Source organism: Camelus ferus, chromosome 9 (genome assembly GCF_009834535.1).
Source record: "Camelus ferus isolate YT-003-E chromosome 9, BCGSAC_Cfer_1.0, whole genome shotgun sequence".
Lineage (NCBI taxonomy): Eukaryota > Metazoa > Chordata > Mammalia > Artiodactyla > Camelidae > Camelus > Camelus ferus.
In genome coordinates this window covers 17123491-17258133 of record NC_045704.1, presented here as the reverse complement: position 1 = coordinate 17258133, position 134643 = coordinate 17123491, and the positions used below count along the sequence as shown (strand labels likewise).

The window sequence follows — 134643 nt, the reverse complement described above, 5'->3', positions numbered from 1 at the left end:
GTGCTGCTGAACACCAGGCAGGCCTGGCAGTCACCCAGGAGGCGGCCCAGGCCCAGGCAGCTAGCAGCTGGACACTGCAGAGAAGGGAAAGACGGGGTCACTATCTACTGGGGGCTTAAGGGTCCTGAGAAGAGCTGTGGATTCAAAAATCTTGGGGCAGAAAGGTCAGGATATTGGAGAAGGGAATTGAAAGCCAGGCTGGCATGAGAAAGATCAAGAGGGCAGGGATGGGGAATTCAGGGACAGGGTCGTAAGTTCAAAAGGATCGGGAATGGGGTCCAAGGTTCAAGAGTCAGCAGTCGGGAGTCAGGAATGCCAATCTTAGATGTGAAAACAAGTCTCTCAAGTGCAGGTAAGTCCTTTACTTGGTTTGGGCAGAAGGAGACACTGAGGACCAGGTTTCTGTGCCAGGAGACAGAGTACTAGGACAGTCACTCACAGCCCCCGAGGGAGTCCCAGGAGGCGGTGCAGCTTGGCAGGCCCCCTGACACCAACTGCATTCGGGGTCGCGGGAGCAGACGCTGTGGTCCGTGTACATGGAGCAATAGTCCAAGTGGTACTGCAGAGAGATGGGCAGGGAGGAGGGGGTGCCTCAGACCTGGGGCCTGCTTCCAGGTTCCTGCTCACTTTGATTATCCCAGGGAACGCCTACTGCTCAGCACCTTGAGGACCCCATCCACTTCTCCCCCAGCTCCAGGGACATCATTCCTCCTCCCTGGGACCTGGGGACTGACCTCCTTCCTTTCATGGCCCTAGGGACCTCCACTCCTTCTCCCAGGGAACCCCTGCAACTTCCTCCCTCAACCATGAGAACCACCCTATCTCCTCCCCAGCCACCCTCTCCCTATCACCCCAGTGCTCACATCTGGAGCAGGCGCCTGGAACACAAACGGAGGCACCTTATAGGCCATCAAGTCCCCACGGGGCCGGCCACTGTATCCCCCAGCCACCAACAGGACACTGCCACCAAGCACAGCCGCCACATGTGAGTACCGACCACTGGGAGGCGCTGCTCGGCCTAGAAGAATACAGACCCCCAAGGACATGAGACCACCCCTAACCTCAACGGCCACCTTCATGGCTCCCCACCCAAAGGACCACCCCCGGCTCTCCTACACCTCAGCCCAGCCTCCTGGGCTGCGTCAGCCCCACTTGCCCAAGAAAACTCTCCCGGACTGCCTGGCCCTGCTCTAGCCCTAGTTCTCTCACCTTTTGGAGCTCCCACACCATTACCCAAATCATCTTTCAGACAGAGCATGATCTTTGGGGTCAGAAAGACTTGGGTTCAAATCCTGGGTCTACCACTTCCTTGGGTTCAAATCATGGATCCACTACTGACTAGTTATGTAGCCTTGGACAAGAGACTTGATTTCTCTGAGTCTTGGTTTCCTCTATATAAGAACCATCACCTCACCCTTGGGGAGCTATGAAACAGGCTGCTTGGCTCTCACCTGTTCTTGTCTGACACCAGCCTCCCTTCCAATGACAGCCTCTGATTCTCCTCTGGAAAACTATCCCTCCCACTCAAAGTCCACCAGGCTCAAGTCGAGCTGTCCCGGCCTCTGGCAGCAGTGGGGCTTTAGCCCAGGCCTATCAGAGTGGGTAACTAGTTCATGGAGGGGACCCAATTCCTACAATTCTTGGGAAAAAGGTACTCTCTTCCCTCTGGGCATTTTAAAGGGGTAGAATATCATCCCAGAGCTGCTGGTGACCATCTACAAAAGGCAAACCTACTAGAGACCGAAGGAAATCCCGCTGAGAACTGGGGAGAGAAATGGCTGATGCCATCATGTGAGCACCTGGATCCAGGCAGCCTGCAGCCAGTCTTCGCTCAAGTGGGTCAAGAAATTAATTTTGCTTAAGCTGGTTGGGTGGGGTTTCTGTCACTGACAAGCAAGAGTCCTGACTGATGGGTTAAGTGGTCAGTGATTGGTGACCCCTTCACCCTCTAACTGATCTGTATGCTCTGTAAGTGCATGGGACTTGGCCCAGGGGATCAAAATCTACAAAGAAGGAACAAGCCTCCAGAAACCTCACTCTGGGCTACCCGGTGAAGGGGCCTAAAGGAGGGACAGGGACAAGCAGTGGAGCCCTGGATTGGAGGCCTTGAATGCCAGGCCAAGGCTTTTTTCCTGATGGTCAAAACAGAGTTCCTTGGGGACCTTTCCTCCTGCCCACCCCTTAAATGTTGCTGTCCCTTCTTTTATGCTTGTCCTTTGTCCTTACTCTTCTGTTTAGCAGGGTGGGGAGAACAGAGGGGCCTCTGGGAAGCCCACAGCCCCCTGAAAGGATATGCCCAGTTTGCGCATACAAGTGTCTGAGAAGCGGGCCTGTGGCTTTCCTCCCACTTGCAAAGCAGTCTCTGATCTAATTAGTTTGAAAGGTTTTTCCACACCCACTTCCCGGTAAGCCCTCCAGCCCTGTGCTATTAGAAGGACAAGGTACTGAGCCCTTCACTGGACTGTCTTTATTCTTCACCTCATTTTACTCAATTTAGTCTCACAACAGCCCAGTGGTTTCAGTGTTACTAGATTTTACAGAAGGGAAGCTGAGGCACAGAGAGATTAAATGTTGGTTTTTGTACAAATGGTTGTTCGGGAACAGCCATCATGGTTCTGCAACTTGCCCACCATCTGACCTTGAAGAAGTCACTTCTTCGTAAGCAGTTTTCTGGGGCAGCTGATAATTGGCAAAACCTGGACTGGAACCTAGATTTGATGCTGCTGTAACTGTCTCCCATCTCCATGGCAACAGTGTCCTGGTCCTGTCTCCAGTGAAGGCGTGCCTCCTTGAGGCCAGCTCCAACAAGATGTCTGGCTCATCCTGGCAAGGACTGGGGTGGCTCCTGCCCAAAGCCCAGATTCACTGTAGGGGGAAGTGTGACCCTCAGGAGCCCCTCACAGAAACAGGGGGGCCAACTCACCCTCAGGGGTTCCTGGTGGGGCAAGTTCAGCCCCCGACACCCACTGATGGCAGCCGAGGTGGTAGAAGAAGATGCCATCTTCGTAGCACTTTTCCTCCTGGTAATGGGTGTGCACGTTGCCCCCTGGGAAAGGAGCAAAGGGGCACAGCCGGCAAGTCTGGGGGAGGTGAGGACATGCATGCAGGGAGCCTCATCTCAAGGTTGGCCTGGGCCCCTGGCAGGCAGGCAGGTAGGTGGAATCAGGGGGCCTCCTCACCATAGACCACCATGTAGTTGCCCAGGACACTGGCCGTGTGGAAGGCTCGCTCCCGTGGGCCCTGAAGCCCATCCCGGCCCTTCAGCGTCGTCCACATGCATCGATCCACGTGGAAGAGTTCAGTAGAGTTCACCCGCACAGAGAACCTGTCAGGGAGAGGTACGGGGGAGCTCAGGGGAGAAGGGCCTCTCTCCTTTCTCTGAGCTCTTAAGAGTCATGTGATCTACCAGGGTTGAGACTGGCTTTACTGGATTTATATCCCCTCAGAACCATAAGCTCCCCACAGGCAGGACCCAGGTCTGACTCATTTCTGGGTTCCCAGCATAATCTAGCCAGGGCGAGACACTGAGCAGGGGCTGGTGAAATGGATGATGAGTGGGAGTGTGTGGGGAAACAAGTGACCAAGAGATTGAATGAAAGATTAGAGAATGAGTGAGTGGGTGAGTAAATGAGTGAAGGAAGGAAGGAGGGACTGAATGACTACAGGAGTCCATCAGTGGGCAAAGACCACCAAAGACTAAAGGCACAGGGTGTTGGACCAGGCCTGGCCCTGCAACGCAGGGATTGTGGGGCAGGTCACTCACCGGGCAGTGGAGGGCCGGTGTCCACCATGAACCAGCAGGGCACGAGACGGGGCGTGGAACACCATGGAATGGCCAGTGGCAGCAGGGGGCCGCCCACCTGCTGGAATCACCTGCTCCCAATAGCCTCCACTGGTGCTGTCAAGGCGGAAACGGAAGAGGCCGGAGGAGAAGAGGTCGTGCTGGGTGCGGCCACCAGACACATAGAGCCAGATGTCATCCACTAAGGCTGCCGCATGACCTGCCAGGCCCGGCGGCCCTGAGGAACTGGAGGCAGGTGGTGCCAGAAGCTCCCAGTGGCCACCGCCCAGTGGGCTAAAGGCCCAAACGTCGCTGGTGAGGGAGCCATCAGCCAACTCACCGCCCATCAGCACCAGGGAGCCGGCCCAGGCCACAGCCACATGGGAGTGACGGGCAGCCTGTGAAGAAGAGACCAGGAGACAGAGATGGAGAGGGGAACAGAGGGTGACACACAAAAAGGGAAAGGCAAAGAGAGATGCAGAGACAGAGAAAAATGGAGAGACAGAGATACAGAGAAGGATGGAGAGAAAGTTGAGACAGAGACAAAGACAGAGATACGCAAAGAGAGAAAAGAAGGGAGATGGGCCCAGAAAGACAAACACGCGCGAATAAAAAGACAGATGTAACAGAGAAACACAATAAGAGAGGGAGGAGTCAGGGAGAAATGACAGAAACAGAGGTACAACCCAGACAGAAGGAGACATAGAGGCCAAGAGAGAGCAGAAGACCAAGAGTCAGAGACAAAAATGGAAAGACGGAGCAAGAAAGACAGGAGACACAGAAAGGTAAGATGCAGAAAGGGAGACAGAGGAAGAAAAAAGAAAATCAGAGATAGAAAAGCAGAAGTGGAAGAGGTTGGTGTTCCTGTATCAAGCTGCAGGGCTGGGGGTGCATGGGGTGGTGGGGTCGCTCCAGGGTGCCCTGGCTGGGTCTGACAGTGGACAGGCACCTCTGGGCAGGGCGGAGGTGGGGTCCATACCGGGGCAGGACTCAGGTCCCAGCGTTCCCAGGTATTGGCAGAGAAGTTATACAGGACGAGGTCACCCAGGGCGCTGTTGAGGTCCTGGCCTGTGGAGGGATGGGCAGTCTCAGGCCCTGGACACAGGCTGCCAGGCCTCCAGACCCCAGACTCCTGTCCTATCTGCTCACCTCCAAAAACAGCCAGCAGCCCCAGTGGGGACAGGAAGGCACCAGCTGCTCCAATACGGGCAGAGAAGGCGGGGTCCCCAGCACTCACGTTGTGCCACCAGCCAGCCCCCTGGTTCTCCCACAGGTGCAGGTCACAGGCACGTCCCAGGAAGCCAGGCTCACAGCGGCATGGTCCCAAGGGCTGGGGTAAGGACACACAAAGGCAGGGACAGAGAGAGAAAGAGACAGATGGGGAGGAGAGACACAGCCAGAGTGAGGCAGACAGGGCAGGAAGGGAGAAAGAGAGAGATATGCAAGAAAGAAGAGGATGGAAAAATAAAGACAGAGAGACAAAGAGAGAGACAGGCAAGAGACAGGCCAACAGACAGAGGAAAAGAGGGATACAGAGACACAACCAGAGGGAGTTAGAGAGGTGGAGAAGAGAAGACAGACCAACAGAAAAGGGGAAAGGAAGAAGAAAAAGACCCAGAGAGAAAAATGAGGACAGAAAGAAAGACAGTTTGGAGAAGAAAGACAGTGGTGATGTCAATGTCAGCCTGGGCTGGAGGAGCTCAGATCTGGGGAGGTCAAGGCAGGGAGGGATCAAGGCACCATCCAGTCCCAAAGCTGGATATGCATGGCCTGCGCCCAAGGTCCAGTGGTCAAAAGTCAGAAGTCATGACTGGGGGCCCAAGGCCAAACAGAGGGCTGGGTGGGAGGATGGAGTCGGGCTTGGCAGGAGGAAGGAAGGCGGGTTCACAGATGAGAGGTAGGTTACAGATAAGGATGGTAGTGGGCTCAGGCAGAGGAGGGGCCCCAGGTGATGGTGGGGTGGGGCTGGAGTAACAGGTTGGGGAGTGGTACCAGGAAGGAGAGGGAAGTACTGTGAGAGAGAACAGGGTCCCTGGCAGGGTCAGCATCCTGGGAGAGGGTGGGATGGCGAGGTTGTTTCAGGCAGGGGTAGAGTCAGATCTAGGAGATGGGAGTGGTGGGTATAATCACAAAACAGGGCCCAAGGGGACAAAGCTGGGGACAGGCTCACCGAGGCGCAGGTGCCATGGCTGCCACAGTAGGCTGGGCACTCCTGCAGGCCGCAGTCAGGGCCCCCCCAGCCCGGCTCACAGACACACACCCCCGGGGACAGGCACTGCCCGTGGCCGCGGCAGCCCCCCGGGCACAGGGAGAAGCGGAATGAGGCGTTGAAGCCCAGCAGGTTGTAGTTGGCATCACTGAAGAGGTGCAGCAGCATCTGCAGGCACAAGGTGGGCAAGGCTCTGGGACTGGACTGAGAGGGGGGTCTGCTCCTGCCCCAACCCCACCCTGGGGATCCCCATCTCCTTTGTCTCTCTCCACCTTTCTTTGTCCCTTATCCTTCTGCCTGAGGCCAAGCCCCTCCCCCTTTTTGTTTCCCCCTATGTATCTGTCACCCTCCCCCACCGCCCTGTCCTGCACACTCCACTTGGACCCTCCAGCCACAGGCCCACAGCCTGGCTCCACCAACCTTGCCTGAGGAAGCCTCGATGGGCGGAGGGCGGGTGCTCCCACTCAGACTGGCAAGCAGGGGCCCTCGGGGGGAATCACCATCATACACAAACAGGTAGTCATATGTGCATTCAGTGTCCAGGAAAAGGAAGTCTAACAGGATCCGGTGCTGGGGGCTTGGGGCTGGGCAGTGAGGACAAAAGGGCCAGACTCAGATATGGACCCTCTCCCCACACCTCCATGCAGCCCACCCACAAACACCAAGCCCTCCTCCTCCTCAGGAGGCTGGGGGTCCAAAGATGAGTGAGACCTGGGCCTTGCCTTCAAGGGGCTCCCAGGCTCATTGCCTGGGGAGGTCAGCGCTGTAACAGCAAGGACAGGAGCTCAGAGAAGGAATTACAGTATCAGCCCTGGAAATGACTCCTGAGAGCTGGCTGAACACCCTCTACTATTCAGATGGGAAAACTGAAGTGCTGAGAGGAAGCCCATCCTAGTGGTCACACAGAACTGTTCCCTTTTATTCTTGAGCCTCAGACATGCCCAAGCCTGAGGGTCAGGATCCAGGCCTGAGCAGAGAGGCATACTCCCAGATGGAAACAGGCCCTGTTCCAGGTTCAAAAGAGCTGAGGGAAAGGTCTGTTTCTTCCCCCGGGGCAAAGGCTGAAACTTGGAGTGCCACAGCTCCTCTGCCCCAACACACAGTCTCATCTTCTGTTCACAGTAGTAGTGAAGGGCACAGCGAAGGGCACAGACTCTGGAGTCAGGCTGCCTAGGCTCAAATCTTGGCTCTGCCACTTCCTAGCTACTAGCTGTGTGATCTTGGGCAATCACCTAACCTCTCTGGATCTGTTTTGTCATCCGTAAAGTGGGGACATAATTACTGGATTCAAATTTCTTGGCCACTCCTCCCATCAAGAGATGAGGGCTGAATCCCTGCCCTTCGTATCTGGGAAGAGCCTCAGAGACTAGCTTGGCCAATACAAAGCAGCAAAAGTGATGTTCTGGGATTTCCAAGGCTACATCAGAGGAAGTCTTGCAGCTTTTACCTGGGCCTCATAGAATACTCCTTCTCAGAACACAGCTGTCATGCTATGAAAAGCCCAGGCCACACAGAGGGGCCATGAGTAGGTGTCCCAGCTGCCAGCCCCAGCTGAGCTTCGAGCTGACAGACAGCATCACCTGCCAGCCCTGTGAAGGAGCCTTCTTGGACACCTGGCCCAGGTGAGTGTTCAGATGACTGCAGTCCCTGATGACATCTGACTGTGACCACACGGGAGGCAATAATGCACATAAAGCACTTATGATGGGCCCACCACTTTCTAAGTGCCACTACTCCTAGCACTGCCACTATTTTTTTTTCAAGTTCTCCCTTTGCTTTTATTTCCACTTTTCTCTTTTTTATTCTATTTTCTTTTTATTGAAGCATAGTTGATTTACAATGTTGTGTTAGCTTCAGGCATACAGCAAAGTGATTCAGTTATACATATACATATAAATCTATTATTTTTCAGATTCTTTTCTGCTATAGGTTATTATAAGATAGTAAATACAGTTCCCTGTGCTATACAGTAGGCCCTTGTTGGTTACCTGTTTTATATATAGTAGTGTGTATATGTTAATCCCAGACTCCTAATTTATCCCCCCTCGACCCCCTGCACTGTCACTATTATTGCTCTTTGCCAGATCCTGGTTCCAGAAGGTTCTCTCATCCACATCTCACACTAGGGGCTCAGGGAAGTCTTCTGAGCTATGGAAACTGGGAGATTTGGGTTCCAGCTCTGTTCCTGACCTGCTGGAGGTCCCTGGGCCAGCCCCTTTCTCCATGCTCCTCAGTACACCCACCTGCATACTAGAGATGCTCATCCTCTACACACAAGCTGTGTGATCTTGGGCCAGTTCCATGGGCTCTCTGATCCTCAGTTTCCTTGATGTAAAATGGGGATAATTCTCCTCACCCACTAAGGCTGGTGTGAAAATCCCAGATGGCAACTCTAACACGCCAGCACAGACCTTGTCCTCCCTCACCAGGACCACTGACCCAGCCTCCTTCCTGGTCTCCCGGCCTCCCACCTTGCCCTGATGTGAGTCCCTGAGGGATCTTCCCAGCTCAACCTCTGGCCCTGACCCTCCCCTGCTCAAAAGCCCTCCGTGGTTCCCTACCATCCCCAGGAGAAAGTCCAGCTCCCTAACCTGGTGTTTGGAGTCTCACCATGTCTCACGTCACCCTACATCTTACAGCTCTATCAGGAACTGAGCCTTTGCATCAGCTTCTCCCTCTGTCCAGAGCACATTCTCCCTTCCTGCCAGCAAACTTCCCCATCTCTTCCAGGAAGCCTGGCTGGATTAGGCGCCCCTTTAGGTTCTCACTTTCCAATATAACCTTCATTCCTCTGGGCCAGGACCAGCTGTGTCCAGATATGTCTCCCCTGCAGCTTAGGAGGCCCACAGGGCAGGGCCTGGGCCTGCTCATCTTGGCCCAATTCCTGACATTGCCCAGCACAGGGCCTGGCACTGAGCAAGGGCTAGGAAATACTGGATGAAGGAAGGAAGAAATGCACAAAAGACAGAATACTGAAGTTGGCAGCTCTCCCTCAGGCTCTGGCCAAAGGCCCTGAGAACATCACACATAGACCCTGAGCTGTGGTCTGGAGAATGCAGAAGAATCATTCACCCAGGCCAGGCAACCAGACCTCCCAGAATCTTACCAGCCTCAACCAAACTATAAAGCTGTTCCTAGAATCATAACAAGCATAACTTTGTCAAGTGCCTGCCAGAGGCCAGTTCACCATCTCCCTTCCCCAAGTTCCTCCCTAAGTGTAAATTCTCCTGTTTCCACCCAACATGGGCCTATCTCCCAGGCCATCCTGCCCCAAATGCTTCTGCTTTTCCAAAAGCATAATGCTTCTTTATTCATGAGGATATTATGAGGACTGGGTACCATGAAGTGTGAACACAGTACAAAAGTAAGTAAGTCAGTTGCTTATTTTTTAATAGATGGGGGAACATGTTGGTTCTTAAGAGGTGATGGGCATTGGGAAGGATAGGAGATCATGGGGGGATCCAGTGGTCTCCCAGAGTCCTTCTTATGCCAACATCCAGCCAACTGGTCCCTAAGTCTCACTGGTGAAACTTCACAAATCTCTCAGTGCTCTCCATGCCTCTCCACTGGCTCAGTTTCTGCCCAAGTTCAGAACTCATTCTCTCCCACAAGACTAGGACACCAAGTCTCCAGTCTACCCCCACCCAGCCTGAGAGTGATGCCCCACTCCTGCTCAAAATTCTCCTTTGGCTCCCCATCAGTCCCAAGAGAGGTGGGAGTGTATAGCTCAAGTGTTAGAGCACATGCTTAGCATACACAAGGCCCTGGGTTCAATCCCCATTACCTCCTCCAAAAATAAATAAGTAAACCTAATTACCTCCCGCCTAAAATAAATAAATAAAGTACAACATATTTGGGGGAAAATTTTTTTTTAATCCCAAAAGAAAAGACAAGCTGTTCAGCATGACATTCAAGGCCTTTCTTCCCTTGCTTCTGGAGCCCCCCTCACCTCCCAGCCAACAGTTCAGCCAGATCAGACAAGCCTCTAACATGCCTCCTGAAACACACCAGCCTCTCTTTTGCCTGCATAGAAGCTGTTCCCTTTTGTCACCCAGTAAACTCCTATGCATGTTTCAGAACCCTGCTCCAGTGGCTCCTCCTCTGTGACTCCCAGCAGTCTTCCCACTCCCCAAGGCCTGTCTACCCAACCCCTGCATCTCCCTCTGTCTCAGCCCTGAGCACACAGGAGCTGAATGTCTGTGTCCAGCCATACCATCCCCAACCAGGCTGGAGCTCTTCAAGGTCAGAGAATGACTTATACCCACAATGCTTTTAAGTCCCATTCTCTTCTCACCCCCTAGACAAGAAGAGCCTCCAAGCTGGGGACATACACACTTATCCCCAAGAAACATGTTTTGTCCATACCCCACACAACCGCCATGGAGATCTTCTAGAACATAAGTCAGATTATGTCCTTCCCCCGTCAAAACCCTTCCATAGCTCCCCAGTGCCCCCAGATAAAGACCAAGCTCTGCAGCCTACAAAGGCCCTGCATGATCCAGGCCCTGTCATACCCGTGGCCTTTGCCCAGGACCTCCTCTGAGGGGCTCCCACCTCTCCCTGGAGGCCAGCTCCTACATCCACTGCCAAGGGAGGCCTTCGTGGACTTCTCCAGCCACTGCCTTTAGATTTATCTTCCACCTCCCTATTGCTCTTAGGAAACAGTTCAAAAATCACAAGCTCCTACACCATCTGGTTCCTCCCAAACTCCAGCCTCTGGCTCATTGTTTGTCTTCTTGGATTCTGTGTTCTAGCATAAAGATTTCTAGTTCCTCAAAAGCTTCATATCTTCCTGCTTCCAGGCCTTTGCACAGGCTCTTCTCCTGCCTGAAACGCCCTTTTGTTTTCTCCTACACATGACTCTGGTCTCAGCTATAGTCCACGCTAAGTCAGATGTCATCTCGGGGCTCCTCACTCCCTGGGGGTGGGTTTGTTTCCCCCACTGGACTGGGAGCCCATAGCATAGAGATTTAGCCTTTGCACAGGCTGTTCCCTCTTTTTGGAATGCCTTTCTCCTCCTCCTGGCTGATTCCTATTGGTCCTTTAGGTATCAGCTCAGACATCTCCTCCTCCAGGAAGCCTTCTCTGCTCTCACCCACCCCACAGGTCAGGCACTTCCTCTGGGTTCCTCCAGGACCATGGGGTTCCTCCATCACAGTCCTGACCACTCTGGGATGCCACTGTCTATTAACATGTTTGTCTCCCCCATTGGATTCCAAGCCCCAAGTCACGGGGATTGCTGGGGGCTGTGACAGTCTCTGCAATGTCCAAGTGGCAAAGACAGTGTCTGGTACATAAACAACTGAAAAAATGCTTTTATTGAAGTACTTTAAAAATAACAACATTAATAATCCTAAGACTATTTATTGAGCATTAACTATGGTAAATACCTGTTCTCATAATCCAACAGCCCCATGAGGTGAGTACTATTACTATTCCTACTTGCAGAGAAGGGAAGCCGAACCTCAGAGAAAGGAAGCCGCCTGCCCAAATTCACAAAGCTAGCAAGAAGTGGAACCCAAATTCAAAGCCAGGTGGTTGGGCTCAGAGCCTGAGTTTCTAACAATTACTCAGAATACCCCTCACTGATGCTCCTGGCTTGTAACTGTCCATCTGCGTCTGGGTGCAACTCCCCCACCAGACTTAAAAGCCTTCCAGGGCAGGGCCCAGGATGGCCGTGTTTTAGAGCAAAGGGCCTGGACTAGAAGAGGGCTCTAGGAATGTGGTGAGTGGATGAATGAGTGCACAAATGAACGAATTAGCGCATGAGTGGGTGTGTGACACGGGGCCCCACTCACCCTCAAGGCCCCACTCACCCTCGATGAGCCACTCGCAATTGCCATTGACGCTGTAGTTGCCCGCACCATCTGTCACGAAGCCTGGCGCCTCCCGCAGCACTTGCCGCTGTCCCTTGCAGTCCCCTGCCCAGGCCCCAGGGGACAGTGGCCCCAGCACGGCCAAAGACAGAGCCAGCGCCGCAGCTAGAGTCCGGCCCAGGACCATCGCTGCCTCCCCAACTGACCCTTACAGACAGTACGGGTCGTAAAGACCCGAACAGGACCCTCCACCCAGCTTGAAGCCCTGCAAAAGCGACCTCTATAGATGGGACATGGCCTTGTAGACAAGGGAGGTCCAAGAGTCACTGTCTCCGCGAAGGAAACTGCCGCTGTCGACAGGCTCTGGAAACCGAGGGGTTGACCCTACAGACCCATGGAAAATCCTGTAAATAGGGTCGTTATGGACGGGGCCAACCCCTAGGGGCCATGGGAGTCTCTTATAGACACAGGCCTCCATAGGCTGGCTGACCCCATAAATGATGTCCTGCAGTTACATTCGCGGGCGCTGCAGGCCGAAACGGACCTTACAGACCGCTGGGTCCCCAGGGGGAGAAGGGCTCCACAGTCCAGCGGGGGCCTACATAAAGGGTGCGGCAGGACCAGGCCTGGCCGAGATGGTCCGGGATACCCCTCCAGCCAGGCGCGGAGAGCGAGCGAGTGCCCGGGACGGAGCTAGTCTTCAGGGGCTCAGGCCTGTACCCCATAGACGAACTCCCGTGCTCACCCACCCGCGCCTCCCTTCGGAGCCGGATGAGCCCGATCAGAGAGACGACGGGACGATCAGGCCAGAGCGGCCAGGAGAAGACCCGCTGGGAGGGAGAGGGTGCGGGGGCCGAGCGGCCGCCGTGGGACGGAGAATGGAGAGGAGGCGAGAAGTCACGGAGACGCAGCTCAGAGCGGCCCTGGGAGGACTGCGGAGCATCCAACCCCACCCGTCCACAGAAGGAGACTTCCGGAAACTTCCCCGCCCGTTTGTTCCTAGACGCGTGCGCAGCAGTGACCTCCATGGCCGGAGAAGTGAGAATTACACATGCGCACTGCTAAAATCGTAACTCGAATTCCCAGGGCAGGTGGCTGAGCTAAGCATCTGCCATTGGAGGGCGCTTCACCTCTGACAGGGAAGAGAGGGTAAAAATAAAGAAGCCATACAGTAAGAGGACTCTGCTAGATGATGATTCATATCTACAATGCTCCCAGATTCTGGGTCAGCAAAAGGTCAGGTTATACAAGCCCTTCTCAAAATACCATTTCACAGATGGGCTCACTGAGGTCCCGAGTCTGGAACGGTTCTTGCTCAATCCCGTCTCTGAGCACTATCAAGATGTAAAAGAGGCCATCTTATAGATTAAAAACTCGACGAATCCTCTTTATTTTGGCAAGAAGGGGAAAAAGTCTTTCTGCCAGGGACCTGAGGGAGGGCCTCCGGGATGGAGATAGGGTGGACAGTGTACGGGTACGAGATCACAGAGATCCAAGGGAAGTTTTCAGAATCGAGACTAGCTTCACAATATCCGTCCTGGGAGCAGTGGCTTGGAGTCGCGGAGTCCTGGAGAGTCATGGGCAGGATCCCGGCGATCGTCCCTGGTGTTCCGGGGTCCGGCGGGGTCAGAAGTCTCGGAGGGGGCCAGGGGGCCGGAGGTCACGGAACAGCGGGAGCCCAGAATCCGGTGCCGCTCGGGGCAGGGGCTGAGGGAGGGGACGGGGAGAGCGGCTCCCGCGGGACCGTTTGGCACAAGAGTAGGGGTAAGGGAAGGGAGGGGGACATTACGCACCCCTACCTGGGCGCGCGGGGTGGGGAGATTTGGGAAGGCCTGGGATGGCAGAGCCCTGAGGCCGTAATAGAGCGGGGATCCAGAGCCCGGCCGGGGCCCGGCGCGCGGCCCATGGGGCAGGGGCGGGCAGGGGTGCTCAGACCGGGGGTGCGGTGCCCCCGGCCGTGTGCATGCTGAAGTATTCGGTGAAGCCGGTGTGCGGCGCCGCTGTCTGGGGCACGAGCGGCTGGTAGGGCGGCGTCGGGCCATCCCAGCTCGGGTCGGCCGCCTTGGGGAACCGAGAGGGAGGGGGCGGGGAGGCCGCGCCCGGCTCGGCCATGGTCACCACGCGGCCCCTCGGGGCCACCGCCGCCGCCACCGCTGTCTCCTCCACCTGCTTCCCGGCCTGGGAGGGGGGTCAGGGTCAGAGGCCGTCCGGGACCGACGGGGGGCAGATGCGGCCCCGAAGGCCCGTCCCCCTTCCCCTGGATGATCCCCCCTCCCGAGGTGTGGGCGCAGGTGTCAGTCAGGGGCGCCTGGGCAGTGGGGCCAGGTACTCAAGGGGCGGCGTCGGGGTGCGCCGGGCAAACTCCGGCGGCTGCCGGGGAGGGGGAGGAGAACCGCGGAAGGCCGGCGGCGGGGGCACCGCGCGGGGCGTCTGCGGGGGCGTGCGCAACAGCGCCAGGACCCAGTCAGGCAAGGTGGGCGCGGGTGCTGGGGGACAGTCGCGGCGCGGCGTTGGGACGCGCGGGGTGCGAAAGGCAGGGGGTGGGCTCAGGTGCCTGGGCGTGGAGGGCGGTGGAGGGGCCGGGAGCGGGGTCAGGTACTCCAGGGGCGGCGCCAGCAGCTCCTCGGGCGCCGGGGGCGCGGGGCTTACGGAGGAGGCGGGCGGGGGGATGGAGAAGAGCTCCGTGAAGTTGGGCACCGAGTCGCTGATGAACGTCACGTTCCCATAGACGTGCTGCGGGAAGGCCTTGTCTGCGGATTGGCCCCCTCCCGGGCCAGGGACTCCGGCAGAAGCGATCTGAGACGTGCGCACATGGTACGGGAAGTTCTTGTTGGCCGCTGAAGGGCGTGTCATGATCTGGGGCGAAGGGCAGGCGCGGGTTGCAGGACTGTCCAGGGATCAGACTGCCTCCATAAACATGGGGACCTAAGGATTCCCCTTTACTTGACATCCCCGATGCTTCCCTGAAACCCTTCAACTGAATTAGGCCCCTCCTCTGGGCTCGCACAGTGCCCAGGGCTCTAACCTTTTCCATCCATCACAAATCTTATTACTCTGCCGATGCTTCCTCCATCAGAGCCCTGATCATCGAGTTATCACTGACTGGTTAAGCTGTCCAGAATGATAGCTACTAGCTATATGTGGCTATTTAAATTTAGATTAATCAAAATTAAACTAAAACTTTTCTTTCTCAGTCACACTAGCTGCATTTAAGTGCTCCATAGCCACATGTGGTAGTAGCTATTGTATGGGACAGCACAGATTGCAGAATATTTTCATAAACACAGAAAGTTCAATTGGACAGCAAGTGACCGACTCTAGAATGTTAGCTCCATGAGGGCAGGCACTTGACTGTTCTGTTTCCTGCTGAATCCCCAATACCTTCTAGAATAGTACCTGGCACACATAAGCTCTCAATAAATGTTGCTTGAATGTAGAGATGTCTTCCAATTAGCCTGACAGGTCATGAAGGCAGGGACTGGGTGTGACCTTAGCACTACACATGGAAGCCCAGCACAGCCCCTCTAAGATTGTTGCTGAATACGTGAACAAGCAGCCAGAACCAAAGAGCAATGGAATGCCAGAGCTGGAGCTGTGCTGAGCGTTTTTTAGGAAGGAAACTGGCTGAAGGTGAAATTTAGCAGAAAGGGCACTGTGTTTGGTGGTGTGAGCCGGCACCCTATCTCCCAGCCCCACAGCTCATTAAGTATGGGATCTGGGGCACATTGATTATACTCCCTGAGCCTCACTGCAGAAAAGGGGTTGCAGTGCATACTTGGAAAGATGAAGAGAGGGTGGAAATGAAAACTCCTGGTGCAGAGCCTAGCACGTGGTGAGTTCTCAGCATTTCTTCTCTCTCTGTCTCTTTCTGACTTCCTGCAGAGTCTCAAGAGGAACTGTCCCAGGAAGGTGAGTCTGTACCTAAGTCAGGTTCTAGGGTAGAAGATGGGGGACCTGGCCCCCTCCCTCAGTGGCTGAGTATATTCCCTACAAAGAACACATGGTGGACGCCTCAAGTCAGGAGCCTATTTCCTTATCTGGCTCCCTCTCATGCCAGATCTTATGGTCTGCTGGAGAAGGACTGGGTTCAAAGTTCCCGTCCGCCTCCCCAAACCACCAAAGGCCATAGAGCTCTGGCAGGTCACCTCCCTTCTCTGGGCATTAGTTTATGCTCTCTGTATAGTGTGTTCAGAAACTTATCCATCTTGTCCTGGAGTTGCTCTGCCAATTAAACAAGAGGGCAGAAATAAATGCATGTGGGTGTTCCCCAGCATGAAACAGAGGCTGGTTTGGGACAGGTACCCACTGGATGGTTGATGGATGGATAGATGAATGAATAAATGAATATAAGAACTGTCACACAAAAGGCTGATAGGATGTAAACCAGGGCAAAGAAGAGGTTTGGTGCCAGTAACCCCTGCTGCCATTCAGATCTAGGTTACCTGGAGCCCCAGCCTGACCCATCCCAGCTGCTTCTTCCTGTGATGGAGTGGCAGAGATGGGGCAGAGATGGGAGGATGTGGAGGGGAGAGGAGTAGAGACCAGGGAGCCTAGGGAAGGCAGTGGGGATACAGAAGGGAAAAGTAAGAGTCTGGGGACACTGGGTCAGGAGTGGGAATGGGGAGAAAGGCAAAGAGGCTGGGGTTGGGGCAAGAGGCCAGGACACAAAAGTGAGAGAGAGGAATAGAAGAGGGTGGACTCTGGGGGATATAGTGGAATAGCCTGCAGGAACCCAGCAGGCTCTCAATAAGAGTCTGTTGAACGACTACAGGGATGAAGTGAAGGCAATGGCTCAAGAGCTCAGAACAGAAGGTTCAGGCAACTTGGGTGGGGAGCCTCATGTATCCTCCACCCATTGGTTTTTCACCCCAACCTGGATGCCCAGCCTCACCAGGAACACTCCATGGGCATACAAATGGATCCCCAGCTGGATGCCATTGACAATCTTCTCCCGGGCCCACTTGGGGATCCCGAAGTTGGCGATCAGGGCCATGACCGGAACTGCAAAGAACCTGAAGGGGAGGTATTGGGTCGGTAGAGATACTGTCCCTGCCTTCCACCCCACCCCACCACGGCCCCAACTCCCCTGCTAGGCACACACACAAGCCCCAAGCGAGTCCCAAACTGGAGGAAAGCCAGTGTGAGCTTCAGAAGCCAGAGGTTTAAAGGAGACAGGAATCCCACTGGCCTGGGAAAATCAGGGTGAGGCCAGGAGAAGGTTGAATTTAACTCAGTCCTACCCCACCCCAAATCCTGGCACCTAATAGGAAATCAACAGATGTTTGATGAATGAATTAACATATGATAATAACAATTAAGGACTTAACAGCATGCTAGACCTGTTACTAAGCACTTCACATATATACACACATCTAACTCTCACAGTGACTCTACGAAGCAGGTACAACTTCCATCCCCATTACACAGTTGAGGAAACTGAGGCAGAGAAAATTTAATTGTCTTGTGTAAGGTCACACAGTTTACAAGCTTTAGAACTGGGATCCAAACCCAGGCAATCTAGCTTAGAATCTGCCTGCTTTACTGCTTTATTATGTTGAATGAAAAAAATTTTACAACTAGCTTTTATTGGACATTTACTATGTGCCAGACTTAAAGCCCTCATCTGTTGCCCTATGCATGCTCAAGATAACCCTTTGCAATAGATACTCTTGACAACCTTTCTTCATGGGTAAGCAACCTGAGGCACTCGTTTTTTCATTTTGGGAAAGTAATTTTTTTCAGGTCACAAAGTGAGTAAGTGGCAGCAGTAAGTGACTCTGGTGACAGCTGCCTGCCTTGGAAGCCCATCTGCCTCACTGAGGAGGGTCTGAGTTGGAGACAGCCATTTCTGGGAAGCCGGGGAAGGCAGGGACAGGTTGGGGCCCAGCACATCTCACCAGAGGGTGTAGGCAGCAAAGAAAGGCACGTAAAAGGGCTGCTTCTCCGGGAAGTGGCGCAAGGAGACAAGTACGGCGTAGCTGAACCACACGTAGGCCGCCACCTGCAGCCCGATGAGCCCGTAGCCCGCTGGTGATTCATACATGTACAGTACCTGACCCGGGTCAAAAAACTGGACCCAAGGGAGAGGGTTTGTCATAACTCTGGCCTCAGGCCCTCCACACAGGGACCCCAGACCCCACCCCCAGATACCCAGGGGGCAGAGGTACTTGGTCATGACAAAGCAGCAAGAGAATGAGAGATGGAGATGAAAACATACAGAGGTAAAGAGAGAGAAGGCAAAAGAGAGAAACAGAATATATCTGCTACCGTGGGTCCAACATGGGGCTAAACACCACCACATGTAAGCTTTTCCATTTGCATCAACTTGATGAAGTAGGTCTTATTATCACCCCCCCTTCACAGATGGGGAAACTGAGGCTCAGGGGGAAGCCTTTTGGCCAAAGAGAGCATGATATAAAGCCTTAGAGGTGTTCCCTGGGGTAGGTAAGACCCTCGCAATTTTACAGAAGAGGAAACGGGCCCAGAGAGGGGTGCCATCAGCCAAGGTCAGCCAGCTGGAAAGTGGGAGAGCCCAAGGAGAACCCAGGTCTGGGTGACTCCTGAACTTAGTCGTGACATTCAGCATAAACGTGACAGACAGTGAGAGACAGAGGGAGGAGGAAGAAAGCTACCCAGAGATGGTGAAGAGGGGAGGAATGCACTTAGAGAGACAGATGGGAAGGCAGAACATCACAGAGCAGGAGAGAGAGCGCCAGGCTGAGCCAGATGTGGGGAAGGCTAGCATACTGGTGGAGGAGACCACCCTCTGAGGGGTGGGGAGGCTGGGGCAGAGCCTGAGCAGTGACAGGTGGGACTCACCTCAGCCTCGTAGATTAGCAGCACCACATGGGTAAGGGTGTACAGGGTCATGTAGACAGACAACTTCACTGAGCCTGAGTGGCTGATGCGGCCCCTGGCAGCAGGCCATGAGGGGAGATAGCAGGGGTGGGGGCTGTCAGAGAGGAGGGGGCGGCCACCCCCTCAACCCATCTCTCTGCCCTGCTCACTAGCCCAGCCCCCCTCCCCACCCGCTGTGCTCCCTCCCACCCTAGCCTGGGCACCGTGTCACCGTGAATCCCTTTCCCAGAAGGATGAGCATCAGCAGGAAGATGAGGAAGCTGGAGGAGAAGAGCAGCTTGGCTGGTGGAAGGGAGGAGAAGGCAGCTCAGACCCAGGGCTCGGCTTGGAGAGGAGCCCGAGCACCCTCCTGGGCCCACTTCATTCTCACCCAAGATCTTCAGACTCTCGTTGCCAATGCCATCAGTGGCATACTGGCCCCAGTATATGCAGAAAAACAGGAGGCTCAGGACTGAGGGGAGGATGAGTAGAGAGAGAAAAGGACAGAAACCGGCTTTAGGGCATCACTGTTCCCTAACACTGTGAGCCCTTTCTTCATCCCCATCAGGATTCTAGACCATTTACTCCCACTGACCTCCTAGGAGATTGGAGTCCAGTCCCCCAGACCTCTCCTCCCTTAGACCCAGGAATCCAGACCCCTGGCCCCTCCCCTCCAGGACTCAGAAGTCCGGGTTCCCAGCCCCTCCTCTCTTAGGCCCAGGTATTTTGAGCCGTAAGTCTCTCCTTTCACAGAACTCAAAAGTGGGGATATGCTAAACCTCACCCTCCACTCCTGCTGCAGCCATGAACATTTTATAAGTTGTGTGGAGCAGCTGACGACCTTTCAGCAAATCTAGAAGGAGGGTAGGGGAAAGCTGTTCACAGACAGGAAGGGAGAGTTGCTCATTTCCTCCAACCTTGTTCCCTCCCCCCCCCTTCAACCTCCCCACTCCCACCATGTGCTAGACTCACATCCAAAGTAACAGGAGAGGAAGAAGATGAGGATGAAAATGAGGAAGAAAGTCACATCTGTCTCCAGGATCCCTGCCAGTTTGATGGAAGGAGGTCACTGTTCAGTCAGACTGGGTGTCCCTCAACAGGCTCCCAGCGCTGGGCTCCCACAAAGATCCTGGGTCCCAATATGCTCACCAAACTCATCAGCAGAGAAATGCCGTGTCCAGAAGGACTTGCCATTTGTGAGGATCATCTCATACTCCAGCTGTAGCCCATCTCCCTGTGGGGAGTGTGGAGGCCTAAGGGGGGCCCTGGACAGGGAGGGGGTCAGCAGGAAGGCAAGGAGGAGAAGGCCAAGGTGGCCAGCCCAGTCCCTTACCCCACACTTGCTGAGCGCGATGTACCACCACCTTTCACGCACTGAGCGGAAGCTGCGGCCACTAGAGCAGCTCAGGTAGTGGGTTCCCTCCTCTGACACCACCTGGGGAGGAGTGAGAAGGCTGAAGTCTGCCTGTGCCTCCCTCTGGCCCTTGACCTGCCCACTCCCCCAGGCTGGGCTCATACCTGACAGCCTGACCAGGCATACTGGGTGGTGAGGTTGATGACCTGGTTGTTCTCCGGCCTGATCACTGACTCTTTGGCTAGGCAGTCCTGAGGGAGGAGGCAGGGACATGGTCACTCCTTAGCCTGCCTCAACCTTATCCCCCCTCCCCTACACCCTCCTCACAGCCTTCACCTTGTCCCCAGCCTTGTACACAGCTGGCCACTGGGATGGGTCGTCGAAGTAGAGGAGGATGTTCTGACAGCACTTGGCCTGCAGACCCAGAGATTTTGGGGTTTGAAGGAGTGTGGGGACCTGGGGTAGCCCTTACCTTGGGAGGCCAAGGGAGTATCCAGCTTCATTCAGCATGGCAAATGGTTAGGGAAGGCTCACCTCAGGGTATCGGAATCGGAAGTCCAGTCGGCCGTAATCAGAGAGGAAGCAAAATCTCGTCAGGAACACCCAGTCCTGGAAAAGAGGCCCACTCAGACCGTCATTCTGAGTCCTTTGAGAACTCTCCTCAGCTCCATAATCACCAACTTTTTTTCCCTACTCTGGAGTACCTGGTTTCCCAAAAAGCATAAGGAGACAAAGTCACCTCCCAAATTCTTCTGTGATCCCTTCCCTTTGTGTTCCAGGATTCCTGCTTCAGATGCCCCCCCCCCCCCACGCCGCACCAAGTTTCTTCCTCTCCCTTCAAACACTTCTCCCATTTCCCGGGTACCTGAGAAAGACCCTGGAGGGTCAGATCCCCATCCTGGACACCTTTTGTCCCAGCCACCATCCCACCGGCATCCCCCCGGTTATCCACACATGCCCCCACGATGGTCCCAGAGACCATCCAGTGCTGGGGAATATACCAAAAGGCCCTCTCCTGGTCCTGAGCAGGAGTGTGAACTCGAGGCCCTCTGCGGAGTGAAAAGTGCTGTCCTTTCAGCACCACCTCGGCGTCCCCCACCCCCACCCCAACTCCAACTCTCCCAACCCGGCCTCCCCACCCGTCTCCTGGCTCAGGTCTGACCTCAATGTCCCTCCTACAATCCCCGAGTCTCCTCTCGACCCCACAGCCCCCCTCAGCCTCAACCCAGACCCAATCCCTCACAGTCCCTGGCCCCACCGCCCTGCGGCACTCAGGGACCAACCGAAAGGGGCGGCAGTGGGCGGGGCGGCACCTCCCCCTTCTCCTCCCTCGCGTCCCCCCGGGGCCCGGCGGGTGGCAGGGGAGGGCCCGGCGCGCTCACCTCCTTGGAGCTGAGGTTGCCCCGCACATACTTGGCCCGGGCGCGGGGGGGCAGTGGCAGCAGCAGGAGTAGCAGTGGCGGCAGCAAGCGGCGCAAAGCGGGTGCCCGCGGGGGCTCCATTCCACCCGCTGGGGCTCGGGCCCCGGCCCGGGCTCCGCTCCGGCTCCCGCTCCGGCCCGGTGACGGCGGCGAGAGCGCGCGGGCTGGCTGGCGCGCGCCCCCGATTAAAGGGACCGCTGGAAGCCGTGTTCCCTGCCCCCTCCTCCGAGATAACCCAATCTGGCCCCTTCCCAATCCCCACCGTAGGAGGGGACGCCTCTTTTTCATTCTCTCCACCCATCCACAGCTCCAGTCCTCCCCTCTCGAAGTCTCCTTGATACCTCCGGCTCTTCATGCCCTAAAATGAACTCACATTTCCCCAAGAGGAGCTTCCTCCTCCAGACTGCCATATCAGGATGGCCCATAACCCTCAGACCCCAGTTCTGCCCTGACTGTCCCCCAACTTAGTCCCCAAGCTGCTCTTTGATTGATCATCCCCACCCCCAATGACAGCCATCACCAGCTGTGTCCACCCCAGATCCCATGCACTCTGAATTGCCTACAGAGACACAGAGGCACAGAGTGGGCAAACCATTTATTCTGGGTCACACAACTCCGAGATTGCAGACAGCCCTCAGCCACAACCACTACACCCTGCTGCCTGACCCTGTCCTGTCACTGCTTACCAGAGTGTGAAATCAGTTGCTGTGAGGCAGAGGAGGTAGTATTATGAGAAACCCACAAGCAGACTCTGAAGTCAATTGCTTGGGTTCAAATCCCAGCATTGCCACTTCCTCCCCATAAGACCTCAGCCAAGTCACAGAGGTGTGACCTCTCAGTCCAGCCCCCTATACCCTGGTACTGACCTTATGGTTTCCCAGTGGGCAATGGGAGCCCTGAAAAACCTTTAAAGAGTACAGTCCAATCCTCTCACCTTCATTTTCCTCATCAGATTCCAACACATTTTTAGCTTCATCTCTCTCCCTCTACTGCAGAAAAATTTGCTGCTCTTCAAAAATATCATTTTCAAGGCATGGAAACAACCTAAGTGTCCATCATCAGATGAATGGATAAAGAAGACATGGTGTGTGTATATGTGTGTGTGTATATATATATATATATATACACACACACATATATACATATACACACACACACACATATACATGCATATACAATGGAATACTACTCAACTATTAAAAAAACCGAAATTTTGTTACTTGGGGCAACATGGATAGACTTGGAGGGTATTATGCTAAGCGAAATAAATCAGACAGAGAACGATAAATACTGTATGATATCACTTATATGTGGAATCTGAAAAATACAACAAACTAGTGAATGTAACAAAAAGAGAAGCAGACTCACAGATATAGAGAACAAACGAGTGGTTACCAGTGGGGGGAGGGCAGTAAAGAGGTGAGGGAGTGGGCGGTACAAACTATTGGGTGTAAGACAGGCTCAGGGATGTATCACACAACATGGGGAATATAGCCAATATTTTGTAATAATTGTAAGTGGAAAGTAACCTTTAAAAATTGTATACAAATTTTAAAAATTTAAATATATCATTTTTAAAAACTTTTTAAGTTCAGAGGCCAAGCAGGAAACACAAGTGCATGAAATACTTTTAATAGACACTGTAAGCCCCATGAAAAAGGGGCCTCTGCCACTTGTCTTAAGGCAGTTGTTGAGGAGGAATAGTAGGTCTCCTGCCAGATCCTTTTTCTTTCTTCTTTTTTTTTTTTTTGAGAGAAACTCGAAATGTGTTGGGGTTTTTTTTTTTCAAGCAAACCATCTGATTTGTAACAATAGGCAATTGATTCAAAAATTTAAAATATATTGTAGGCCAAAGAAAAAATTCTCTGGGCCATATCCAAGCCTCTTCAGCCATTCCTGCCCTGATCCTGTACACACAGTTTCTGTGCCCACCAGACCACAAGCCTCCCAAAAGCAGGGCCCAGATGTGACTCACCCTAGGTCCCAGCATGGCCTTGGGAAACAAGCTGAATGAAAACGGCCCCACATCCCCTATTTGCCCTCCTCCAAGCCTTGTACATGCTGTTCCATAGAACATTTCTAGCATTGCCTGAAATGTTCTTTTCCTCCTCTACTAGCAGTTGCTACCAAACAAAAAATACAAGGGTCTTGTGTCAACTCCTCTATGAAGACCTCTCTCATCAGCAGGACAGTCATCACTCCCTTCTTGGTCTATGCCAGGTCTCTCTCAGATGCAACCACTGGGGCTGGAACTGTCTGTGCTCACCACTAGACTGGGCATCCTCTGGGAACACAGACTCAGTCTCACTCAATCTGGGGCCTCAGCATCACCAGAGCTCAGAGTTGGGCACATAGTTGGCCTCAGTGGGTGGATGTGTTAGACTGACTGAAGCCCCAGGTTTCCCCAACCTGCTGGCCTCTGGGGCCCTAGGAAGGTGACAAGTGACAGTACCTTCCCCTCCACTTTGGACCTAGAACTCAGAGCTAAGGAAAGCTGCTCTCCTGGGCTATTCACCAAAAATCAAGAGGACCACAAAGTAGGTATTTTATTGAAGTGATTAGAATGTGGGATTCCTGGCCCCAACCTAGCCTCAGCCCCCCTCAGTACAGTCTCATGGGTGGAAAGGACCAAGCCTCCGGGCTGCTCTGGGCCACCACCCAGGAGAGGCTGGGCAGTGGGGCAGGGGGGCTGGGGCTCCAGTCCAGGGCAGAGGTTCGGGGCAACAAGGGTGATGGTGGCTGAGGCAGGAGTTGTGGTGGGCCAACCCCCCAGGGCCGGGGAGGGGGTGGTGTGGCTATCAGCCAAATACTTTTCAGCAGATCAAAAGCTGTTGGGGGGCCCCAGGCCATCTCCGATGGTGAAGGCAATGAGGACAATGGGGGTAGCCAGGGACCTTTCGGTGGTGCCAGGCTCACCCTGTGCACAGTAGGAGTGCTGCAGGTGTGAGGCATGGTGAAGTTGAGCTCCTTTGTCTTCTTTTGCCTCCTCTGCCTCCCCTCCCTTGGGGCCTGCTCAGGGCTGTTGATCCAGGAGGGTGTCATCCTTCGTTCCTCAGGGCCCCCAGGCTTGGTCCCTGGCAAAGAGGAAAGAAGCACAGGGGACAGATGAACTAGCACAGACAAAGGGAAGGGAGTACAGGGGACAGGAGGTGGACTCACCTGGCAAGGGTGGCTGGCAACTCCGGAGCACCAGGGTAAGGTCAGGCACACAGCCATGGCAGGCCTGTAAGGTGCTCACGATGACATCCCTGGCCTCTTGTACTAGATTTCTCCTGGGGAAGGCCTGTGGCAGAATTAGCTGGCATTGCAGCTCTTCCAGCAGCTGCTCCAAGTCAGGGAACTGTAGGGGACTAGGTGGGCCTGGGCCCGAGCCTCCAGGGACCTTGTTCTCCTTGCCCCTTGACTGTGGGGCTGGTTCTTGGGCCCTGCCTGGGCTTGGGGAGAACTTAGTGGGGAGTTTAGGGGTCCTTGGCTCCAGGGACCCACTGCTAAGCAGTCGAGCAACGTCCAGAGATTTCACCTCATGGCTGAAGAGACCCCGGTGCTCTCGGCTCAGCCGGCCCTGGGTTATGACCACAAGCTTGGGGGCAGCAGGGGCCACAGAATTCCGGAGGACCATATGTGGATCCCGACTGGCCACAGGAGGATCTTGATGGGCCAATGACTGCCGACTGCCCACCAGAGCCTCATTACGCTCCCGCCTGGTCTTCCGACGGCGGACACGACCAGGTTTCTCAGGCCGCTGGAAAGTCTTGGGGGCTGGCCCCCTGGGGTCCATGGCAACCTGGAAGATAAAGATAGGGTGGTCATCAGCATGTAGATAAGTCAAGGACCTAAAAGTGAGTAGTGAAAAGAGGAGATGGTTTGGGGTGAGATGGAAGTATGATTTAGAGAGACAAGGTGAAAAAAAGGGATCAGCAGAGAGCCAACTGGAAAAGGCTTGGTCAGGGGTAAGGTCAGGGAAAAGGCAGAGTCATAGGGGTAGGATAGGGTCAAGGGAGTCACACTGAATGAGAAGATTTGTCAAGGGATAGAGAAAGAGTTAGAGGGAACAGGGATGTGAGGAAATAGCTAGAAGATGGGGGATGCGAAAGGGATCTTGATATTGGAGGGGTCTGGTGAACCAGAAGAGATTTTGAACAGAGGAGAAATCCAGGGGTAGAGGAGATACTGGAGAATGCAGAAGGTGGAGAGATGGTAGAGCGAGAAAGGCAGGAAAGAGGATGTAAGCTGGGGAGACAGAGAAAACCTCGGGAGAACAGAAAGGGCAACAGAGGAGCTATCAGGGATTGAGGCCTCGTCAAGGACGGTCCAGGAAACAAGGCAGGTTGGGCCAGGTGAGGTAAGGATGAGGGTACGATTGGTGGGGGCAGGTTGGGGGAGGGGCACCTCACCTTCTGCTGCCCCAACGAATCCCGCCCTCTGCCTACTCCACGTGGCTGTGGGGTACAATGGCTTCTTTTCCGTGGTGACCCCAGGTTTTGTCGCGCCCGATGCTCTTCCGGGTCTCATGCGCCCGCGCATGCGCGTGCCCCTCCCACACCCTTTGTCTTTCCTGCTCTGGAGAAGAGCAGGCCCAGGGGCACGTGCCAGCGGCCCAGAGTGCCGGTTATAGTCCCTCCTCCCCTCCCCAGCCTCACTTTTGGAAACTTCTTTCATTTGTCCTTAAGTACCTCCCCTTCACCAATTGGCTGTGAGGTCCATTAGGCCCGCCCCCTTCCTCAATGCTGATTGGTTTAGACATCTATTGGCGGACTTTCTCTCAGCAGCGTGAGATGAGACGAAGCGAAGGGAGAGAAGGGCCACGGTAGCCTCTATAAGCAGCCAGTCTCCACACAGTCACAGACCTTATCCCTAGAGAATCAGTACAGTGTTGTCATTCAAAGCTAGGATCCAGAACTAGACTACCCAGGTTCAAATGCCCAGATTAGCACATTTGAGCTCTGTGACCCAGGATAAGTATGTAACTGCTCAGAGCTTCAGTTTTCCTAATCTGTAAAATGAAGTTATTAGCTCCTTCTTACAATTGCTGTAAGTATGAAATGAACCAACATCTAATTTGAAACAGCGCTTGGTGAATGGATGCCTCAAAGCTTTGTTTCTCACTTATCCCCTCAGACTTTCAAATCAAGCTATGCCAGGGTATTCCCCATACCCTAGTAAGCTACATTACCTGTGTAAACTTTCAAAGCCTAACTCCTCAGATACTACTAGGAAATCTTTCACCCTCAGAGTCCTTCTCTTCCTCCTCCCGCAGAAGTCCCCTGTACCTTCCTTAATCACAACTTTGATTCTTCCTGCAGCTCTGTGTCTGGATCTGCCTCCCCCAACATGGTAGGACAAGACCAGGATCTGACCGATTCATTTAAAATTCATTCAGGAAGTACTTGTGAACTTGTGAACAGCCATAGCACTTGGTACCATGACTCAGGTCCCGTTCCAGGCAAGTGAATTGTAGCAAAATATAAACACAGTAAATAAGATTGATCTCTAAATCTTAGTATCAACCTACCTAGAAGGAATAAATAGGTAGGAAGGTCCCACTTGGGAGAGGAGCTACAGGAATATAATCAGGACGTTTAGGGGGGTGTGGGACCCCCACCTGGTCCCCCAGAACAGGGAGTTCTGGGAAGATTTGAAGTCTGAGATTAATTTGGGTCAGCGACCTTAGGTGACCTTGGTTGTGCATGCTTCAGAGCGCAGAAACAACCAACTGACGTTGTTGGACAGCCATAGGTTTAGAGACGGAAGCAGAGGCCACAGATCTGTAAGATGAGCTGTGCGGGAGGGGCGCCAGGCTGGACCTGGACCTTGCAGCATCTCTAATTTCCTTTGTCTTTCTGTATCTTCTACTACCCTCTTTGCAGGGTCAGTGATATATCTGTAATGCAGACATGTAGTTTAGATTTTATGCCATAAAAACTGGTGGTTTTGAGGAGGGGAGGCCCATGAGCAGATAGGCTCACTAAAGTCCTGGCACTGTCTTATGGTGTCTCCTTACAGTTGAGCCTCTAATTTTCACATTTTGCCATCTTCCTTTTCTCTCCCCCACGTCAAAAGAAAATGGGAGCGTCCCCTCCTAGCCAGGTACGTATGAGCCACCCCCTCAAGGGATCCAAAAATGGACCCGTCCACTCATTCCCCTCCCCCCACCACGTGAATGGCGCGCGCGCACACACACAGGCGAGCGCGCGCAGGTGGTCCCCTTCCGCACTTTACTCGCTCTATAGCAAATGGTTTCTTCCCCCGCTTAATTTTCCCCGTCCTCTCTTGGCCTTTCAGGTAGTTCGCTCCTCCCCGTGACGCTGGTAGGGTGGTTTCTTCCTCCTCCCCTCCACGGGTACTGGACGGTCTCGCCTCCCCCATACCCCCGGTGCCCGGGTGCGCTAGCTGCAGCCGCGGCCGGAGAGTGAGCGGCCCGGACAGGAAGCGCCGAGCGAGCCCACTGCGCGGCCGCCGTAGGGGAAGCACGGCTTCCCAATTCCACCTCCCCTCCTCCTAAGTGAAGGTTTCCGCCCCAGGAGAGGAGGCGGCGCCCGGTATCGGCCGTCACCCTCGGCTGGATTGCAGGCTTCGGGACCGTCCATTGTTGCCTGAGGGTGGGCGTGGCGGCGCCACCTCCTCCGGGAACACTCTTGGGCCCACTGTGCTTGCTCATCCTGCAGGAGCTGCGGCGCCAAGATGAGCAGAGAAGAGAACCCAGCCAGCAAACCCACGCCGGTGCAGGACGTTCAGGGAGACGGGCGCTGGATGTCCCTGGTGAGCAACCCCTCCCGCAAAACTCTGGAGTCCGGGGCGGGGGCGCGGGGGCGGAGTGGGTGAGGCTCTGGAGAGCTGCTGGTTCACGCCACTCTCACTCCGTGATTAGGAAACAGGACAGCTGGGGTGGTGCTGCCTAAGGAAGCGGGGCAGGTCAGGCCCAGCAGCGCGCGTGCCATTGACTCCCCCTTTACGTCCCCAAAGCACCATCGGTTCGTAGCCGACAGCAAAGATAAGGAACCCGAAGTCGTCTTCATCGGGGACTCCTTGGTCCAGCTAATGCACCAGTGCGAGGTGAGACCAGTCCCCCTCCTTCTGCCCCACCCAGGCCTGTGCCCTCACTGACACACCTGGACCGGATCTCAGGCCAGGCGGTGTATGGGGTACGCGAAATAGCCTCAGGTAGCCGTAGGGCACTCAGAGTCTCAGTGTAAGTGCCACATTCTGCTGAGAAGGAAGTGTGTGTCCTGGCTTTGTCACATTGGGTTTGTGTATTGTGAGGCTTTAAATGAAGCTTTTTTGTAAGATTGCCTAAGATGAGACTCTTTTGTTTGCTTAAACTAGTAGTGCACAGCCTTAATGGATTTCCGCAAGGCTATAGCTGTTTCCACAAAGTGGAGGTTACTGTAATAGCTCTCCACTAAGGAGGCTCAATTATGGTATCTTTCCACAAAGTGAGGTTAAACCATGGATTCCCTCGAAGTGAGGTTCAACTGGAATATTATTGGTTCAATGCATGGCTCAAGCAGAATGGGTTTCCATAAAGGGAGTCTTGCTTCTATGGGTTTTCGTGAAAGTGAGATTATAATGGGTTTGCATAAAGTTAGGTTTGACCATATTGGGGTTTGCTCAAGGTGAGATTTAACCAGACTGCTTCCATAAAGCAAGGGTCTTTCCATGATGACATTTGGTCAACACTTGGACAGAGGTGGTGGTCAATGCTGACGATGCCCCTGTGCCCACGGCACTTCTTGCCCACAGATCTGGCGGGAGCTCTTTTCGCCTCTGCACGCACTTAACTTTGGCATTGGCGGTGACAACACGCAGCACGTGCTGTGGCGTCTGGAGAATGGGGAGCTGGAACACATCCGTCCCAAGGTGAGCAGGGCTTGGGTGGGCAGCTAGAGCATCATTAGCCTGCTGCCTCACCACTGCTTCATGCGTCACTTTCCGCAGATTGTGGTGGTCTGGGTGGGTACCAACAACCACGGGCACACTGCAGAGCAGGTGACTGGAGGCATCAAGGCCATTGTGCAACTGGTGAACGAGCGGCAGCCCCAGGCCCGGGTCGTCGTGCTGGTGAGAGAATGGGATGGTGGGGGAGGAAGAAAGGCAGTGGTCTGGGACCCTTTGAGGTGTAGCCACAGCTGCACAATTCTGAGCATCTTGGCACCGAGCAGTGGCCTTCAGGCAGAATCTCGCGTTGGCACTTGCTACACCCATCAGACACATTTAGGGACTAATTAGCCCATTTTGCCCAAGGGACTGTTAGAGATTCTACGGGTGTTGAAAAACTCAAAATACTTAAATAGCCAAAAGTTGTCAGGCGTTCTCAGGGCAAATCTAGACTTCATCACTTCTAGAAGGTTCTTGCTGAATGAGATCTCAGACCTGGTTTCAGGAACTACGTTTCTAAACCCCGGTTTTTCATCCCTGGTGTATTCTACAGCTGGGGGGTGGAAAACAGTTTGGCACAGAGAACAGGATACCCAGATGCTGGTAGGCTGCCTCCTTATAATGCTTGGTACCTTCTCCAGGGCCTGCTTCCTCGGGGCCAGCACCCCAACCCACTTCGTGAGAAAAACCGACGGGTGAATGAGCTGGTACGGGCAGCATTGGCTGGCAACCCACGGGCCCACTTCCTGGATGCAGACCCTGGCTTTGTGCACTCAGATGGCACCATAAGCCACCATGACATGTATGATTACCTGCATCTGAGCCGCCTGGGCTACACACCTGTTTGCCGGGCCCTGCACTCCCTGCTTCAGCGTCTGCTGGCCCAAGACCAGGGCCAGGGCGGTGTCCCCTTGCCAGAGCCCACACCCTAAGCATCTGCCTTCCTGCAACATTAAATTTTCATTCTTCAGTCTCCAATTTTCTGCTCTATGGTCAAGCCTGTCTGGGTACCTCAACCTCAACGCTGATACCTGTGACCCTGCAGCTCTGTCCAAGGCAGGCCTCACCAATCCATCAACAGTCAGATTTCTACTATCACAGGAGTGCTGCAGGCAGGCAGTACTAATGAGTAGCACACTAGGTGAAACTAGTTTGCCAACACAACCCTACAGGATCAAGGTCAAGCAAGAATTCTGGGTGATTCAATAGTCAAAGCCCACCCAAATCTGCCCTCCAGTCTGCACATGCTCTTTCCCCTGGCTGGAACTTAACGGTATTCTGGTCCTGGCTTAGATGTGACTTCTTGTGGAAGCTTCCTGACCTTCCCACCCCCAGCAGTCATCCCTCTACACAGGATATGGTTATCTTTCTCCCAAGAGCATGTCCACAGGCTGTGATAGACAGGCAGAAAGCAGGAGAGCTTCCTCTGGCCTGGCTGCAGTGCTAGCTCAGGCCACGTGGGGGCACCAAGAGTCACCGAGGACAGCGCAGTTCTCTTGGCCAACTGGCCTCTCCCACCCAGTGCCACCTCTGGCTCAGACCTATCAGGTCCAACTGGACTGTCAAAGATGAACTGCCCTTCTTGCAGCACCACATCTCAGGCCCTCCCCCAGCTCACGCAGGTTGGATGGCTGAGAAAGGATCATGACTGCTGACCAGATCCTTCTGAGGTAGGGAGAGGATGGTCCTGGAATTCCTTCCCTCATCTTGGGTTGGGGGAGCAGTATGTAACTCCATGGCCATCCGGGGAACCAACTGGTATAACCAACATCCCTTCTCCCTTTAGAACAGACAGCTACACAGGTGTGTTAAACAGCTTTAATCTCGGTCATTGCGGCTTCTCGGCACAGTAAGAAATATTGCACATGATCAACATGTTTTGTTCTGGGGATGGGGATGAGGGGAGGGGAAAATCACCTTCTTAGAAAGTACAACCCAAGTTGGGAGGGCAGAGGGGGTGAGGCGAGAACCCTCTCCATGCCTGTGGCAAAGTGCAGGAGCCCCCACCCCCAAACTAACCTGAGTCCAGCCCCTCTGGGGAAAAAAGGGGTACATGAACTCCCCCTACTCCACAGGTGCCTCCCTGTGGCCTGAGGCCTGCACAACCCTCCAGCTTGCGGCCCTCACGCGAGCCATTTTGCATAAAGTACAAGTGAAAAGGTCTGAAGGTAACACACTCCAGGTTATGTACAGGGGCTCAATGGAGGGAGACTGTGCCCCTGCTTCCCCTCAGCTGCCCCCCATCACAGGGAGGGAGCTGTGGGGAGAGGGGGTAGACAAGAGGAGCAGGCCTCATTCCGCCCCAAACTGGAAAGGACGAAATGGCTTTATTGGGGAGGAGGTAACCATCCTGCCCCCCAATTCCTGCCACCTACATACTGTCCATGTCCTGAGGGGGATACTGTGGGTCTGGGATCTTCTCAGGGGCCCCTCACCTGCCTGTGGCAGCTGTGGAGGGGCCAGAAGGGGGTGGTGAGGGTTGAGGGGGCCCCTCCCAGCCAGGTTGTCCAGGCCCTGGCTCTGGGGGTGGAGGCAGTGGCGGGGCAGCCGGGGTCGTGCCAGAGTCCGAGCCAGGTGAGGTGGGGTCAGGGCCCCCAGCAGGGCTGGGAGTGGGGACAGGGGCAGCAGCAGTGCCAGTGGGGGGTGGTCCAGGGAGGGGGGCCTCAGCTCCGGGGGGCTGCTCTGTGGGAGTGGCCGCCTGCATGATCTTCTGGCGAACCTCACGGATCTTCAACTGCAGACAGACCTTGGAGGGGAAGATGTCTGCGTAGCGGGCCTGGAAGGCTGCTGTGGCCTGGGCTGTGGACAGAAGGGTGGGGAGGGGAGGGTGAGATGGGCAGGCAGGCCCCCTCCAAGTGCCCCTCGAGACTCCGAGACCTGCTCACCTGATGGGAAGAAGCCATGGTCCTGGAAGAGCTGCATGACTAGGGCCCGGCGCTGGTCCAGGGTGCGCCGTAGTGATGAGTATGGCACTTTCTCATATTCCAGCTCCCCGAGCACATCCTCAGCTTCTGTACCTGGGAGTGGCATGAGAAGCAGTCAAGCCTTCCGGGGCAGCCTGGCCCTCCACCACTGTCCGTGTGACCACTCTGCCCTCAATGAATTATGTTTCACAGCAGTGTTCAGAGAAGGAAACCACCCAGGGTCATGTGGCAACTTAGGGTCCTGCTGGACTCCACAACCCACCCTTGACCTACTACTGTCCTTTCTCTCAGTGATACCCAACCCACCTATGCCATCTCTAACCCCATTCCTGAGACCCCACCCCTCTTGGAGGCCCTGGGAACACCACAGCTCTGCCTGCCACCTCACCAGCACCTGTACGGTCAAAGGTGAAGATGTCCCCCTCGCACTTGGCACTCTTGGGGGTGTTGGGCTCTGAGCTGCAGCTGGAGCGTCTCCTCATCTTGCGCTTGGGCGAGGTGGGGTCCTCAGGGGCAGAGTCCAGGTCTGGTTAAACAGAAGCAGGCTCAGTGGGGACAGCCCCAGTCTGCCCCTACCTACCCTGGGTGCCTTGCACTCGCCTACCAGTGGAGTTCTTTCTCTTCTTGCGGTAGGAGCCCAGGATGGCCCGGGGTGAGGTGGCCAGAGACTGCAGGGTGGGCGAGGGCAGCACCTCCTCAGGCCGAAACTCGGGCAGCTCAGCAAAGCGCTCTTCGAAGTCCACCTCCGACAGGACCCTGCTGGAGAGCGGGCAGGGTCACCTCCTCTGTCCCAGCCTGCAGCTGCCCCCTCTCCCACCAACCCACACACTTTGCCAAGTCCCCCAGCCCGTGCTCACTTGTCCACAGAGTCAAAGGTCTTCTTCAGGGGCGGGGGCCGCACCTTCACCTTCTTGCCGGTACTGGCCGCCTCCTTGCGCTCAGGGGTGTCCCCAGCTGCCCTCCCACTGCTGCCCTCGCTGCTGCCGCTGCTGCTACCAGGGGCTGAGGCTGGAGCCGGGGCCGGGCTGGGAGGGGTGGGAGGCTCCCCACGGTTCTCCAGACCCAGCCCAGGGACGCGCCAGTCTGAAGATGAGCTTGGGAATTTGCTGGCCTGAGACAGAGACTGCAGGGAGATGGAAGACACTGGGTTCAGACCCACCAGGGTGAGACCAGAAACATGAAGACATGAATACTGACTGCCCGAGTCACAGAACCTTGGGGAAGACCCAGTCATACGGACAAGCTGGAGTGACAGAGGAGGCCCCATAAGGGCGCAGTTCAGACAAGTGTGGAGGAAAAAGGAGTGGAACAGACAGTGGACTGAAGGGCGAGCCAAGGAGCAGTAGGAACCCTCCAGGCCCACTGTGCACTCACCATGGTCTCAGGCCCCTTGGAGCTGGTCCGCTCCTCAGCAGGTGGGGGTGGCGGGGGACTGCTCCGGGCTGGGGGAACCCAGGTCTCTGGGGGCAGTGGGGGGGCCGGCGTTGTAGGCTGCCCCTCCAGCTCAGACTCAGATGCAGAGGGCTCACGGGCTGGGCCAGGCTCCAAGGGCTGACGGGGTGCAGGGCCTGGCCGCCCAGGGGCACCTGCCTCAAAGGAGCCCACAGGAATGCTGGCGATGGCCGCCTTCACTTTCTGGGGGGCCTTAGGGGTGGGCCGCTGGGCTTTGGGGGCCACTAAGCTGTAGGTCATGGAGCCTGCTGGTGGAGAGAAGAGCATTTGCTGAGCCAGGCCTGACTGGAGACCATCCCCTGGGTCTCCCAACTCACCCTGCCCTGAGCTGGCCCGACACCCACCTGTGGCACTAGGGAAAGGGCTGGTAGGGGCCGGGGTGGCAGTGGCAGGGGCCGATGGGCCCTTGGGCAGGATGGTGGCAGCAGGTGGGGTGGTGCTGGTGGCCACAGTGTAGACCAGGCCTGGTGGAGCCTGAGATGGCTGGGCCAGGGATGCTGAGGAGGTGGGGATGGGGCTGCCGGGGTAAAACGCTGTGATGACAGGACCACTGGGGGCTGTGCAGCTGGGAGGCAGCTGGGGACTGGGCACAGGCGACACGCCCACCTGGCCGGGAGCCAGCAGCGGGGCTTGGCCTGCAGAGAGACAGAGGAGTGGCAGGGGGCCAAGTCAGGCCTGGGCCCAAGTTAGGGTCTGGGCTGCCTCAGCTCCACCCTTGGTCCCCAGCTCTGCCTGCTATGCCACCCCTCACCTGAAAGCAAGGGCTGCACGAAGGCGGGGCCACTGGGCCCCAGTGAGGTGAAGCCTAGGGCTACCGAGCTCGTGGGTCCGTACGAAGTGACTGTTCCAGCCTGACTAGACGCAGGACTGGTGCCCAGGGGCAGCGCATGCCCGCTGGCTGACTGCACATAGGTGATTCTGCCGAAGGGAGAGGAAAGGGGGCGGCATGAGGTGAGCTGGTCCCACCCAACCCCTTTCCTGCACTGACCTCCAGGTTGAGGGTTCAACTGCAGTCACCTGGTAGAGGAGGGCAGCAGGACCTTCTGAGGCTGAGAGGTGGGTCCAGGGAGCGAGGCTGGGCTGAGGGGCGGCACCAGGCCGCTGGGTGTGCTCACAGGTACCGGAGTCAGCTGGATGATCTGTGGGCAAGGGCACCATGAGCTGAGGTGAGGTGGCGACCCAGAGTTGGGTAAGGGAGGACCAAGGACTCAGAGGGTGATCTCAGCAGAGACAAGGAACACAGAATTTGGGACAGGGATGGGAAGGGAGAAACAAAGAGAAAGAAAATAGCAAGAGATGGGAGACACAGAGAAGGAACAAGGTGCAGACACTGATGGCAAAATCAAGATGTGCAAAGATGTCGAGGAAGACAGCAAGACAGAGACTCAAATAGACAAGAAGGGAGAAAGGGAGACTGAAGAAAAGGCAGACAGAAACCACGGGACATAGAGACTAACATCCAGAAAGAGAACGAGGAACAGGTAGGGCCACCACCAGGGTGTCCTTACCTTGCTGGGTGGCTGAGCACCATTCTGCACAGGTACTGAGAAGGGTGGGCTCACCAGGGGCAGTGGCTGGCCGGCCCCTCCACCCCGCACTGACATGCTAGGGGTGGCCAAGGGCACCAGTACCTTCCCGGGTAGCAGCTGGGCTGAGCCACCTGGGGGAGGGGCCTGCACAGGAGAAACTGACTGGGCTGCAAGTAAAGAGATGAGGGAGGAAGTGGTTACAAGGGAGCTGAATAGGCCTGTGGCCCTTCTCCTTGTGCTGCCCGACCCAGGCCTCACCTTTGGGGGGCGGGGCAGAGGGTACAGACTGCAGGATGGGGATGCCAGGAGTGGGCGCAGTGGCAGCCAGGACTTTGCCGTTGGTGGAGGTGCCCGGCGGGAGGGTGAAACGGATGCTGGTAGTGGGTGCAGGGCCGCTGGGAGCCACTGCCTTGGTCCCAGGGGCTGGGGCAGGTGCCACTTGAAGTTGTTGGGGCAGCGTGGGCAGAATGTACTGCACTTGGGTGATTCCCCCAGCCTTGCTCAGGGGACCTGGCTGCAGGATGCCCAGGGGCACTGGCCCATTGGGGCCACTCCCAGCACCTGCTCCTGAGCCCGCAGCTGCCCCACTGCCAGGGCCCCCCTGGGCAATAAACTGAACAGCGGGGGGTGCTGGGGCCCCATAGCCCGGGGTGCCCACCAGCAGGTTGGTGACAGTGGCAGGTGCCTTCCCCACAGTGCCCAGTAGGGGCCCAGCCACCAGATGTGGGGCTGTTGAGGTGGTTGCTCCCGACTTCTTATCTGAATACACTAAGCTGACACCTAGTGGGGAGCCCCCAGGTGCCCGGGACCCAGTGACTGTCTCAGTCCTGCCACCTGCTGTATCATTTGGAGACGCTTCCGCCCGGGCAGAGGAAGGGAAAGGCTTAGAGGCAATGGGCACAGGAGTGCTGCTGACAGGCCGGACCACGTTGGTGACCATGGTGGCAGCCGGGCGGGACAGGGGTGCTGCTGGGGCCCCATAGGCCAGCGGTGGGGCTGGGGCCGAAGGCATGCGAGCTCCACTGGCCTCCCGTTCCTCCTTGTTTGAGGGCAGGACCAGTGTCTGCAGGACACTTCCCCCACCACTGGGAGGTGCCGCAATGACTGAGGGGCCTGGTGGATCCAGGCCCCCTACACTTTCAGGTCTCTTGCGCCGGAAGGTGGCAGGATCCGTGGGGAGAAACCGGGTGGCCTTAGAAGGTGTCGCTGGGCCCCCAGCCCCAGGGGGTGGGGGCCGAAGGGGGCCTGTTGTGCTGCCCTGACCTGACTCCTGGGCCTTGAAGGTCCCTGAGCCCAGTTGGAAGGAGGTGGCTGCTGAGGCTGAGGAGGAGGCAGGCGAGGACGAGGAGGAGGATGGGGTGGGCCCATATCCTTTGCCGAAGGCTCCAGGTGGATCTGGGGGCCCTGGGGGCTCAGGGTCCAGTGATGGACGGCAGTGGGTAAAGGAGGAACGGATCACAGGTGAGAACACCTTCCGGCCAAAGCCCTGAGTCAAAGATGGAAGATACAGCATGTCAGGGAAGCCTGGATACGCACAACTTGCCCACCCCTGCTTCCCTGTCCCACCTGGCAACCAGGCCAGCCGAAGGCCTTCATTCAACCTAGGCTGTGACCCAGTTCCCCACGGAGCAAGTAGCTCGCCCTCTTTGGGCCTTAATCTCCCCCTCTGTCAATTTACACAGAAATGGGTGTCCCCCCTCCCAAGATGCATGTGACCAGACAGCAACAAGTCTCAAGCCCTCACCTTGCTGCCCTCTGGGTCTTCCCCAGAGCTGTCTCCGCTCTCGCTGTCAGTCACCCGCTCCTTGCACTTGAGGTCAATGTCAGTGGTGCTGAAGCCATCGTCAGCTGAGAGCACAGAGAAAACAGCGTCGGTAAAGGGGCTGGGTACAAGGCTGCCCAGGAGGAAGAGCCTGGAGCCTGGCTCTAGCCTCAGCTTTGCCCCAAATTGGCAGTAAGCATTGTCCAGAAATGCTGTTCCTCAGCCCAGGTGTACCCACCTGCCCACTAGTGGACCCTGAGAGCACACTGGTATCAGCATCTAATACTGTGCCCAATAGCCCAGCCATGCCTTCCCAGCTTCCTGTCTGGCCAGGGGCTTCTTGAGGGCACAGCTGGGTTTACTCAGTAGGGCCTGAACTGAACACACTGGTGATCACAAACAAATGTGGAAGGGAAGAAAAAGAAAGGAAGGAAGGGTCTCAGGGTCTAGATCTGCCCACCCTCCAAACCTTAGCCTGCTGCTCCTTGGACAAGATTCTGAGCCCTGCGACTGCTCACCAATGACATCATCATCCCCTTCCTCCTCACAGATGACCATGCGCTCCTCGTCACTGGTCATGTCCTCACTGGCGGCACGCTGGGAACGGGAGGCCCGGGTGGGCAGCAGTGGAGGCCGCCCACTGGCCGCCAGGGTGCCTCCCTCACTGGGGGCTGCAAAGGGGCCTGGAGCCCCATATTGCGTGGAAGGTTTTGGGCCAGAGTAGGATGCAGGGCCAGACACCATCTGCAGGGCAAGTGCAGGGAGAGTTCGGTCAAGGCTGTCACTTCAGGCAGCCCTCCCTGCCCATCTCCCCTACCCCCATGGCCTGCACTCCGGACCTGAGTCAGTTCCTGTAGTGCCTGGCTGTCTACTTCCCCACCATCGAGGCTGTGGACCCCGCTGTGGGAGAAGGCTCGGGGCCGGGCTGAGCCAGGTGCCCCGACTGTGTGCAGACGTTCTGCCCCACAAGAGCCGCTCCCCGGAGCCTTGGTGTCCGAGCTCAAGAGCGTCTGGGCTGTGACAGACAGGAGTTCCGAGGACACTGTAGAGCGGAAAGAAAGAAGTGGTATGGAGTCAGAAGCCTCCTACCAGCACCCAGGCTGGCCAAGCCCTCCGCAGATATTTCTAGATACTGGGCAGAAGCAGGCTGGACTTCCTGAGCCACCTGGCAGAAAAGACATACCAATCACTAACTGCATTTCTCATTGGTTCCTGTCCTCTGGCATTGCAAGAAGCAAGCCCATACCTCCCTGGGAAGCAGCCCTTCTGAGAGCGTCAAAGCCTGCAGACAGGTGTGTGGCGCTGGCTAGCTAATAACCACTGGCCCGTCTGGGTCTCAGTTCCCTCATCTCAGACAGAAAAGAACATCCTCTCTATCACAGTTGTGGGCCCAAACCCACAGGATCACTCCAGAAAAGCTCCTCAGAATAGGGCCAAGCACACTAGACACCCTAAGTCAGGAGAAGCAGTCAATGAGGGGCTTCCAACTGTGGTCTTGAGAGTCAAACTGGGGTTTAAATTTGGTCTCTGCTACTTATTAGTATTCGATGACTTCAAATAAGTGATCTTACGTCTCTGAGCCTCAGTTTCCTCATTTGGAAAACAGCATATGGCTTTGAATACTAGAGATTATACTCCTTTTGGTGCCTATTATGTACTAAATGCTCAGTAAATACCAATTGATGATAAGATTTCTCCCTGAAAATTTTGCCTATCTGGACCTTCCTGACACCTTCACATGAAACAATTGCCAGTTCTTTTGTGAGTAAGGGACCTCAAAGCATGATAAAGTAGAGAGGAGCTTCTGGGGAAGGGGTGAGCAAGCAACGGGGTGGCCAGTAGATGTCAGGGATGGAGGTGGCAAGGCAGAAGAGCCCAAGGGCTCACTAACCTCCAGGGGCAGCGGCAGTGCCTGTCTCCGACATGCTCCGCTCCCGCGTCTCCTTGTGCCCTCCTGCCAGCCCCAGGCTAGTAGGCTTGGCCTCTGAGCTGGACTTCTTCCGGTCCTTGTTGCACCACTTCCAGTCTGGGTGGGCCTTAAAGTGGGCCTCTTTCACCTGGCAGGAGAGGACAGGGAGACCCTTCACTCACCCACCCTACCAGAAGAAGCTGAAGAGGAGCCAAGAGGAGGCAGCATTACCTGGAAGGCCAGGTCGTGGTACTTCTGTTTCTCCTTGGGTCCCAGGGCATACCACCACTCGCCCAGGATCTTGCTGACAGTCCGGTTGTCCTGGTTGGGGTGACGCTGATGGACCAGGGCCCGGTGCCGCTTGCTGAAGATCATAAAGGCATTCATGGGCCGCCGGATATGGTCCTTCTCCCGCTGCAGTAGATACAGGCCCGAGCCGGGCGGTTAGGACTGGGGAGACAGGCTTGGATGGCCATGGGGTGAGCTGGGGACAGGTGGAGATGAGGCACCTTGTTGGGGCTGCGTCCATCCTTCTCTGAAGATGAGTCTCGTTCCTTGGGCAAGGCGCTGAGGGACTGGGTCCGGCGTTTCCCAGGCGGCAGAGGTAACTGGATCTCAGGAGACATGATGGAGAGGAAGCTGTGGTGGGAGCAGCAGGGAAAGTGAGAGCCATATTCCCCACCACACCACCTTCCCCCACAGCCCCAAGCTCAGGGCACTCACGCATCATCATGGTCACTCTCCGTCTCACTGTCCAGCCGGGGCTCTCCTGGTGGACCAGGGGCCTCCTCCTCAGTGGTGGGAGGGGGGCCCTTTCCAGGTTCCACCACCCCCAAACTGTGGGGGGGTCCGGGCCCTGGGCTCTCAGGGCATGTAGCTCCCGGGGGCCGCCCAGGGTCAGCATTCCCTGTCCCGCCTGGTGGCTGCTCGTGAGCAACAGCCGCCGACTCAGCAGGTTCTGAGGACAGAGCGATAGGCAGATCAGAGGGCTCTTAGGCCATCTCAACCCCAACCCTGTGGCTTCCCACAGCCCCTCACCCCTTACCTTTGCTCTGATTGGAGGCCACTGGGTGGCTGGCAGGTTGCTGGGCTTCACTTGGCTGCACAGAGGGGTCAGGCTGGCTGGGCGCCAAGAAGGGGACTAAGGAGTGCCAGGGGAACACGGCCACAGAGCGAGGTTCCACGTTTGTCCACACTGTGGGAAGGAGCCAGTTGAATTGTGCAGGAGAGCTTGGCCTTGACCCCCAACTCAAGCTCTTTTCTATCCTGGACAAGGGCTCCACCCTTCTTTACACCCCCTTCCCCAACCCCAGAGTCCCTTGATCTCATGCATGTAACATCACTCAGAAAAAAACTCCTCCTGAAAGATCACTAGATTTATAAGAAAGAAAAGAGGCAAAGAAGGGAAATAGCCCTCATACCCCACTCCCTCCCCCACCTCCACCTCCACTAGCCTTGCCACCAGGGACCAGGCCAGAGGAACGACTAGATCCTGTCACAAACCAGGCCATGCTTGACTGCCACCTCACTCTCCCAAGGCCCCAAGACCTTAACCCCAAGACCTCCCCTAGTCATACCACACTTCAATCACCATGTTGCCATCTGATGTAGCCCCTCACCTTGGCCTCACACTCCCCTTCTTTCCTGAGGCAGATGGCCCGATCTCCCTCCCCCTCTCCATCACCCACAGAGCATGGGGACTCAGGCCTTTCTCCTTGCCTCCCTCCCCCTACCACAGACCCCAGGGAGCAAGACCTGCCCTTCCAGGGCTGGGCACAGGGGGCTCCAGCATCTCTCTCTTTCCTCCCCAAAGAGAATCTACTGCCCATTAAGAGGCCTCTCAGCCTCCCTCACTCTAAACCCCTGAGTTAATCTTTAGTGTAGCATCCAGCTCCCTTGCCCAAAAGATGGGAAGATGCGGTAAACTCCTCCAAAGAAAAGGCACAGACAAAGAAGCAGACAAGAGAATCATTACAAGTCTCTGCCCAGGGAAGGCAAAAGTGCCAGGTGTTTCCTTGAAGATATGCACAGGACAGTTCTTCCCTCACCAAGGGACCAGTCCTAGCGGTCTAATCTCCTGCTCCAGGAGCTAGGTGGTAGGAGAGCCAGCCTTAGGCTGGGTCCCACCCCTGGTTGGACTCCTGGGGCTGGCCCAGGCTGAGAGTGGGCTTCCTTCTCACTGCCGGCTCCCTGGGGGAAGTGGAACCAGCAGAGGAGGCCCCTGCTAGGGGAAGACCATGAAGAGAGAAGGGAAACGCCCTAGCCCTGCTCCCCATCATTCCATGCTTCCCCCTGGTCTAGATCAATCTGACCTGGGCTGACCCTCCCCAACCCACCGCAGCCCATGCCTTCAGAAGGCTGGCCTAGGGGAGCCCCTGTGTGAGGCACTGGCCTCAAGACCTGATTCTGTGAGGTGCTGACAAAAGAAAAAGTAGACATCGAGGCAACAGGAGAGGAACAAAGCAGCCAACACTGGAAGGGACTCAAGACACTAGGACAATCCCATCCCCTACCACTGGGGCACTGGAGCCCCAAAAGCCTGCTGGGCCCTCCAAAACCTAACAGCCTATGGAGACCTGGACCTGACCTTCTCTTCACAGAGATCCTTCTCATCAAGGCCTCCTCATCTTCTGCTGGGTGGGGAAGAAGCGGCCCAGCAGACAATGGGGGAACAATTCTTTGGTCCTGCCCTTCCTGAACTCCTCCCCATTGCACTACCCTCCAGGTTCCTGGGTCTCTGCCCCTCTCCGTAAAGCACACCACAAACACATCACTCTGTTCTGAGCAAACACTGCCTCGCTTACTTCTCAAGACCTGGTCTTAGCCCCACTACTCAATCACAGCCCCCAGCCCCTTCCCCCTCTCTATTCCACACTAGCAGGTCTCACCCTGCTCCTACTGTAATTCATGCTACGAAGCCAGCTACTCTGCACCCCTCACCTCCCATGACAACAGATCTCTTCCACCCCACACCTAAACATCACAGCTGTCCCCAGTTACTCCCCACTCTGCACTCCCATCACTCCGCTACACTCACCTGCCATCACTAACCACTTGGCCCAGCCGAGCTCTGTAACTTTCCCCTTTACTCTGCCTCCACCATTCTCTTACTACACCCCATCACCGTTACTCCGCACTCAGTACCCCAATCCCTTGACCCCTACAGTCCCAGGGCCCAGGTGCTACTGACCGAACATGCCGAGGCCACGGGAGGCCGCGCCGGACGCGGGCACCAGGGGCCTGTGGGCTGAGTACATGGTCCGGCGCGGGGGGGACCTGGACGGGGCTCTCGCCTCCTCAGCGGCCGCCGCCGTTCCGCCCGCCGCCGGCTCCTCGGCAGTCGCCGCTCGGGCCCGGGGGGAGCTGGAGGCCGTCGCCGCATGCCCCCCCCCCGCCACCCCCCCTCCGGCCGCCCCACGCGGGGGTCTCTGCCGGGCGCGCCTGCGCACAGCACCGCCTGCCTCCCGCCGCCCGGGGGGCGGGGGGAGGTCAGAGCGCGCCGGCCCCGCCCCGCCCCCCGGCGCGCGCGGGGGCCGTCACGGGGCGCGCGGCACCGGGGCCATCGGCGCCGCCCCCTCCCTCTCCCTCCTCCCGCGAGGAGCCTGGCGGGCGGGGCAGGCGGGGCGGGGCGCCACGCGCGTGCGCGGGGGCGGCCCCCTCCCTTCCCCGATCGCTGGCTCGCTCCCTCCCTCCCTCGCAGCTCCGGCGGGTAACGGCTCTGGCCCCGTGCGTCCCGGCTGCCGGCGCCGCGCCCCGCCTTTCCGGGCCGGGGCCCGCGGCTCAGCGCCGAGTCGACCTCCGGCCCCGAGCGGGCAGACGGACCAGCGTGCGTGCGTCCGTGCGCTCCGAGAGAGCCCCGCGCCGAACCACCGCCGCCTCCCCGCCCCGCCACTACTACGCGCTCCCCTCCCCCCGCCGCACCTCCCCCCGCCCCTTCCCCGCTTCCCCCGCGGCCTTCCGCGCAAGCCCGGCCCACCGCGCGCGAGCCTATTGGCTACCGTCGCCGCGCGCGGGTCAGGCCCCGCCGCGCCCGCCCCCATTGGCCGCCCCGGGGGAACGTCAGTCATATGCAAATGAGGGCAGGGCGGGGCGGGCTCTGGTTGGCCCCAAGCCGGCCCGGGGCGGGACCGCGGGAGGAGGGCGGCAGGGAGGGCGCACTGCAGTAAAGGCACTGAGCCAGGGGGGCGGTTCGGGGCGCTGCGCTGCGGAAGCACCGAGGCTGTGTGTGGTGCTTCTGTGTGTCCAGTCCGCGCGAGGAACACGCTCGCGCGCGGCTCGGCCCACCTTCCTCACGCCCACCTGGGCACGCACAGCGCCGCAGGGGAGACGAACTGCGCCTAGGGGTGGACGAGCCACCCCCGAACCCTCATCAACTTTCACAACAGCAGTCACACACTCCTCATGGGCAGACTTTCCTACCACACCCATTATCTCATACACACCCCATGGTCACATTTACTCTCCGTCTTAATGCTCACACACGAAGTCACACACCTGGAACACCTGTTCACATAAATGTACTACCTCCCCCACTAACCGCCCATCACCCCTCAGCTACACACCTGGAACACCTGCTCACATAAATGTACTACCTCCCCCACTAACCGCCCATCACCCCTCAGCTACACACCTGGAACACCTGCTCACATAAATGTACTACCTCCCCTACTAACCGCCCATCACCCCTCAGCTACACACCTGGAACACCTGCTCACATAAATGTACTGCCTCCCCTACTAACCGCCCATCACCCCTCAGCTACACACCTGGAACACCTGCTCACATAAATGTACTACCTCCCCTACTAACCGCCCATCACCCCTCAGCTACACACCTGGAACACCTGCTCACATAAATGTACTACCTCCCACACTAACCATCCATCACTCCTCAGCCACCATCACACACACTCATTCTCACCCATCCTCTTCACATCACCCATTTCATACATGGCAGGTCATAGATGCTTCACCAACGCACATCCTAATCACGCATCCACCAGCCCCATGTGAATCATCATACAAACACACAACATATCAAACAGGCAGAATTATCTCACACACCTCATCACAGCCACACACTCATGGCCTTCCTGTCACCCCTCCAACCCCTACACAGGAAACTCTCATAAAAGCCATTGTACTGACCCCATACACTATATAAACTTACCCTGGTGAGCACTGACTACTTCAGTACCCTGGCTTATCAGGTATACATAGTGCCCTGGCCATTCCCATCAATCAGCTACCCTGCCTGACACTTAGCAGACACCTGGGACCCTCCACCTCACAGTGGAAGGCAGGGGACCACCACTCTAGGCTGGGAGCCACCCTTTCCATAAGAGGGCCAAGAGGAAGAAAGGAAACTAACACTGGGGCTGCTATGTGCTAGGAGCTTGTAATGTATTATCCTGTTCATTGAATCCTCACAGCCACTAAGGAGGTACACTTTATTATGCCCATTGTTCAGATGAAACAAATGAGGCTCAGAGAAATTGAATAAATTGTGCAAGATCATGCAGCCAGGATGTAACAGCCCAGTGCTCCAATTCAAGTGCTCTTTCCACTACAGAAAATTTAACCTCAGGGTGGATACAGCTGAGACTCCCAACAGAGGAATGGGAGTATGTTCAGATACAATACCAGAGAGACTGGTGAACTACAGAAAGGTCAGAGGGCATACAGGGAGACACAGGCAAGGTCTGGGGCCCACTAGGTAGAGAGGCAGAGGCCTTGGATCACCCAAGAGGGGCCCTGAGGCCACATCCAGTAAAGGCAGAGGCCTGGGGTCATACCTGGGTAGGTAAAGGTTGCACATGCTCAAAGGGACCAAGACTGAGCTACACAGGCAGGGGTCAGTGACAGGCACAGACAAATCCTTTCCCAGCCTGCTGTATCCACAGACAGAGCTGAAGGAATGGGGAAGGGGCAAAATACAGGTAACCTGAGCCCAGAGGGAAAAGGGAGGTCTGTAGCCCTCCGACCTCCAGAGACTGCATGGCCAGACACTTGGCTGTGAGCCTGGAGGGACCACCGGAGGGACTATTAGGTGGCTGCTCCCTCCTCCCTATGCAGCCCCAGACTCAGACCCTCCATTACCTCACTGCCCCAGGGACTGCAATATGAAGCAAAAATCAAGCCTGAAATCAATGTGGCCACTATCTCCCCACCACTGCCCCCTCCCCTCCCCACCAGTGACTCACCTACTGGCAAGTTAACCCCTTCCCCAGGCAATGCAGCCCAGGGACTGAGCTCAGAGGAACCCTGCCCCCAGCTCCCTCCCTTCTATTGAGTGAGAAAAAGAGCTAGGTTTGGCACAGTAGGGAAAGAGGGCCTCATACATCTGGGAGGGTTGCACATCTGGTAAAAGACAGTGCCCACATAGGAGGGATGGGAAGAGGCCCCTTACAGGGTAGGGTACAGGCAAGTGGGGGCCCAGCCTGGCAGGGAGGGGCCGGAATCCGGGTGGGAAGGGCCCCCCTGCCCTGGGCACTGGGCCAGCCCTATACTTAGCTTCCATTGTTCAGAGTAGAGGAACCCTGGGTAGGGGTGAGTAGGAGTGGAGAAGAGAGAGCAGGTCCTGTCCCCTGACAGTTCCATCTCTCCACGCATCCCCAACCCTAACTGGGGCCTCCCTAGTTGGAAAAGGTTGAGGGTATTCCTCAAATCAGGGCCCCTGCCCCATCTGAGAGGGGGTGCAACACCATCCTTCACTCAGAGCAGGTACCAGGAAGAACTATAGTGCATCCCCTCTACCCCTGGCACTACCCCATAACCAACTCCACAAAAGGTCTGACCCTAAACAGTCTCCACAGCACCACCCCACCCCAGCCTCGGGACAGGGAGCACAGACAGAGACAGCAACTGCTACCCAGAGTGGCACAGGCTGAGGCCTGCCCAGAGGCCTGGGGCGCGCAGCCAGGGATGCTGACAGACTAAGGGACAGGCAGACACGCTCTGAACCTGGGTGAGCCCGGGTTTATTGAGCCCGAGAGGCACCGCGCCTTGCCGCCTGCGGCTCCCCACCCTGCTCTCTCCAGGCCCGGGTCCCCGCCTCGGCTCACCACCCCAGTGTCCCTAGCTCCCCTCACCCGCTCTCCACATACACACCCACCCACCCACCCACCCCAGGCGGCTTCGGCGACGGCCAGGGTTGCCTGGGGAACGAGCCCAGGATTGGGCTGGTGCTGCTCGGGAGGGATGGGGGCCTAAAAATAGCGCCGGGGTGAGTCAGTGTGAGTGGGGCTGGGGTAGGCAGGGGGACCAGAAGGAAAAGAGAGGCAGGCAAAATGTGGGGGAGGGTCCCCAGGGATTGGGAGATGAGTGGGATAGGACGGAGGGCGGGATGTGGATTAGGGGGCAGAAAAGGGGGGGGGGGTGAAGGGGAGCGTACAGGCGCCGAGGCTGGAGTGGCTGGTCCGCGCGGGCCGAGGGAGGCGCCACTGCCTGGGCGGAGGAGGGGGCGCCGCCCTGCGTTCTCCTCCCCAACCCCGTGCTCACGAGATTTTCCACTCGCCGCCTGGCCCCCAGCCAGCCCCCGGCGGGCCCCACAAAGCCGCTTTGTGCTGGGAGGGCGGGCGGGCGCCCGGTCGGCCTGACACCCACGCGGGCCGCGGCGGGGCGCGGGCCAGCTGGCACCCGAACTGTCTGCAGGGGGGGCTCCACCCAGTCCGAGGACGCGGCAGTGCAGGGGTTAATGGCGCAGGGGCCGGGGGGAGTGGTTTTCGGCCAATCGGCACCAGCGGGCGCGACAGCGGCCAATGGGAAGGACGGAGGCAGGACGCCTGGAGCCTACCCCCTGGGGCGCGGGAGTAGGCGCGGCCCTTACAGGGTGCAGGTCTGGATTCACAAAGCCCCCGATGCACCCTGTTTCCCCGGCTGCTTCACAAGAAACAGGCTCAGAGAGGGGGAAGCATCTTGCAATCAGGTGGTGGCACGGTCGAGATTTGAGCCCAGGTCTGCCTGGCTTCACAATCAGCTTTTCCACCGAAAAGGGGAGACGGGGGTTCCCTGGCTCAGGCCCCCATGGGGAGCGGGAATAGGGCACCGGGTGCGGGCGGAGGAGGCGGCGCGGCGGGCTAGAGTCCAGCCGCCTGTGGTGCAGCCGCTGCCGCCGGTGGTAATGGGAGCCAGACGCCGTCGTCGCCGCTAATGCGCCTCCCTCCCGGCCACTAATGGAGCCATTAATGCCGAGGCGCCGGGGGCTGCGGGCCACACACACCACTACACTGCTGCGCATGCGCGCGATATCAGCCCCGGCCACCCGCCGCCGCCAGGAGGCAGTCTGACCCCTCGCAGCGCCTGGTGTTGGATGGCTCTTCCAAGAAGTCTCCAAGACTCATGACTCCTGCTACCTCAGAAAAGCCTCTGATCTCCTCTCTCCCGCAGATCATCCTCTTTTTCCTAACTTAGATCTCCTTCCTTCTCAGGGATCTTTGACATCCTGATGCAACCCCTTCCCTCTGCTCTAAACCCTTTCTTGGCTCTCCACAGGCTGCCATTCAAGCATGGCCTGGCTGGACCATGGCACCCTTGGCACCCTTCCCCCAAGCCTATGCTCGTGTCAGCTCCAGCCTCAACTAGCCACACAGAGGTCATGCACTTTCACTCCTCCTGGCCTTTGCTCCTGTGGCTGCCTTGGCCTGGATAGCCCTTCTCTTTCTTTTACTACCCTGAAATCCACTCATTCCTCCTGCTTCAGCTGAGATGTCACCTTCAGTGAGACACCTACCTGAACCTCCTTCGTTGTCTCGCATTAAGCCACAGAGTTGTCTCTCCCCTCTGGCCTCCCCAGAATCTGTACCTCCCTCTGCTCATCTTTGCCTGTGCCTGTGTCCACACTGCCTTCCCCACCCACTTACCCCAGGGTTGCTCAGCCTGGGCCTGGTGGAGAGATGAGGAGGGACTTCTGGTGGGAGAGATGGGGTTCATTGTTTGAGACAAAATGGAAATTCTGGTGGGCAGATTCTGGATCTGGATTTAGGGAGTCAGGAGGCCCTCAGCTCCTCTTTGGGCTTCATTTTCCTAACCCCTCCTAAGTATAGTTGGTGAGTACTGCCTGGCCTCTGAAGTCCTACTGGTTAGGGTGGACTACACATAGAACTCAGTTAAATGGAGTTGGCACCAAAGTGTCTCCCAAAAGGCGGTGAGTGTGGGGGTGGTAGGGGTGATCTGGGTCATGCCCTCTAGCAGGTGGGTGGGCACAGGAGCTGCTTTCCTGCTGCTCCCCCACAGCCGGATCTCCTAGCTTGTCCCAAACAGCCCCCACCTTCCTGCCTGTGTTGGGAACAGGTGCTTGGATGTTGAAGGGTCGTAGGATGGTTCCTGACACCTCTCGGCAGGTTTCAGGGACAGTAGTGGGCAGTTAATTTGTCAAGGAATGAGATGGGGATCCCAGGACTAGACATTCTCCCAACACTCCCCAAAAAGGGAGAAGGAGACGTGGTGCTTAGCAACTATCCACTGACTTAAAGGAACAGAGCACCTGATGTGCAGAGAGTGGGGGTGAGGGCTAGGATGGGGGCACAATATCTGCCTAAAGAATGGGAGAAGAAGGGCCAGAGGAGAGGCCAAGTCTGGCCCAGAGGCACAGGATCCTAAGATGGGGGGCCAAAACAAAAAGAGGGTGGGATGAAAGCTCAGGCAAGAACTGATGTCCAAGGAGGGACAAACCAAGAAAGATACAGAGAGCAAGACTCAAGAGAAAGTCAAAAGTCCACAGAGAGACTCAGGCCCAGAAATAGAGACCTAGACAGAGACAGACATATGGATTCAAGGGAGAGACAGACAGACAGTGGCTCAAACAGGCAAACAAGCAGACAGGCCCAGGAGAAAGAGCACTGCCTGTCAATACAGGGAAAACAGGCAGAAGCTGGGAAGTGGAAGGGAGGCCATGCCAGGGACAGGGCTGAGACATCTGGCCTCCTGGGCTGGGGCTGCAGGCCCAGGGGCAGCTTCCTCTCCTGGGGAGCAGGCGGGAAGAGTCAGAGGGAGGTGGCAATGGCAGCTGGCTGGCCCGGCCATGTGCAGAATGTGGAGAATGCCGGCCCGCCTGCCCCAGCAAGTCCCCCAGCGGAAGCAAGTGCCTGGCTTGGGGCAGAAGCAGGCGGGCTGCCCCGGGCCGCCCCCTCACACCTGCTGCCCTGAGTGAGGGTCAGGCCCTGGCAAGGGTGGGCAGAAGGGCCCAGGACTACAGCCTCACTATGCCACTGGGCACGGTCTGCCCTGTCTGGGCCTCAGAGGGAGAAGGCCCCAAGGTAACTACCTCCCAAGGGTTTAGGGAGGCCTCAGAGAAGAACAAAAGGGCCTGCTGGCTGGGAACCTGAGGGCAGCCTGGATAACTCAGCATGGGTGTTGTCAGGGAGGTGCTGCTCAGAACCGCCAAGACAGGCACTGGACAAGTTCTGACGACCAGGTGGCTTCCAGAAAGGGGCCTCCCCTCCCTGAACCTACTTCAGTTCCCCCCCTCCTCTGACAACAGGGCTGGTAATCCCTACTTCGTATTATCAGGAGGTTTTGATGCGATGGCCCCACACCTGAGGCTGAATACATGCTAAATGCTCAAATAAAGCAGGTTACTATTATTGTTACTATTATTATTGAGAGTGCTTAAGAGCTTGGGCTCTGGAGCCAGACAGCCTGGTTCTCCCTCTTCCTAGCTGGGTGACCTTGGGCAAGTCACTTTGCCTCTAGGGCTGCAGTTTCCTACTCTGTCCACTGGAACTAATAATCATGCTGACCTCCTGGGGTATTGTGAGGATTCAGTGAATAAAGGCTCCGTCAGCGCTTACTGAGCAGGGTGCCAGGCACATGCATGGGTGGTACTTAATAAATTATGATTACTGTAACTTCCAGTAGAGAGAGTCCTGTGATCTAGAGATCAAGAGACCTGGTTCAAGGACCAGTCTTGCCCCTCCCTGGCTCAGTAACCTCAATCAGGACTCTTATTCTGTTAGGGCCTCACTTTTGTTCATCTGGGAAATGGTGGCAGGAACCCCTGTAGGGCCACCCTGGTAGGTCTCAGGTCACCTGCATCAGTGCCATCCCTCCCCACACTGCAGCAGTGACGGTCATGACCAATGCTATGTATGAGGGCAATGTTGGGGCTAAGGGTGTGTGGGGGAGGGGGATGGTTAGAGTCCTTCAGTTTCTTCATCTGTCTAAGGATAGAAATCCCTGCTCTGCCCACTTCTGTGGAATTTTGCTCATATCAACTACAATAACGAATGTAAAAAATGTTGGGGGTGGGGCAAAAAAGCTCACAACCTCAGTATATGAGCATAGTCCTTGTGCCCCTCTGTACTGGGTCTGGGCTGGAGCTCTGTGAGGGCAGGGCCTGGGCTCCTTCCTGCATTGGCCTCTGCCCCAGCCCAAGACACGGTGGCTCCAACCTAGATCCACACCCCAGCCTCCTTCCTCCCTGGTCTCCCTGCCCCTGGTCTCAGGGACTGGACGTCACCCTCCATGGTACAGCTGTGGTTGGATCAGCTCAAAACCTTCCTTGGCTCCCTAGAGCCCTCAAGATAAAGTTCACAAGTCTTATAAGGACCATCTATGACCTGACCCTTGATGTACTGCTCATCAACACAGCTGCACATCCCAACACTCACCCCACTGTCTAGTACCCTTGACTTTGCAGATTCAACGTCCTTCAAATACTTGTTTTTGCCTCAAGGCCTTTGTACAAATTCTTCTCCTCTGCTTGGAGGTCCTGCTGCTGGCCTTGCCAGGTTCCCTTCTGCACACCCTTTGGGTCTCACTTTAGAGGCCCTGGCCTCTTCTCCAAGAAGCCCTCCCTGACTTCCCATGGCCTCCTGGGCTTCCTGCATCCCAGCCCCACCACTTTGGATAGTCACTATGTGGAACAGGTCTGTCTACTCCAGGGACCATAAGCCCTGTGAGAGCAGGGCTCTGTCCTTAGCACCAACCAGCACAGGGCACCAGGCACAGAGAGGGCCCTCAGTCAACAGTGGATTAATAAACAGATGAGAAAAAGATGCTAGGGAAGAGACTCGTGACGTGTCTGTCACCCTCCATGAAAGTTGCTCTGACAAGACCGAGGCCAGCTGGCTCTCAAGCACTGTATCAGAAATGCTTCTCCCCCCGCCCCGGCCTCAGCACTCTAGCCACACTGGCCATCCTCAGCTGTGCTACTTCTGGCCTTGGAGCCTTCCTGTCAGCCTCTGAGAGAGGCTCTTCTGTCCCATGGTTGCTGGCTCCAACTCATCCTTCAACTCTTAGCTTACACACCCTATCCTGAGGGCAGTCAGACTAGATTCACACCTGGAGGCATGCACAGCACACCCCCAGTTCCCAATGTGGCCACTCCTGTGGTATTTACCAGGTGCAGTGGTGAAGATGAGGGTTCTAGTCCCAGTCCTGCCACCACCTGGCATAAGGACCTGTTGGAGCCTCAATCTTCCCATTTGTAACCCAGCATTATGGCTGAGTGGTCTCGAGTCAGCCTGCCTGGGTTGGAAAGCTAGCACCAGGATTTACTAGCCATGTGACCCTGGGCAAGTTACTAACCTGGCCTCAGTTTCTTCTAAATGAGCTTGATCATAGCAGTGTTCAGAATGTGGTGAGTATTACACTAAAGGTGGGTGTGAGGTTAGGTGAGATAACCACTCACACTGCTTATCATGGCGATGCCCCTGCCAGGCTTCCAGACGTGGGAGCTGTCACCATGACTGTCATCTCTGTTACCCTCTCAGCTCCGTGGGGGCCTGGCTTCAAGCCTGCACTCAGGAAGGGTTTGCTGACTGATGGACCCCTTAAGACTGCATTCCCAATAGGAGGCCTCTGGAAACACTGCACTGAGCCTTGAAAGTCTACTCCCTCACCTGACACGTGAATTCCCACTTGAACATCTGTGCAGAGAGGAGGCCAGCCTCCCCTTGGGTCCCTCCCAAGGTGGGAGCTCACCTCTCTCGAGACCCAGTTTGCAAGTGATCCTGTTCAAAACGAGCCCTCGCCCAGACCAACCACCTGAACCTCTTACCTGTCCCAGGCCGGCCCATGATGACTTCCTTTTTGGGGGCAGGATGGCTGGTGTAGCTGCTGGGCACCAGGACCGGCAACAGGGCAGCAGGTGAGGGGTGAAAGGCCACCGGCTGGAAGGGCGAGGAAGCCAGGCCAAAGGTGGGCATCGGCTGGGCCACAGCAGTCGGCGCGGCTGGAGGCACAGTGATGGGCACGGGGGCCGGCAGAGGTGGGGGCAGGCCAGGCTTCCCACTGGCCACCCCAGGGGGCACTGGGGTCTCTCGGCAGCCCCGCCCAGGTCCCCCGGCCCGTGCCTCACTGGCAGCGCCCACTTCCCCAGGGAATTTGGAGGGCAGCGGCACATCAGGGTTGCGGACAATGACAGGTGAGTCCCGCTGCACAGCAGGCACCCTGCGCACGGAGGGCCCAGGATCCGAGGTCAGGCCGGCAGGTGGGGGCAACAGCAGCAACGGTGAGGGCTGGCGGGAGCGGGAGAAGGGCACGGCAGGCGACACAGCACGGAAGCCAGCTGGTGTGGAGGGTGTAGGCGTGTGGGACACCGAGTCCACACCAGAGTCTAAGCTGTCACTCTTAGGGAAGTCTGGGGCAGCTCCTCCGCCCCCAGAGCCAGAGGCCCCCAGTGCCCCTGGGTGGGGAAGCAGCTCTGTCTTCCGTCGCCCAGGGCTAATGGGCACAGTAAAGGTCAGGTTGGTCTGGAAGGTGGGTAGGATGCCGGAGGAATGGCGCTCTCGGGGAGCAGGTGGCGGCGGGTGGGGGCCCAGGTCTGGTGGAGTCAGCACACCTGCCTTAGGGGTGCTGGCGCTCAGGTGGCGACTGCGAACAGCAGTACGCTGGATGACTGGCGAGGCGTTGATGGGGCTGAAGTTGGCAGGGCGGAAGCCAAAGAGTGGTGAGGGTGAAGGTGACGGGGCTGGCGAGAAGGGCGACTGCGTAGAGACTGGGGAGAAGGAGGGCGTGCCCGAGCGAGAGCTGCCCAGTGACACCAACATCACAGCCGCTTCACACTCGTCAAACTCAAAGCGTGACAGGTCAGCAGGGGCCACCAGGCGTGGACGTGAGTCTCCTCGGGCTGCCACACTGCTGGCCTCACTGTCCCGAGAGGTCTCATCACCCCAGTCAAACTCGGTGCTACCCTCACGGGCTGCCACGCCAGCCGGCCGCCCAGCCCCACCTGGGCCACTGTCCGCCAGGCCCTCCATCTCTTTGGTTCGCATGGACAGGTGGCGTGAGCAGTAGCCCCGCCGCTGTGACTCCTTCATGCAGCCATCTCTCGAGCACAGCCGTCGCCACTGCTTGCCGTTGAACTTCTTTCGAATTCCATTGGGTGTGCAGACCACATCGCCCTTCTTGTATTTCTGCTGGGCTGCGGTCAGGGGTGTGCGGGCCCGGGCAGCTGGCGCGGTCCCCTTCTCCAGAGAGGCCACACTGCTGCTCCGGCTGCCGCCCTGGCTCCCCTCCTGGCAGGGTGAGGGCTGCTCGCCAGGGCGGCCTGGGCCTGCGAAGGCTGGGGACTTGGGTGGTGGTGACAGGAGCTGAGGCGGGGGCAGTGGGAGCAAGGCCGGGGTGCCCAGGGCTGGTGGGTGCTTCTCCTCACCCTCCTCACAAGCTCCCAGGTTGCCACCAAAGCTGATCTTGGATACCTCAGCATCCTCAGGCTGCTTGGGGTCCAGGGCAGCAGGGCAGGGGGGCAGGGCAGCCCCTGGCTCAGCCTGCTCCTCCTCAGGGCCCGTTGAGGGCTTTCTAGGCAGGGCTTCAGGGTCCCAGGGGGGCCGCAGCAGGCGCAGGCTGGAGCGGGCCACCCACACTGCCTCCTCAGGCTCACGGTGTGGTGGCTGTGGTGGCTGTGGTAGGGTGGCTACTGGGCCTGGCTGGGAGCTGAAGCGGACCTTGTAGGCAGCTGGCTTGGTGGCCACCTCCACCACCACACCCTCACGGTAGGCAGCCATACCAGGCTCCACACAGGTACAGACAGCTGTACCAACCACCAGTGCACCTGGCGGTGGTGTGGCATCCAAAACCACATCCACACCACCGCCGGGTGCTCCCTCGTAAAAAGTCAGGGCCCGGTCCCCAGGGAACTGCACACCCAGGTCCTGGCTTCGGCGCACCTGGCGCACCACAGCCGGCAGGAAGAGGCCATCCCCACGCCGAGCCAGCACTCGCTGGGACCGCAGCTGCCGCAGGTCATAGCCAACACTGGTGCTGCCAGGGGGCCAGGGGCCTGGACCACAAGCTTCAGCCGGCTCATCCTCCAGGTCAGCTGAGTGCTCGCTGGCTGTGTCAGTGGAGGAGGAGCGGGTGGAAGTGGGTGGCCGTGGAGGCACACCCAGGGCACTGGCCTCCTCGGGGGTCCGTGCCTGCTCTTCAGGGGCACCAGCTGCCCCACTGCTGCTGCCACTGCCAGCCCCATGCTCCTCCACATACTTCTTCTTGGGCGCTCGTGACTTGAATGTGGCCGTCTTTCGGCTGAGTGAGGGCTCCCAGCGGCCTGCCTCCCCCTCCACCTTGGGTTCCTCAGCTGGGCCTGGGGCTGGGTCATGGGGATGCAGCTCTGGGGGCAGCCCCTCAGCCCCAGGGCCCCGCTCAGCCTCCTCCTCCTCACCCTCCTCAGCCTCTTCTGGCCCTGGCTGCTGCTGCTGCGCGTCATCGTCTTCCTCCTCTGGCTTGTCGCCCTCCCCAGCCCCTCGCCGCCTCAGGGCCTTGGCCCTAGTGGCTGGTGGGGACTTGCCACCGCTGCCAGAACCGGGGAGGCCAGCACAAGCCTTCTTCATTGGCTTCATCCTTTGTCTGCCTGCAGAGTAGGAGGGCAGACAAGGATCATCGGGAGCAACTCAGGAGCACCCCAGACCCAGTGTCCTCTAAAGACTTCCCACTTGCTGAGGCCACTGCCTCAACTCCATGATCCCTGAGGCTTCCTTCTTGGCTGTCCTCAACTCTGAGGGCCCCTGACCAGCACCCAGACACAGACTGGCACTCATGTCCCCTGAGCTATACACTCTGGCTCCTTGGAGATGCTCACATAATCTGCTTCCTCTGCAAAGGACACAGTAGGTACCTGCACACACTCTGACTGCCCCAAGGAGCGCGAGCAGCAGTAACAGTTCATGCCTATGAAACACTCACTTTGTGCCAAGCCCTGGGCTAAACCTGCCTTTATTAGCCCATTTCATCCTCACAACAGCCCGAAGAGGCAGGTGCTACTATCAGCCCCATTTTACACTTGAGGAAACCGGAGTACAAAGAGATCAAGCAACTTGTCCAAATTCATCCAGCTAGGAAATGGCAGAGCTAAGATCTGAACCCAGGCAATCTGGCTCCAGAGTCTGAGCTCCTAAACATTTCAGTGTGCCGCCTGTCACATGATCCAGAGGGTATGCTTCCTTGCAGCACTGTCACTGTCCAGAGAGCACACGCACACACACACACATGCACAGGCACAGTCACAGAAAGGGAGGTGACTGGGCTGTGATGTGAGCCTCTCTCTACCACCACCCCCAACCCCTCTGGGCAGCCTGGCATGGACAGGCAATGTGGGAAGGAGTGGGCGGCTGAGAGTCCCAAGGGACAGCTGCCCACTCTGCTCTGCACCCCAGGCCTGCCAGGTATAGCCATCTCCCCAGATCCTGGCAGGGAACAGGCAGGGGCACGTCTGGGGCAAGAGCTCATACCCAATGCTGCCACGGGGCCGTGCATAAGCACACGCACGCGCACAAACACACACACACAGACACACACGTCATCACACAGTGGGACACAGACCGGCACCCCAGGGTTTCCCTGTCCCACTGGATGGGAGCCTGCCCCTCCCCCCACAGCACCCAGCGTGATACCCAAAAGCCCAGCCCCCGCTTCTGGCCTGCGTGCATCCCCGCCCTGGCTAGGCTGGCTCTGGCAGGGTGGCTGAGCTGACTGGACCCCCCTTGCCCCCAAATATGCCCTCAGACTCCAGGTGGGGGTAAGTGGGAGAAGGTCAAAGAAAGCAGGACAAGCCCAGCAGGCCAACCTCACCCACTTCCTGAACAGTCATTACTGCCCGCCCCCTTTCAAGCTGCCCTGAGAAAAGAGAAGGGAAAAAACTTTACTCTGAAGTGACTAAGAGAACCTGAGAGGCCAAAAAGGGGGCCTCTGGGAGGGTTGGGAGACCCAGGACCATAAGCCAAACACAATCTGAGGCACCCCTGACTCAGTCTTCAGGCTCCCACGGTACCCGTGACCTCATGTTCTCCCATTTGGGGCCTGCTGCTCCTTTGGTTCCTACAATCCCAGGCTGCCCTTTCTCTGAGCCAATCCTGGGGTCTTCACAGGCAGAGGCTGGAGGGCCTGGAGCTTCTCACACTGGGGCAGGCACCCAAGTGCCTGGGAGTTGGGCAGCCAGCCCCACCACCTTCTCCCCACTGACCCGCTGGGCCACCATCCTGGGGGCTGACATCCGGCCCCAACACAAACCTTTGCATACCCCACCCAGGGCCTACAACCACACTGCCTGGCACCCCTGGACCCTGCTGCCTGGCCCAGCCTCTTCACACCAGAAGCCAAGCCTCTTTCTTTCCACTGGGGCCTAGTCTCTTCCTGTCCACTCCTCTCTGGATAACTCCCACTCCTCACTAGATAATTCCCACCCTGTGGGCCCTCACCTCCCTCAGAATCTGAGCAGTAACTCCTGTGAAGCCCAGGCTGACCCAGGCTCTTCAGGGTCTCATGTCCTCCCCTCCCATCAAGCCTCCTGGCACCAGCTTCTCTGCCACTCTCTCTCCATCCTGTTAACATCTCTATCTTTACCTCTCTCTTCACAGGCCCTAGGCCCCCTCCTCAATAACCCTCTCCTTGTCACCCTCAACTATCTCTGTCACCTCTTTCTCCCAGTCACTCTCATGTCAGCCATCTCTGGACCTGTCACCTTCTCTCCCCATCACCTCTCCTTGTCACCCCCTCCAACTCTGTCCCCTCCCTCTCCCTGTCACCCTGATCTAGTCCTGTCACCCCTCCATTCCTGTTACCCACCACCCCCTCCTTGTCACCTTTTTTCAGCCACTCCTTCTCCCCACCACTTCCTCCACTCTGCGCCCCTTCCCACCATCCCACTCACCCCTTTTCCCCTGTACCCCTCCCCGTCTCTGCCACCTGTCCCCTCTCGGCCCCCAGCACCCCAAATCCCCCCTGCCCGTGTCAGCCCTGGCCCCGCCCCTCACCTCGGGCTCAGCGGGGTTTCGGGGCGGGGGGTCGTGGCCCCGGCTCGGTCCGGTCCGGTCCCTCCCCGCCCCCCCTCCGGCTCTCCCTCTCGATTCTCCCTTTTTTTTTACTCCAACACACAAAATGGTGAATGGACCTGCAACAGCTGGAGCAGCCAGCCAATCAGCGGCCACAACCCCGCTGACCGGCGCCGTCCTAGGCCAATAGATATTCGGAGCCTCGTCGGCTCCGCCTCTCAACGACGAGCGACGTTTGCCACAACCAATCGCGCCCACCCGGCAGCGCTAGGGGGAGGAGCCAAAGTCCAAGATCAGCCTCCCTCTGGGACCGACACCAACCTGAGCCTACGACCGCCTGATCAGCCTAGGGTCCTGCCCTACAACAAGCGATGGACACCAGTATTGACCAATCGCGAGCCTTCTTAGTGCCGAATGACGAATACAGTACCCAGTAACCTTGCACTCTAGGCCGGAACCAGCCTCTGTGAGGGACAGTAGCCAGTGAAATGCAAGGAGGAGGGGCTAAGGGTAGGGCTCTCCAATCAACAGGCTTAGAAGGCGTGGCCTGAGCGTTTGTTGACCGGCTAGTCGCAATTCCTGCTGGGAGTGGTAGTCTTCTTACGTCTCCGGCCCATAGTAAACAGTACGTGGCAGACTACAACTCCCATGTGACAGAGTGCCTGGAGCTCCAAAGAACCCGTGCGAGGAGAAAAAGTCGAAAGAGCAGTTCCTCGTAAGTCTCTCTGGACCCTAGGAGCATTTTAGACCCAGGGCCCCGACTCACCCGGATTCCCGGCTCTGGCGTCGCCGCTGGCTTCTCTCAGTGGCGGCGGCAGCGGCACGAGGGGGAGGTGCGAGGAGCAACCAACCGCCACCCGCGAGCCCCGCAGCCAATCAGCAGCGGTCGGGGAGGCGCAATGACCTCACCGGGTTCTACTCTCTTACCCCTCCCCCACGTGGTTGTTGCTGCTGGTAGCCGGGAGTAGGGAAGTTTGGGGTAGGAGGGGGAGGGGAGAACAAGTGATGTCACCTTTCCCCCGCTTGATTGGCTGCCGGGTGGCCGGGACTACAACCAATCAATAGTCTCAGAAAGTCTGGCGCGGCCTCGCGGAAAGCCTTGTTGCCACCGGGAGGGAAAGGAACGTGCGCTTGTTGGGTGGCGCGCGCTGCAGAGTAGTGAAGGCGCTCGGCCTGGGGTTTGGTGGCTCTGGGGACAGTCACTTCCTCCAAGACTTTGGCATTTGGGACAACGCAGTTTATTGACAATCCCCCCTAGTTATGAGGGGAAGGTAGGAAATGGGGAAATGCGGCGCTTTTTTAGCTTAACACTACATTCCGTGAAGAGCTACACTTTAGGGGTGTTCACACCTGGCAGGAGCAAGATTTTTTTTTTTAGGTGGGGGATCATACTGGGAATGGGGAGGAGAGCCATATGCCCTGTCAGTAGTAGATTCCTGCTGAACAGATACGGGGTTCACACCTGGCAGTGCATCCATGCTCTCTGCATTGCATTTGCCCTGGGAGTAATGGACTTTAGGGGAGTCACCTCCTGCGTCTGATGGATTCCCAGTATCCACACGGGATTCATACCAGGTGTAAAGAAAATGCACCCAGCAGGGCGTTACTGCCTGTAATACTCACACTTCCGGTGAGCCTCCCAGCAAGAAATAAATGTCAGTTGTCCAACGGGATTCACTGAATATAAAAGATTCACATTATCCATAAGAGTCACATTGTCTGCTGTCCATAGAAGATTTGCCTTGATAGTGAGGGAAATTTCACTGTCTACAAGGAGTTCACACTGGAAAGGAATCTTACACTATTACTTATGCTATTATATTGACATACTATCTAATACTATCATATTATTACTACTATTTTAATATTTTAAAAGAGAGTTTGCACTTGCATGAGTGGGCCCTAAGATGAGGGAAATTTTACAGGGCAGTTTATACTGTGCACGTTGGGTGGCTGCTGGGTCTGAGGAAAGTTTATACTCATCAGAGAGTTCCAGCTGCCCACTTAGGTATGGCCTTGGAGAAAGGTTCCTGCTGTCCCATAAGGGGTTCACAGCAGCTACAGAAAGTTCCCCAAGCATGGAGATATTCATGTCCATGTTAACTTTGTCATGGATATGAAAGAGATTATACTGTCCATGGGAAGGCACATGCTGGGTGAAAGTTTGCGTTGCCCATGGGAGCTTACGATGCGTTGAGGGAAGATTTCCATTGATTGGGATAATGTTTCATGTTCCACAGTTTACAACAGGTGTGAGGGAGAATTAGACTCAGTGGGCAGACCTGTACTCTTCACGAATGAATTCATCCTGCCTAGGGAACACTCTGCTGTAGTAAAAGGGGGTCTCTACTGTCTGTTCAGAATTGTCTCTGGCTGTGATGTGTTTTTAATGTCCACAGAGGGATTCCCACTGCTTATTCAAGTTACACTGTGCATCAAGGAGACCAGTCTGTGGGAGCTCACACTGTCCAAGGCCTATATCACCTGTCATTGAGGAAAGGTGTGCACAGGGAGCTGTACCCTGCCCCTGGAAGAATTACATAAAATGTAGTTAACTTAGTTACACAGTTCATTGAAATTACACTGTCATGTGGAGTTGGGGGGGGGGGGGGCAGGGGTGGTGCAGTGAGGTTGCAGGAAGCAGAATAACACAAGCTTAGCCAGGCTGCTCAGGGTCAAACCCAGCTGGGCTTCTTCCCAATTGTGTGACCTTGGGCAAGTCACTTAAACCCCCTGTGCCTCAATTTCTACATCGGTAAGAGGATAATATTTTTTAACCCTATGGCATAGGCTTGTTATGAAGATATAATTAGTTAAGATGTGCAAAGCATATAGGTCAGTGTCTCTAGCCGAATAGATCCTCAAAAATGTTAACTCTTGTTGTGATTATTATTATTCAGAAGTTTATCACTACCTGAAGAGTTTATGCTGTCACAATCTTACTGGTAACCTTGTCCATAGTTTGTATGTGTTGTGGTGGTGCTAGTGGTGATGATTTTTAGAAGGATTCTAGGGTTCAGCATATCTGTGGGGCACTTATCAATCTGTCAGGAGGCATTATGGTCCAGTGCTTGATGTCTCAGCTGTGACTATTCTTTTGTTTGTTTTTGTTTTGGGGGGAGGTAATTAGGTTTATTTATTTATTTATTTATTTATTTAATAGAGGTAATGAACCCAGGACCTCGTTCGTGCTAGGCAAGCACTCTACCACTAAGCTATACCTTGACCTCCCCAGCTGTCATGATTTTTAGCTGTGTAACTTTGGACCTGTAACCTCTCTCAGTCTCACTCTCCTCACCTGAAAAATGGGGATCATTAGAATATGTACCTCATAAAGTTAAGGTGAGGATGAAATGAGATGCCTTGCATATCATAAGTGCTCAGTAAATAGGAGTGTTGGTTTTTATGTGACCCATCCTGCATTGGACTCTAGGAAACCTCTATCATTTAAGAATTCACCATTTCTTGGCCTTTATTTGGGGCCTATTGTCAGTGATGGGTTACACTGCCCTTCAGAGAGTCGTGTGTGTGTGTGTGTGTGTGTGTGTGTGTGTTGAATGGGGTTGAATACTTTTCATTTTGGTGAAGGGGGGTTAATATAATTGTATGAAAGTTATAGAAGCCCAGAGGGTTATTTTTTTTTAATGTTAATAGTCTTTCAACTTTATTGAATCTTTTTTGTAACTCTGCTACCAGTTAAAGTTCAGACACATGTAATAGAAATCTAAACAACACCATCGACAAATGACTGGATAAAGAAGCTGTGGTATATTTATACGATGGAATACTACCCAGACATAAAAAAGATAAAATAACACCATTTGCAGCCACATGGATGGACCTAGAGATTATCATTCTAAGTGAAATAAGCCAGAAAGAGAAAGAAAAATACCATATGATACCACTCATATGTGGAATCTAAAAAAAGAAAAGAAGAGGACACTAATGAACTCATCTACAAAACAGAAACAGACTCGCAGACGTAGTACACAATCTTATGGTTACCAGGAAAAAGGGGATAGTAAGGGATAAATTTGGGAATTTGAGATTGGCAAATGTTAGCCACTATATATAAAAATAGATTAAAAAATTTCTTCTGTATAGTACAGGGAAAAATTCTTCTATATAGCACATATATTCAATATGTTACAATAACCTTTAATGAAAAAGAATATGAAAACAAATATATGTAAGACTGGGACAATGTGCTGTATACCAGAAATTGACACATTGTAAGTGATTGTACTTCAATAGTTAGATGGATAGATAGGTAGACAAATAAATAAATAAATAAAATTAATGATCACTAAAAAAAAAAAGGAAAAGAAAAAAAGAGAAATCCAAACAACAGTGGCTTAAACAAAATAGAGATGTATTTTCCTCTTACATCTGAAGAGAGTGAGTCACCTCGTCTTTTCAGTCATACTTAGTTCCTCTATCTCAGTGGCTGCTGGAGCTCTTGACATTGGTTCCAAGTTCCAAGCAAGGATATGGGATATAAGGGGTTGATATTTTGAATCTTTTTCCTTTCAGAAGCTTTTGTGCAAGCCTCACTCAATCCATGATTTATATCTTTTTGGCCAGGTGTGTTCTTTGGCCACCTCTATTTGAGCCGAGAGGGTTTATTATTATATTTTTATTTTTTATTTTTTGTTTTTTAATTTTTAATTCTTAATTGAAGTATAGTTGATTTACAATGTTGTGTTAGTTTCTGGTGTACAGCAAAGTATTTGTATACATAAAATTCATTTTTATATTCTTTTCCATTATAGTTTGTTACAAGATATTGAGTATAGTTCCCTGTGCTTTACAGTAGCACCCTGTTGTTTATCTGTTCTGTACGTAGTAGTTTGTATCTGCCAATCCCAAACTCCCAATTTATCCCTCCACCTGCCTCTCCCCACCGGTAACCGTGTTTGTTTTCTATGTCTGTGAGTCTGTTTCTGTTTTGTAAATAAGTCATTTTAAAATTTTTTTATTTATGAAAAAAATTTTAATTATTATTTTTAAAGGAGGTATTGGGGATTGAACCCAGGACCTCATGCATGCTAAGTATGTGCTCTGTCACTGAGCTATACCCACCCCTCGTGTCATTTTTTTAGATTCCATGTATAAGTAATACCATATAATGTTTGTATTTCTCTGTCTGACTTACTTCACTTAGAATGATAATGTCTAGGTCCAACCATGTTGCTGCAAATGGCATTATTTCATTCTCTTTTATGGCTGAGTAATAGTCCATTATGTGTGGGTGTGTGTTTATATATACCCCACATTTTCTTTATCCATTTGTCTGTTGATGGGCATTTAGGTTGCTTCCATGTCTTGGCTATTGTAAACAGTGCTGCTATGAACATTGGGGTGCATGTATGTTTTTGAATTAGACTTTTCTCCAGATATATGCCCAGGAGTGGGATTGCTGGATCATATGGCAACTCTACTTTTAGTTTTTTTATTTAAGTAAACCTCTGTACTATTTTCCATAGTGGCGGTACCAATTTACATTCCCAGAAACAATATAAGAGGTTTCCCTTTTCTCCACACCTGAGTCCAGAGGGTTTAAATGGAACAGGGAGTTTTTTCTCTGTCTATGGGAAAGGGCTACATTATCCATGACTTAATAAAGCTGATGGTGATTTTGGGGTTTATTGCACCCACTGGTTGAGTCTACACTATTCATAGAGTGGTCCACCCAAGTAGGTGGCACTGTCCATGTGGGGGCACAATGCCCATAGGCTATACTGCATGATGCCATGCTGACTATGCAGCTCTACTTCACATGGAGTCACACTGCTTAGTGAGGTGACCCTGTTTATTTGCTTCTCTACACCATGCATGTGAGGTTTACCCTGGTTGTGGGAATTGACCCTGCTGCTGGAGGAGTTCACACAATTTAAACAAGTTATGTCACCTCTATGGTAGAGCACACTAATGAGGGGACAAGCCATGTGATGGGGGTACAAATTGTTTATTTGTCTTCTCACCATCTATATGGGGCTCACACTGTTATTAGAATTACAGTGCCTATACGGGGTTACACCATTTACGTGGGTTGACCTGCTGTATACAGCCCACACGGTTTATGGAGGTTGTATGGTCTGTATGGGGTTCAGATCATTTATGAGGGTTACCTTATCTGTATGAGGTTTTTGAGGGTCATGCTGCCTATATTGGGGCCCACACTGGTTTTGAGCATCACACTGTTTGAGGTTTATACTGTCCATACAAGAGTTACACTGGGTATAGGGTTTACAACAATTATGGATATTGCACTGTCTGACTGTGGGGTTATGCCAGCCGTATGTGGACTCAGTTCACTTCAGCAGATACGTATTACCAGCCTACTCTATGACAGACTCTGTTCTAGGCACTGGTGATAGAGCAGTGAAGAATGCAGATTAGGGGGAAGGGTATAGCTCAAGTAGTAGAATATGTGCTTAGCATGCAGGAGGTCCTGGGTTCAATCCCCAGCACCTCCTCTAAAAATAAGTAAATAAACCTAATTACCTACCCCCCTCAAAAAACAATAAAAGAATGCAGATCAAGTAAATCCCTGTCTTTGTGGAGATGGCATTCAGTAGGACAAGTGCACTTTTTATGGAAGTTTCCCTCTTTATGGGATTCACATCAGGATTCATACTTTAGGGGGTTACACTGGCATCAATCCAGGAGGGTTTCTCTGTGTGTTTGGGGCTTCATTTATTGGTATTACATTGGGCATAAGGGGGTTTGCTGTCCAAAGATTGAGCTTATTCCTTCATTATTGATTGTCATACTCTGGGGATACTATAGGCAACAAAACAGGCAAAACCCCCTACCTTCTTAGAGGTGACATTATGGAGGAGGGATTCAGATGACAAGCAAATACATTATGGAAACACATGTCACATGATCAGTGCTATAGAGAAAAATAGTGCATAAAAGGGACAAAGGGAGCTCGGAATGCGGCTGAAATTTAAAATATAGTCGTCAGGCAGGGTCTTCCTGGGAAGGTGGTTTTTGAGTAAAAACCTGAAGGGCGTGAGGGACGAACTATGCAGACCTCTGAGGGAAAAGCCTTCCAGGCAGATGGAATAACATGGGCAAAATCCCCGAGGGAGGAATATGCCTGGCATAGTCAAGAAATAGCGGAGAGACTGGAGTGAAGTTGGAGAAGACACGAAGGAGAAAGGTGGGAAGTGAGGTCGGGAAGGAAGGGCCTTGCAAGCAAGGAGTGGTAAAAGCCAGGAGTTGGCTTCTACTCCCAGTGAGCAGAGGGGCTGCTGGAGGGTTTAAGGCAGCAAAGGGATGCCCCTCTGATTTACTAGAATCCTTCTGGTTGCAGGTAGAGCAGACTGTAGAGGCCAGTGGCAGCAGGGAGACCAGTGAACAGACCCCAGACCAGGGTGGGCATGACGAAGAGTAGCTGATTCTGAAATAGCTGAAGGTAGAGCTGATGGGAGTTTCTCTCAGATTGGATGTTGGAAGAGAGAAAGGAGTCAAGGATGACTCCAAACTGTTCAGCCTGAGCAACCAGCAAAATGGAGTTGCAGTTTCTTGAGATGGGGAAGATGAGGGTGGGGGACAGTCTGGAGGAGCTCAGGAAGACCATTTGGACTTGGCAAACTTAAGAAATCTAAGTGGAGACGCTGGTGGAAGCAATTCGATGTGCAAGATTGGAGTTCAGGGGAGAGTTCTGAGTTGCAGATAGAAATTTGGGTGCAATCAGCATAGAGATGGTATGTGAAACCGTGGGCCTGGCGGAGGTCATCAAGGGAAGGGGTGTGGGTGGAGAAGAGGACCTGGGACTGAGCCCTGGGGCTGCTCTACATTTCAAGTCAGGGAGATGACAGAGGATGATACTATAAGGTGGTGACATTTTCCATTTGGCAATGGCCACACTGCTTAGATGGCTATGCTATCCATATAAAGTGGATCATACTAAGGGAACTACAATGTTCATAGAGTAATAGTGTTTCATTATTGCTCAGATGGGTGATGGGGGGTTGTGATTATGATTTTTATCATCCACACAGTTTCCTTCCCAGGAGTGAACTCTGTGAAGAGTTGTGACTTCTGTGGGGACAGGTTCTGTCCATGCCTTTGCCTGACAATAATAGGAGAAATGTTATCTGTGTCAGGACAGTAAACTGGAACAAGAACTTCTGCGTCCCTGGGAATGGGGGTGTCCTCACTGTCCAGACAGAGTTGTTCTCTCCATGCAGTTCTACACTATTCATCCCAGGCAAATCCTAGGTCTGTGAGAGGCTGTGATTTTCACCCGACCCAGGGGCATTTGTGGGGACTTTCCATAGTGAACTGGGGAAAGGTGTGTGGGGGGGTCCTTGTTCATTGCAGTTGACATGGCCTTGGTGGGATGGTATGTCTTCAAGGAATGACCAGTGGTGATAAATAGTTTCCATCACAAGTTCATAACACCTTGGTGTTTCACACAGCAATGGTGGGGTTCACCATCCTTGGGGGTGGCTTTTGGTGTTCACAAGGCGATTGAACTATCCAAGACACTGGCATGGGGTAGGGTATAGCTCAGTGGTAGAACATGTGCTTGGCATGCATGAGGTCCTGGGCTCAATACCCAGTGCCTCTGTTAAGGGGAAAAAAAAGTTGAACTATCCAAGATGGTCCACATTTCTATGGTGGAGTCACACCCTGAGGGTTTATAATATCCATGAACAGGTCATTTTTACCAGGGACTCCCATTCTCTGTGGATGGTTAAGACTCTCCCATGAGGCATGCCCACCATCCATGCTTCTGTTTCATAGAATCAATGGGATTGACTTATCCAACTGTGGGACTGATTTATCCAACTGGGTCAAGGTAGGATTATGCCATTAACAGGCAATTTCACTGTCAATTCTATGTTCTACTGTTGGAGTCTGTAGGGTGAGGGTGCTTACATCATCCACCGGGTATATCGTTCACTCTGCTAATAATTATTACCAGTATTTATTGTGTACTTACATCAAATCTCTGATTTCTCACAATAGCCTAATCATGTAGGGCCTATTGGTAATCCCTATTTTACAGATGAGGAAACTGAAGCTCAAAGAGGTAAATTCACTTGCTCTTTGTCACATACAGGAAATAGCAGAGTTAGGGTTGCAACCCCTGTAGGGGTCACTGAGGCTGTTACTGAGTCCAAACTCATTCTGCTCACCAAACAATGGGCCAGTAAATTGGGAGACAAGGTATTGGGGCAAGGAAGAAGAACTTTATTCAGAAAGCCAGCAGACAGAGAAGATGGTGGACTAATGTCCTAGAGAACCATCTTCCCTGAGTTTGAATTCAGGCTTCTTTTATACTAAAAGGGAAGAGGGTAAAGTCCTGTTTCCAGCCAGACCCCGAGGGGGATGTGTTAATTTCTTCCTTTTGCAGGCATTTACTGGTGGACCTGGTCTGGATGCTTCCTGTGAGCTGAACAAAGGTACTTTAGCTTAATGCTCATTACCTGGCAGGCAAGGTTCCCAGAGATGGGCCATTACGTATAATCTAAGCTGCATGTATAATATAGGCAACATTCCTTTAGCGATTAACAAGTAATAGAATACAAAGTTTAAAGTAAAAGAAACAGATCTACTGTAGATTCAGATTTGTTCAGATTTGTTTTTCTCTATTACAAAGCTGTTACAGACCTATTATCTTTTAAACTTTGCATCATTTTTTTCTGAGTTGGGGCAGAAAAGGAGGTAGTAAAATACAGAGGTTAAGGGTGGTGATTTTGAGTCAGCTAGATATATTGGGTTGGAATCCTGACTCCAACACTTTCAGAGCCTCACTTTCTTAATCTGTAAATGGGGCTAACAATAGTAATTCCCTTCTTTGGGGTTTTGTGAGGGTTGAATAAGATGCCCTGACAATGCTTGGCCCAGTGCCTGGCACATCATGAGCGTTTGTAATTCGGGAGCTGTTATAATAACAATGATGATGATTATTATTGCTGGACCACACTGCTCCCAGAGGGTTACAATATCCGTGGGGGAGCTTCACTGTCCGTAGGCAAGGTTACATAATTCCCCAGGGGTTGATGTTTCCCCAGAGGCCTTGGTTTCCCTGTGGAAGAGGCCTGAGACTTCTGAGGCACTGGGTGAGGGACAGCTCTAACACAGCTAGGAACCCAGCAACGGGAGCTAGCCTTGAAGCCATAAGAACTCAGAGCCTGACCCTTTAGGCCTTCCCTCTCAGTGACCAGTTCCTCTCACCCTATCTACTCTGTCTTAGGCTCTCGGAGCATCACCTGCAGCACTCTCCCTCCACCTCCCCGCCCCGGCCCCGCCCCATTTCTCTTCTTTGGTACCTCAGTCTTATTTGAGACTGTTTCCTGGCTTAGCCTGTGAATATAGCTTCTATTTGCCCTCTACCCCGCTGCTGCTGGCTCCTACTGGCCATCTGATCATTGCTGATTTCCTGTTCCCCGAATTCTCAGGCTCCATCCATTCCTCCCAGCTGTAGAGAACAGTCTTAACACTGCCCTACGCGCTGGCCTTCATCCTTAAGCCCTGCCTTCCTCTCTCCTGGCAACCCCCCAGTGCCCCTTGGGAGCACATTTGTTCAGACTTTGGTCACCCCCACGCATCCTGACTCCACCTCCGGAACCCCCTGCCCTGGAGGTGGAGGTGGGGGTACCTCCGGAGGGGCCACCGTGTCCCTAGGACAGCTGCAGTCTGGGGATGGGGGTGCTCCCGAGTGCATTCTCTCTGGTCACTTCCTCCCCAGCTGGGATTGGGGCTATATGGAAGGACAAGACCCCATCCCCGGAGGAGCGGAGAACACAGCCGCCTCCCCATTTCCGATACTGGGAAATGCTTCCCACTCATTCCACCGCACCCCTGGACAGCTGCTCCCATTCAGGCTCAGGGTTGGGGGTGCCAGGTAAGGCCAGGCTGGGAAATGTGGTCTTGATCATCCTCCAAGGTCTTGACCTGGCCCCTCAGCAGAAAAGATTCCGCCTCCTCCCAAAAGGTTCATACGTCCTCCTTAGAAATGTTTCTGACACCCATCAGAAGGTACCCCCCCAAATCCTTTTACAGGCTTCCAAAGAAAGTCTGGACTCCCGCAATGGGCGGGAGAGGAGGAGGGGCGGCACGTCGCGGGTCCTGAGGACATAAGTTATCCGCAGATTTGGAGCCTCAGAGAAGGGTCATGACCCCTAGGACCCCATCCCACCTCTGCCCCCTCCTTCCTCCGCCCCCTACTCCCCACCCCCGTCGCGCGGCCCCTTTAAGCCCAGAGCCGGCCGGTCCTCAGTGGCTGAGAGCCGGCGAGTGTGTGTGTGAGTGTGCGGGGAGGGGGCGGGCGCAGTGTCTCCATGGCGACGCGGCGGTGACGTCGCCGGCCGGGGGGCGTGGGCGTCCCGGCCCCGGAGTGCGATATTAACCCGGGAGGCGGCGGCGGGGAGGGGAGAGGCTCTGAGAGGCGAGGCCGGGTGAATCGGCGAGGGCGGCCCGACGGGCGCGGGACGGGACGGGGCAGCGCGGGCGCCGGGAGCTGCGGCCCGGAGTCGGGGCGCCTCGCCCGGGGCCCCACAGCATGAAGACCCCGGCGGACACAGGTGGGGGCGGGGGCAGCACGTGTGGGGGAGACTTGTTGCCCTGGGAAACCAGGCGGAGAAACTTTGGGGGGGCTGAAGGGTTCCGGGGGAGCCCGAGTGATCCCCAGTTCCGGGGGACCCCCCCAAGCACTCGAGACCTGTTGCTTCTTGCGGCGCGAGCAGGGGTGCTGCATGGGACCCCCAATTCCTGGCTCTGGGCATAGTGCTGTGGGTGCTTCGAGTCCTGGTCCTCTCCCTGCTTGGATCCCAAAAGCTGGGCTCTTCCCTACTCCTGGGATCACGGGGGTGGCGGGGTTCCTCCCCGCCGCTCTGTCACGTTGCACTCTGGGGGCCGGGACGTGTGCGGGGTGTTGGGGGGGCCTGTCCACAGGCCCCGCTATTCCTGATTCCGCGCTGCGCGGTCTGGCCCGTGACCTTCACCGCGATGCGTGCCCCGCACCGGCTGAGAAGGGGATACGGGATGGCCTCTAGGAGGAGGGCGTGAGTGGGAAGCCCGGGACTCGGGGTCCGGGCTGCGCCGCCCCTCCCCCGCCCGTCTCCGCCTGCTCCTCGCTCCCCCGCCCGCGCCGAGTCGCAAAGTTCCAAAGCGCAGCCCGAACGTTCGAAAAAGGAACTTTTTGTTTCCGACCTTAGAACGCGCGGCTTTAAGGTGGCTCCGGAGAGACCTGGGACCCCTACTCCCGCGTCGCCCGGGGCCGGGGGTCGAGGAGGGTGGGGAAGGTGGGGGACGTGGAGGCTTTCCCCTGGCCACCGGCCCCCCCCCCCGTCATCCAGCTCTTCTCTTTCAACCGGCCGTCTCTTCCCTCCGCCACCTCTTCCCCGCCAACTTGCTCCTCCTTAAGGGGCCTAGGTTCCCCTCCCCCCCGTCAGTCGGCGGGCGGGGGGCAGCAGGATTAACCCCCCTCCCACTCGGACTTTCCCCCCTCCCCTCCCCCGCCGCCCCCGGGCTCTAGCGGGCTGGACTTTGCGCCCCAGCGCGCTGGGGGAGGGGTCCCAGCCGCCCCCTGCCCGTCTACCCCGTCGGAATCCGGCCCGGGGCGGGGACGGGGGAGGGGGAAGGGGGCCGGGCGCCGCTGTTCAAACTTGTTTCCTTCCCCCGGCGGCGGCGGTGGCGGCCGCCGCGGCTAGGGCTTCTGTGTGCGGGTGTGTGCCCCGACCGGCCCACCCACCCCGGCCCCCCCTCGTTCGGCGGGTGGGGGCGGCTCTTAAAGGGCTCCGGCGCCTGGGGAGTGGGGCCGAGGAGGCTGGGTGTGGGGCAGGGGTTCGGAGTGCAGTAGGGTCAGTCACGTGCGTCCCACATACTCTGGCTCCCAAAGGCTCCACGGCCGCTGGGCCTTGGGGGCAGCAGGAGCCTCCCCTCGCCCGAGGAGGGGGCCGAAATACCCAGACAACCCCGCCTCGTCTTCCCTCCCTGCTACGGGCCTTCGCCTGTTGGGACCGGCTGGGCCGCTCCCCTAACCCAGTCTTGGGGCCGCGCGGTGTGTGGGATCTCTGGATGGGGGAAGGGGCGGGGGCCTGGTCTGGCCTCCCCATCGGTCCGTCAGTCCATCTGCCTCCTGGCTGGCCGCTGCGCGCCCCTCCGATCCTCCATCCCGGCCTCTCTCTCCTGTGCCGCGGCTGTTTCCCACTTCCTGTTTTCTTCCCGGCTCTGGCGCCACTGAGGGCTGCCTGGAGTGGGGGAGGTGGTGGGGCCCCCCCAGGAGGCCGGCTTGTTCTTCCTCTACCACCACCCCTCCCTTCCGACTCCCATAGTCCCTTTAAAAAAAGTTGGGGCAGTCATGTGAATTTGGGGGGTGCCGAAGAGTTCTGCACACACACACCCAGGTTTCCACAGTCTGGGAGATTCCCTACCCCGCCTCTGGGACCCAGGTGTGCCTTCTGGGACCCCGCCATCCCAGCCCTTCCTGTCTGCTGCCTCATCTCCACCCTGTCTCGCAATGTCTTCAATTCCTCTCTCAGTGTCGGCTGCTCTATCTCTGCCTTACTGTCCCCTCATGCTCCAGAGGTCCTGAACCCCCAAGCTTTCTTGGTGTAGGCCCGGTGGTTCCCTGTTTTAAGCACGTGGACCCATACAACACACACACACACATGCTCCCCTTGCCCGTGCCTGGCTCCTGGCTCCAAAGCCTGGGGAACAGAGCCCCATTGAGACACCCTGACGTCACCCCCCATCTTCCTTCTCCCCCCAAAGCTGGGAACAGGCCCTCATGTATGCCGTGTCTGATGAGGAAAGCTCGTGTTGGGGTGGGCTGGGAGTGGGGACGGTCCTTGCCACGAGTGGGAACCAACCGTCCTGGCCTGCTCTGGGAAGGGTGTTGTTCAGGGAGGGGGGCTTAACAAGGGGGCCTGGGACAGCCCCCGGAATGCAGCTTGAGGCCTTTCCAGAGACCCCCACCTCCCTTCCGAGTTCCCTTTGTGTTGCATGTAGTCTCTCTCACTCCTTCTCTTCTGCAAAGTTTATTTTTAGCCTTCTGCTCCCCCGCTCCCAGGACTGTCGCTGCATACACGTTGCCTGGTTACCGGGACAAGGAGGCTGGGGCTGGTGGGCTGGGAAGGGTGGCTTTAATTTTGGGGGGAGTGTGGAAATCAGTATACCCCCAACCCCAGAGTGATGTCTCAGGGGCTCTCCCACCCCCTTGTCTGAGCCAGATTGGAGCTTAGGTTGGGGGAGCATGGAGCTTGGTGCCTTGAAGGGAGCTAGGAGCTTTTTGGAGGGGGGTTGGAGGGTACATGGAGCGGGTGGTCTCTGGATTCCCAAGGCCCTCTGGGCCCTGAACAAGACCCTGGGACCTGGTTCTTTAAAAGGATGAAGATAATGAGGTGTACACCTGGATTCCCAAGAGAGGGATGGGGCTGTGGATGCTGGGGTCCATGGGAGGTGTTACCAGGGACTGTCATTTCTGAATGGAGCTGGGGATGCTGGTACAGGACCCTGGGTCTGTGACCAGCTGGAGGTCATATCCCTGGAGCCCAGAGGGGCTGGTTTGAAGCTGGGATTTCTCAGTGGGGCGGGGACCAGGTGGGGAATGCTGGCCATCCCAGTCTACCCAAGGCCAGGGGTCAGGGAGCTGGGTCCCTGTGGGGGTTAGAGTCAGTTCTGGTGTACAGGGTGTAGTCCCTGTGGGAACAGGAACTGCCGATCCCATGTCCCCATGGGGAAGGATCCCCTGTTGGATTCCAGACTTGGGTGGAGTCTTTGGGGGAGGTTCCACGTTGCCCCAGGCCTGGTTGGTACCTGCTTGTGCTGGGGCTTGAGCCAGGGCCAGGGGAGGGAGGCTGACCCTTGCAGCCTGACTGGGACTTGGGAACCCGCCCATCCCTAGCTAGCCACCTTGGCCTTCTCCCTCTGGTGGCACCAGGGCCCCTGCCCTGCCTCCCCCTCCTTCTCTTCCTCCCTTTCCCTCCTCCCACCCCTCCATTACCGGCTGCCTAGTGCTGAATTATTGATGGCCTCTGATTACCCGGGGGTTTGGGAAATGACAACAACCGCAGCCCCCCATTCTCCCCTCCCAGGCTGCCCACCCCCTCCAGGGACCAGCCAGCCCACCACCAACCTCTACCCAAGGTTAATGCTGGGGGCGGGTAGGTAGGTGGGCAGAGAAGAAGCTGAGGATGAGAAGGCAGAAGGGGGGAAAAGGCTGCAGCGAGCAGTGCCTGTTCAGTCTTGAGGCCTGGACTGAGGTCCTCCAGCCAGGTTTGGTCCATGGGCCCGTGTCTGGGGAGGGCAGTGGAGCACAGAGGGTCCAGGGCTTGATGGGGGGGGGCTCTTTCAGACAGTCTGGGTTTCACTCTCCAGGGAAGACAGAAGCCTCTGTGTGTGCAAGCGCTGACCTCATCGTCAACCAGCCACCCCACCCCTCCTGGTCCTTTTAAGAAAAAAAAAAATCCTTCTCTCAGGTCCTAGGGTGGGAGTAAGGGCTCCGGTAGGTCTTGGGAGGGAGACAGCATATGTTTCTAGGAGGGTACCAGAGGAGATGGAGGGGCGTGGTATGACTCCCTGAATGAGAGTGGGGGTGGGCTGGGGGGGCTCGCCCCAACCCGTCTGGCCACGTGTGCCCCTTCCTGCCCCTCCCCCACTGGCAGCCCTGCCCGCCGGCCTGGCTTGGTGCCTGGCCCCCTGGCACTGGCCCCGGGACCCGCCGCCGACGGTTTCCTGTTTCTCCCGGTGTCGCTGGAGCAGGCTCCAGCTTCCCCTCCCCCCAGCTCCTGTCTAGCCCCCTCACACTCAGACAGACACACACTGTCTCGTCTCCCTCTAACCAGGCCCTGACTTGGCTAAGGGGAGACGGATTTCCCCATGTTGAGGGTGGGGTAGGAGGTGGACCTTGGGATGGGCCCCAGGGGCCCAGACTTGGCGTCCTGACCCAGGGCCGCGCCCCTGCCTCCTGTCCCCAGGGTTTGCCTTCCCGGATTGGGCCTACAAGCCGGAATCGTCCCCTGGCTCGAGGCAGATCCAGCTGTGGCACTTTATTCTGGAGCTGCTGCGAAAGGAGGAGTACCAGGGTGTCATCGCCTGGCAGGGAGACTACGGGGAGTTTGTCATCAAGGACCCGGACGAGGTGGCTCGGCTCTGGGGTGTCCGCAAGTGCAAGCCCCAGATGAATTATGACAAGCTGAGCCGGGCCCTGCGGTGAGGAGGGCAGAGGCCCCTGGGCAGAGATGGACAGCCCCGCACTGGTTGGGAGCCCTGACCCATGGGAGCAGGCTTTGGGTTAGACCCCTGGCTCTGCCAAATCTCACCTGCATGACCTTAGGCAAGACCAAGCCTTCTCTAAGCCCCTTTGTCACACAGTGGTGTTCTGAGGAGAGTATAGTCACTGATGTGGTCTCTAGTCTGGCCCCAGAACTGAGGAGAGAGCTGGTCCCCACCTTCTGGGCCCTCGATTTCTCTGGTGTGGCCCATGTATCTTGGTCGCCTTTTGTGAACAGCACTAACATGTCAAGGTATAGGGTCTAGACTTGGGTCCTATGTGATCGACCATCCAATGGTGTTCGTCTGTCTACAGCTATTATTACAACAAACGCATTCTGCACAAGACCAAGGGGAAACGGTTCACCTACAAGTTCAACTTCAACAAACTGGTGCTGGTTAATTACCCTTTCATTGATGTGGGGTTGGCTGGTGAGTATAGGCGCTGGTGGGCGTGGCCTCAGAGGGAGACAGGGTCTGTCTGAATATTCAGGCTAGGCCAGGGGCCTTGACACTATATCTCCCCTCTTTTGCCAGGGGGTGCAGTGCCCCAGAGCGCCCCGCCAGTGCCATCAGGCGGCAGCCACTTCCGCTTCCCTCCCTCAACGCCCTCCGAGGTGCTCTCCCCCACCGAGGACCCCCGCTCACCACCAGCCTGCTCTTCATCTTCATCCTCCCTTTTCTCGGCTGTGGTCGCCCGACGCTTGGGACGAGGCTCTGTCAGTGACTGTAGCGATGGCACGTCAGAGCTGGAAGAGCCACTGGGAGAGGACCCCCGGGCCCGACCACCTGGCCCTCTGGAGCTGGGTGCCTTCCGTGGGCCCCCACTGGCCCGCCTGCCCCATGACCCTGGCGTCTTCCGTGTCTACCCCCGGTCCCGGGGTGGCCCTGAGCCTCTTAGCCCTTTCCCTGTGTCGCCTCTAGCCGGGCCTGGCTCCCTGCTACCCCCTCAGCTCTCACCGGCTCTGCCCATGACACCCACCCACCTGGCCTACACTCCCTCACCCACGCTGAGCCCTATGTATCCCAGTGGTGGCGGGGGCCCCAGCGGCTCTGGGGGAGGCTCCCACTTCTCCTTCAGCCCTGAGGACATGAAACGGTACCTGCAGGCCCACACCCAAAGCGTCTACAACTACCACCTCAGCCCCCGCGCCTTCCTGCACTACCCTGGGCTGGTGGTGCCCCAGCCTCAGCGCCCTGACAAGTGCCCGCTACCGCCCATGGCACCTGAGACCCCACCAGTCCCTTCCTCAGCCTCGTCCTCTTCTTCCTCCTCTTCCTCTCCATTCAAGTTTAAGCTCCAGCCGCCCCCGCTGGGACGCCGGCAGCGGGCAGCTGGGGAGAAGGCTCCTGCGGGCCCTGACAAGAGCAGTGGCATTGCTGTTGGTGGTGGTGGCAGCGCGGGCGGGCTGGCTGAGGGGGCTGGGGCCCTGGCCCCTCCACCACCGCCGCCGCAGATCAAGGTGGAGCCTATCTCGGAAGGTGAATCGGAGGAGGTGGAGGTGACTGACATCAGCGATGAGGATGAGGAAGACGGGGAGGTATTCAAGACTCCTCGTGCCCCACCTGCGCCCCCAAAGCCCGACCCCGGCGAGGCACCCGGGGCAGCCCAGTGCATGCCCCTCAAGCTGCGCTTTAAACGGCGCTGGAGTGAAGACTGTCGCCTAGAGGGGGGTGGGGGCCCCACTGGGGGCCTCGAGGATGAGGGTGAGGACAAGAAGGTTCGAGGGGAGGGGCCTGGGGAGGCTGGGGGGCCCCTCACCCCAAGGCGGGTGAGCTCCGACCTCCAGCACGCTACAGCCCAGCTCTCTCTGGAGCATCGAGATTCCTGAGGGCTGTGGACAGGGGACCCCGTTCCCCCCACCCCCCATGCTTCTTTTGCTGCCTTAACCCCCCCATGCCCTGGAGGTGAGGGCAGCTTTCTAGTCTCTTCCCTGCCTCCTCCCTTTTCCCTCCCCCATGTTTTGTATAAAACTTTTAATTTCTTTTTTTTTTTTTAATGGTGTGGGTGGGTGGGTGCCCAGGGCTGGGGGCTGTCCCCTGTCTCCATGGGTTACTAAGCTCCGGGCAAAGTGGTGGTGGGGGGAGGGAGGGGGAACTTAAGGGGGCCACCTCCATTCTGGGGAATTTATATTTGAACTGAGGTTCTGGCCTCAAAGCCCAGGAACTTTTTTATTACAATCGTTTAGGAAGTAAAGCCTTGTCTCCCTCCCTGTTCTCTGCCTCCTGTACCTCTCTCCACCCCCCGGCCATCCTCAGCCCCAGTCCTGCCTTCCCTGCCCCTCCAGGGGCCATGAGTGCCTGGATTTCTCATACCCTACAGGGTTGCAGCAGGGGAGGGAGGGACATTTTAATGATGAACCAAAAATTCCGTGTTGGGGAGGGTGGGGGGCAGAGGAGGGTGAGGGGTGCCGCCCATAGGCCACAAATCTCTACAAGTGCCTGCTATCCCTCTCCTCCCCACCCCAGCACCGGTCCAAACCCTTCACCCCCAGCTGCTCCTAGGACTAGCCCTTAGGCAGGCGGGTGGGGAGGGGGTGCCCTGAAACCAAACTGGAAGCCCCCTCTGCCTCTCAGCTGGGGCCCCTGGGGTGGGGGTCTATGGTCAAGCCTTATTCTGTATTGGGGATGGAGGGTGGTGGGGAGGGAATCTGGGGGCTGCTGGAGAATGTATTCAAAACAATAAAACTTTGGACCTTTGGATGCAGTGACCTGTCCTGGGTGCTGGGTGCAGCCACCACAGGGCCACAGCCTTTGCTTGGTTCTTAAGGACAGGGGCCTGGACTGGACCCCACCCCCCAACTGTGGGTTTATTGCCAGAGGGCCTAACCCCATCTAAATGGGTTAAATCTAGGCCTGGGAAATGAATTCCTGACTTTGGGGGGGCACTTAACTCCCCATACCTGGTGATGAAGGTCCTAGGCATACTCTGGCCCTCTTGACTGCACCCATCTTAAATGGGGGATCAGCTCATCCTTGGGTGCACTTAGGACTAAAACACCACAGCATTGCCCTTGCTCTTCGGCCTTAAAATGCCTTTCCTCTCCGAATTCCTATCCATGCCTCCAGGCTCTGGTGGAGGACTGGAGTTCCTTTGCATTACCTCTAGCGTCCTCCCACACATCACTCTCCTTAAGGGCCCTTCTGAGTTAATCTGGGAGCCTTTTGGCAACAGGCCTGCAGTATGTCTTGAATGTAGAACCTTGCAAAGTACCTTAGTGATCTTCTATCAAACCATTGGAACACACTCCACCAGCAAGGTGGGGGCAAGTGGCTGACTTAAATGACTTGCCCAAGGCCTTAGGTCCAGCCAGGACTATAAATGAGGTCAGTCTCTGAAGCCTATGTTCTTCCAACAACTAAGTTTTCCTAAAGCCAGGATGATTGGATCAAGACCAGGACCTCAAGGTCATAGGATCCAAAAAGTGAGGCCATAGATCTAGAAGCCCAAGTTAGAGAACTTGAATCAGAGATGAAAGAATCAGGAGGAGGAATCCAAGCTGGAGGTGCCCTTAGAGACAGCATGATCCCTTTGGTGCAGGTGAGGTGCCTGAGGCCCAGAGAGGGGAAGGGGTTTCCCCAAGGCCACACAGGTGCTAAGAGATGGAGTGGGAACTGAGGGCTCAGGGCCTGTTGGACTGGCCTCACTGAAACTCACCCTGAGGGGGAAGGAACTGGCAACTCCACTTCATCCTCATTTCATGCTGCCCAGGGTGGGTGGTCCCAAATGATGTCTGTTGGCGGTGAAGAGAAGAGCCAGGGCTGGGGTACTGGCAGAAAACAGGCTCCTGTGGCAGCCTGCGGGCAACTGCTCCCTCTCCTGGGTGATGTAAGTCACTCCCTGGGGTGGGGGCCACTGGGCTATTTCTGGAAGTTGGGATGAGGCATGTCTCCTGGCAACACAGATGCAGCTGAGTTGGTGGTGGTGGTGTGATGGAGAAAGGGGGATGTCATCACTTTGTGGAGGAGGGAAGCCCCTGATTAGTAGTCTCAGCCCCTGATTCTAGAGCCTTCAAAGCACCTCTAAGCCAGGTCAAATATGGATTCAAAAGTGCTCAGCTCCAGAACTGCTTTCAGGTCAGACCACAGCCCAGCCAGACTTACTGCGGCAAATTCTGGCTAAGTAGATGTCACAGGTGGCATTTGGTCTTGAAAACTCCAGCGGCTTCTCTAATCTTTAATGACCCATCCAAATCTATTCAGTATTTGCAAGACCATACCCTTGCTCTTTCCCACATCCTCTGGGATCTCTGATTCCAAGTAGAAAGTCCAAATCTCATGACACTTCAGTTAATGCATCCCATCGGAGACCCTCTTCATACCTATAACCCCTAGCATCCCTACAGACTCCCAAAGCTCCTTCCGGACGCATTTCAAGCATCCCTCACCTCTTCAGGTCCCTCAGAGATCCCCTCAGTCACCAGTAGTTTTTCGGTCTTCTACAGACCTTTTATAGGCACCCCAAGTCTTCTCTGACTTCACTGGTTCCCAGTAAGACCACTTCACCTAGTCATGGACTCCCCTGAGCACCCACTTACAACCCGCTCTAACACCCCTCAACGACGTTCTCGGCTCGTATAGGCATTCAGGTAAGTTTCCCTCAGACTGACGCCTCAGACTCCCACGGACCCCAGTCCCCTCTGGCGGTTGCCCACGCGCAGCCCCCTGCGCATGTCCCACGGGTTCTGGCCGTTAAATAACTGCCGCAGTTCGACCCTGCTCGCCAGCCCTTGTAGGTCGTCTTGGTCCAGTTTAGGATTCCCCAGGCTTTGGGGCTTGATTCAGATTTTTGCCTTTGGACTCCGAGCCGCCGTCAGGGGGCAGCCGGCACTGTTTGGCTGAGAAATTACTACAACTCCCAGAAGCACCCGCTCTAGGCTGTGCGCGATATAGCCTCATTCATTGAGAATGGAGCGGAAGTGTGCCTGCGCTGTGCCTTCTGGTTAATGTAGTTCGAGAAGGCTTTAGCGCTACTGTCAGCCCGGCTCCATGGAGTCTGTGTCGGCTGGGAATTGCGGTCAGCTACAGACCGAGTGGCCCAGACTTTTTTCAGGCTTCAGAAAGGGCAGAACAGTGAGTGTGATCACAGGGTCTGATTAAAGTGAAGTCTAGAGACTCCATTTCCCATCATTCCACGAGGTAGGGGGAGCTGCGAGTGATTTCATTCCGGTTCCAAGTATTTCCGGGACGGACGGACGGACACGCACGCACGCACGCACGCGCGCGCACGAACTCTGTTTCCCAGCGCGCTTTGAGGCTCCCGTCCTTCCGGGTATTAATCGGTAAATGGGGAGACATAATGCGTGCACAAAAACCTGAGGCTACTTCTAGCAGCCGGCTTTTCTTTTTGGCCTTCCGGGATCCTGTAGTTTAGAAAGCGTAAGAACGTAAAAACCTGAATAGGGGTTCAAGACAGTCCTGAGAAACCGCCGGAAACTTTGTTTCCCAAATTGTTTGCGGGAAGGGTTTTTTCTCCTGGATTTGTGGACACTTGGAGCTTAGAGTGTTTGGACTCCATTTTCCAGCAGCCCCTGATCGACTTCGGCTCTTTTCTTGGGACCTGGGGGCGGGACAAGAAGCACTGAAACATTCTTCAGTTTCCCCTAGGCGACTACCGTCTTTCACCTTTCGCTCACACTCTCCCGAAGGTACCCATTAGACTACACTTCCCGGCAAGCCTCTGCAGCCTCCTCTCACAAAGGGTCAGGATCCGGTCTGGACTAGTCCCCAGCATGCTTCAGGATCCTTAGTAGACCCTTCTCCCTCAGTCAGTGGGAAGGCTGCCTTGAACTCCATTTCCCAGAAGACAAAAGGGCTTGATGTAATACCTTCTCTGAGGCCTTGGTGCTGACTACATTTCCCAGTAAGAACTACAGCCTAGCGTACAACGGAGGGGGACTGCTATACCTACTCCATTTCCTAGCCTATCTCCTGAACTGCAGTATCCACTTGGGGCTTAGGAAATCACATAGGACTCCATTTCCCGGCGTGCTTTGGGAGTCGCTTTACACCTGCAATGCGGTGAGGGCGTGGCGGCGACTCCATTTCCCGGCTTGCCTCACGGCCCGATATCTGTGGGTCCGTCAGTGTGGACTCAATTTCCCAGAGTGCATCTGGCGCCGGTCGGCAAACAACCAGTAGCCTAAGTGAGGGACTGGACTCCGTGTCCCAGAATGCATCAGGCCTACACTGCTCACTGATGGAGTGGCTGCGAGTTTATTTCTGAGGTACACCGAGGAACGACCGGTTGCCGCAACAGAGTGAGTGTGAGACTGTAACTCTGCTTCCGAAAGTGCTTCAGAGTCCGTGGTCTGCACAGTCGGCCAACTTACTGCCCAGTATTCTATTTCCCGACGTGCAGCGCGACCTAGCATCCTGTCTACTCTGAGGTATTTGCGGACTCCATTTCCCGGCGTGCCAAGCAGCTCTCTGAGAGGGCGGAGAGCGGCTACGGCGGCAAGAAGGGAAGGCGGACTGCATCTCCCAGCGTGCCTCGCGGCGGGCGCTGGGCCGGAGCCGGAGCCCGAGCGGCGCGGCCTGGAAGAGGCCGGAGCCCGGGGGAGGCGGCGGCGGCGGCAGAGGCGGGGGCAGCCCGGGCAGCCCGAGCCCCGCGGCCTGGGCCTGCGCTCGGCGCCATGAGCGGTGGCGCGCCTTCAGGGGGCGGCCCCGGGGGCTCGGGCCGGGCGCGGACCAGCTCGTTCGCGGAGCCAGGCGGCGGAGGCGGCGGCGGCGGCGGCCCCGGGGGCTCGGCCTCCGGCCCAGGCGGCAGCGGCGGCGGGAAGGCGTCAGTCGGAGCCATGGGCGGGGGCGTGGTGGCCCCGAGCTCCGGGGGTGGCCCCAGCGGCAGCGGCGGAGGAGGCAGTAGCGGCCCCGGTGCGGGCACCAGCTTCCCGCCGCCGGGAGTGAAGCTGGGCCGTGAGTATTAACGGCGCCCGTGGCGGGTGGAGATCGGGGGTCCCTGAAGCCTTTCAGACGTCAATCAAGTTCTTCTTTACTCTCGGAGAGAGGCTCGAGGTCACTGTGCCTACTTAAACTGGGATCTGAGCTTTACCCCTCCCAGAGAAAGGAATGGGGGTTACCATCACTTGGAGTTTGGGATTAGAATTAGTAACCCTCTAAGAGACAGGGGTCACAGTTTCCTGTTTTTCGAGTACTAAAGTCTTGGGTCCTTGAGCCTTCAAAACAGGGATCTGATGTTGCCATCCATTAGAGAACAGAATTAGGGGGTCATTATCGCTCGCAAATGGGACTCAAGGGTTATTGTTCCCCAAGACAACAAGAATAAGATCGCCACAGAAGGGGAATCTGAATTTGCTCCTCTTTAGAGCATGGGGATTTGGAGTGAATATCACTTAGAAGCAAAGGTTAGGATTTGCTGTGTCCCAGAGAACAGGGGCAGGCCTTTCTATACCTGGTACCCAGTCATCTTCTGTTTTAAAACGCTAGGCCTAGTATCATTACCTGTTCATAATATGTAGAATTGTACCCTCAATGGTGGAAATTAATGCTTGCTACTTCTTAGAAATACGGACACATTGGAAGTCAGCATACCTTTCAGAGCAAGTCCATAGTCACTCTTAATCAAAAAAGATTAGTGGGTCTTCTTTCACAAGAAATGGAATAGGGGGAGAGGGTCACAGTTCTTCTCTATAGAATAGGGATGTGAGATTATACCCATTTCATTATTCTGAGATATGATGTGATCTGGAAAAATAGCTATGCAGGATCACCTTCCTCCAGAAGAAGGTGTCACTGGCTCCTCAAAATGGATTTGATTCATCGGTGACATGCAGGATCACCTTCCTCCAGAAGAAGGTGTCACTGGCTCCTCAAAATGGATTTGATTCATCGGTGACCTTGTTGAGGGGAGGAACCTTTCATCAGTTCCCCAAAGAAAAGGGGTCACTATCCCCCAAGAATGTCACCAAATTTTGCTGCCATTCAGAGAATGGACTTGGGAATTACAGCTTTCCTTCAAAGGACTGAGGCTGGGATAGCCCCCTGATGATAGATGTCAGGTTCACCAGTCTCACTATAGTGCTCATCCTTTAGAGACCACTCATATGCAGGAAGGGTTCTGGGGCTCTGTACTACAGGTAACAGATGAGGTCACATCAATGCCTCCTTCTAGCCCCAAAGTACTTGGTTAAGAGCTAATTGCCCCCAAAAAGTGAGAGTCAGAGCACTAGCACTCATTATGGGAGGAGTCATTCATTTCTGTCACCAGAAACCAGTGGTGAAGTTACCAGTTCCACTTAGGGAGGACTTTGACATCACTATCCCCCGAGCCGTGAGAAAGGTTAGTGATTTCTTAAAGTAGAAGTACCTCAGGGTTACTGCTATCAGGTGGAAGAGGTTAGGTTAGGCTATCCACAGAGGAAGGGCCAGAGGGCTGTTAGTGCACAGTGGATGGATTCAACATCTGGGAGTGTCCGTGCCTCCTCAGATCAAGAGGGACCAGTGAATGCTGCTTACTGGAAGTGGAAATTGGGGGTTATCAAGCCTTGAACATCAAGAGGTTTCATGTGTCAGTATCCTCCCATATGGGAGGAGATGGCAGGATTTAGGGTTCCATGAAGGAAAGGAGGGAAAGGGCACTAGGAGGCATTCATCTTTAAAGATGGGGAAAGGACAAAGAACCCCCTCAATGAGCTTTCTGCAGAGATTTCCCTCCCTCTCACAGCCCTAGGCTGGGGTGGTGGCCAGAGGGGGAAAGGTCAGTAGATCCTGTGTTCCCTTTGTTCCCCAGGTGACAGCGGGAAGGTGACCACAGTGGTAGCCACTCTAGGCCAAGGCCCGGAACGCTCCCAGGAGGTGGCTTACACAGACATCAAAGTGATTGGCAATGGCTCATTTGGGGTCGTGTACCAGGCACGACTGGCAGACACCAGGGAATTGGTGGCCATCAAGAAGGTTCTCCAGGACAAGAGGTTCAAGGTAGCTTGTGGGGAACAGGTACAAGGAGGTTTGACTGCACATAACTGGTGAGAGAACTCCAGCAGGAGTGCTGGACTTGGGCTTCTACAGGGGATCTGAACATGGGCCAGAGAAGAAGGGAGTGAGTTGTGTGAAAGATGGGAATGTGTATTCCAGGAGAGCCCAAAGCTGACTTTTATTGCACTTTTGTTCTTTGTAACTGCTTTATAGGCAAGTTTAACTTACACAAAGATTCTCTGAGGATAGGTACTGTAGTCATTCCCATTCTAAGTAAGCAGAAACTGGAAACTGAGACTCAGATAAAAGAATTGCCCAAGGTCAAGACGAGAATCTGATTCCCAGGCCCTTCATCTTAATCACTAAGTTACACCCTGCCCAGAGGAGAAAGGAGGCTGATGGGCCTGATGAGTATTTTCGAAGGTCAAGCTCTGCCCCAGGGGTTTGGCAAGGGCAGGGTGAAATCCTGACTATGCTGCATGTGCTTTGGTATGGGGCTCTGTCCCCCTTTCCTCATTCATATAGAGGTGCCCTGTGAACTAGCAGAGGCCCAGGGAAATGGAAGAAGATAGCAGAGGTGGAAGCTGATGGATAATCGGTGTTTGAAGGACTGGAAGTCTGCATCCTAGGCTAGTCTGGATGTAGGAGAACTGGGCTGAAGGGATCTAGGTCAGAGCCTGGGGCTCAGCAGTGAGAACTCTCAGGGGCAGGAGAAGCTCCAGGATGCTGGTCAGAATTTGAATATAGTTAAGTCCCAGAAGTGAGTGGGATCTAACTATAGGGAATTCTGAGGCCCCTGAGGGGAACAGAGCATAGGGTAGAATGCTGAGGCTAGGTCTTCTGGAAGAGGTTGAGGCTGATCCCCTTTGGGAAGATGAGGATTAGAAGCCTGGAGACTGGGACTCAGGATTCAAGCCAGAGTCCAAGGGTCCAGATGCCTCCAGTGAAAGCAATAGGGAGGTGTGGGGACCAGTGTAAACTGGATGGCCACTATCTGTCTGCTGTTGCATGTGCCATGCAGGGAGATGGGCCTCATGTGGCCACATCATCTAATTTTTCAAGAGAAGCTGGAAAGCTTAGATTTACACGTGAAGTCATTTGATTTCCAAATGTCAGCAAAAAATCAAACACTTTTTAAAAGTAGGCTGAAGAAAGCACATACAAGTGGTCTAGGTTAGCCCAGAGGCCTCCAGCTTCTGTGTGAGGGGAGTGGGTTGGGGGTGAGGAATTGGGGGCTGCCCCAGGGGGCCTTGGATCTGGGACACAGGGAGTGGCTGCTTGGCTCTGTTGGCAGGAACAGTGAGCAGGGCTGTGGTGAGGGGTGCTGGGGGGGGAGGCAGGGAGAGTTGGTTGTTTTCTGAAGCTCTTTCCCTTTGCCCCCAAGAACCGAGAGCTGCAGATTATGCGTAAGCTGGACCACTGCAATATCGTGAGGCTGAGATACTTTTTCTACTCCAGTGGGGAGAAGGTGAGAGCTCGGTGTGTAGGGAAGTCCTCCACCTTGACTCCATTTGTTTGCCTGCCTGCCTTTCTCATGACTCAGTCCCTTCCCCTATTTTTCCCCACAAACCTCTCCCTCCTTGCTTGCTCTTTTCTCACAATACCTCACACCCCTCCTTTGCAGAAAGATGAGCTTTATCTAAATCTGGTGCTGGAATATGTGCCTGAGACAGTGTACCGGGTGGCCCGTCATTTTACCAAGGCCAAGCTGACCATCCCTATCATCTACGTCAAGGTAGGCAGGCAGGCAGGCTGCTGGAGTCCAGGCCCTACTGCCTCTGTGGGTACCCTCATCTCCAAGTTTACGTTGGTCTCTGGAGGCCTCATGGTCCCTGCCCTTGTCTCTATACCCCAGAGATGAAGCTCGCGAAACGCAAGGCAGCCCAACTAGAGGCCAGGGGCTCAACCAGGGACTGGGGAGGCTGCAAGGTACCTGAAAGCCCAGTGGCACCAGTGGTGCTGATGGAGTTAGCTCAGAATTGAGATAGGGACTGAGAATGCGGGGTGGGGGGTGGGTGGCGATGCTGAGGTTAGTCCCGGCCTCTGGAGCCTTGGCTGAGGAGGGTGGGAAGGAGGCAGGATTGGAGGGAAGTTAGTGTCCACATAGCCAGGAAAGCATGAGTCTTCATTTGTCACCTGTGCAGGCTCATTCCCCAGTGCCTGGTGCTGTGCCCTGTATATTACTACCCCTACGGAAGTGTTTAAGTAAACTAATGAGTGAATGAGCCTAGGGATGCTGTGGAGAACAGAGGCTGGAGCTGCCAGCTGCACTGGGAGAAGGAGGGTGCATTGCTGGAGGTTGCCTGTGCCCGGTTCTTCCTCCTGCTGGCTTTAAGCATCCCAGGCCTAGGTGAGCCATGGGACTCTCCCAGTAGTTGGTGCTGTGGGACCTTACCTCCTGGGAGGGTCTTGTCTGGTTTGTTGAATATGTCCTGTGGCTGTCTGGGTATCAGGCCCAACACTGAGCAGTTCCAGAGGCCCAGTTGACTGAGACCCAGGTCTTGCTCCTAAAGAGTTCTCAGTTTAGCAGGATAGACAGGTATCACAAGAACTATAAAAGTACTGCCATACTAGAAGGATCACAGGGAATTCTGGAAACAGAGGTGGCCCCCAGCCCTGCCTGCTTTGTGGGTGAGAAGGATCCAGGAATGCTTCTGGAAGGAGACCAGGCACAGGGCAAGAAAGTGAATTCTCTTGCCAAGGGCAGTGAGAACAGAGGAAGAGGGGGCCCAGGAAGCAGGCCTGAGCAGTTATTATGTGCCAGCTACTGGTCAAGGCCCTGGGGGATGCGCCAGCGATGGAAACACAAAGATCCCTGCTCTTTTGGCACTTCCATCCTAGTCAGTAGGAAGGAGAGTGGCAGGAAAACCCAGCCGGAGGAGGGCTGGCGCGTGAATGGTTTTGACTGACGGATGAAAGAGGCTGAGCCCTTCCTGTAGCCAGTGGTTTTGGTGAGGGGGAAGCTGAGTGCCTGGCTCCCTAGCCTGCTTTAAAATGGCCTCCCTGAAGTATTTGTCTTATTCATCAGGCCTCTGCTGAAATGTGTGATTGAAGCAGTGGTTTCCCAAGTATGGAACAGCACCAGCACTAGGAAGCTTGTCGCAAATGCCTTGAGAACCACTGATCAGAAACTCTGGGAGTGGGGCCCAGCAGCCCCTGTTTTGACAAGGCCTCCCAGTGATTCTGGTGCTCACTAAAGTGAGAACCAAGAGGCAGCAGAAGCGTTTTCCATTCAGGGAGAGTGGGCCTGGAAGGGCTCTTCAGGCTGAGATGGTGGAGCGGTGGCATGCTGTGTGGGAGAGCTGGGCTGGAGTTGTGCTGTCCCCTGCCTGCTCCAGGTGTACATGTACCAGCTCTTCCGGAGCTTGGCCTACATCCACTCCCAGGGTGTGTGTCACCGCGACATCAAGCCCCAGAACCTGCTGGTGGACCCCGACACAGCTGTCCTCAAGCTCTGCGATTTTGGCAGGTAGGCCTGACCTGGGGTGTGCTGGGTGGCCGAGGGGGTGAGGAGGGATCCTGATCCTTGGCTTGTGTTCACCCCTGCCCATCTCTTCCCACAGTGCAAAGCAGTTGGTCCGGGGGGAGCCCAATGTCTCCTACATCTGTTCTCGCTACTACCGGGCCCCAGAGCTGATCTTCGGAGCCACTGATTATACCTCATCCATCGGTCAGACTTGAGGGAGGTTGGGGTGGGAATGGGAGTCATGGCAGTTTTTGAGTTCTTTCTGTGTATGTCTGCCAGGGTCTGGGATAAAAGCTCCACATCTGTTCTTTTATCCAGTCCTCACATATTTAGGAAGGTGATGCTGTTGTACATGCGTTTTACAGTTGAGCAGTCTAAGGCTTAGAGTGGTGAGGCCACCTGCCCACAATTAAACTGCTGGGACTGGGCAGGGCTGGGCTCTGAAAGCTGACCTGACTCCAGAGTCCATACCAGCTCTGGAACCTCCCAGTCAGCACTCTCTTCTCAGTCAGGAGGAGGGGCTGCCAGTGACCTTCAGGGAATCGGGAGGTGAGGCTTTGCCACCATGAGGGGTGTGACCTGCTCACAGGGCCTGTGCCCTTCCCTGTTGCTGGGGATGACAGTGCCAACTTCCAGGCCTGAAGAGAGGGTGTGAAAGGGTTTGGAAAAGAACATTCATCGGTACTTCAAGGAAACCTCACTCCCTAGGTGTGAACTTGTGCTGTGGGGTCAAGGTACAGACCAGGGAGGGGTGACTACTGGGCTGCAGCTGTTTCTGAGGGTGGGATAGAGGCCAGAAATGAGTAAGGCAGCCCAGGTCTTAATGCTTTACCTTCCTAGGTCCCAAGGAACACAGGCACCTGTTCTAGGCCTGTGGATCTGTCCTCTGAGGTTAGAAGCAGAGAAAAGGCTTATTGGGGTCACAGAGTGGACAGAGACAATGGAATCATCTAGATTGGAGAGTGCAGCACAGTCAGGCAGACCTCCAGGTTCCAGGTCAGGTCCTATGTTCCTAAGCTATATGTGACCTTGAGCAAGGCATGTCCTCTCTGAGCGGAGAAAATGGGGCTCCCTGGCACCTCAGGATGACCATGAAGGATAGAAACGTCTGTAAGCAGATAGGCATGGTAACTCTGACTCTCCTCCATTCCTCTTCAGATGTGTGGTCAGCTGGCTGTGTACTGGCCGAGCTCCTCCTGGGCCAGCCCATCTTCCCTGGGGATAGTGGAGTAGACCAGCTGGTGGAGATCATCAAGGTGAGGGCAGGGCCAGGGTGGTCAGGGACGTGGCTAAGGGCTAAGGGCCTTGGCTCAGACCCCTCCCTTTCATTACAGGTGCTGGGAACACCAACCCGAGAACAGATCCGAGAAATGAACCCCAATTACACGGAGTTCAAGTTCCCCCAGATTAAAGCTCACCCCTGGACAAAGGTGGGGCAGGGGTAGGGGCTCAGGCAGCATGACTGAGGTCCCTATTGGAGGCCAACTGGTCTCAGGACCTGGCTACAGAGTCATGGCTCAGTAGCGGGTCGGTACCTTTCAAAGTTCATGGAATTTCCCATACTCTAAAAATTGAGGACCCACAGTAGATTCAAGAGTCTCATTTTTCTGGTGGGGAAACAGGCTCACAGCAGGGCCCAGTCATAGGGCCTGAGCCCTATGAGTGAGCGAGTTGCTCACTGACACAAACTGACCTCCCTTGAGTGGTTGTGCCTCAGTTTCCTCATAGGGGAAGTGGGTTTGTGGGAGGCGGGCAGTCACGTTTGCTGCAGGCACTGCAGAAGAAAGGTACAGGTACACCACTGCACAGGACGTCTCACCCTCGTGACCTCTGTCCCCCCACACCCCAAGGTTTTCAAATCCCGAACGCCACCCGAGGCCATTGCGCTCTGCTCTAGCCTGCTGGAGTACACACCGTCCTCAAGGCTCTCCCCGCTGGAAGCCTGCGCCCACAGCTTCTTTGATGAACTGCGAAGTCCCGGAACCCAGCTCCCCAACAACCGCCCGCTTCCTCCTCTCTTCAATTTCAGTCCTGGCGGTGAGGGCACAGCCTGGGATCCTGGGAGTTGGAGGGGCAGCCAAAGATTGTGAAAAGCTTGGTGTTGAAGACAGGAGTGGGGAGCTGAGGGTGGGCTACAAAGCAGGCCTGGGACTCAGGAAAGGCCTCCTGATTCAGGGAGACCCGAACCTGCTTCGCTCTGCGATCTGTGCTAGGCTCTTTGTAGGTTTTCATTTAAAGCATTCAGTGGCTACATGTGTCCACAAACAACTGGCCTTGCCCAGAGCTGGGTCCCTATTTGGTGTCCCTTTCTAACCTCATCTGGGCCTCCAGAAGCCCTGCCCCCTGACTGGGCATGTCCATTCCTGTCTCTAGAACTCACCATCCAACCATCTCTCAACGCCATTCTCATCCCTCCTCACTTGAGGTCCCCAGCGGGCACTGCCTCCCTCACTCCATCCTCACAAGGTAAGTCTCGGACCATCTGCCATTTCTCAGTGTGGGGGCGGGGGGTGGGGCAGGCCTGTTCTCAAAGCCCCTCAGTTTCCTGCAGGTATTCGAAAATTGTTGACATTCTGACAGAAAGCGTTATTTTACATGTGAATGGCCACCTTTATAAGGCATTATTGGCCTCTATTTGTGTTTAAATGCAAACTGGAAAACGAAAGACGTATGTTTGGCTTACACAAACAAAGTTAAATATGTTGCTCACATTTAAAAATTGGGGCCATTTTATGTACAAATCCAGATTTCCTGTTTCGCTTGAAGAAAATCAGACTGGGCAGCAGTGGGCCTGCCTCTCCTCAGGGCAGTACTGTTAGCTGGAGCTGAGTTCCAGCTGCCCCCTGTTCTGTGGGGCCTGGCTCTCTGGTGAGTCCCTCAATGACCAACCTGCCTTTGGCACTTGAGTTTGCAACCCTAGACCTAAAGTGACAGTGTTCAGTTTCTAATGTAGCATCTCACACCAACTTCCTACTCTTGGGGGTGAGGGGACTAAAAGGCAAAGGATAACTGTCTGCTCCTTCTTCCCCACCTCAGCTTTAAGTGAGGCTCAGACCGGCCCGGACTGGCAGTCGACTGATGCCACAGCTCCCCTCACTAACTCTTCCTGAAGGCCCCACCGACTACCCTTCCATCTGGGAGCCCCAAGTAGGGGCTGGGAACGGGGTAGGGGGGCCATAGCCCAACAAGCTCCTGCCCTGACAGGCTGGGCCCCTAGACTAGAGGGCAGAGGTAAATGAGTCCCCATCCCCACCTCCAGTCCCTCCCTCACCAGCCTTACCCCTGTGGTGGGCTTTTTAAGAGGATTTTAACTGGTTGTGGGGAGGGTAGAGAAGGAAGGACAAGGGGTTGGGGGCATGAGGACCTCCTACCCCCTCGCCTCCCCCCCCACACCTCCACCTTCTCCAACCCCCCTCCCCTCTTGTGTCCCTTGTAAATAGAACCAGACCAGCCCCTCTTCTCCTCTTCCCTTCCCTGGCCCCCGGGTGTAAATAGATTGTTATAATTTTTTTCTTAAAGAAAATGTCGATTCACACCGTCCAACCTGGTCCCTTCCCCTCCTACAGCTGTGTCCCCCCTCTCCTGTCCTCTGCCCCTAAGGCCTCCTCCCTCCTCACCCAACCCTGGAGGGCAGGGGCAGTGGGGGAGCTCCTGATGTCTTAGTTTTCACAGTAAGGTTTGCCTGTGTACAGACCTCCGTTCAATAAATTATTGGCATGAAAACCTGCTTCCTGTCTGGCCACCTGTTTTCAGAGAGGTGAGGGATGTGCCTGAGGGGCCTGTCCTGGGACAGGAGTGGGCTGATCTCCTGATAAGGGAGCAGGGTAGAGTGACCCTGGCTCAGGTGCTCAAGCTTCCTGCATTTCAGCTCCTCATGTGTCACGATGAGCTGGGTCTGGCTTATCCACTCAAGGGCCTGGGAGGACCCTGCCCCCCCAGACCCAGCACAGATCATCTGCTTCCACTTAGGGAGGGAAGCACTGTCGTTCCTTGGTGACTGGTGAGAATTGGCCATTAGATAGGTCAAGGCCACAGAGTGTAAAGTCAAGGTTTGAACAAGAGGGTCCCTGTCTCAGCCTGAGCTATTGGCCGCTTTAGGGGGACACAGGATGATGGGGGGGGCACTCAGGCCGGAACAATCTGGGTGTAGACTCTTGGTGGACATGGATGGGGCAGAGTTGCTGTCCCCAAACCCTAACAGGTTGTCCCACCGCCATGACTTCTGCCAGGTCTGGCTCTATCCTCTCCCTCCTGGACCAACTCCAGCTTCCCCCTTGTCCCACCCCAATGCCAGGGAGCCCTAATCCCCACTTGTGAGCCTCTCCCGTCACTGCCCCAGCTTCTTAGGCGAGCTTTCAAGGCCTTCCCAGGTCTAGGTCTCCCTCCTTCCCTGCCTCATCGCCTCTCTGCCCAGCTTCCCTCCTAGGCAGCCCAGCTGCAGCCATGTTCTGCTGCACCTGTCTGAGCACCTTGGTCTGCAGAACCCTGGGAGGAGCCTGTCTGACGGACCTGCCATAAATCATCTGCTTCTAGTTAGAGAGGGAAAGATTGTTACCCCGAGTAACCTTTGAAAAGGTTGGGGATTCCCTCTTGCTCCCAAGAACTTTGATCTTTCCAGGCCCCATTAAACCCCAGCTGCTCTGTGACAAGTGATTCGCTTTTCTTCCAGTCACAGTGACTCCTCTGAGCCCGACTCCTGCACTCGTTTCAGGTCACAATCACTCAACAGCACTGATTACAGATACGGGCTGAAAAGACCACCTGGATGCCAATCTCCGCTGACGCCTCCGCCTAGCTATGAGAACTTGGGCAAGTTTCTGTCCCTATTTTCTTATTTGGGGTGACACTGAGATCACCTCACAGGCCTGCTGGGATCATAATACATGTATAGTAGTGCTAACTGCGGTGCCTGCCACGGCTAGGCAGTCAAATGTTTGCTGTTATTGTGGCTGTCAATAACTGGACTATCTCCAAGTATACCAAGAACTCCCCTCTTTGCAGTGCTGCCTGCCTGGAATATTTTCTTCCTCTTCCACTAGCAGATTTCTACTTTTTCTTCAAGGATTACCGCCTCTAGGAAGTCTGACTCCTGATCTACCACAGAGGTTTGGTCTCTGCTGTGGGATCCTACTGTCCCTGGACATCCCCAATGCAGCCCTGAGGATCTTTGGGGCTGAGATCTGTCTGCCCTGACCAGGGGGAGGGCAGAGGCCTGATTCACCTCTGGCCCGCAGTGTTACCCAGCACATGGGAAGGTGGCCTTAGGACACCCAGGCTGAATAAATCAACAAGACACTCAAAGAGCAAGGCCATCTGTACTTGTGTATGCTCCTCTGACCACACTGGGTGGCTCTTGGGGGAGCCCATGTCTGACTCATTCCTGGGTCTCCAGTATCACCCAGTCTGCAGTTGAGTACCAGGGTACCTACAGATTTCCCTCCATGCTGTCAAAAGTGAGATTCAGGAAGCCCAGAGAAGTCAAGTGCCTTCTTCCATCAGGCAGAGCCAAGTCCTTGGAGCCCTGAGTCCAGGGAAGGCTAGGGCTGGGGGGATAAGCAGAGGACCCGCAGAGGTATGTGACAGTACCCAGCATAGACCTGGCACATGGTTGGGGCTCAGGAAAGGTTACCTGATGTTGCTGGGCACCAGGGTGATGCAGAGCAAAGAGCCTCGGAGAACCCCGATTTGCAATGCAGTGGGGTGACCTGGGATAGATCATATCATGTCTCAGAGCTCCAATGTCCCCTCAGGCAGAGGAAGATGACAACTGATGGGGTCGTTCTGAGGAGTCAGGGAGTAAGAGGCCAGGGCGGATGCTGGCACCTGATGGGCACCAGAGGGGCTTGCCAGAGGGTGGTCCCCTTTCTCCCCAGGAGTGCCCACACTTGCTTTTGCAACCAAACTCTTTTACTGTTGCTCTTCAGCTCTGTCACACAAAGGCCGTGTCCAATTGCAACAGTCCGCTTGCTTCACTAGCCCCCAGTGCCGCCTGGCACAGCTGCAGTGTGTCCACAAGTGCCAGTGGCTGGGACGTCTCAATGATGGCAATGGTCTCTCCGAGCTCTGTGCACATGATCGTCTGCTGAGGCTCGGGGGGCGGGGGCTGGGCGGTAGGAGGTGATCTGGGAGGCTGCAGCGTCACTGTCCGTGCTTGGGCATGGACCCGCTGATGCAGTCGCAGGCCCGCCATGGCACGGAACCAGCGGCCGCAGGTCCCGCAGTAGTAGGGGCTCTTGTTGTAGAGACCAGTGATGGGGAGGCGGGGTGCACGGGCAAAGGCGACTGGCCGCAGGTGCAGCCTCCGGTGCTGCTGCAGGTTAGAGCTTTGTGTAAAGCGCTTGCCGCAGTCCAGGCATTGGTAAGGACGCACGCCCGTGTGGGTCAGTTGGTGCCGGCTGAGGTTGGCCAGAGAAGCAAAAGTCTTGCCACAGGAGTGGCACTGGAAGGGCCTCTCGCCTGTGTGCGTCCGCAGGTGGTTACGCACGTGGACTAGCTTCTTGAAGCCCTTGCCGCAAACACCACAGCGGTGCCGCCGCTCAGGAGGCCCGTGGACTGCGCGCCGGTGACGGGAGAGCCGGGAGGCTGAGGCAAATGACTTGGAGCACTGTGGGCAGGGCAGCTGGGCAGGTGGGGTTGGGGGTGGTGGTGGGGGCGTGGGCTCTGCTGGAGCCGGGGAGGCTGCCACCACCGCTGTGGGGGGTGCCCCACTCTTGCCAGCATGAGTACGCCGGTGATAAAGGAACTTGGTCATGTTGCTGAAAGTTTTGCCACAGCGGCAGCGATGCAATGGGTTGGCGGTGTGGGCCCGCCGGTGGGCCACCAATGTGAGTTCTGTGCCGAAGCCACGGCCACAGTCAACACAGAGGTAGCGGGCTTCGCCGCGGTGCAGCCGCAGGTGCTGCTCCAGTGAGGCTGCTTTCTTGAAGACCTTGGAACAGGCTGTACATTCATGTGTGCCACCGACATGGGCCCGCCCGTGAGCCAGCAGCCGGTTTGCTGAGCTGAAGCTGCGCTGGCACTGGCTGCAGTGGAAGGGGTGAGCCACCGATGCTGGGCCATGGGATGCCCGCTGGTGTCGCCTGCGTGCTGCTGGTGAAGTCCAGTGTTGTGGACAATCCCCACAAGCCTGGACCTGGCTGGCTGTGGACTTCTCACTTCCCACAGCATCATCACCAACCTCTGCTGCTGCCTCTTCCTCATCTTCTGTCTCTTCATCCTCATCTTCTTCATCCTCATCTTCCTCCTCCTCCTCCTCTAGCCCGTTGCGCTCTTCTTTCTCTAGGGAGTCAAAGTGGGTGCCTTGATGCTCCAAGAACTCCTCAGGGGTGGTACAGAGGGTAGAGCACTCGGGACACTCATAGGGCTCCATCTTGATTTCGGGTGGAGCAGGGGGTGGAGGTGGTGGTGTCAGGGGAGGCAGAGGAGGTGGCACTGGAGGTTTAACTGCTGTAGCAGAAAGGTGCTGGGCCTTGCGATGAGCCACCCACAGCTCAGGTGAGGGGAACAGCTCCTGGCAGTCTCCACACTGGTACTGGATCTGGCTTGCAGACTCCCGGAGGTGGGCGTCCTGGTGGGCCAGGAGTTCACTGGGGGAGAGGATGAGCTGGCTGCACTCACCGCACTGGAAAGGCCCATCCTCAGTGCCTGGCACTAGCTCTGGCTCCAGGCCAGTGTCCAGGGTGGTCAGCGCCTCCTCCTCCTCTGTGACAGTGGGCACATGCTGCTCCTGGTGTGAGAGGACTTCCTCCAGTGTGTTGTAGAGGCTGCCACACTCAGAGCACATGAACTGGAAGAAGAGGGATGAGGCAAGGGCCTCTCCAGGTGTCATCTCGGTCACCTCTGTTGACATCTCTGTCTTCTCCCCTAACATCGGTGTTGACATCTCCATTGCCCCTGGTGTCATCTGTGTTGGCATCTCAGCCACCTCAGCCACCTCAGCCACCACTTCTGCCATTGTGTGGAAGGCAGTGCCTGGAGAAAGAAGGGAGACCTAGTGAGACACTAGGAACTCAAGGGGAGAGGGGATGTCTCAGGAGTCCTCTTGCCCATCAAGTCACTCACCAGCCTCTACCAACCAGAAAGTCTGGAGCCAGTGTTTATACCTCGGTCTTCAATGAGCCTGTGACTCTGTAGTTGACCTGCATCCCATGGTGGCCAGGCATCTGCAGGAGAGACAGTCCTCCTCAGTCTGGCCTCTGATGCCACCTTCCTTACCCAGAGGGCCAGGTACACCCTTTCCAAGAACATAATGTGTCTTTGTGGGCCTCTTGGCCTTTGCCTGTGCAGTTTCCTCTCCGTGCAGCAGCTTTCCTTCATCAACATATACAAAGAGATGCAGCAAAACAAAGTGTTTCAGAGCACAGGCTCTGGAACCAGACTGCCCTTCGCTTGACTTTGAGTTCCACCATTTACTTCACCTCTCTGAGACTGTTTTCTCATCTGTGAAAGGGAGCTAAAAGTAGTAATAACTGCAAAGTCCCTGGTACCTGATAAACATTAGGTAGAATCATTACTTCTAATTCTGCAGAAATGTTGCCTTTGGACCCCAAGGCTTTGATGCTGTGATTCCATCTGCCAAGAAAGTTCCCTCTTCTGGTCTAGCAAACTCCTATCCAGTATTTCCTTTGTGAAACCTTTTAAAATAACATAATTACACCCACAGGGTGGTGATCACTCCCTCCTCCTTGGGGTTCCTATGGTATCCTGTGCCACCTCTATCATAGCAAATATCATGAACATGGGATAGAGTCTCTGTGCTCCCCACCAGATTCAGCCTGCAGGCAGGGCAGGTCTGATTTGTTGTAGGGGCTGTTGTCAGCAATAAAACCACTGACCAAGGAGAAGGATTTTAACCTTTGAACTTCCTCTGTGTGCCCCATCTCCCCCTCTACATGTGTGAGCTCAACCCACCCCAGGCCCCTTCACATAGCAGAGGCTCAGAGTCCCTACAGCAAATGTCCCCCATTCAGGCCTAGAAGTAACTTTCCAAATAAAACCTCTACCATCTCCATCTCTTCAACTCATCTGTTAGTGTTAGAGGGCAGGTGGAGTTCAGCTTACAGCCCTGCACACAAAAGTTGCTTGTGTTAAGGTCCCAGAGGGCAGGGATTTTAGTCTGTTCACCACAAATGGCACTCAGTAGATAGTGAATGAATAATGCTCCCTCCAGGAAGTGTGGCCCCCAGAGTTTAACTGTCCCTTATCACTTCTCCCACCAGAGCAGCCCTCCTATTAGACTGTGAATTCCCACAGTAACAAGGCCCAGCAAGGGGTCCTGTTATCAGCTGGTGTCTAATAACTGCTCCTTGAGTAAACGATTCCCTAAAAGCCCAAGAGCTAAACTTTCCAACTCCCTCACTAATTTTTTAGTTGCCAGGGCCCTGGCACACAACCACCATTCAACAACGGACCTTCTTGGAAGCAGTCAATCAGGGGCCTGAGAGTTCAACTTTTCATTGTGTACAGCCCCACTCCAGAGAATTCCCTTCCTGAGAGGCCCAGTGCCTGGTGCATGACTTATACATAGTAGATACCCAGTGAATGTCTAGAAGGTGGCCTGAGAGACCTGAAATTTGGACTTTCCTAGTCTACATTCCCCCCTTCCCAATCTTGGATTATGAACTGCTTGGGTGGGTTTTTCTTATACAGTAGATTAATAAGTCCTTCCAGGAAAGAGCCCACCAGGGGCCTGGAAGTTCAGCTTTCCCGAGACACATCCCTTTTCTCTGACCAGACTCATCAACAACTCCTCAGCCTGAAAGCTCTCTGAAAGAGGTGGAGGGCCAAGGAGCTCAAGCGTAGGCTCCTGCACACCACAGGGGCTCAATCAACGCTCCAGGGCACATAGGAAGGAGCGTTCCCCTTCCACTCCGCGCCGCTCCCTCCCTCGCGCAGGCCCCAAAGCTCCTCGACCCCCGATGTCCCCTTCCTTCTCATTCCGCCCTCTCCATACGCCCAGCACTCTCTTCACCGGCCAGCCCCGCGGCGCCCTCACCCGTCTCTCTCGTCTCCTGCAGCCCCCGCCGCTCCTGACACAGACCCTCTTGCTCCAGGCGTGCGGGACCCCTCACTATCCACTCCTCCCATTGGGCGGTGCCCTTACCCGTGACGGCCAATCAGAGCCGAAAGCAGAGGGCACGCGCTCTTGCGCCTGCGTGTGGACGCTCAGGCGGGGCTCGGCGAGTTTCTCCACGCACGCAATCGTGCCCTGTGGGCGGGGCTCGGGGCTCGGAGAAGCGCCTGCGCAGTTCTCTCGGGCTGCTCTGCCGAAAGTCTGCAAGTGCAGAGCATCATTGGAAAGCGAGGGGCCATGGAGTGGCCCAGGTGACGGGAGACCTTGACAGAGGTGTCATTTCATAACTGAAGAGACTGAGCATCTCCGAGAGCACAGCCTGGAGTCAAACACACTTGGGTGCTTCCCCTCTCTGGGCTTCACTTTTACTCCTATGTAACATGGGCTTGAATCACATCCACCTCAAAGGCTGTTGAAGGGATTGGATGAAATCAAACACATAAAAGCACTTAGCACAAAGCCTGTTACACCGTGGATGCTCACCATAACCCATCTAATATGGACATAGTCCTTAACAGTTTGTAAAATTGCTTTCCCTTCCCTCCCACTCTTCAGTTGACTTAATGATATTCATTTATTGGCCACCTGCTGTGTTTCCGGCCCAGGACTGGGTTTCAGTAGGTGACAATTGCCATCAGGGAGAGAGGAAAGGACTCTTTCGAGGTCACTGCTGCAGCCCAAGCAGAGCTAGTGTTGAGTCAGTGCCAACCTCCCAAGGGGTAATTCTGAGGGTGGGAACGGGTCCATGGGAACCTGTCTCAAGGCACGTGCAGGCTCTGACCTTGAGTCACCTAAGTCGGAGGAGGGCTAGCCGCCACGCCCAGGGCCCCCGCCACGGGGTAGGAGGAGGGTGGGGGACGCTCGGACATGCACCCTCCACGCCAACTCTCTTGAGAGAGACCCACTCTTACCAGAGAGAAACTCGTAGTTGCAGATTAGAAAGAGGGTATTGGGAGTCCCTGTGACCTTGGAGGGCAGCGACTGGAAGAGGTTATGGAGGCGAGGGCGTTGGAGTTCCTGGGGGGTTGTCTCACTGTAATGGGGGAGTCGTGATGGACGCCATCAGGGGGTGCACAGTCGAGATGGAGGGGTCTACTGCAATCAAGAAGCATATATTAGTTCATAATATGAAATGGGGGAATCCTGGTCTTGATAGGGGAAGGAATTTATAGATGGAGGATTTCTGCTGGATATGGCGGTATTCCAGTCAGGATCATGAAATGGCACAGCTGGGATGTAGCCAATAGGAATAAAAGGGCAGTCTACTGGAGTAGAGTCCAAATCCCGATCATAAGGGGCCAGGGCGCTTCTGGGAGCCAGGAAAGTCATGATTGTGGTCCTTTGCCGTAGGCAAGTGGGAACAGTGGTAATGTGGGAGTCTAGGTCGTGACTGGGAGGGGACTGTAGTCCATGACATGAGTAGTTTCAACAGATCGTGACATGGGGCAACAAGAAGTCTGTGGACAGAAGCAATCTCGCAAAGTGGTACAATATCCAGCCCAGACGAGGATCCGCTCTCGCTCTGCGCAGGCTCTGCGCAGGCTCAGCGCAGGCTCAGCACAGGCCAGCCAGACGCTACGGTTGGGGGCGGGCCCGGAAGGAGGGGCTTGGGAGCCTCACTCTGCGCTTGCGCTTAAGGGGCGTGGCGAGGTCGCACCTGCGCGAGTAGGGGGAAGGAGGAGGGGCGAGGTGACGCAGGCGTAATAATAGAGAAGGTGCCAGAAAGATTCAAAACAAGTGCCTGCGGCCGTCGCCCAGGAGTCGTTAGACGCCGGAATTCGGTGAGGATCTAGAGAGGCTTAAGGGTGATTGGCGGCAGGTAAACTGGACCACCTAGGTGCTGGGGAAAGGGCGGTACCTCCCTCACAGGGCTCGGGGCTCGGGTTTGGACAGCACCACCTGTGTGGAGCAGAGGGCTGCTTTGGTCGGTCCCACTGTAGGGGCAGAGGGTCACTTTCGGACCACATCCCTTGGGTGGAGCAGTGAGGCTGATCTGACAGTACCACTGGACGGAGCCCAGGGGCATGTTCGGACAGCGCTACCCAGAACCAAAGGGCAGTTGCGGGGGTGCCCCGCGTTGGGCCCCTAGGCTGTTTCGTACCGAATTAATTCGTCGGATCCGGAAGGTTGTTCGGAACATACCACCTGGGGAGGGGCGTTCGGACTCGGGCAGCCGGAGCGGGGTCGGGCGTCTCGACCTGTTACTAGGGGACCTTGGGCGATACCATTTGTTTGTGGGAGAAAGGGGGGGCTAAAGCGGCTGGAACGTGAGGTTGGCCCTGCACCGCGGGACGCGGCAGAAGAGACTCACTGGCGGGGATGAGGTTTGGGCCCCGGTGTCACTGACCAATGCCTCCTCCCTGCTGTGTGGGTTCTAGGCCCTGGTTCTGATTTTGTTCCGCACGCCCCTCCCCTGGATATGGCGCTGTCCGGGCCGACCCCAGCCCCGAGCTGGGAGGAGGATGAGTGCTTGGACTACTATGGAATGCTGTCGCTTCACCGTATGTTCGAGGTGGTGGGCGGGCAGCTGACCGAGTGCGAGCTGGAGCTGCTGGCCTTCCTGCTGGACGAGGTCCCCGGCGCCGCCGGCGGCCTGGCGCGTGCCCGCAGCGGCCTGGAGCTGCTGATGGAGCTGGAGCGCCGCGGGCAGTGCGACGAGAGCAACCTGCGACTGCTGGGGCAACTCCTGCGAGTGCTGGCTCGTCATGACTTGCTGCCACACCTGGCGCGTAAGCGGCGTCGGCCAGGTATGGTTGAATGGGAGGGTGCAAGACTTTTGGTGGGGAGAGGGCCTTACTTTCACTGGTCCCGCATGGTGCCTCTATGGAGAGTGCCATTATCAGACTGTGTATGTCCCATCTCACTCTTCTCTCCCATTAGGGTATCAATGAGAAACATAAGAGGGAGGTGACATGGCATTGGGAGGGGTGAGCTTGGGGAGTTTGGCCACATGAATAGTGATGTTTGTGGCTACTCTTTATGGAGGGCTTATTTCATGCCGGGCACAGTGTTGAGTCCTTCTTCATATATACTGTCACCTTATATTCTCTTGGTAATCCTAAGAGGAAGTCCAGTCATTGTCCCCACTGTACAAGGAAACACAGCAGGTTCAGAGAAGTTAAGCAGCTTGCCTGCATATAAGGACTGAATCCTATGTGTAGAGGAATGGGGAACAGGGAAAAGGAGATACAAAGGGACTGGACTGACAAAGTTTTTTCTGTGAGGCTTACATTTAGTGGGGGAATCAGACATCGAGACAGGTGAAAGATTTGCTTTTAGGTGTGGTTATAGAAAAACTGAAATAAAGTCATGGAGCAAAGTCAGAGAGAGTAGGGAGTGGAGTGCTTCAGAGTGAAGGGAGGCCGCCTTAAGACTTGATAACCAGTTAAGACCTTTCCAAGAAGGTGACATTTGAACTGAGACTGCACTGCCTCTGCAGTGCATAGATCTCAGAGGAGAAAATTCCAGGCAGAGGGAAGGGCAAGCTTTCAAACCCAGAGGCAGGAAGGAGTTTGGCAGTATCAGAGACAAGTGTGGCAGGAGCAGAGATCGAAATAAGTGCAAAGAGGTAGGTGAGAAGCCCTGTCACACAGGGGCTTACAGATAATACAGCTAGAAAGTGGTAGCTAGGATTCACACCTTGCTGGTTTGTGTCCAGAATTGATGCCCTTAATCCTTGTGAGGGAAGTACTCCTAGAGGACAGCAGTCCTGAGGTGAGGAGCTGGGAGGGTTTAAGACACAGGAGCCCCATGTGTGCACAGGCCTTAAGCTATTGAGCCCTTGGCTGGGTTACTGGAAGTGCTGTGGCTGGTTGGGTGAAAAGGTTTGTGAGCTTACCTGCAGAGGGTAAGCGCATGGGGTTTGGATAACAGGAGGAGGGCAGTCCTAGGGCAGAACTGACAAAATTTTTGGAAAAATAGTCTGGAGGTCAGGCTCTGAAGGAGATTTGGGGAGCCTGCAGAGGCCTACTTACTCGTTGGGGTCTCAGGGAGAGCCAAGGACAGTTGACCGGAGGGCAGTGGGCAGCATTGCAGGGATCCTGACATTAACTCAGCTTACAATGTAACCCTGACAGTTTGAGCTGCTGTAGACATGGATTGGGTGGCCCCAGGAGGTGATGAGTCTTATCCTGGGAAGTACTGAGCAGCTACTGGGCGTGAGGTGTTTAAGAGGGAGTGGGTGTCTGGGCTTTGACTTCTAGGGAACTCAGGTACCCTGTGGGGGCAGGTGCTCCTCTCAGAGGGTGGGAATTAGAGCCTGGAGGCTGTGAATACTTCTTTGCTTTCTTTCCCCCAGTGTCTCCAGAACGCTACAACTATGGCACATCCAGCTCTTCAAAGAGGACGGAGGGCAGCTGCCGCCGCCGTCGGCGATCAAGCAGTTCTTCAAATGCCCGGCAGGGTCAGTGGGAGACAGGTGAGCCCAGCCCTGTACACATGACAGCAGTGTCCCTCTCTTCCTCTGAACCCCATCCTGGCCCATCAAGGAAGGGGCCTGTTGGGGGATTTTGTCTCAGTTTTGTTTTGTGTGTGTGTGTGTGTTTATTATTCCTGCAAAAGCACGTGTCCAGAAACGACATATAGACTTGTTTCTCACCGTTTTATATTTCATCTAAATGGCGTTATATAATGGGTATCATTCTTCACGTGGCTTTGTCGGACATGTTTCTGAGATTTATTCACGTTCAGTACCTCTAATTAGTTTCGTCTAATTGCCATGCCAATTAATTTATCCAGTCTCCTCTCCCCTAGTTTTTTAATCATTCAAATATAATTTCAAACATAGAGAGAAGTTGAAATATTAGAATAGTGAATATGCTCGTATCTTCCATCAAATTCAGTCATGTTAACATTTTGATAGTTTTGCTTTATGTGTATCTGTGTAATTCTGGGTTTTTTGTTGAACTGTTTGAAAGTAAATTACAGGCATCAGAACACTTTACCCCTAAATTACCAAGCATCTCCTGAGAATAAGGAGATTGTCTGAATTTACTTCAAGACCATTGTCATACCTAAGAAAGGATATAAATGCTAATTCTTTGATATCTTAATGGTCCATTTTCAGATCTCCTCGAAATTGTCTGCTCTTTCAGGATCCACTCATAGTTGTATTGCTGTGCATTCAGTTAGTAGTCTCCTTAACCTCTTATCATAGAACTGACTCCCCCACCTCCAGTACCTTTTTCTTTTTTTCCCCATGACATTGATCTGTTGATCCTACCAGGCCACTTGTTTTGTACAACGTCCTGATTATTTCCAGATATGTCTGAAAATTTCCTGATGGTGTCATTTAACTTCTCCTCCTGTCCCGTATGTTTTGAATCAATTGGGTTTGAAGAGTTGGTTAGATTCAGGTTACATGTTTTTGGCAGGTGTGCTCCTTGGTTGATGCCATGGGCTTCACATTGGAGCACGTCAGGAGGCACGTAAGGAATGATTTTCCTGTTGTGAGCAAGTTTGGTCACTTGGTTATGGTGGTGTCTGCCATATTTAACCTTTGTATAGAGCCAGTTTCCCCTCTGCAGTTAGTAAATGATCTATAGGATGACATGTTGGCACGTTCTGTTCCCCAGCAGCATTCCCAGTGGGTTTAGCATCCATTGGTGATCCTGCCTGAACCAGTTATTACATTGGTATTTGCAAAATGGTGATTTTTCTAATTCATTTTTTTCTAATTTTTTTCTATGTCTGTTAGTTGGCATTCTTTCAAGAGGAGTTTTACTCTTCTCTCTCTCTCCTTCCCTCCCTCTCTCTTTTTATTTAGTGGAGAGAGGGGTATCACTGTGGACTCATGTATTCTTTTTTATTTACTGTGTTATAATCAATTAATCATTCTTTCTGATACTCAAGTTGGTTAGCTTCTCTGTCTTTTTGATGTGTCTCCATCATTCTTTGGGTGCTTCCTGCTTTGTAGGAGTACAAAATGTCCTGTCCCTTCCCCAGCCCTGGAATCAACTGTTTCCAGAAGCCTGGTTTCTTTTAGAACCAGTGGTATTTGGAGACTGAGATCTAGGTGCTGAGCATGCACATTGTTTCTAGATGCTTTTAGTGAGCAGAGGTAGAAACTGCTTTTTAAAAAAAGTTCATATTAGTATTTGCAATTCAAAATTAATTTTACAGAGACTTTTTTTAGTCTTACACTGAAAATCTTAGTTCTTGACATTGGGATATGGACTTACTTGTTTTATTTCACAAAAGTAATAAAACAGCTTCAAAATTACAATGTCGGTACCACTGCTGACTGTATCTACTGAATGAAACATAAGGTTCTTTGGTGGTTCTAATTCAGAGTATATCCTTTTGAGAATTTACCATCAGAATGTTTTTCCTAGTTACTTGAAATCTTTTCTTTTCTCCTCGTTACCAATTATATAAACAGATTAATTTGTTTCTATTTGTGTTCAATTTTACGGTTTTTTTGTGTCGTGTTCTGAGTATGCAAAACAGTTACATGATCCTGAAATCAAAACTAAAGTATGTAAAAAAGATTTTCTTAAAAGTATCATTTCCAGTTTTGTCTCCCTCCCCTACAATAGGTAATCAGTTTCGTTCATTTCTAATAAATCCTTACTGTGTTTCATCTTGCACAAAAAGCAAATATGTGTATATTTTTGTTTCCCCTCCTTTTTTAATACAAAACATAGCAAACAGTAGGTACTTGCTTTGCACCTTGCTTTATTTCACTAAGCAATCTATCCTAGAAATTACTGTGTATCCTTTTTGTCAGACATTTACTTTGTTTTTGAGTTTACATGGTTATAAACTATAAAGGACGCTCCAGTGACTGTTGTCCTGCCTGTTTCCTGGTATGAGTGTTCAGGGTTTCTCTAGGGTCACACCTGGGAGAGGGACTGCCAGGTCGGGGGTTGTGCTCATCTGCGCTTCTAAATGATGCTACTAGGTGGATGTACTTACTTCTCATCTTATGGACAGGGCGATCAAGGCCCAGGAAGCATAGAGGCTCACCCACGGTCTCACAGCATGGAGTCCAGCCTTGAGCTCTTCCTTGGGCATCCATGTTGGTGCTCCACCTGTCATCCTGGTCCTCAACCCATCCCACCTTTTTCTCCTCAGGTTCTCCCCCAACTAAGCGGCAGCGGCGGAGTCGAGGCCGTCCCAGTAGTGGTGCCAGACGGCGGCGGAGAGGGGGTCCAGTCAACCCCCAGCAGCAGCAGGAGTCAGCCAGGCCCACCTCAGAAGGCAAAGTGACTTGTGGTAGGTGTCTCTGTGTGCCCTGGGAAATGCATGGGCAATGCCCATGGCAGGCTGTAGAGCCAGAGGGTGGGAGAACCAGGCCCCTGTCTGGGGTGTGACACCTAATGGGTGGGCAGTGACTCTGTGTATCTGTTAAGCACAGTGGAATCCGTGTTCTTTCTATTGTCATTTTGTTCACATCCTGCCTGTAGTTGAAGTATTATGTTGTGTGCCACATCCTCCAGGAAGCCTTTCTTGACAACCCCCTGCCCTCAGTTTCATTTATGGGTAGAAGAACCAGTCAAGGGCTGAGCAGCTGGGCATGGCATGCCTTGGAGCAGATAGGAGTTGGATTTTATTCTGTATGTCAATTACTGTGCAAGGGTTTCAGGCAGGGGAGTGAGGTGATCTGACACCTGTTTTTAAGGGATCTCTGACTCCATCTCGTAAATCAGTTAATAAATGAGTTACAGTTTGCAGAGTGCTTAGAATGGTGCCAGGCATGTAGAACAGGTGCACTTGAAGGAAATTCAACAAATTGGAAGCAGGGAAATGAGTGAAGAGGCTGCTAAGTCCAACAAAGAGGAAGCAGAGGTCTGGCCTGGGGTAGTGGCATTGGAGAGAGGGTAAGAAGGAGGTGGACTAAGGGAATAAGGAAACATTTTGGATATAGGTGACTTGACCTGCAGATAAGTTGATTTGGGCAGGCTGGGGGACTCTGCAGTGCAGACTCATGCAGACCTTGCCTTTGAGAAATTCCCCGTGGTCCTGAGGGGAGGACACAGGCATAGGTGGGCTCTGTCATACACATACACCTCCCCACACCCCTCTGGTACCCTCTTCTCTGAGATAGGCAAGCCGCAGTTTCACAGAAACTATCAACTGGTGAGATGCTCAGGCTGGGGTGGGGTGGGGGTAGAATTACAGATGGGAAGATGGACATGGCGGCGGCGGCAGCAGCGGCAGCTCTGCTCCCCAGGAGACCTCAGCCTAGGGGTGCTTCCTCTACCATCTACAGAGCCTTCAGCCCACAAAGCGAGCATGCCTGCCCCTTCCCAGTGCCCATTATGCCCCCATCCCCAGGCTCTGATCCTCACATCCACTCCATAGATGAGGATGCAGATACCTGTGCTGGGTGCTGTCAGGAGGAACAGACCAATAGAGCCAGCCTGTGTGCTCAGACAGCCCCTACTTGAGGGGGTGGCTGTCTGGTCATGATTCTCCCCCGAGTCAGACTATAATTAACAGAGCCGCCCACTGGCTAGGTGGCTCAGGGAGTCAGTCCTTCCCTGGGGAGCAGACCAAGCTGAGGCTGGAGAGAGGTCTTGCTAGTGGAAGCTTTAGGTCTCTTCTTGGAGGGTGGGGAGGTTGTTAACCTGGGTGTGGCTGGCTCTTGATGCAGGATGGGTGAGCAGGTCTGACTGCTGACTCACTAGGCAGGGTGGGGCTAGAGTGAGGCTCTCCCCAGTAGAGCCCTGCTTTTCCCCTTGTAAGTGGATATGGCTTAGTCCCAGGGGTGGAAGGAGGCCCTTCCAGACCTGAGTAAGGAAGGGGCCTGCCATTGTTGCTCCTCCTCACCTGTAACAGTTCTGGGGGTTGACCCCAGTCAGATGCCCACCACTGGATAGAACCAGACTAAACTCCTCTGAGGACCCAAGAGTGTGAAGAAGGGGCCATGGGGGATCCTGGGCTCAGACACAGGACCTCTGAGTTTCCATGTCCCTCTCAGGGCCATCCACTGAGCACTGTGCTGGGTGTGCTTCTCACCTGACCTTAGATTCTCAAGACCACCCTTGAGATAGGGATGATGTCCCCCATTGTGAAGAGTGGCGGGACTGGGCTGAAACTCGGGTTTGTTCACTTGGTTATTCTATATATATTTATAGAGCTTACTAAGTGCTGACCTCCCACAGCAGGGATTGGAGGCCCTTGTCCTCAGGGAGCTTGTGTTGGAGGAGAAAGTTAAGAGAAAGAGAAACTTCAAATGTCAGCAGTGAAGAGACAGGACGAGGGGTAGAGAATGATGGAAAATGCAGTTCCAGGTGTATTTTCAAGACAGATTGGTCTAGGAAGCCCTCTCAGAAGAGAGGAGGAGAGGGAGGAGTCTGTGGATGGCTGGGGAGGAGTGGTTCAGATAGAGGGGACAGCAGGAATGAAGGCCTGAGTGGGAACATGCCAATTGTTGGTGATAGGATTGCAAGGAAGCTGGCAGGGCTGGAGTGGTGGCATTGGGGGAGGCTGTCAGGAGGAGAGGCCAGGAGAGATGACCAGGGGCCCATCCTGCAAAGCCTGTGAGCCACGGGTCAGGGCTTTGGATTTTTTAAATGATGGAAATCAGTTGGAGGATTTGGATGACAGGCTGAGCTTTTTTCGCCTTGATGTTTTCTATGGAGAAGAAACAGAAGCAGACAGACTACCATAATGATCCCTAGCTCCCTGTCACCCAACTTCAACGGTTGTAAAGTTGTGGCTGATCTCATTTCATCAGCCATATGTTTTGGAGTCAGTTCCAGGTGTCCTATTATTTCATCTGTAGATTTTTCACTGTGTATCTTTAGAAGATAAGAATTCTTTAAAAAAAAAATTACACCCAAAAAATTAAGAAAAGCTTCTTACTTTCAACATTCTGCTCAGTGCTTAAATTTCCCATTCTAAAGTAATAAATATTGGTTCTCTGAGTCTCTCCTGTAGGATTCCCCCACAACCTCTGATTTCTCTCCCCCACTCCCTTTGCACTTCTTTTTTTGAGAGTAGTTGTCCTGTAGTATTTCCCAAAAACCGGATTTTGCCGAATGCATTCTGTGGTAGGGTTGACTGAACGTGTTCCCCTGTCGTCTGTATTTCCTGAAAATCAGTAGTTGGGCCTGGAGAGGCTTGGTCAGATTCTGGTATGATACTTTGTTTTTTTCAAGCTAACTTCCTAGGTAGTATTGTGCTCTTCCTTCAGTAAACAGGCAGAAGCAGCAGCCTCTTCTCCTTGCCTCCATCCCTTAGTTCAGTAGAGGTTGAAAACTTTACATTGACATCATGACTCTGGCTGGGCCTTGGGAAAGAGACTGGAGCAGGGGAGGGGTTTGGCTGTTGTCCAGAGGAAGGTGATGCAGCCTGGTGTGGCAGTCTTTCCTTTAGAGCTCGCTGGCTGTTTTCTCTTTGCCTGGCATGGGAGCACAGGTCCTCTATATCCCCAGCCCTTCCTACTAATAACTCCCAGAGGGGAGACCTGAGAGAGATTCATCCCTGACCTCCAGCCACTCCCAGCGCCAGGTCTGGCACATAAGGCTGCTCATCTGCTCACCTGGGTCTGTCCCTCATAGGCGTGTCCTCCCATTTCCCTCTGCAGCCCGCTGTGTCCCAGAAGAGACTGATGAGGCATGGGGTAGAGGGACAAGAGGGTTCTGGGGTCCACCTGAGTGCAGGAAACAGGAGCAGCTCTGCTCTCTAGGAAGGCATGGCTCCACCCTCTGCCATGGGGGCAAGGAACATTTCCCCACAAGTGGAGAGGGACTGTTGACAAACGCTTGGTGTTCCTGGATGGAGGAATCCATTTGGCTGGGCCTCAGCCCAGGTCATATGGGTGCTGGGAACTGCGACCCTCACTATCATGCCTGGGCCAGTCCATTGACTTCTCTCCATGTCTACTGCTTCCATCCTGAACCAGCCGCCTTCAGCCTGTCCTGTCTGCTACCCTGGCTCTGTTGCTGACCACCCTGCTGCTTCTATAGAGCAACTGGAGTTGTCTTGGTGTCATGAGGCCACTTCCTTCCTGCTGCACTCAGAGGCTCATTACGGGCCAGGCACTGGCCGCAGCCCTTTACCTGCATCCAGCCGTGTAATCCTAACAGTGACTGCCTGAGAGCAGTTGATTGGGGTGAGGTTATTTTATGGAGGAGGCCACTGAGGCGCAGAGAGGTGTGGTCTGCTCGGAAGGCCCAGACTCCCTGCTCTGGCCTGCCAGGGTGTGGTCAACCCCACCCTTCCAGTTGTGTCCTTGTGCCCTTCTCCACCATGGTCTGGCCCCCAGCTTGTGAACACCTCAAGTTCATTTTCTGCCTCTGGACTTGCACACACTCCACACTCTTCTGGGAATGCTACTCTTCTCACTGTTGTCCTATCTTGACTGACTTGTCCTCCTTCACACTTCGCTTCCAATGTCATTTCCTGGAGAGATCCTCTCTGATCGTTTAGATCTAAATTACAATTCACTCTTTATTATTTTCTCGCCTGACCCTTGGGATGTCTTCTAATTACAGACTTTTGTGTGTGGTTGTATGAGAAGCAGCAAACAGGATAAGGGTAGTTAAGAGCTTGGGCTCAGGGGCCAGGCATCTCAGTTGGAATTCCAGCTCTGTGATTTCCTGCCTGTGGACAGGTAACTCATCTCTTGTGCCTTAGTTTCCACATCTGCAAAAAGGGGATAATAGCACTGCCTCATAAGGTTGCAGGTATAATCAAAAAGGTCAGTAGATGTGAAATGTGCATAGGTAGTGCAGTAAGTACTGTACAAGTGTTGCCTGTCATTAAGTTATTTTGGCGAATAGTGAGGAGAGATGGTGCATGATGTCCGTGATTCAGATCCAGGGATGGAGCAGTGGCTTGGATAATGCACATCTTCCCTTTTCCTAAGTGGTGCTTCCCTGTCCTCCCCTTTTGCGTGCTGTTTTGTGTTCCAGACCAGAGTTGGACCATTTCCTCAGCTGTAAATGGAATAATGAAAGTGCTGTGAGGACTCGGGGGTTAAGATAGGGAAAGCACCTGGGTGGGGTGTGGCCCACACGAAGTTTCCCTTGACTGGGCTTACATGTCTCCCAGTCCGGCTTGCAGCAGGGCGCTCATGTCTCCCCAGCATTCCTGGCACTTAGTAAATATCGGGTGAATGAAGAATGAATGGGACACGCATGAATCCACCCTGGCCCTGTCCTTCCACCCCCACCATGGCTGGTGGGCTCCGGGTGAATATACAGTCTCCACTGCAGGTCTGGTAGCAGTCTGTGCTGAGGAGGAAGGCAGTCTGGGAGGGGACTCACCTGGGTGGGCTGGAAGTGCCGTGAGCTGGGCCTTGGTGGGTGAGTGGGCATTCTGGGCAGAGGAGGTGGACAGGTGGTTTTGTGAGTAAGTAAGGCTTATACTGGGAGCATTTCCCTTGTGGCCGGAGGGCAGGGTATGTAGCTGGGATTGAAGGAGGAGATGAGGGAGGAGGTTGGCTCGGGACCCAGATGAGAGAGGGCAAGGCCTAGGCAGGGGCCGTGGGGGTAGAGTGGTGAGTGTTGAAATCAGTTCCTATTTCTGGGTGCCTTCTGTGTCTAGACCCTGTGTCAAGTACTTCACAAGTTGTCTAATCCTCATGACCCCATCGTGCAGCAGGGACCTCTTGTTTGTCTGTTTATGTTTTTCAGATGGGGAAACTGAGGCTCAGAGAGGTGAGGTCACATGCCCAAGGCCCCACAGCTAGAGAGTGGCAGAGCTGGGACTCGCCTCAAGGTCTGTCGGACTCCGCCACCTGGCTCTGTGCCTCTGCCACTGAGCAGCCCCGTGTGGCCTTGGACAGGTGCTGCTTCTCCCAGTCCCCTGCTCCCTGGCCCATGCCTGTTGAGGATATGGTTAGACACTCATAGGAGTCAAGGATATGAACCCAGAGGTCTTACATAGTCCTTAGGATGGAGGGAGCCAGGCCTGAGTGCTGTGGGAAGTCCTGGGGCCGAGGCCAGGCAGGTTTCCCTGGGAGTTAAGCAGAGAGGGTGAGGTTCTGCTAAAGGCAGAAAGAGGAAGGGTTTGGGGTTTGGGGTGGGAGGAGGAAGTGGTCGATGCTGAGAAGTCGCCTGGGGAAGCAGAGACCTGCCTTACACTTTCTGCTCTGCTGCTGACACGGTCTGTGAAAGGTGAAGGGAGTCCAGGGCATGATACTTCCCCTTCCAAAGCTTCAGTTACTTCATCTGTCAAGTGGGTTGAATGTGGCCCCAGCCCCATAGAGCTGATCCTGCTGAATCTCCAAGGGTAAAGCTTTTGGCACATCAGAGCTGTTGGCTACTGTTCATGGAGTACCCATTGGTCACCATTTGTAGTGCTAGCCAGTTCCTTTCTATCTATTGTTCTCTCTTTAATCATCTGAACAGCTGTTCCCAGTAGGGATTGTCCCCTGGTTTAGACAGGAACCTGGGCTCAGAGAAGCGGTGGCTTGTCCCAGGTCACACAGCCAGTGCCTGAAGGGTCCTGGGTTGGAATCGGCTCCATAGACCTAAAGCTGCTCTCTGGGTCATGGGAGAATCACTGACCTTTGGCAGACACTGCCACTGCCTGGCCATGCGAACTTAGGCAAATCACTTCACTTCTCTTTGCCTCCATTTTTTCATCTCTAAATTGGGGTGATAATAGGGACTGCCTCGCAGGGTTGTTTGTGGATTAAATGAGTTCATGTCAATCTACTGCTTATAGTCATTTCTAGCTTATAGCTGATCCTCAGGACAGCCTGTGTTGTGAGTGGAGAGGAGGTTCTGTTAGCCCGGTTCACAGGTGGGAATTCAGTAATCCCACAGGGAGGTAATATGCCTGAGGTCACATTTACATGGATGCCTTGGAAGTTCCAAGTCCTATCCCCTGCACACAGCTGCCGCCTCATTTGGGTGGATGTGGGCAGGGTTGTGACAGAAACTCAGACTGGCTTAAGCAAGAAGGAAGTTGATTATAGCTGAAAATCCAGCTGCTTCAGGCATATGCAGTGAACTCAAGGGTCTTTTTGTCTCTAACCTTAGCCTTGTGTAGGTTTCATTCTCTCACCTCCTGGTGGCAAAATGGCCCCCAGCAGCTCTGGGCTTACAGCCCACCTTTTTGGCAGCCCCTGTGGAAAGAGAGCTCCTGCTTCTGGTAGAGCCAGCCCAGTTCCAGTCTTGAATCTCCTGGGCCTGGTGCTTGCTTGATGGGTGGGGGGCTGGGGAGGTGGTTGGCCCTACATGAATGTCACTGTTTGAGGGTGGGAGATGGGTGAGTGAGGCTGGTTACCTAAAAGCAAGTCCCATCTCTCATGCATTGGTTCTTTCACAAATGTCTATCAAGTACCTCCTTTGTACCATGGGGCTATACAAGTGAACAAAACAGACGAAAATTTCTTTCTTCAGGGAGCTCACACTGGGAGGAGACAGATGATAAGCCTGACAGTAAAGGAAAGCTTAGAGTAGATTAGGTAATAAGGTCCTTGGGAAGAAATGGAGCAAAGTATGGGGAACTGGAAATTCTGGGCACTGGGTGGGATAGTCTCATTGGGAAGGTGGCATTTGAGCAAAGACCTGAAGGAAGTGAGAGAGGAGACTGGGGACAGAACATTCCTGGCTGAAGGGTAGGTAGGGCCGGGTGGAACCTGCCTGGTGATGAGGGGACCGAGCAGCAAGGAGTGGTGAGGCTGGAGTGGGCCATGTAAGGGGAAGAGAAGGTCACTAGGTTAGGAGGTAACAGGCCAGACCACAGGAGGGAAACCGAGTGCGGGTGTCATCCGTACTTGGGTGTGGTTACCGGAAGGGGGAAGGATGTGGGGCTGGTGCAGTACAACCCACGGTGGGGGGCAGCAGGAGGAGGCCTGAGGGAAGGAGGAAGGGTGGCAGTCCCCCTTTCCCTCCTCCAGTCCCCCTCTTCCCCCTGTGCAGTGTTTTGGGTGTCAGCCCCTCCCTGACCAGTCCGTCCTTCTCTGCAGACATCCGGCTGAGGGTGCGAGCGGAGTACTGCGAACATGGGCCAGCCTTGGAGCAGGGTGTGGCATCCCGGCGGCCCCAGGCACTGGCACGGCAGCTGGACGTGTTTGGGCAGGCCACTGCGGTCCTGCGCTCACGGGACCTGGGCTCTGTGGTCTGTGACATCAAGTTCTCGGAGCTCTCCTATCTGGACGCCTTCTGGGGTGACTACCTGAGTGGTGCCCTGCTGCAGGCCCTGCGGGGCGTGTTCCTGACTGAGGCTCTGCGTGAGGCCGTGGGCCGGGAGGCTGTCCGACTGCTGGTCAGTGTGGACGAGGCCGACTACGAGGCTGGCCGGCGCCGCCTGCTGCTGATGGAGGAGGAGGGGGGACGGCGCCCAACTGAGGCCTCCTGATCCTGGATCTGGCAGGACTGACCCCACCTCCTAGCTTCTGGGCTACCTTCTCCTCTGGAGGATGATGACCATCTCTACCCCTAAATGACTGTCACTCCAGCAGCTCTGAGGACTGCGACAGCCAGGCCCCTTGACATCCTGGCCCCTTGACAGGCCCTCCCACAGGATGTGGGTGCTGAGGCCTAAACCACTTCCAGCTGAGTTTCCTTCCCAACTCTCCCCCCCCACCCCCAGGTGTGTTCCCTCAGCTTCAGGAAGCTGGGGGCTCAGGCATGCTGATCCAAAAGGAAGAGAAGCATAGCCACACATTCACCAAAGGCCCCTTGCACATGTTTCCCTGACCCAGGGCTGTGTGTGCACACACACTGGCCCCCTCTGAAACGTCCCCTGGGCTCCTGCCCTGGCCCGCTCCACTTTGGCCTAAGGGCTTTTCTCTCAGGATCTCTGATTATACTGCCCCCAACCCTGGGCTTCAGCCGCAGCAGTGGGCACGGAGCTGGGGTGCACCCGGGGCATGCTCACCTTGCCCACACATCTCTACAGCCAGCCAGGGCTCTGCCCAGCTTCCACACACAGACCTGGCTCTCCACCTTCTCCTGGAGGCTGGACAGACTTGTACACAGATCTGCACCCAGAATGTCACACATGTGTTGCGGCAGCAGCAGACCAAATGAGCTGTGTCCCAGGGGCCAGGACCAGACACCAACTTTCTTCTTAGAAAGGGAAGGCAGAGGCATGGGGCTGATGGGAAAGGCCTTTTACAAATGGCTCCAATAAAACTGCCCTGGATGGGGCATAGGTGGGCATCAGGGCTCCCTAGGACTCTTTCTTTATGGGCTGGAGGGAGGAGTTGATGAGAGCACTACCAATCCTGGAGTTCTGGCCCAGTATTGGGCTGGAAGGTGGGCAGGATGCTGGATCATCTGCTGCCTACTGCCACAGCCTTTCCCTTCTCTTGGCCTGTTTCCTCATCTGTCTAAGGAGGAAACAATGACTTGGAGTCATAAACTCTCCCACCTTCATTTGCACATGCTTTGCTCCTGTATGTCCTTGGGAGTGCTGGTATTTTAAACTAGTTCAGTAAGGTGGGCCAGCTCTCTCTCAGGCTGATAGAACACAAAGGTTTGGAAACCAAATGGATCAGCAGGCAGTGCTCTCTGCCTAGGACCCCTCTCCAGATGGCTTCCCTCCCCTGACACTTAGGCAGTCACCTTGTCTTAAATCTGGCACTCTTGTCCCTCCCGAGGCCGAATGCTTCCTGCTGCCCTGTGGCTACAGCTGAGGTTGTGGCTTCTTGCTCTTTCCCCACAGCTTGTTTAAGGGCTTAGGAACTCAAGTTTCTTACACAATACCTGGGGTGTTCCTTCCTGGGGGAGAAGGGGACCCAGGGTGGGGGTGGAGTGGGCAGGGATTCCCAACCACTAGCGTTTCCTGGGGGAGAGAATCACACACCTGGGAACCGATTGTGCACCTCTGATCTGTGTGGATAAAAAGGGATATAGTGGTTAAGTCTAGGAGCTGAGTCCTGCCCAGGAGTCAAGACCTGGTCCAGTTAGTTGCTGTGTGATCTTAAGACTGTTTCCACTTACCATTTCTGGGAGGAAGCTAAGGTCTGCAGGGCACCTAGACAAGATCTATTTAAATGGGCTCAGAGGGGAAATGAGTTGCCTGAGGAATAGAGCAGCACTGAGATGGAGAGCAGCTTTCCCCTAGTGGAGGCTGTCAGGTTGAGGAGAGGTGATGGCTTCCACTACCTTTCAACTTACCTCCTGTTAGGGGAACTCTCCTTGGCTTGGGCGAGAGTAGGCTTTCTTTTCACTACCTTCCAAGATTGGAGGCCCTCCTATGCTTGGGGCTTCCCGCGCTTGGGGCTGGGAGCTGCTGCTTGTCCCCTCCTCCCCTGGGCTGAATTCCGGCATCCGCCTCTGCCGCTGGCCCTGGGCTTGCCTGTCCCCCTCACCCCCAATTTACGAATGGTGGGCCCCGCCCCTTTAGTGGACAACATTTCGGAACCTGGCCCTTCCCCCACCTCCATTCTGTTCCTTGCTGAAGCCCCGCCCCCTACTTCAGCCCCGCCCGAGTAGGCCATCCCACCCGCGGGCCCCACCTCATTCTTCAGGCCCTTCGCGCGCCGTATTTTAAGCTGGGGGCGCGGTTGGCGGCCCGGGGCGCGGGGGTGCGTCCTTCATAGCCAGTGCCTGCCGGAAATAAGGAAGCCTAATCTGGAGGCCGCCGGAGTCCGCGCAGGCGCAGTATATGCCAGGAGTTGATGTTGGCGGGAACCTTGAGGCGATGTCTCGCGCTTTCCAGAGCGTTCCTAAGCGCCTGCGCTGTGGAGCTCACCTGGGCTTGCCAGAGCCCGCGCTGGGTGTCTGACAGAGTGCTGAGGCCCAGAAGTGGGTCAGACCCAGGCCACGAGGACAACCCAGGGAGATCAAAGAGCTTCAGAAGTGGAGAAATATTCTATGGGGCGGGACAGGGACAGGCTGCAGCCAAGGGAAATAGGGGCCTGTGGGAGCTCAGAGAAAGGCGGGAAATGGTTTCACAGAGAAGAGGAGCCTGGAGCTGGCTCCTGAAGGATGGATGGGAGTTCAACAGAATGACAGAGAGAGGCCATTTTTGTCAGAGAACCGCCCTCGAGGAGGCCTTAGGGAACATTCCTGAACAGGATGTAGAGAGACAGATGGACAGAGATAAAGGTAAGTGGCAATGTAGAATCAGCCACACCCTCATTCAGTCAGCAGTCCTCTGCTACCACAGTGACCGACACACAGGGCCCTGACAATGACAATATAAGGTGGTAATGTGAGGCAAGCCCAGTATGCCTGGGACACAGCAGGACACGTTCCACGAGCCCTCCCAGGTGCCAGACCCTGGGCTGGCTGGCCTTTACTGGGGACCATAAGAGGATGCTAGCCTGGGTGCTTGCACTGGACAGCTCCTGTTCTGGTGAGGGAGCCAGACTGGGACACTGTAGGTCACAGTCCAGAGTGGTCATTGACTGAAAAAGCATCAGAGGCTGGAGGAGCCCAGATGACCCTGGGTGAAGAGGCCCAGGAAGGCTTCATGGATTGGGAAACTCCCTGTTCATTTTATTAAAAATTACCGCCACCACCACCAAGATACTTTTTAATTGTGAACTATTAACATTCAGAAAAGTGCATAAAACACAAATGTAGTTAATAAGCTGTTGTAAAACACTTGTGTGTTCCATAATGAGACATACATTACCAGCACCCCAGAAGTCTCCCCACTCCCTCTGTCATGCACTCCCTCCTGATCATAAGCAAGCCCTCTCTCCCCCTAGCTAGGAACACTGTCCTGGCTTTTACAGTAATAGTTCCTTGCTTTTCTTCTGCTTTTTCTAGTTTTATGTCACTCAGTGATTTTATCTCTTTTTGAACTTGATACAAATGGAATCATACAATATGTTTTCTGTTGCGTCTGTTTTCTTTTGTTCAGCATTGTGTTTGTGAGATTCTTCCACATTGTGTTTATTTGTAGTTGACTCATTTTTATTGCTGTATAGTATTCATTGTTTGAATACCTCATAGATAGCTCATGCATTACACTGTTGATGGACATTGGGTTGTTAGCAGCATGGAGTTGTAATAAATAATGTTGTTGTGAACACTCCTAAGCATTTTTAAAAAAAAAAACAAATGCTTGCATTTCTGTTGGGATATACCCAGAAGGAGAATTGCTGGACATGGGCTAGAATGTTCAGGTTTGGGATACTGCCTAATTAGTTTCCTAAGGCTGCTGTAACAAATTATCATAAACCTGGTGGATTAACACAACAGAAATGTATTCTCTCACAGTTCTGGGGGCCAGAAATCTAAAATTAGTTTCACTGGGCCCAAGTCTAGGTTTTTGGCAGCCCCACTCTAGGCGAAAATCTGTTCCTTGCTTCTTCCAGCTTCTGGTGGCTGCTAGCATCCCTTGGTTTGTGGCTACATCACTCCAGTTTCTACCTCTGTGGTTCACATTGCCTTCTCTTCTGTCAGTATCAAATATCCCTTTGCCTCTCTCTTACAAGGAATCATGTGATTGCATTTAGGGGTCACCTAGATAATCCAGGATAGTCTCCTCATCTCAAAATCTTTACTTTAATCACATCTGCAAAGTCCTTTTGCCACATAAAATAGCGTTCACAGATTCCAGGGATTAGGCCATGGACATCTTTTGGGGGACATTTTTCAGCCTACTACACTGACAAACCACTTTTCTAAGGTGTTTATACGAGTTTATTCTCCCACTCGCACTGAATGAGCATTTTCTTTGCCTCACGTCCTTGCCAGTATCTGGTATTGTCAGATGCTTTTAATTTTGCCAAGCTGACAGACATGTGGTAGTATATCATTGTGGTTTATCTTTCTTCTCCCTGGTGATTAATTTCTGCTCATTCTTGAAGGAAGAGTGGGAAGTCTTTGGCTGGATAGAATGGTCAAGGGTATTCCAGACAGGTGGAATAGCACGTATGAAGGCGTTAGGAAACACTTGTTTAAACTGAGTAAGAGGTTTTTGTTGTTGTTGTTTGGGTTTTTTTTTTTAAGCATTAAGTTATTAAATGTAAAGAGTATACAGAGAGATAAATGGAACAAGTCAAGGGTAAATAAGATGGTCCAATATGAGGCTCTGGATGGGCAGGGAAGGGAGAGGAGCCAGGAGGGGTCTGGCCAATTGGCAGAAAACAGAGATCAAGGGAGTGGAGCTGTGTCTATGAGTTGATGTTACAGGTGTGATGGCAGGGGAGGCCTGCCAGGCCTGGAAGGCAGGTGCTGGGATCAGAGCAGGATACTGGATTTCAAATATGGAAGACAGTACTGGGTTGTAGTTAAAATCAGGATTTTTAATTTGGGACCAGAGAGTCCCATGTTACAGTCCTGGCTCTGCCACTTCATTAAATGTGTCACTCAGGGAAGTGACTTCACCTTCCTGAGTGTGTATCCTCATCTTTGAAATGAGGATACTAATACCAACTCTGCAGGTTTTTGTGAGGGGTAAATATGTAAGCCATCTGGCACAGTGTCTGGCATGTGATACAAGTGCTCAGTAAGTATTCACTATGTGAACTGCACTTCCGGGTAATGACTAAGTCCAAGGTGTGGTCATGGGAGTGGGTGGCTAGAGTGGGATGAAGGTCACCAAGGATGAGGTGGAAAGAGACCAAGAGGCTAGATAATTGGAAGGATGGATCATCATGGAGGTTAAGTATCCCAGCAGGACAGCAGGGACTAGGGTGGAGAGGAAGTCCGTGGGGATGTGTTAGAATCTTCAGGAATGAGGGGAAGTGACCAAGGAGTCAACAGATATCAATGAAGAGGTGGAAGAGAGGGTGGCAGAACATGAGGACCTAAGACTCTAGGGAGCCCAGTTCTGTGAAGCCAGACTAGAGTCGGTGTCTGCCTCATCTGAGTTCCCACTGCCCCTTGTATGTTCCTTTGAGATGTCCCCAGTGATCACATCCCTCACTAAGCCAGAGCATGTTAAGAGAGGGACTGGATCTGACCCATCCTCTAGTAGCTAGAAGTATGCATTGGTAAGTGATTGTTGAATGATTTGGGGGGATGAGGGAGGGAGAAAAGTCATGGGTAACATTTAGTAAAGGGGCAGAGCAGGATTCTTAACACAGGACTCTCTAGGTCCCAAATTAAAAATCCTGATTTTAACTACAACCCAGTACTGTCTTCCATATTTGAAATCCGTATCCTGCTCTGATCCCAGCACCTGCCTTCCAGGCCTGGCAGGCCTCCCCTGCCATCACACCTGTAACATCAACTCATAGACACAGCTCCACTCCCTTGATCTCTGTTTTCTGCCAGTTGGCCAGACCCCTCCTGGCTCCTCTCCCTTCCCTGCCCATCCAGAGCCTCATATTGAGCCATCTGATCTCTCTGGCCAGCTCTCTAATAGTCAGAGTCCCAGCAGGAAACAGAGGCACCACAGCTGTGATTTTGAAGAGAACTTAATGAAGGCAGTATTTGCAGAGGGTGTGGGTCAGGTTGAGGGAACGAACAAGGGAGGTGAAGGCAGCAGGAAGTTGTGACTACAGGTCTACTGGGGTCGGGAAAGGAAATGGTATTACTGGAGCCTTGTGAGACCACGGAACATACCTGAGAGGTGTTGGTATCGTGGAGGGTATGACCACCGTCAGAACCACAGTACTGATGCACAGCTGGAGCAGGAGACACTTTCTTCCCCTACTCTCTAAGGTCCTGCTGGTGCTTCCCATGGAGGACCCAGTTAAAAGTCAGAGGGCAAGGGAGCCCAGACCGATGCTGTCTGTATGGGCAGAGAAGAGTGGAGGTGGACCTGGAAGGGCAAAGGGAAAATGACCAGCACACTCTTGATTGCCATACACCCTGACCTCTGCCCCATCTATCTACCTTGGTTCGCATGGTTAAGATTGACTCAGAGAAGAATGGTGGGGAAGTGGTGCATATAGGCACAACTCCAACTTCTTAGCCTCTTCTCTCAGTCACCACTCTCCTGTGAGTATCCTCCAATCCTAACCTTTCATTCTCAACAAATAAAATTAAGGCTGATCAGTCATGATTTCCTTTAGCTTCCTATTCAGACCTACAGGTATTCACACCCAGATCTACTTCACTTCTCCAGGCTCTGTTCTAGTCCAACCTCTCTACCCAGGCATCATCCATCCTATTATGACTCCCACAATATTACTCCATCATTCTTCCCTTCTCTTTCAACAGTCCTTCCTTCTCTCTCCTTCTTCTTAGTCTATAAATACATGCAAATTTCTACCACCTTAAAAACCAATGAAAACCTTCTACCTCCCTTTACTCTGCTCCCTCTACTGCCTGTCCTTTGTTTTCCTCCTCATCCCATCCAAAATTCTTTTTTTTTTTCCCCTAGGTTTTTTTTTTTTTTTTAATTGAGAATTTACTTTTTAGAGAGGAGAGCCAGGGGCACCAGCGTCTCCATGCCTTGGAAGCCAGGCATACTCCTGACCTCCCAGCCTCTAGCTGCCCAGAGGCTGGGGAATCACAAGGTGATATGGTCAGGGCCAAAATTCTTGAAGGAACAAGTATCAGGGTTGTTTGGCTGCAAGCAACAGAGACTGACTTGCTAACTTAAGCAAGCAAGGAATTTATTAGAAGGAAATGAAGGTGACATACACGGTAGAAGGAAAGACTGAAGAACCAGTCTTTGGAAAGGACTGGAACCAGGGCAGTGTCAGGGATGGAGATAGTAGGAAGGAATGGCAGTTTCCTTGGGGCCCTGGTGGCTGCAGGAATCAGCTCCAACCAGGTTCAGGCGTCCTGTCACGTAAGCTCACAATTTAAATTTCAGGGAGAGCTTCTGATTGGTGCAGTTTGTCATGTGGCCTCCCCTTGGCCTGTGGACAGTCTCATGGACTCGTATGCAGTAGGCCATGGGTGGTTACTCAGAGAAAAATCAGGAGCTGTCACAGACGATGGGGAAATGGATGCTGGGCAGGCAGAAATAACAGATGTCCAGGACACAGAGCACTCCTCCTCACCAGCCCCAGCCTTCATTTCTAATTTGAGTCTCAACTCACTGAAACCATTTGCACAGAGCTTGTTAATGACCTTCTCTTGCTAAATCCAAGGACATGTTTCAGTCTGTATCTGCAGTTTTTAATTCCACTGACCAGTGCCTCTCTTTTGAAAATCTTCCCTCCCTTGGCTTCTGCATAACAAATCAACCCAAGACTTAGCATCTCAAAATAACAAACATTTATTATTTCAGTTTCTGCAGGTCAGAAATCCGTGAACGGCCTAGCTGAGGAGTTGTGGTCTCTCCTGAAGGCTTGGGTTGTATGGGGGTGGGCAGATAGCATGACCTAGTTTCCCCCAGGGTGAGTGATCCAACAGAGAGAGACAGAGAAGAAGGGAAGGACAGAGAGGAGAGGAGGGGAAAAGAGAAACATGCACGCATGCATGGAAGCTGTGGTCTTTTTTTATAACTTAGTATCAGAAGTGACATTGCATCATTCTGCCATGTTCTGTTTATTAAAAGTGAGTCACTAGGTCCAGCTCATGCTCATGGGGAGGGGATCACACAAGCTCATGTCTACTAGAAGCCGGGGGTTACTGGGGGCCTCTTAGAGGATGCCTGCCACAGCTTCCATGACATAGCACGCTCATGGTCCTCCTTCCTCCTTGACAGCTTCTCTGGTCCATGTAGGGACTCCTCTTCCTCTGCCCACCTTTGAAATATGGCTCTTCCCCTGGGCTCCTTCCTTGGCCCACAGCTCTCCTCATTCTAGGTGTTCTTCCTGAGAGATGTCATCCACCTTCATGACTACAGCTATCACCTGTATGCTGATGATGCCCAAATCTTCAGTGCATACCTGTATCCATGATACTGCACATAAATATACCTAATATTGGGAGGGAGGGTATAGCTCAGTGGTAGAGCTGGTGCTTAGCATGCACTAGGTTCTAGGTTCAATCCCCAGTCCCTCCATTAAAGAAATAAATAAGTAAATAAACAAACCTAACTGCCTCCCTCCCAAAACAAACAAAAAAATAATATCCTAATATTGACTGCAGAACCAATATAGACTCTTGGACCCAGGGCATGTCTCACTGGTGCTGCATACTTAAGAAGTTCGAAAAAGAACTTAATTGAATAAGTTCTGTGCCGCCTCCTGTTTTTCCCCAGCTTGGTGAGTGGGACCTCCATCCACTCAGGCATCCAAGTGAGAAATATGGCCATCGTCTTTGACACCACTCTCTCCCTCACCCTCATATCCAAATATAAAGCCTTGCTGATTCGATTTACCTCAAGGTTTTTCAAACCTGTGGCCTCCTCTGTGTCCCTGATACCAATGTTGTAATACCAGCTTTTAGCACCTCTTGCCTAAGCTATTGCAACAACTTCTTGATTTTTCTTGTTTCTATTCTTGCCTCCTTTCAAAGATGCAAAGCTGCCCTTGATGGAACTCCCATGGCCTCTGAGATCAAAGGATGCTTAATGACCGGGCCCCATCCGGCCTCTCCAGCATCTTTCTCTCACAGCTTGTGCTTGAGCAACCCCACTGCCTGCCTGCACACAGCCTGCTCTTCCTCATACGCCTGCTTTTGTTCATCCTGTTCTCTCTGAATTTACTGCCCCTTCCAATTTCAGGAGAATGACTTCTCTAAGATGTAAGAGAATTTCTCCTGGCTGGTTTTGTGTCCTGGCATACCATTGGTTCTTGAGAGCAGGAATTGTATCCTCTCCTGCTTTGCATCCCCAGCACCTTCCATGGAAGTCGTACTTATATAGGTACCCCAGCTTGTGTATTGAATGAATGAATGTATAAACTGGAGATTTATAGTAGCACTGGATATGGGAACTGGTTCTTGAAGTCCAATAGGTTAGCCAGGGGGAGAAGGGTGGGAAGGACACTCTAGTTATGGGGAACTGCATGTGCCAAGGCCAGGAGGTAAGAGATGGCAGATTGAAAGAAGTATGGTGGTCTGAGTATAGGGTGCATAGTGGGCAGGGACTGGATGGGGAGGGGAGCTAGATATTGCAAAGGGCATGAGAAGCTGGCTAAGAGATTTGGCTTTTGTCTTGTTAGCAATGGGGAATTTGAAGCAGGGAGTGATTTCATCAGACTCATGTTGGTCTTTCTTTTTTTTTTTTAATAATATTTTTTTTTAAGTGGAGGTAACTGGGGATTGAACCCAGGACCTTGTACATGCTAAACATGCACCCTACTGTGAACTGTACCCTCCCCACCAATCATAAGAGCCATATTGTAGAAGGACCACCCCAGTGGCCAGACTGGAAACTGGGAGGCCAGGTAGGAAGCAGGTGCATTGGGCAGAGCAGGAGATGTGGAGGCCTGAACCAGGACCGTGGGGGCAGGGGATAAAAGAGGAAATGGGTTTGAAAAATATCAGGTTGAATTCTGTGAAATTGCTCTCTTGTAAGAAAAAGCCAGTTGACGATTGGCAGTTCTCCTATGGTTCATCTTAGTGTTAAAAAGGTAAATGAAGAAAGGGTCAATGAACTGGATGGGATTTTGAATCTGACTTGGATGTGAACGTGAGGAAGAGGCTGTCAGGCTGGGGGCCATTCTTCTCGACTTGATTGCCAATCGGATGCAGATGCTACTTTGGGGAGAGGAAACCCAGGTGTGTGTGTTGGGGAGGCATGATGGGGAAGAGGCATGTTCAGGTTGGACTTGTTGATTCCAAGGTGCCTTTGGGACCTCCAGGAGGTAGCTGAATATCTGATCTGAAGCTCAGGAGAGAGGGATAGCTAGAGACAAAGTTGGGAGTTATCAGCAGAGAAAAGATAGTTGTGGGAGGGATGATTCTCTCTGGGAGAGCAGCCGAGATAGTAGAACCAACGGAGTGAGATTCCTAAGATGTGCAGAGGACTTTCAAAAGATGGTTGTGGCCATGTGCTGCAGATAAAGCAAGTTCAATAGAATTGAAAAGTACCTGTTGGATTTAGCAAGGAGGAGGCCCTCAGTGACGGGGGAACATTGATGGAAGTGTCCTGGGCTGGGCTCTGGAGGGGCAGACTAGGCCTCACCTCTGGACTGGCCCTTCATCCTCACTAATGCATGGCTCCAGCCACCAGGGGGCAGTAGCTACATGGAATCCAGGTCGGAGGGATCTGCTGGGGCCAACAAGCTTTCGGAAAGATGTGGGCTGTGGGCAGGGATTGGGCGGTTGGCTGCAGAGGCTGCTGCCTAGTGGGGAGAAGCATCCCAACAGTGAAGGGAGCAGGAAAGAAGTTTTGAAAGTGCAGGGGAGGGAATCCCTTTCCCTGGGGCGGCTGCGGGCAGGTTAGCAATTCTCAGTCCTGTCTTGCAATTTCCCTCTTGTGAGCCCTTGGGAGTGCAGGTGGGGTTTATTCAACATGGTGCTCCCAGTGGTCATGGCGTTTGTATTTTGGACCTAGATTTTCTCTACTCTCATTTCTTGATAGTCTTACTTTGCATTGTGTGGAGAACTTTTTTCAGTTCTCACCTGCTTCCATGTGGACGTCCTTCGGTGGAAATGCTTTAACCCCCCCCCCCCACCTCCCATCCTTAAGGTCTCATCTCAGGCATCACTTCCTCCTGGATGTCCTCCTTCACTGCCTCATCCACCTCGTCTTGACTTCTACAGAGCACAGTTTTCCCTATCTTGAGCCTTAACATTCTGGCTTATAATTGCTTGTTTATTTATTTATTTTGGTCAGCTTTATTGCAGTACAACTTAAATACAATAACACTGACCAGTTTTAAGTGTACAGTTTAATGGGTCGTCACACACACACGGTCATGTAAGTACCACCACAGTCATGATGCAGAACATTTCCATTACCCTCCAAAGTTCCCTTCTACCCCTTTGCTACAGTCCCTCCTCCCAATCTCAGCTGCTTTCAACCACTGTTCTGCTTTTCTGTCACTATAAGTTGGCTCTGTCTAGAATTTCATATAAATGGAATCCTACAGTAGTAGTCTCCTGTGACAAGCTTCGTTCACTTTACTTTTGGGGTTCATCTGTGTTGCTGTGTATATCAGTAACTGTGTGTTCATTGTATTTCCCTCCCCCTCCTCCCCGAGATGAGAGTCTCTGTGAGGGTCACCTTTGTGCCTTCAGCTCACAGCACAGTACGAGCACACAGTAGCACTCAGTGAATGTTTCTTAAAAGAACTGAATCGTATGCTCTGGGAGAGCCAGCCTAAGACAGCTTCTGAACTTTGGATGTGCATAATGCAGGGAGGGCCCATCTGCAAGATGCCTGTGACCTTCACATAGCCCTCCAGCTGTTCCTCCATTTGCTCTGGCCATTTCCAGTTAGCAGGCCCTTCCTCCTCTGCCCCTTTCTAAGCCTCTTCCCTCTACCTGGTCCTTGATTCCCCACTCCTTCCCACCTTTCTGGCCTTAGAAAGTCTCCATACCATTGAGGAGTCTGCCAGCTCCTCCTCCCACCTCCTCCAGGACCCTCCCCACTGTGGCTGTCTCCACACCTCAGCCTGGCTCTGGGTACCTCTCTCTGAGCCCCAGGAGCCCTTCTCTCTGAGCTCCTTTTAGGATGCTGGAGGCAGCTGGCTGTCCCATCCTGGGGAGCTATGTTATGATTTCTCTTACCTCTTCTCTTCTGCTTCCTGCCATTCCCCTTCATCCCCATTCAAACACCTTCCCATGGGAAGCCCTGTGGGAATCTCTAAATTTTATAAAAGCCAGAACAACCTCTGTCTCTCTGATTTCTTTCCCTCACCTCCCTCCCTCCATCTCCCATCCTCTTTCTCTTTTCCCCAGTCCGAGTCCCTCTTCTTGACACCCTCAGTCTGCTCTCTTCTCTTCATTCTCCAGTCTGTTCCAATCACCTCCTTTCTCCTCCAGCCTCCCCTTAATTCTCTCCACCCATTTACCACCATTTGTGTTCCCTCTTCCTCTCCCACCCTCTCCCATCTCCTTCTGTCCTCGGGGCCTCCTTCCTTCCTTCCCTAGGTCCCATTCCACTTCCACTTCTCTTTCTTTCCCTTCTTCTTCCTGCATCACTATCCTCCTCCTTCTCCCAGTTTCTTCCCTGCCCCTCCGTGCCTCCATTTCCCTTATCTTACCCTCTTTATCCTCAGGGGTGAAAGGGAGACCCAAGACTTGTTACTCAGACACAGATACACACACACACACACACACACACACACACACACACAGGTGGCCACAGATGTGTGAACAGACACTGTGTTAGGGAGCACATGCCTCTATCTAGAGGTCCGTTCAGATACGCACACACAATTACAAGTATCCAGAGCTTACAGTGTATTGCATGTAGTGTATGTCAGGTACCGTATTTTTACATAAGTTTCTGAAATGTGAACAGGCAGAATGAGGAAGTGTGAGAGCTAAGCACACAAGTTCAATCACACAGGAAGAACCATGTGTGTGCACACCTATACCCTCACTCAGACCCACATGCAAACACGCTCCTCAGAGAAGCCCAGTACTTCTGGCACCGGGGCTCTTTCAGAAGTGAGGAGAGCACGCACGTTTTCCCCATGTTGTGTGCTGTGTCCCACGTACATCTTTGCGTGTGCCTGGTGGTTGGGGTTATGATTCAGGGCTGAGTGGAGCCCTCGAGAGCATTTAGGACAAACTGCACCCAGGGCTTTCTTGAGTCTCCTCCTGGATCTGCTTCTGGTTGGTCCATGAGGGATGTCAGCTTCTTCCTAATACGGATATTCTGCATAATTAAGAGATACCTGTCATACGTGGGCAAGGGTCCACCACCTCTCAACATACTGTCCAGGAAGCATCCTGAGATGGACTTCCCATGTATCAAATCAACGTTTTTGGATCCGTAACATTGGTACACGTGTGCTTAGTGTGTACTCATCATACACATAATTATCACATACTCGGTCATTCTTAGAAAGGATGAGTCCCCACCACATGCTGTCACTTTAGATGCTAGGGGTGAGGCAGAGCACAGGCCATCCTTGCCTTTGGCCACAGCCTCGGCCTGGAGCCTCCCTTCTAGCAGGCTTTCTCTGTCTGTTGTGCACACACACACCGGGGACTGTCAGGTACATTCCTTGCAGGGTCCGTATTCCTTCTTGCTCCTTCCAGGGTGGGCTGTTCCTGTGTTGTTATACACACACCCTTTTGGGGGTTCCCTTCTTACCAGTGGGACCCATGTGCCTTTGTATGCAAGCAGGGTGGGAGCTTTTTATATTGACTTGTGTTATACGCACACTGAGAACTGGCTCATGGGCGTCTATCTGGTTCACGCCAGGGAGGCCCATTCCGTCATGTGCCTGTGTTACAGGCATGGGCCATACTGTGCTTCCTGCATTCTTTTGTGTTGTGCACACATAGTGAGGATCCTGGCAGGCTGTTTGGAATGTGGCTCTGTGTCCCTGACATTCATGCCCTGTAGGTCTTGTGTGCCTAACTTGTGTGCAGGTGGGGCAGTTATTTCCTGTATTTATTTGTGTTGTGCACACACAGTGTGGGGCCTGTGTAGGGGTTATTAAATAGTTCCATGTCTCTTATGGACTCACTGCATAAGTCCCTGTACCTACTTTGTATTCACACTAGGAAGATATTTTTTGCATTTATTTGTGTTGTGCATACAGTGTGGGTCCCAAGAGGCTGCTGCCTACAAGGGTTTAGCAGGTAGTTCCATGTCCGTTAAGCACGCTGCACAGGTCCCGTGTACTTACTTTGTACGCCCGCGGGGTAGGTGTTTTCTGTATTTATTTCTGTTACGTACTTGCAGTGTAGATCGCAGGAGCCTTCTCTGCACACGTGGGTGGCTGGTTATTCTCATGTTTCTCTCGTGCACCCTACGCAAGGGTCCCGTGTGCCCACTCAGTCCACGCAGGGCAGCTGGGCAGGTAACAAAGCGACGGGCGGCTGCGGAGCCGAGACCTCGCGGCGCGTGCCGGTTCCCTCCTCTTCTTCCTCCTCCCTCCTCCCCTGAAACCCCATCCCGTTCTGGGTACCACTCGCAGCCCCATCCTCCCTGCACCGCAGCACCCCTACCAGCAGGGGGCGGCAGCCATGTGTCCTCCTCAGACCCAGCGCAGACCTACCCCTGGCCCAGGGTCCCTTCCTCCTCAGCCCCCTTTCCTTCCTCTCCCTCCCCAGCCTTAAGGTGCCAGGCACAGGGGAGGTGTTCAGTGACTGGGTCCTGCCCTCCTTGCTCCCCTCCCCTCCCTGCAATTCTTGTCTCTCCCCACCTGCTCTCACCTGCTCTTCCCTGCTTGGTGCTCCCCTAGACCTGCTTTTCACTCTCCAGGTCTCTGCTCTCACCCCAGCCTGCATCTTTCTGCTTTCTGTAGGCTCTGTCTCTTTGTTCCCTTCCCCCACCCCCGCACCTTTTCCAAATTTGACCCTTTATTTCCGAGTCTCCATTTATCTCTTGCTACCTCTGTCTTGTATCTCCCTACGGATCTCTGTCCACCAGGATGCCTCTTCCAGTGTCTGTCTCCATCTCACCAAATCTCTCTGTCTCCTTCAGTGTCTCCTTTCCTGTCTCTTACAGTCTCTATCCATGTCTCTCTCTGTATCTCTGTATCTCTGTGTTTCTCTGTGTCATCACTTGACTCTCTAAGTCTCTTTCTCTGCTCTCTGTCTCTCACTGTCTCTGTATTTCTCCTTGTCTCTTTTTCTGTCTTGGTGTCTGTGGCTCTCTTGCACATTTCCTTCTTTCTGTCTGTTTCTTAAGTTCTCTCTCAGAATCCCTATGTCTAATTCTCTATGTTTCTGTCTACATCTCACTAGTCATCTGTCTCCTTGTCTGCCTCTACCCCTCTCTCTGTGCCTCTTTCTCTGTCTCTGTCTCAGTCTCTGCATCTTGGTCTCTGTCAGTGTCTTTCTGGCTTTGCCTCTCTCTCTCTCTGCCTCTTTCTTCATATCTCTCTGACTTTGCACATCTTTCTTATCTCTGTGTCTAACTCTCTGTGCCTGTCTCTGTCTCTGTCTCTGTCTCTGTGTCTTCCTCTGTCTGTATATCTCCAATTCTGTCTTGCCTCTGCCTCCCTACTTCTCTGAGTATGGCTCCTTCTCCTGTCTCTGATTCTTACATGTCTATCTGTCTTATCTCTGTCTCTGTGTGTGTGTGTCTGTGTCTTTGTCTCTGTCTCTCTCTCTATATGTATATATGTGACTATTCATATCTGTTGTCTGTGTGTCTGCTTCTTTGTGGCCGTCTTTCTGGCTCTTCATCTCTCTGCATAGATCTCTTCTCCTTATCTCTTTGTCTCTGGGTGTCTCTGTGGTTCTTAATGCCTCTCTCTGCTTTCATGTCCCCAACTGCTCTCCCCACCTGTCTTACTCACTCATACCCCCACATGCCAATATGTTTCTGTGTGTCTCTGGCATCTCTCTGTCTCTCTTAAGTCTCTTCCTGCCTCCATATCCCCTGTATTCCCACCCCTCTCCCTGCTCCCTTTCCTTCCTGTATTCTGTGTCTCTGTTGTCTCTTTGAGTCTCTGGTCATAGGGCCTCTCCCTGCCTTTGGGTTCCCCTCTGCTCCCCACCACTCTCTCTCTGTCCCTGTATTTCTTGTCTCTGTGTGTCTCTGTGTGTCTCTGTCTTTAGGCATCTCTTTGTCTCTGTGAGTCTTTCCATGCCCCTCATTCTTCTGTGCTCCCTGCCGTCTTTCTGCTCCCTTTTCCCCCTGTCTCTGTCTCTGGATGTCTCTGTGTCTCTGGGTGTCTCTGTGAGTCTCTGGGCCTCAGGGTGGCTCCATGCTTTTGAGTCCCCCTCTGCTCCTCCTCTCTCTTTCCCTTCTATCTCTTTCTGTGTGTCTCTGTCTATCTCTGTATGTCTCTGTGCTTCTCCTTGTCTCGTTGTCCCCCTCTACTCCCTGTCCCTCTCCCCTCTCTCTGTCACTGCATCCCTATCTCTTTCAGCCTATCTCTGCATCTCTCTGTCTCTGTATATCTCTGTGTCTCTATGAGTCGCGGGCCTCTCCCTGCCTCCGTGTCCCCTGCGCTCCCCGCCCTCTCCCTCTCCCTCTCTCCCCCCTCGCTCTCTCGCTCGCGCTCTCTCTCTGAGCATCCTTGGGCCCGGGGTTGCCATGGGGACAAGGTGGGAGCCGGGGATGGCGCGCGCCTGGGCTCGCGCCGGCAGCTCAGGCGAGGAGCAGCGGCCAGAGCAGCGCCAGCAGCAGGCAGCGAGCGGGCGCGGGAGCGGGAGCGGGAGCGGGGGTAGCGTTGGCGGCGGCGGCTCCTCCTCGGCCATCCCCTCGGAGCCGTGCAGCTGACGCGCATGGCGAAGACAGCGGCGCCTACCGATGGGAGCAGCGGTAAGGCAAGGCGGCGCGGCGCAGCCGGGCGGGCGGGCGGCGGGCAGCCTCCTCCTCTCCCCAGCTCGCCTGCGCGCCGCCCGCCCGCCCTCCCTTCCTCCCTCTCCCCTCGCAGCCCCTGCCCGCCCGCCCGCGCCGCGCTCGCCCTTCCATTTAAAAATCTTTAAAACTTTGCATATTAATATCTGCGCTTTGCATAATCTGACCCGCGCTTTATTGATTGCAAGAAGCTTAATGCAGCCGGCTCGGCCTATTGCAGAGAGCTCTCCGGGCGGGAGCCGAGCGGGCGCCGCTCGCTCCGCACCGCGCTCCGGCTGCCCGCCGCCGCTGCAGCCCCGGCCCTTTCGCCTCCCTTTCGGCGCCCAGTCGGGGCTTTGCCCCCTGGCTGGGTATTTTTATTATTGGGGGGTGAGGGAGGGGGTCGGCTTGCTGTCGGTGGTAATGAGGAAACGAAAGGAGAGATGTGCGTGGTGATGGGGGGGTGGGGAAGGATGGGAAGAAATGAGGACGTAGAGGAGGTGAAGAGGGAGAGAAAAAGGGGAGAAGGGGCAAGAAGAAAGGGGAAAGGAGAGGCGTGGAGGAGGAGGCACCAGAGAGAGGAGAGAGCAGTTGACTGAGGACGGAGCTGAAAGGACGGAGCAGAGCGGAGGCAGAGAAGAGAAAGGAGGGAGGCGAGAGGAGCGCAGACTAGAGAAAGAGCGGACGGCCGGGGAGCTGGCGGAGACCCGGCGGTAGGCGCTTCGTCGCTGCCGCCCCCAGGCCAAAAAATAAAGAAAAGGGGGGAAAATAATACCAATAAAAAGGCGAAAATAAAACATCGCAGCCGGGGCCATCATATACAAAAAGGAGCCAACGCAGAGAGGAGAGAGGAGGTGGCATCCGCGCCCGGCTGGCTTCGGCGCTTTGGAGAGGCTCACTGGGCTGGGCGGGATCCCCATTGTGGACCCTGCATTTGGGGAAGGGGCGACTGTGGAGAAAACGAGGCGAGAGGGGGTCAGGGCTGGTGGCGGTGCCGCCTTTTTGTTTTTTCCTTTCCTGGGGGTGTGGGGGCCGGTGTAGGGTGATCATGGTGAGGATATTGGTTGGTGATGCTGTCTGAAGCTCGGAAGGAAGCAGGGTGCATGGGGGGAGAGGTAAGAGGGCATGGGGAATGAGATAGGGCTGGGGGTGGGGATGAGGGGCAAGGGAAAGAAACGGGGTGCCTCGGACTGCTGGAAGGGTGGAAGCTGGGAGAGGGAGTAGCTGGGATGGGGCTCCGAGGCAGCGGTGTATTCAGCAGGAGAGGCAGGCAGTGGAGCTCCAGGGCCTGGGAGTGATGTTGGGGAGCCAAGGTGCGCCCCTCAGCTCTCTGGGCAAAGTCTATAACTTGGGGAACCCCTTTGGCTGCCTACTCCTGCCTCTTTGCTCCCTTCTCTTTTCTTCCTCTCATCCTTCCCTGGCTCCTTTTTCTCCATCTCCTTTGCAGGTTTCTCTTTCTCCCTGTTTTCCAGTTTCTCTGTCTCTTCCTCCTCTTAATAAAAGCTTTCTCTCCCCGACTCCTCAGGTTTTCTTTTCTTTCTTTTCCATCTTCCTTTTCTCCACCCCTCCCTTTCTTTTTCTCTCTTTTTTCCCTTCTCCTTTCTCCTTTTCTCTCATTCTTTCTCCCTGCCAGTCATTTCTTCTGCCCCTCTTCCTTTCCACCCCCTCCCTTAGTTTCATTTATTCATCACTTTTGTAGCATTGGCCTTGAACAGTGTGCCAGGGAGAGGGGCTCTGTGCAGAGACAGGACTCCCCCAAGTTTCCCCAGAGCCTAACCCCTGTTCTGCACCATTATGTATTTCTACCCTCTTTTATCCCTACTGGGGGCTTGGATCTGCCCAGGGGGTTCTAGCACCACACCGTATTTCCTCTGGCCTCCTGGAGAAGTCCTGCTGGATGCTCACTGGGGCCATGGGAGGGGGAGGGGAAGACTTTAAGTGAGGGCTCATGACTATGGACTCAGCTCCACTGAGAGAAGGGTGTGGACGGAGAAGAAAATGACATGGATTGCTAGTGGAAAGTGAAAAGGGGAGGCGGTTGGGGTGGAGGTCCAACTGAGAGGGTCCTCAGAGCTTTTGCACCCCTGGTAAAGATCTGAAGAGAAAGCCTATGGCCCGCTGACCACTCCCTGCTTTCTCCCTCCATCCTGGGGCCTGCAGAGTTGGGGAGCAGGCCCTGGATTTAGAGAAATATCCAAAGAGATGCTTAACTCAGTAGCTTTTAGTCTCTTACCATCCTGTTAGGTGAATTTGCCCCCTCCCCCAGGGCATGAAGGGAGAGCATGGCGTCAGTGGGGGGCTGGCGAGTACAGTCAGACCATGGCGGCCGAGTGCATGTGTACACGGCCTGCATACGTTGCAAGGGGCGTTCAGGAAAGACTGACTGTGTGCCAGGCTTGGGAGCCTTGGCAGAGTGAAGAGCCAAAGGTGTGGAATCATGACATGTGTGTCCAGCTGGGGGCTGGTATTGGGGGTTCCCACTGTGGGTGACATGTGTGCAGGAGGGAGTGGGCGCATGTATTTATCCTGTAAGGTCCTTCCCTTGTCTCGATGATCATGGAGCCCTCGCTGCGTGTGTGCTCGGGAGGCACTCTCTGGCTCTGTGTGCGGTGGCCTTCCATGCGTGTGCATGTCTGTGTGCCAAGTCTGGCATTGGTGGTGGGTACGTCAACCTGTACATACAGTGTGGTTGGCGTAGAGGCTTTGCGTGCAAGTACTAGGTCTGACCGTGGTGTGTGCCACTAGAGGACACATGAAATAAAGTCACATACATGAAAATAACCATTTTGACATAGAGCTATTATTGTTGTTGTTGTTGTTGTTGTTATTCTTGTTAGGTGTTTCTGGGTCTCTTGTGTGTTCTGGGTCAGAGGGAGGGTGGGTTTGTGAAACAGGGTCCAAGTGCATTGATGAGAAATGTGCTCAGAGGTCGCGGGCGTATGGTGGGTTTGACAGGATGCTTGCACAGCAACCTTGAAGCTGGGTTCAAGAAAACAAAACAAGAAAAGACCCCCCCCTCCCTGAAGTCTGCCAGTCCGCAGAAACCTTCCTTGGCTCTTTCGTAGTAACAAAGCATCCCATGTCAGGGTGGCAGGTGGACCAGGAGGGAAGTGGATCAAGGCCACAGACAGCATCTCCAATTGCTGGTAATGTGATCCCACGTCCACTTCCTGATTTCTGGGTAATGCTGGACAGAAGCCCATCCGTGTCCATTGGAAAGGTCCAGACCCCCATTTCCTTTAGGCTGCTGGCCAACCCTCTGGCCAGTTACAATGCTATCCTTGGGGGCCTTGGTTACCCTCACTTCCTTCTTTCAGTCTTTGTAGGGAAAATGGAGAGTGTCTGTTGCAGGGACCATGGTAGGGAAAGAACTCAGCCACAGTGTGTGTGTGTGTGTGTGTGTGTGTGTGAGATGAGGGTTAGTCCATACGTCCTAAACAGCTTCCCAGCCAGATTTTTTTCCAGTGGGTTCACCACTGGCCACTCCAGGCCACCTGCATTCTAGTTCATACACACTGGCTCCTTGCATACAGGAGCCACATTGGCTTACCTCACCAATGTGACAGCCAGGCTTGGGGCCCCAACCTCAGCATCCCCCTGGATAGAGCTTGTCAGAGCCTAGTACATAATCTTAGTGTGTGATGGCATGACCTGGGACGAGGGACAGATGGCCTCACCCGGGGGCAAGGGAACAGTTTCCCTGTCTGGCATGTGCTGGTTAATTTCTAGTATTTTTTTCAGGATTGAAATGACTGAGAAACTTGGGTGTAGAGGATTGTTAGAGGAGAGAGTGAGTGTGGGGTCTTCTTAGACTGGGATCTGTTCTTTCTTCTAAATATACATCACTTACTATTTTTCCTTTGGGCCCAACACCTCCTGATCTAATAATAATAATAATGACAATGACGACATCCCTTAAATCCACCTAGCTCTTACAGCAGCCCTGATGGTGCCCCTTTCACAGATGAGTGTTTGAGGTCCATGTGATTCTCTTAGCCTGTGAGCAACCAACCAGTGCGAGGACCGAGGTCTTTGGACTCTTGGTACCAAGCCTGGCTTGTCTTTGGAGGTCTGTCCCTCTCCCCCTTAGCTGTCCTAGCACCATTTCCTTTCCTTGGCTCGGCCCCTTCCCCCTTCCTCCCTGCCCCCTGAGACGTCTATCCACAGGCCTGTCTCCTAGGACCTGTCAGGTGGATGGATGCCTTACATGGCTCAGCAAGGGCTTTGAGGACCTGGGTTTCGCTTTGTATCCTAAAGGGAAAGCCAGGAAATGAGCAAAGTCAAGAGCCCACTCTGTAGGTGACAGTTTGGGGCTGGGCTTCTTCAAAGACAGGATTACTGATGAGCTTGAGTCCCCCCAACCCCTGCTGGTGAACCCCGTGCTGCACAGCCACCTTCCCAGATGCAGGTGGTGGCCTTAAGAAGCAGGTGCCCCTTCCCTCACTCACCCACAGCCCCATGTTCATTAGATCCTCAGGACAGGCAGCTTTCCCAGCTCTGACACATTCAGAAGGAGGCTGGAGGTGGTGGCCTCACATCCTAGGTCCCCAAATTCAATAGATATTTATTGACTGGTATGAGTCACCCAGCAAATGAAGTACAGTTAGTCCTCTGACATAATCAGGCGATGGTAGCATGATCACTCCTTACCTAAAAACGATTGTTAAGCACCAGCCATGGGCTCTGAAGTGGGCCCAGCCTTAGACATGATTCTGGGCGCTTGGAGCACAAAAGGAGCTTCTGGGTCATTGGGAATCTGGAGAAGGAGAGAGGTGTGAATTTAAACAGGGAAGTGGGTCTTTGAGGATGCTCAGGCATTGAGGAAGGGAGTGAGGTGGGAGAGTGGAAAGAATGCCAAGGGAAGTGAGAAGCAGGAAGCAGGGAGGAAGCAGCCGAGGTTGGGGGCGTGGTCCTAAGAGCAGGGGTTGGCACAGTGTTGCAGGGCCCATCTGTGGAGGTTCTGAGAAGTTTAGACTTGGGGTGTCCAGCTATTATGTGTGTAATCTCAAACACACATTGCACCTTGCCTTGGACAACATGGGCTAGTATGTGAGCGTGAGTGAGTGTGTACGCAGAGTCCTTCACCCTGGCATCTGTTCAGACATATTCTCCTTCGAAGAAACCAGCAAGGGGGTGCTTTAGCTGTCATCCCCAGGATCCTATACCATTCTGGGCTGTGGCCCACCCACGCGAGGATAAGAGCAGGCTTGGGACCCTCCCCCACCGGGGTTCAGACTCATGTGGCATTCACAGACTTAATCCGCTGCAGTGAGGCCAGGGAGGCAGCATCTGTCACTTTCACAAACACAGGCAACGGGGTCTGGGAGAGACACACTCCACTTGCTCACAACCGCTTGAGAAGCAGACGCCTGTACCGCGCTGACCCCCTGTGTCCAAGACAAGATCAGCCCCTCATGGCCCCCTGCACTAAGGCCAGACCTATACACCAAGTCACTTCCCGCATACAAGCACTCACACACTTGCATATGCACACACACACGCATGTTAAAAGCACCCCTGACATCCTAACTCCCCATATGCACAACCACATACTCAGATACTCCTTGACTTTAAGCGCAGCTGCTGACATCCTAACCCCTTATTCACGCACACACACTCCTTTTGACTTAAAGCACAGCTGTAGCCATCCCACCAGCCATACACACATGCCTACAAGCAGGCTCACACACACACACTCCAACACACAGCCTCAAGATCCACCAGAACCACCGTGGCCAGCGGTCATTGAAGAATGACCGCCTGAGCGGTGTGCTGAGGGGAGGGGGTCGCCCTGAAGCATGAGCCGAGGGTCATACAACAGGGGACCTCAGACTCCCTTGAAGAAAGGGTCAGGCAGACCCTGAAAGGGCTCCGTTGGTTCTGCCAGGTAAGGGAGGCTCAACAAATGCAGGCCAGAGGCGGGAGCCAGCTAATGGCCGAGGCCGCTGATGGACGAGATGGCTGGTCAGTGAGGAGGGAGGCTCGACAATTGATGTGACTCGGGGCTGGACAAATGATGGCGCATATGGCTGGAGATGGCTGGGGGCCACAGACCAGAGACTGGGCGGCCCTTGTCGCCTCAGTGGGGAGAGGGCCAGAGCCGGCTGTGTGGCAGAGGGGTGGGTTTCCCAGCCTGGCTCGGCCGGCATCATGCCTAGCATATGTGTCTTGGGGTCTTTGTATGTGTGAGTGTGTGCATGCATACGTGTGTGTGCATATGTCAGTGTGCACCTGCCTCCATAGAACTTTGTGTCTTGGGGACTCTTGTGGTGCATCTGTGTGTGCCTTTGTGTGTGCATTTGCCTGTGTGTGTGTGTTTACATACCCACCCACAAAGTGTTCAGGGACCCTTCTTGTTGTACCCAGTGTACCTTTGTGCTCACATGTGCATGTGTATATCGAATACGTAGGGATCTTTCTTATTGTGAGATGATGTACACTCTTGTGCTTGGTTTTTTTCTTTTTGTTTTTTTTTTTTTTTGGTATTGGGTGAAGGTTGGGGCGAGGGAGAAGGGATGGCCCTGGACTCCAGCTATCTATGCATCTCGTGGCCCACAAGACCGTCTTTGTGCATCCATTAACGCGTCTGTCTGGGCATCGGCGGGTGTGGGCTCGTGTGCGGGCTCGTGTGCTTGCCTGCTCCAGAGTTTGAATATCTGTGTGTCCACAACAGCATCTCCCTTGGAGCATGCTGTGGGTGGGGTGGGCCAGACCAGATGCGGGGGACATCTCCCTGAATCTCATCATCCCTCTGGAGGGGGTCACACAACTCATGCTAGGCCTGGCTGGGACCCAGCAGCACAGCACTGTGCAGACCACCCCCCTCCTCC

At 54.4% G+C, this 134643-nt stretch overlaps 9 protein-coding genes across 37 annotated transcripts in view; 4 read left to right on the top strand and 5 right to left on the bottom strand.

The window, feature by feature from the left end:
• The window catches only part of MEGF8 (multiple EGF like domains 8), an 18148-nt gene extending 6134 nt beyond the window's left edge, over window positions 1–12014 (bottom strand). Inside the window, exons 1-11 of the mRNA XM_032485970.1 lie at window positions 11807–12014; window positions 6411–6574; window positions 5952–6158; window positions 4931–5111; window positions 4761–4849; window positions 3764–4179; window positions 3180–3325; window positions 2924–3046; window positions 864–1018; window positions 440–559; window positions 1–74 (exon numbers count right to left, since the gene is read on the bottom strand). The exon at window positions 1–74 is cut by the window's left edge and continues 71 nt beyond it. Of these exons, the coding sequence (XP_032341861.1) occupies window positions 1–74; window positions 440–559; window positions 864–1018; window positions 2924–3046; window positions 3180–3325; window positions 3764–4179; window positions 4761–4849; window positions 4931–5111; window positions 5952–6158; window positions 6411–6574; window positions 11807–11993 (1862 nt within the window). The 5' untranslated portion in view covers window positions 11994–12014. The remainder of the gene's footprint in view (window positions 75–439; window positions 560–863; window positions 1019–2923; window positions 3047–3179; window positions 3326–3763; window positions 4180–4760; window positions 4850–4930; window positions 5112–5951; window positions 6159–6410; window positions 6575–11806) is intronic.
• A 1151-nt stretch (window positions 12015–13165) lies between these two features.
• Window positions 13166–21595, bottom strand: TMEM145 (transmembrane protein 145). Of its 6 annotated transcripts, none has more exons than XM_032485976.1 (15): window positions 21380–21593; window positions 20532–20606; window positions 20334–20411; window positions 20162–20248; window positions 19977–20078; window positions 19793–19877; window positions 19616–19687; window positions 19428–19496; window positions 19035–19115; window positions 18868–18946; window positions 18626–18719; window positions 17704–17876; window positions 16698–16818; window positions 14456–14662; window positions 13166–13513 (listed from the first exon to the last, which is right to left on the bottom strand). In XM_032485976.1, exons 1-15 carry the CDS (start codon window positions 21497–21499, stop codon window positions 13433–13435), a joined length of 1524 nt encoding a protein of 507 aa, XP_032341867.1. In that variant the 5' UTR covers window positions 21500–21593; the 3' UTR covers window positions 13166–13432. The 6 variants fall into 6 exon arrangements, with proteins under 6 accessions (XP_032341867.1, XP_032341863.1, XP_032341864.1 ...); XM_032485972.1 differs by having other exon boundaries at window positions 13166–13984; window positions 21380–21589; XM_032485973.1 differs by having other exon boundaries at window positions 13166–13984; window positions 17859–17876; window positions 21380–21589.
• A 2358-nt stretch (window positions 21596–23953) lies between these two features.
• PRR19 (proline rich 19) lies at window positions 23954–27667 on the bottom strand. Of its 5 annotated transcripts, none has more exons than XM_032485967.1 (4): window positions 26931–27667; window positions 26092–26272; window positions 24578–25202; window positions 23954–24492 (listed from the first exon to the last, which is right to left on the bottom strand). In XM_032485967.1, the coding sequence occupies exons 3-4, from the start codon at window positions 25194–25196 to the stop codon at window positions 24020–24022; spliced, it is 1092 nt and encodes a 363-aa protein (XP_032341858.1). In that variant the 5' UTR covers window positions 25197–25202; window positions 26092–26272; window positions 26931–27667; the 3' UTR covers window positions 23954–24019. The 5 variants fall into 5 exon arrangements, with proteins under 5 accessions (XP_032341858.1, XP_032341859.1, XP_006175121.1 ...); XM_032485968.1 differs by having other exon boundaries at window positions 27021–27667; XM_006175059.3 differs by lacking the exon at window positions 26092–26272.
• Window positions 27566–30271, top strand: PAFAH1B3 (platelet activating factor acetylhydrolase 1b catalytic subunit 3). 4 transcript variants are annotated; one of them, XM_014550937.2, is made up of 6 exons: window positions 27566–27700; window positions 28084–28177; window positions 28382–28471; window positions 29159–29275; window positions 29354–29476; window positions 29935–30271. In XM_014550937.2, exons 1-6 carry the CDS (start codon window positions 27579–27581, stop codon window positions 30223–30225), a joined length of 837 nt encoding a protein of 278 aa, XP_014406423.2. In that variant the 5' UTR covers window positions 27566–27578; the 3' UTR covers window positions 30226–30271. The 4 variants fall into 4 exon arrangements, with proteins under 4 accessions (XP_014406423.2, XP_032341860.1, XP_014406425.1 ...); XM_032485969.1 differs by having other exon boundaries at window positions 27669–27700; window positions 28287–28471; XM_014550939.2 differs by lacking the exon at window positions 27566–27700 and adding an exon at window positions 27785–27926.
• Window positions 30272–31095: 824 nt separating this feature from the next.
• Window positions 31096–57984, bottom strand: CIC (capicua transcriptional repressor). 10 transcript variants are annotated; one of them, XM_032485954.1, is made up of 21 exons: window positions 57844–57984; window positions 51869–54661; window positions 39915–40064; window positions 39593–39827; window positions 39379–39508; window positions 39101–39283; window positions 38852–39017; window positions 37800–38002; window positions 37479–37704; window positions 36943–37046; window positions 35457–36684; window positions 35178–35365; window positions 34687–34808; window positions 34421–34587; window positions 34014–34304; window positions 33592–33917; window positions 33075–33340; window positions 32822–32976; window positions 32606–32743; window positions 32179–32310; window positions 31096–32092 (listed from the first exon to the last, which is right to left on the bottom strand). In XM_032485954.1, the coding sequence occupies exons 2-21, from the start codon at window positions 54648–54650 to the stop codon at window positions 31725–31727; spliced, it is 7560 nt and encodes a 2519-aa protein (XP_032341845.1). In that variant the 5' UTR covers window positions 54651–54661; window positions 57844–57984; the 3' UTR covers window positions 31096–31724. The 10 variants fall into 10 exon arrangements, with proteins under 10 accessions (XP_032341845.1, XP_032341844.1, XP_032341848.1 ...); XM_032485953.1 differs by lacking the exon at window positions 57844–57984 and adding an exon at window positions 57060–57195; XM_032485957.1 differs by lacking the exon at window positions 57844–57984 and adding an exon at window positions 57060–57195 and having other exon boundaries at window positions 32612–32743.
• A 10474-nt stretch (window positions 57985–68458) lies between these two features.
• Window positions 68459–76023, top strand: ERF (ETS2 repressor factor). The gene is made up of 4 exons (XM_032485964.1): window positions 68459–68626; window positions 73022–73256; window positions 73633–73748; window positions 73854–76023. The coding sequence occupies exons 1-4, from the start codon at window positions 68605–68607 to the stop codon at window positions 75146–75148; spliced, it is 1668 nt and encodes a 555-aa protein (XP_032341855.1). The 5' UTR covers window positions 68459–68604; the 3' UTR covers window positions 75149–76023.
• Window positions 76024–79798: 3775 nt separating this feature from the next.
• On the top strand, window positions 79799–90716 carry GSK3A (glycogen synthase kinase 3 alpha). Of its 5 annotated transcripts, XM_032485947.1 has the most exons (12): window positions 79799–80231; window positions 82066–82271; window positions 83635–83718; window positions 83875–83985; window positions 85589–85719; window positions 85814–85920; window positions 86875–86972; window positions 87051–87146; window positions 87567–87753; window positions 88090–88182; window positions 88463–88584; window positions 90428–90716. In XM_032485947.1, the coding sequence occupies exons 1-11, from the start codon at window positions 79952–79954 to the stop codon at window positions 88543–88545; spliced, it is 1476 nt and encodes a 491-aa protein (XP_032341838.1). In that variant the 5' UTR covers window positions 79799–79951; the 3' UTR covers window positions 88546–88584; window positions 90428–90716. The 5 variants fall into 5 exon arrangements, with proteins under 5 accessions (XP_032341838.1, XP_032341843.1, XP_032341840.1 ...); XM_032485952.1 differs by lacking the exon at window positions 88463–88584 and having other exon boundaries at window positions 79800–80231; XM_032485949.1 differs by lacking the exon at window positions 90428–90716 and having other exon boundaries at window positions 79801–80231; window positions 82066–82253; window positions 88463–88705.
• Window positions 90717–91012: 296 nt separating this feature from the next.
• ZNF526 (zinc finger protein 526) lies at window positions 91013–95823 on the bottom strand. Of its 3 annotated transcripts, none has more exons than XM_014566933.2 (3): window positions 95711–95812; window positions 93778–93878; window positions 91013–93687 (listed from the first exon to the last, which is right to left on the bottom strand). In XM_014566933.2, the coding sequence occupies exon 3, from the start codon at window positions 93668–93670 to the stop codon at window positions 91646–91648; it is 2025 nt and encodes a 674-aa protein (XP_014422419.2). In that variant the 5' UTR covers window positions 93671–93687; window positions 93778–93878; window positions 95711–95812; the 3' UTR covers window positions 91013–91645. The 3 variants fall into 3 exon arrangements, with proteins under 3 accessions (XP_014422419.2, XP_032341837.1, XP_006193882.2); XM_032485946.1 differs by having other exon boundaries at window positions 93819–93878; window positions 95711–95785; XM_006193820.3 differs by lacking the exon at window positions 93778–93878 and having other exon boundaries at window positions 95711–95823.
• Window positions 95824–97429: 1606 nt separating this feature from the next.
• On the top strand, window positions 97430–111858 carry DEDD2 (death effector domain containing 2). Of its 2 annotated transcripts, none has more exons than XM_006193821.3 (5): window positions 97430–97569; window positions 98167–98535; window positions 100086–100205; window positions 102863–103003; window positions 110661–111858. In XM_006193821.3, the coding sequence occupies exons 2-5, from the start codon at window positions 98208–98210 to the stop codon at window positions 111050–111052; spliced, it is 981 nt and encodes a 326-aa protein (XP_006193883.1). In that variant the 5' UTR covers window positions 97430–97569; window positions 98167–98207; the 3' UTR covers window positions 111053–111858. The 2 variants fall into 2 exon arrangements, with proteins under 2 accessions (XP_006193883.1, XP_014422423.1); XM_014566937.2 differs by having other exon boundaries at window positions 97460–97607; window positions 110661–111248.
• The last annotated feature ends 22785 nt before the right edge of the window (window positions 111859–134643 follow it).

What these genes read in the sequence shown, in the direction of transcription:
- TMEM145 (XM_032485975.1), bottom strand. Translation starts at nt 20,851, where the DNA reads ATGGGAGAAGTGTTTGAAGGGAGAGGAAGAAACTTGGTGCGGCGTGGG. An exon ending in TATGCTTTTTGGGAAACCAG is followed by an intron (nt 20,607 to 20,701) that starts GTACTCCAGAGT and finishes CCTCTTTTCCAG; the next exon opens with GACTGGGTGTTCCTGACGAG. An exon ending in TCGCGCTCAGCAAGTGTGGG is followed by an intron (nt 19,878 to 19,976) that starts GTAAGGGACTGG and finishes CACTCCCCACAG; the next exon opens with GGAGATGGGCTACAGCTGGA.
- PRR19 (XM_032485965.1), bottom strand. Translation starts at nt 27,107, where the DNA reads ATGCACAACCAAGGTCACCTAAGGTCGCTGACCCAAATTAATCTCAGA. An exon ending in TCCCTGTTCTGGGGGACCAG is followed by an intron (nt 25,203 to 27,020) that starts GTGGGGGTCCCA and finishes TTTATCTTCCAG; the next exon opens with GTTGCCATGGACCCCAGGGG. An exon ending in TTGCCAGCCACCCTTGCCAG is followed by an intron (nt 24,493 to 24,577) that starts GTGAGTCCACCT and finishes CCTCTTTGCCAG; the next exon opens with GGACCAAGCCTGGGGGCCCT.
- PAFAH1B3 (XM_014550937.2), top strand. Translation starts at nt 27,579, where the DNA reads ATGGCGCGCGCGCACACACACAGGCGAGCGCGCGCAGGTGGTCCCCTT. An exon ending in AGCTAATGCACCAGTGCGAG is followed by an intron (nt 28,472 to 29,158) that starts GTGAGACCAGTC and finishes TCTTGCCCACAG; the next exon opens with ATCTGGCGGGAGCTCTTTTC. An exon ending in TGGAACACATCCGTCCCAAG is followed by an intron (nt 29,276 to 29,353) that starts GTGAGCAGGGCT and finishes CACTTTCCGCAG; the next exon opens with ATTGTGGTGGTCTGGGTGGG.
- CIC (XM_032485954.1), bottom strand. Translation starts at nt 54,650, where the DNA reads ATGAAGCCAATGAAGAAGGCTTGTGCTGGCCTCCCCGGTTCTGGCAGC. An exon ending in CACTACAGGAACTGACTCAG is followed by an intron (nt 37,705 to 37,799) that starts GTCCGGAGTGCA and finishes CTTGCCCTGCAG; the next exon opens with ATGGTGTCTGGCCCTGCATC. An exon ending in CGTGCAGCCCTTGCTTTCAG is followed by an intron (nt 34,305 to 34,420) that starts GTGAGGGGTGGC and finishes GTCTCTCTGCAG; the next exon opens with GCCAAGCCCCGCTGCTGGCT.
- ERF (XM_032485964.1), top strand. Translation starts at nt 68,605, where the DNA reads ATGAAGACCCCGGCGGACACAG. An exon ending in GAAGACCCCGGCGGACACAG is followed by an intron (nt 68,627 to 73,021) that starts GTGGGGGCGGGG and finishes TCCTGTCCCCAG; the next exon opens with GGTTTGCCTTCCCGGATTGG. An exon ending in AAGCTGAGCCGGGCCCTGCG is followed by an intron (nt 73,257 to 73,632) that starts GTGAGGAGGGCA and finishes GTCTGTCTACAG; the next exon opens with CTATTATTACAACAAACGCA.
- GSK3A (XM_032485947.1), top strand. Translation starts at nt 79,952, where the DNA reads ATGAGCGGTGGCGCGCCTTCAGGGGGCGGCCCCGGGGGCTCGGGCCGG. An exon ending in AGGTAGCTTGTGGGGAACAG is followed by an intron (nt 82,272 to 83,634) that starts GTACAAGGAGGT and finishes TTTGCCCCCAAG; the next exon opens with AACCGAGAGCTGCAGATTAT. An exon ending in CTTCAATTTCAGTCCTGGCG is followed by an intron (nt 87,754 to 88,089) that starts GTGAGGGCACAG and finishes TCCTGTCTCTAG; the next exon opens with AACTCACCATCCAACCATCT.
- ZNF526 (XM_006193820.3), bottom strand. Translation starts at nt 93,670, where the DNA reads ATGGCAGAAGTGGTGGCTGAGGTGGCTGAGGTGGCTGAGATGCCAACA.
- DEDD2 (XM_006193821.3), top strand. Translation starts at nt 98,208, where the DNA reads ATGGCGCTGTCCGGGCCGACCCCAGCCCCGAGCTGGGAGGAGGATGAG. An exon ending in GCAGGGTCAGTGGGAGACAG is followed by an intron (nt 100,206 to 102,862) that starts GTGAGCCCAGCC and finishes TTTTCTCCTCAG; the next exon opens with GTTCTCCCCCAACTAAGCGG. An exon ending in AGAAGGCAAAGTGACTTGTG is followed by an intron (nt 103,004 to 110,660) that starts GTAGGTGTCTCT and finishes CCTTCTCTGCAG; the next exon opens with ACATCCGGCTGAGGGTGCGA.